Source organism: Lepus europaeus, chromosome 5, assembly GCF_033115175.1.
Source record: "Lepus europaeus isolate LE1 chromosome 5, mLepTim1.pri, whole genome shotgun sequence".
In the NCBI taxonomy this organism is placed as follows: domain Eukaryota; kingdom Metazoa; phylum Chordata; class Mammalia; order Lagomorpha; family Leporidae; genus Lepus; species Lepus europaeus.
This window is the reverse complement of record NC_084831.1, coordinates 87,843,030-87,987,208: the sequence shown is the minus strand read 5'-3', so window position 1 is coordinate 87,987,208 and position 144,179 is coordinate 87,843,030. Positions and strand designations below refer to the sequence as shown.

The window sequence follows — 144,179 nt, the reverse complement described above, 5'->3', positions numbered from 1 at the left end:
CAGGCACACCAGGGTGTGTCAGGGGAAGGAGAGGAAGATATTTTTATTTCTGTTTTTCTTTCAGTAAAGATAAAAAAAATTTGTGTTTTTCATTCACCGACTAAGAATATGTGTGAATAAAGAAAGGTGGGACTTTTTGTTATGTTATTACTTTAGACATCGTCATAAAATGAAAGTGTTAATGTGTAGACAAGAGAGCTAATGACAACTGAGCCTTGGATTGTATAAACAACTTAGGTCATGTATATATGTACTTTTTACCATGTTATATTTGAGATACTCTTCTTGTGACAGGAGAGCACTTTTAGTGCAAACGCCCTCTTTTTGAGTGTGTCTATTTCCCCTAGAATTCTCTTTCTTTGGAACTCAGCATTCTCAAATGTGTTCCCAGGGGGATCTGGAAATGTTGGTCCACATCCATCTGGCAGTGCAGGGATTTGCTGGAGTGTGGGAAAATTCAGAGGTTGTTTTCAGGTTATGACATCCGAATATTTCTTTACAGGTCCAAAGCATAGTTTATTTTTAAAACTGTAAAGATACCATGGTCTTGATCCTCACTTAGTGGAGAAATTGCTGCCATCTTAAAGAAATATTGTTTGAAATAAAGCCCTGAGTTAGAAAATTGAAGACCTAAAATTCAGATGAAACATGACCATCTACTAATGCTGCAAATTCCCTGTTGTTTATTATGTTTTCCTTTACTCGGGCAAGCAAAATTAAACAGCTATTAAAGAAGGTGGTATTGAGGATAAATCCATGGGTATCATAGTCCAGCTAGTTTGCATTTTCCTTCGCTGTGAACCCAGGCTGGGTGATTCTCTGCTCCACCCTGGGGAAACCCCGGTCCTCCTCTGTGGGTTACACACTCAGGTTCTTCCCCACTCCTGCCATGGCCGTCTCAGCCTGACTGCCTGCTAGGTGGGAAAGACCCAAAGGAAGACCCCAGTGAGCCTCAGGGATGACAGAAAGAAGAAACGATGCCCTGCACGCTGGTTATGAAATGGCCTCGCCCAAAGAACCAGGCTCTCAGCTGCCTTCGGAACATTCTTCTTGTTTCTTTCAGCCATCAGAAAATGAACCCTTGCAACTCCGCATGATTCATTGTCCTGATCTAGACTCCCGCTGATCCAAAACGGGATGGCTGGGGTGACTGCAGTTTTCAAGAGTTGCCAGCAATGTCACACTCAACTCTCCACTTCACGTAGCTTGTGGGTGATCAGCCACAGCACGTTCCCTGAGCTCTAAGTTAAGACAGTGAAAACAAACATGGAACATCCATGGATTCATGGTGCTACCACCAATTAGATATTCACATCTTAGATTCTGACTCCTCTTGACACCTCTACCCCCACTATCTCCATCCCATCCTAACCCTGGTCAATTGTATCTAAAAAAATGTACATCCATCTCTCCTATCCATTGGCACAGCTAAATTCTTCTTCACCATCTCTTACCTGGTCCCTTATAAAAGCCTATAAAATAGTCTCTCCCATCCTTCAAAAGTGTACATCTACCTCTCTGCTTTAACAATTTTGTATGGTTCATCTGCCCAAATGGTTGATTTTATTTCCCCCGGGTTCTGGTGCTTACCTATGTTTCCTGCCTCGTCTTCTTTCCCTCTTCCATTGGTGTTTTGTTTGTTCCATTGATAGTTATATGTGGCTCCTACCACATATAATTATCTACTTTCAGTGTGGCTCCCTCTACCTAGAGGCAATATTCAAAATATTTTTAAAGATTTATTTATTTATTTGAGATTCAGAGTTATAGAGAGACAGAAGGGGAGGAAGAGAGAGAGAAAGAGAGAGAGAGAAGAGAGGGGGGATCTTCCATCTGATGGTTTATTCGCCAAGTAACTACAACAGCCAGGGCTGAGCCAGGCTGGAGCCAGGCTGAAGCCAGGAGCCAGGAGTTTCATCTGGGTCTCCCATGTGGGAGGCAGGGACCCAAGCACTTGGGTCATCTTCTGCTGCTTTTCCCAGGATGTTAGCTAAATAGGAAGAGAAGCAGCTGGGACACGAACGAGGGCCCATTTCGGATGCCAGCATTGCAGGCAGAGGCTTTACCAGCTATGCCACAATGTTGGCCCCAATATACAAAATTTTAAAAAATAGAAACTGACCAATCAAAGCCCATAACCACTCAGAACTGCCACACCAGTGCATTGCTGAGCAGCAGCAGCTCTGGCTGCCCATGTGCAGCACCCTGACCTTGACCTCGGTTCTCCTGCTCGGGAACTTCTGTAGATTTGTCACATGGTCCAGAGGACTATCCTTTGAGTGGGGGCTGCAGGCGAGGAATAGTGTCATTTAGAAAGTTCTATGGACATGAACACAGCGTGATGAACATTTCTAGTACCTATGTAGAGATGGACGTATTCGCACAGTAGACACTATTTGCAGAACCTGAAATGACCTTTTATATTTTTGAGATATTCTCAAAAAACTATTGCCTTGTTTCTGGTTGCTCCATGAATACTTTGGCCAGCTTCTGTTTTGCAGAATTTAACCAGAGAGAGAGCCATCTACCTCAAACACAGACCCACCAGAAGATCAGTTTCTTAACCAGGCTTACTCTTTTCATTTCCATACTTACTAGGAGGCATTATGTCCTAAAGTGACCTGAAAGTACAAGGAAAAACCCAGGATCTTTCCTAATAAGAGAGAAAATAATACATGCTTTTGTTCCATCCAAATCATTCTTGTATATAGTAGTCATCATTAATCATATTTCCTATATCAGCATCATTAACAAGTTGTTATCAAGTTGCTACTAAAGGCCAAACACTATACTGACACTGGATCAAATTTAAAGAAATAATGGACACAATCCTACTATCCATGAGCTTATAGTCTGATGTGGAGGTAAGATATGAACAGCTGAAATAATGATTTTTATCAAAGCAGTGTGGTATGCATTCTATCAAATAATAAACACTGTAACAGCAAAGAGGAGAAAGTGACTGGCCCTCTGTCCCATTACATTAGACTTTCTGCGGGAGTTGGATGTTGAGCCAAGCATCAAAAGGTGGGTTGAGTTTCAACATTGTCCCAGCACAAGAATCTGTGTATGAGGGAGCTTCAGACTTCATGGAAAATGTGTATCATGAAAAAAATGCATGGGTTTCAGAAGTTTCAAATCAAAATAAACTCACACTAATTTGTTATAAACTGTCTGGACTGGATCCAGTTTGGGGCACTGAGAAGGAATAAGACATCAGTTTGAAAAGAGCCCTGTAGGAGAAACACGAAGGCTGCTGAAATTGAAGAAAGAATATCAGTTTTATGCTGCAGCTTTGGTGAAAGAATGTCGAAATGGTCGATGCCTTATGGAAAGTTTATGAGGATAATGCCTCCAAAGAAATCAGCAGTTGATAAGTGGATGACTCATTTTGAAAAGAGAGAAGATGATATTGATGAACTCCACAGCAGCAGACCATCCACATCAATTTGCAAGGAAAAAAAAATCACTCATTCATACTCTAGTTGAAAAGGATTGGCAATTAACAACAGACACAATAGTCAGTGCCATATGCACCTCATCTGGTTCAGCATACACAATTCTGCCTGAAAAATAAAACTTGAGCACCAGTGCCCAAATCAGCTACAGACAAGAGCAGAGCTTTAGATGGAAATTTTAAACAAATGGGATCAAGATCTTGAAGCCTTTCTTTCAAGCATGGTAATGGAAGATAAAACATGGCCTTACTAATATGATCCTAGGGAAAACACACAATCAAAGCAGTGGCTACAAAGAGGGGAAACTGGGCCAGGCAAAGCAAAAGCAAATCAGTCAAGAGCAAAGGTTACAGCAACAAGTTTTTGGGATGCTCAAGACATTTTGCTTGTTGACTTTCTGGAGGGCTAAAGAACAATAAAATCTGCTTGTTGGGAAAGTATTTTTGAGAAAGTTAGTTGAAGCCTAGAAGAAAAGGACCCAGGAAACCTTCCCCAGAGAGTCCTCCACCAAGATAATACTCTTACTTATTCCTTTCTTCAAACAAGGGCAATTTTCTGAGAATTTCAGTGGGAAACCAGTAGGCATCCTGTTGGAAGTCCTGATTTGGTTCTATCTGACTTCTTTTTGTTTTCTAATCTTAAAAAATCTTTAAAGGATGTCCATTTTCCTTTAATCAATAAAGACTGTATTGACAAAGTTAAAATCTAAAAATCCTTAAGTCAGTAGAGATGAATTAAATGGCTGTTATCAGCACTTACAAAAGTGACTTACACTTGCTGGAGCTTATGTTAAGAAATAAAGTTCAATTTTTTTTTTACTTTTACCTTTTAATGTTTGTTTCAAACATAGAGAGCACAGGGAAGAGGAAATAGGTTAGAAAAGTAATTGGAAGCAGCTTGCAAAAAGAATTGTACCTGAAGAGACATTTGAACTTTTTTTTTTTAAATTAATTTATTTATTTGAAAGTCAGAGTTACACAGAGAGAAGAAAAGCAGAGAGAGAGAGAGAGGGGTCTTCCATCCGATGGTTCACTGCCCAATTGGCCGCAACGGCCAGAGCTACACCGATCCGAAGCCAGGAGCCAGGAGCCTCCTCCGGGCCTCCCACGCAAGTGCAGGGGCCCAAGGACTTGGGCCATCTTCTACTGCTTTCCCAGGCCAAAGCAGAGAGCTGGATCAGAAGTGGAGCAGCTGGGACTAGAACCGGTGCCCATATGGGATGCCAGCGCGTTAACCCACTGCACCACGGCGCTCGCCCTGAGACATTTGAACTTTACACCAAGGATATATCCCTCTAGTTTTGTTAGGCAGGAGTTTGACATCATCAAAGTAGCATTTTAAAAGAGTTTTGCGGGCAGGCATTTGGTGAAGCAGTTAGAATGTCACCTGGGATGCCCACATCCTTTATGGGCTACTTCCTGAGTCGAAGCAGCAGATGACAGCTCAAATAGATGACAGCTCAAATAGTTGGGTCTCTGTCACTCAGGTGAGAGACCCAGACTGAGTTCCAGGTTCCTAATTTTGACCAGTCACAGCCCTGGCTGTTGTGGGCATTTAGGAGTGAACCAGTAGATGGATGATCGCCCTGTTTTTACGTAAAAATAAATTTAAATTGTATTTATCTATTTCCATTTTATTTGAAAGGCAGACACACACACACACAGAGAGAGAGAGAGAGAGAGAAAAATCTCCCATCTTTGGCTTGTTCCCCAGTGGATGGGACTGGCTAGGCAGAAACCAGGAATGAGGAACCCAACCTGCGTCTTCCACAGAGGTGGCAGGGGCCCAGCTACTTGAGTCTGCCACCTGTCAGGTGCGTTTTAGCAGGAAGCTGAAATCAGGGGCGGAGCTGGGTATCAAACTCACACACTCTGACCTCAGATGTGGGCGTCCTAAGTGGCAACTTCACTGCTGTGCCAAATGCCCACCCCAGAAGCAGCATGTTAAAATGTTTTGCAGTAGTAGTTAGCAAGCAGTGTGCTGGGAGCTACTGTGGCATAATAAAAAAAAATAGGAATTAGGGATCAAGTGTTGGACTGGAGTCTAGCTAAGCCCCTTTCTGCCTGGGTGGGCTGGACCAGTTACTTCATCTCCAAGTCTTCATTTAACCAGCTGTAAATATAAACACTATCTCTAAGGTTCTCATGAGCGTAATAATATTTCACATTTATAAGCACTTACTGTGTACTCACACTCCACTGGGTACTTTGTGCCTGTAATCTTGTTTAATTCTTATATCATTCTTTAAATTGTGGTAAAATATTTATAACATAAAAATTAAAAATGATTAAAATCATACAATGTCCTTTTGTGATCAGTTTAAGTTAACATAGGTTCATCCATGTTGTATAGCACATACCAGAATTTCCTTCTGTTTTAAGACTGAATAAGACTCCATTGAACATCTTACATCATGGTTTTATCATGAGACCACTGAGTTAACGTGTCCAAAATAGCATAGCCAGTGAGAGAAAGCGCGAGGTTTTGGGCTGAAACGATTGATGCCACAACACATCCTGGTTTTCCCTGTGTGTCCTGCCTCAGGTGGGCTACAGGCCCATCCCTGCACCTGCACCTGCTGCGGGAAGCCTTCCATTGTTTTTGGTTATCCTGCTCCACTTCCTCAGCTCATGCTGGTAGCATAATTCCCCTTTTCCTTGAGGAACTTCTGTGGTTGGACCACCCACATACAAGGGTCGCAAGGGTAAGTGTTCCCCAGGCCAGGCCAATCAGAGCCTTGTGTCCTCCTGCCAGGCCCCACGAGGGTCTGACCCAGAAACAGTCATTGGATGCTAGGAGCAGATTGTCAGGCAGGGGTTGTAGTGTCCAATTTTTTTTTTTTTTAAGATTTATTTTATTTATTTGAAAGACAGAGTTACATGGAGAAGTAGATACAGAGAAAGAGAGAGAGGTCTTCCATCTTCTGGTTCATTCCCCAAATGGCCACAACAGTTGGAGCTGGGCCAATCCAAAGCCAGGAGCCAGAAGCCTCTCCAGGTCTCCCATGCAGGTGCAGGGGCCCAAGGATTTGGGCCATTCTCTGCTGCTTTCCCAGGCCATAGCAGAGAGCTGGATAGGAAGTGGAGCGGCCGGAACTTGAACTGGCACCTATTAAGGGATGTCAGTGCTGCAGGTCGAGGCTTTAACCCACTGTGCCACAGCACTGGCTCCTGTAGTGTCCATTTTAAAATCTCAGCGTGGAGATAGCGAGAGAGGTAGGCTCCTGAGTAACATCTGCACCCTTGGGTCTGAATACTCCCCAAGCCAGCTCCCCTTCAACTTCCCGGGGACATGATCTAATGCAGCCCAGGCTTTTGCTTTTAAGCTAATTGGAGTTGAGTGCCTGTAACTTGCAAGAGAAAGAACCAGATTAATCCACCAGGTCAAAAAGCTCTCATGGGAACGGAAAGGAAAACGCTAACAAGAAGTATTGTGATGCTGTGTGGTGTGAGGAAGAAGGAAAAGTCAGGAGTCCTTCTGAAGTTTGGACACCTGGTGGCCACAAACAATGCTAATACTGAAAAGGTGGGAGACGTTGCTATTTTGGATAGAGTTGGAAGAGAAAGTTGCTGGTACTCCCTGACTGTTTCCCAGCCTCCGGAGATAAAACGCACAACGCGGCTGAGCACTTTGCCCTCCCTCTGAATCCCAGACTCATGAATAGGTCTGTCCAAGGTCTGAGTGGGACAATGCTTTTGAACTCTGACCTTTGTACCCCAGCCTCACTGGTAGCCTAGTATGAATTTCCTTCTGGATAGAATGCATTCATTAATCTGCTCATTCATACATTTAGCACACTGCTGAGTGCTGACTCTATGCCAGGTACTGTGCCGGGTGCTAAGGATACAGGGATGAGAAAATAAACACGGTCCCCAGTCTTTGTGAGTTTGTAATCTTGTGGAGTGAACAGACATGGGATGGGTGTCAGACAGCAAATGTCATTAGAAATGGTGTCACTCGCGTGCCATGAAGAAAATAGGAGGATGATAGGCGGTGTATGAGGGTGGGGACATCTAACTGGGATGGAGGAGAGCAGGAGGATTAAGGCACAACTTCTCTGGGGAAATAACATTCAAGCAGAGGCCAGGCCAAAGGAGACGTCAACCCTGAAATGAAAGAGAGAGGTGGGAACCAGAGGATTTGGTGTCACCCACCCGCAAGAAACAAGTGATTCACCCATCAGGAATGCGAATGCAGAAGGCCTGAAACTGATTCCTTTGAGTTGGAGCTACTTTGGAACCACAGAGGAGTGACTGGTAAATAAGCAGGGCCCTCATAGCCTGTCACCTCTCAATGACGGCCCATTTATTCATCTTGCACTCACTCATTCAAGAAATGGTTAGGAGATAGCCACAGGTGTGGGGCTGGGGGGAGCATTATGCTCAGTGGTGAGAGTTCAGAAAAGGAAGACGGTCTCCAACCCAGCTCAGCAGGAAGGCTGAAGCGAGGGGGCCCTTCCTCAAACAGCTCCACGAGATACCCAGGTCTTTCCCTCAGGGGATCTGGTAGACACAGGCAAATGTTTAACACAACTTCCTTCTCCAGCCCCTCCCCGCCAGCAGATTTGCACAATTTTAATTTTTTTTTTTTAAACTCAGACCATTCAATCTGGTCCTCACAGCAGAAGCAAAAGTCCTTTACCCACAGAACGCTATGAAGTAAAATCACACGGGGCAACATGGCGAACTGACACCAAACACAGTGCGGCGGCCCAGGCCCCGCAGATAAACACAAGGAAAGGTCATCCAAACACAGGAAGACAGCCGTCCCCTTCCCTTTTCCTTTCTACCCTCCCCTTCCTCCACCAGGCTCCCTTATCCCCAGGGGGTGGACCCAGCCTTTCCCAAAGTTTATTCTGAGTGCTCCAAGCTCCCACAGTGGGACGTGCTGTGGACATGGGAATACAACAACCCAGCCAACAGGGAAAACCAAAAATACAAACGGAGATATTTAATACACCCCCCCCCCCCAAAGAAACGATGCTAGAAAAGTCTGCCATGACGGCCTTTACTGTCCCTGATCTGTCAGCCCTTCCTGGGAGGAGGCCCTCGGAAGTTGACTGCCTTTGTCAGCAAACACTTTGTACAGAACACAATTTCTTTTCTTAGGCTCTTGGTACCCTTCATTCGATCCACTTAACAAATGGCATAAATGTTAGAAACAAAGTCCAGAAAGCCTTGCGGCTCAAACACTGGCAATGAGTTTAACAAGAATACAAATAAAAAATTCAAAGGTTGAATTCCTTTAAATTCACCACTGGAGTTTTGTAAATAACCCCAGAGCCCATAAATAGGAAGTAGCTCTATCTTTTGCTAATATGTTCTGGCCAGGATGGTGGTAAGAGGGTAAACTCTGGTTTTTACCTTCCACTTAGGAGAAAAATAGTTTAATACTACAGGATTGTGTGCCTCAAGGATTACAAACCAGCATTTGTGATGAAATGTTCAGTACTCATTTCAAAACAGACCCAGTGTTTGAAAGCAAAGCATAGTGGTGACCTTTCTCATTAGCTGTTGCTCAAACAAAGATATGTTCCAGCAATATCCGATGCTTCCTTCCTGCCTGGGCCTCCACCCAGTGCAATTTAAAACACTTGTGTTACATCCAAACCAGACCTGAGGTTGTGGTGTAGCCGAGTTTCAGTAGCATTGTGTTTATGGCTTATTACTTTCGAAGTTTTTTTTTTTTATGTTTTTGCCTTGTTTGTTTCTTTTAATAAATTTGTTGTCATGAGTTGGATTCGCAAGATTAAATATGTGACATCATATAATGAGCTCAATACATACACCTTCTATTTCTCCATCAGGACAGAGATTTGTCCCATTGATCTTTGGAAAGTGTTTTTATGAAAACACTTAGTCAAAACCAAAAACTGTTTTTATGGATTGTGCCTGACTTGTTTTGTGTAAAATGCAAAAAACACAAATCCAAGGAAAGAATGCAATAAAAAACAGAAAGAAAGATCGAGAGATTGATTTAACACAAGTAATCCTAATGTTTCTCATGGCTGCTGCTCCAGAATTAGGTAATATCAGTGAGTTGAAAATGGCCAGGAGTCAAAGTGATTTTCCCATGGAACAATAAACTGAAGAATATTGTTACCAGCCAAAGACCTGGTGCTCGATCTGTACAAAATTGAGCATGAACCCTTAGTGCAACTATAAATGATATAAACCACTTATATTTTCTGCAGTGGGCATATTCTGTAATAGAAAAAAGTTGAATGCACAGTATTTTAAAAGTGGTTTTACTTCTTCATACTCGTGCAGTATAAAGTTTTCTAAAAAATATGCCATAAGTTAAAAAGAGTAGACACTAATCAGTCCGTGGAAGTGGGTTTCGGATGGTCCACAGTCCCAGTCTGCTAGGACAAGAAGTCGTCAGCGTGCGCATTGGCATTTGTTCAGCCATCCCTGATTTTATTTATCCGGTATGGTGAGCCAGCAACATTCTCTACTACACTTACCATTTTAGAAACGGAGGCACGGAGGTTCAGAGAAAAGAGCTTTCTCTGAGGAGGGGGCTTTACTGGCTTGTAAGTGTGGAGGTAGGGCTGCCCCTGCCTGACCTGATTGAAAGTTTCACTGTTGGTCAGTGCCGTGGCTCAATAGGCTAATCCTCCACCTGTGGCGCCGGCACACCGGGTTCTAGTCCTGGTCGGGGCTCCAGATGCTGTCCCGGTTGCCCCTCTTCCAGGCCAGCTCTCTGCTGTGGCCTGGGAGTGCAGTGGAGGATGGCCCAAGTGCTTGGGCCCTGCACCCGCATGGGAGACCAGGATAAGCACCTGGCTCCTGGCTTCAGGTCAGCACAGTGCACCGGCCGCAGCGGCCATTGGAGGGTGAACCAACGGTAAAAGGGAGACCTTTCTCCCTGTCTCTCTCTCTCACTGTCCACTCTGCCTGTAAAAAAAAAAAAAAAAAAAAAAAAGTTTTACTGTTATCTGGGCTCCAACTCATATCTTTTTTTTTTTTTTTAAGTTTTTTTATTTGAGAGACAGAGTTACAGAAAGAGAAAGGGAGAGACACAGAGAGAGAGGTCTTCCATCCACTGGTTCACACCCCCAATGGCTTCAGTGACTGGAGCTGTGCCAATTTGAAGCCAGAAGCTGGGAGTTTCCTCCAGGTCTCCCACGTGGGTGCAGAGGCCCAAGGACTTGGGCCATCTTCCGCTGCTTTCCCAGGCCATCAGCAGAGAGCTGGATTGGAAATAGAGCAGCCAGGACTTGCATCCATATGGGATGCCAACATTGCTGGTGAGGCTTAACCTACTATACCACAGCACTGGCCCCCAACCTTGTGTCTTCTCTCAGCTCTGCCTTTCCAGTGTGGTTCCTGCATCCTCATCTGTCAGAGCTGGAGCCCCTCCAAGTCTTCCATCCTCAGACCACACAGTCCAGAGGAAGAGAGAAGCTGTGCTCCAGCATCCCCAATAAAAGCCTGGAAACCAGGGATGGTCCTACAAACCAGGTCAGGTGATTTGATCACAGGCTGACCCGTCAGTCTTCCCAGGAAATTAGATCTATGCAACTGGGAGAGCATCTCTTCTTACAGGATCATTAGCTGCTGTGGGGTGGGCTTGGGGCTTCCAGGAGCCATCTTTACAGATGGAGCCCTATGGAGAAAGTATGTCTGCTGCAGGGGAGAGTCAGCAACAGAAACTTCCAAGAAACCTCAGAGAGGAAACAGGAGACCTCTGGGGGTATCCTCCAGCCAGGCATCTGGAGACGTCTGAAGCCACTTCTGCCCTGGGCCCTCCAGGTTATATGTACCAATTAATTCCCCTTCAGTTTCGGTTACTTTGAATTCACTTCCTATTATTCCAACTGAAAGGGTAAAGCCTAACACAACGCCCAAAATCACTAATTCAAACATCCTTCTCTTCTCTGGAAGTTGTCACCTGTCTAGCTTGTTTGTTCAACCATACCTTATCAGGGCACCAAGCCCACTCTCAATTCCTCCACTTTGTCTGCATCCAGTAGTTCCCTTCTGCCCCCACACTCTTCCTTCTACAACTTAGATTCGTGATTCATCATTTCGAACACTCTCTTGGCTCCAGTTGGCAAAATTCAATCCATGAAGCCTAATCACCTGAAATAAGTAAACAACACCATAGACAAATCTCACAAAATGGATTAACTCCACTCTAAGTTCACGATCAGACCTCCAATGGCTCAGCCTGCAAGCAGCAATCCTGTTGCATTTCCCTGATCAACTTTCTGTTACATTTCCTGGTAACATCAAACCTTTCCCACTATTCTCAAACCTTACATCATTCTCATCTCTCATCCTACTCCATCTCAAGAGATGTCTTTTCTGTCTGCTTCATAGACAAAATGGAATACTAAGGTTATTTGCAAAGATAATCCTCTGTCTTCTCTTTCCTCATAAAATATAGATTTCTTTCTCCTTTTCGTCTATACACCTATCTGAATATTGGATCTCATTCCCGCCACTCTGAATTTGCCCTGCTCTAACCTGTATCCTGGTCTACAGGCTGGATAGCCCTTCAGCTTTCCGGAGCCATTTATCTCCATCTATTAATGCTGGAGGGCTGGAGTCTCTGCAGGATGCCAACAGACTTCCGGGTCCTCCACTTGTTGACAAGAGGAGGAACACGGGAGACTGCTATTCACTTCTTCTTCGTCTTATTCCCTGGAAAGTCTTCTCGGGTTGGCTGGTCCTTTTGATCAAGTCCTTGTTCTGTCAAGACAGCCTTCTGCTCTGGTTTCTGGTAAATTGCTCCTTCCTCTTATCTCTTTAAATCTAGGATAATTGTTCCATTGTTTCTCACCCCAGGGTACTCTACAATCCCCTGTTGGTTCTGCATATTGTTTTTGTTTTTGTTTTTTTTTCCACAGGCAGAGTTAGACAGTGAGAGAGAGAGAGACAGAGAGAAAGGTCTTCCTTTCCATTGGTTCAACCCCCAAATAGCCGCTAAGGCCAGCGCACTGCGCCGATCCGGAGCCAGGTGCTTCCTCCTGGTCTCCCATGGGGTGCAGGGCCCAAGCACTTGGGCCATCCCCCACTGCACTCCCTGGCCACAGCAGAGAGCTGGCCTGGAAGAGGGGCAACAGGGACAGAATCCAGCGCCCCGACTGGGACCAGAACCCCGGGGTGCTGGCGCTGCAGGTGGAGGATTAGCCAAGTGAGCCACAGCACTGGCCTGCTTCTGCATATTGTTAATTACACCATTGCAAGTAGTTCCTTCCTCAAATTCTAAAGTGGAGTGAGGATAGTCCACACTCTGTTAGAGTTCTACATTAGAATTAGGACAGGCATTTTGTCTGCTTCCTGCTGGCTGATAGGTTCTCCCTCTCTAATGCATCAACGTATAAACGTGCTCAAGTACCAGCTCCTCAGATCTTTCGTCTTTTCCTGTTACCTACTTTTTCCATAGCTTACAGTCCTGATCACATCCTAGATCTTGTCATCAAATGGAATCATTCTGTATCTGAAAGCTTAAATTCCAGTATCTGAGCTCAGCCTTCTTATCAATCATGTCTTTTAATTGTCAAAGGCACCAACCCCTTGATCCTTCTACCCTACCTGTAATTTCTCAGCCCCCTTTTATCCTCAGTTCCTTCTCTTGGCAGCTTAGAAATGAAGATCCTTCCTTTTGATCGCTCTTGCTTGATACTCTCAAGCTCATTCTCCTTCATTCTTCTACATACCCACCTGGCAAAATCCTAACAGAATGACGATTCCAGAACTAGAATCCTCAATCCCTTCCCTTCTTGGAACCCTTCAGCAATGCTCTGTTGTCTTGAGGTTAAAATCCAGACACATTAGCATGATGTAATCATATCAGATAGTATAAATCACTTTGGTTGCAACGAATAAAAATATGCTTCCAACTAACTCAAGGAAAAACGAGAAAGGTAGCTCACTATCAAGATAGTGGAGAAGCTCCTGGAATTGAAGGAGGAATTGAACAAGCAAGCGTCAGGACGAGCCTGAAGCAGGACAGCTCTGAAGATGTCAGCAGCAGTAATTTGAACATGCCGACAAAGGCTGCCACCTCTACTGTGCTGACTGCACTGTTTGTAGGGGGGACTACTTCTCCCTGCGGGGTTGTCGTTTAACGTGGTTCAGTTAAATACTCCTAGGCTCTGTGCTTCTTGATTCAGGTTTCAAAATTGCTAGGAGTAGTTTTTGATTGATCTAGTTTGAATGCAGCAGTCTCTCTACATTCATGGAGTGAGCCCATGGGGCAGGTCTGGCTGTCAGGGATCTCTCCTATAATATTTAGAGCAGTCTCAGAGGACAGAGATTCCCCGTGAGCTGACAGTTTATCTAACAGATGTCCTCTACATTCTGTTCTTTCTGCCTCTCAATTTGTTCCTCCAGCATTCCCCAATTTTTTTTTTATTTTTTAGTCATAATGCATACTATGAACTGACTCCCCAAATTAATATGTTAGAGTCCTAAACCCCAATATGTGACTATGTAAAGGGATAGAGTATTTAGAAGGTAATTATGTTAAATGAGGTCGTTAAGAATGTGGTCTTGGGGCTGGCATTGTGGCATAGCAGGTAAAGCTGCTGTCTGTGATGCTGGCATACCATATGGGCACCTCTTTGAGATCCGGCTGCTCCACTTCTGATTCGGAACCCTGCTAATGTGCCTGGGAAAGTAGCAGAAGATGGTCCAAGTCCTTGGGCCACATCACCCATGTGGGAGATCCAGAAGAAGCTTCTGGCTCCTGACTTTGGCCTGGCCCAGCCCCAGCAGTTGTGTTCATCTGGGGAGTGAACCACCAGATGTAAGATCTGACTCTCTCTCTCTCTCTGTGTGTCTCTTCCTCTCTCTGTATAACTCTGACTTTTAAATAAAACAATCTTAAAAAAAAAAAAAAGAATGTAGTCCTGATGTGATAGGACTGGTAGCCTCATAAGAACTGGAAGATGAAGATTCTCTCTCTCTCTCTCTCTCTCTCTCTCTCTCTCTGTGTGTGTGTGTGTGTGTGTCTTTATCTCTATCTCTATCTCTGCCACATGAAGACACAGCAAGATGACAGCTGTCTGCAAGCCATGAAGAGAAGCCTCACCAGAACCAACATGTGGATGCCCTGGGACTTCCAACCTCCACAACTGTGAGGAAATTAACTTCTATGGTTTAAGACACCCTGCCAGTGACATTTTGTCATGGCAACCTGAGCTGACCAGGACTTGCTGTCCCTGGAACAAGCCATACTTCTCCAGAATATCTTGTCTTCATGACCTGGCCTTTTCTCCACCAGTGCATCCCCTCCCCCACATCATCTGCACACCCTTACTCATCAGTTACCAGTCAACTTAAGGATCACTTCCTCCAGAAAGCCTTCCTTGACTTCCAGGCTGCTCTGCATTCTTCTTCCATGTATCCATGGCTGCCCAAGCTTCCTGCTCTTATCATGCTCTATTGTGATTCTCTGCTAACCCATCTGTTTTTTCTAGTAGTCGGTGAGATCTGTGAGATCATATGCACATGTGTGTGTATTATGTTTTTTAAAATCTGTATCTGCGGAGGTGCACACAGCAGTCAACGTGTTGTTCAACACACATTTGTGAGTGATTGACTAGAGCCTAGGGCCACACCCAGAACACGTTCAGTGATACTTTCCTTGCCTTGCAACACAGCTGGTTGTGAGTGTGTGAGTCACATTAATGAAATTAGGAACTTCTGGAAGACAATGACTTCTGTCTTTCATCTGTGCATCACCTCCTTACCTCACTCTGTGTTGGCACATGTTAGGTAGGCAACAATGTTGCTGTTTTTGTTGTTAAAGAATTAGGTTCCTTGACAAAAAAAGCCAATGCACTCCAAGCCTCCATTAACACATGTCCAATGTGAAGAGTGCTCATCCTCCTAATGACTCTTTTGTCTTAAAGATTTATTTATTTATTTATTTTGAAAGAATTACAGAGAGAGAGGGACACACATACACACACACAGGTCTTCCATCTGCTGGTTTACTCCCCAGATGGCTGCGACCACCAGCACTGGGCCAGGTTGAAGCCAGGAGCCAGAAGCTTCATCCCAGTCTCCCACATGGGTGGCAGGGGCCCAAGCACTTGGGCCATCCTCTGTTGCTTTTCCCAGGCCATTAGCAGGGAGCTGGATTAGAAGTGGAGCAGCCAGGATGCAAACCAGCACCCTTGTGGAATGCTGGGATCGCAGGAGGTGGCTTTAGCTGCTGTTTAGCTCCTCCTGACTCTTACGTGGATGAAATCACATCTGAAATATTGTGTTCAACTCTGGGCAGGAGCCATGCATTCCTTCTTCAACAAGTGTTTATGCAATTCCTGCTCTATGCCAAGCACCTTTCTTTGAGGCCAAAGGCTGGAAAATGAACAGACTTACATTCAGATCTGAGTTTTGCCACTTGATATATGAATCAGTGAGGATAGAGCAGGTTTTGTTGCAGAAAAAACAATCTCAAAATATCTGTGGCTTCCCTCAGTGGGGCTTTGTTTTTCCTTCTTGCTACATCTTCATCATGGACTGAATGTGACTTTATTCTACCCAGTCTCCTCTCCAGGACCCTGACTGCCTCCCTCTGGAACCTTCCTGGCTTCATGGCAGAGAGGGAGCTTGGCCAACCAGGCAGTGGCTCTTGAAGCTTCTGTCCAGAAGTGATGCACACCATATCTGCTCATACTTGATTGGCCGAAGTGACTCTTAGGACCCTGTCTGAATTCCCACAGTGAGGGGCAGCTACAGGGGAACAGGAATATGATCTGCCATACTATGTGCTGTTTATGCTCTAAAATGGTCAAGTTTTCATTTTGTTATCTATAAAATGATAATCTCTCTCCATTGTAGATTCTGATGAGGGTGCAAAACTCTGTATGCTAAGTGTATGACATATTGTAGTCCGTCAGCAAATGGAAGCTATTTCTAACAGCTATTTTTTCCATTTCAAATTTTAAAAATTATTATATTCAGCATAATAAATTAATGTAAGTAAAGCTCTCTAAACACCTATGAAGAAAACAAATTCATCCTTGCTTTGGATGTCTTCTCTGAAGACCCACCTACACTGCCTGCCTGGCATCGCTGGCACTGACGTGATGAGTTTTCCATCTCTGCCTGTCAGCACTTTGCCAGAATCAAGATGATCTGTGAAGAAACAGGCCAGGTAAAAATTCTGTGATGTATCATTCATTGTTTCATGTTCCACCTCTGTTTTCCAGACGAGATTGTAAACAACTGAGTCCAGAGCCATGTTGCATTCTATTTTGAGTCACTAGAAACTAACACAACTTCCCACCCCAGAAAAATTCTTGATATTGATGTGAATATTTGGAAATGGAATTGAGACTCTGTTATCTTTTCTCACTCTGCACAAATTTTCCATATTTATGGATATATTTTATAGTTATTTATTTGAAAAACAATTTTTTGTATTTACATATCGTTCTCCACCAAAATATGTCAGAGCGAAGAGCATGATTGTCTGACTTATCATATAGATCCAGAATTGCACCAACTCTGGTAATTTTGCTGCTGGATTGATCCATTGAAATCCAAATGAAATAATAATGTGAGGCTTTTTTCATTACTTTCCCTAGAATGACTGAGGCCATTCTATGTGGGTGGGGTTGGAATTTTTTTCCATGAAGTGATTGATTCGAGTTTTTTCAAATATTTGGTAACCTCATGAGTTACCAAATATGAGTTTTCAAAAATGATTATGTAATTGTGGACATTCCAAAGTAAGACCTCCAGTTCAACTTCTTAAGAAGCCTTACTGGGGGCCGCCGCTGTGGCGCAGCAGGTTAGAGCCCTGGCCTAAAGTGCCAGCAATCCCATATGGGTGCTGGTTCTAAACCCGGCTGCTTCTCTTCTGATCCAGCTCTCTACTATGGCCTGGGAGAGCAGTGGAAGATGGCCAAGGTCCTTGGGCCCCTGCACCCACATGGGAGATTTGGAAGAAGCTCCTAGCTCCTGGCTTGGGATTGGCGCAGCTCCGGCTGTTGTGGCCATCTGGGGAGTGAACAAGCGGATGGACGGTCTCTTTCTCTTTCAGCCTCTACCTCTCTCTGTAACTGTGTCTTTCAAATACATAAAATAAATCTTAAAAAAAAAAAAAAAAACTCCTTGAGGCTGGCGCTGTGCCACAGTGGGTAAAACTGCCACCTGCAGTGCCGGCATCCCATGTGGGCGCCAGTTTGGGTCCCGGCTGCTCCGCTTCCAATCCAGCTCCCTACTCTGGCCTGAGATAGCGGTGGAAGATGGCGCAACTCCTTGGGCCCCTGCACCCACGTGGGAGACCCTGAAGAAGCTCCTGGCTCCTGCTTCAGATTGGTGCAGCTCCAGCCATTGTGGCCATTTGAAGAGCAAACCAGCAGATGGAACACCTCTCTCTGCCTCTGCCTCTCTGTAACTCTGCCTTTCAAATAAATAAAATAAATTAAAAAAAGAAAGAAAAGGAAAGCTCCTTTGAAGTAAGGGACAAGAATGATGTTGGGAGCCACAGGGGTGACACCTTTCCTGATGCTGCCAAGCCACGCAGTCCCGTGAACCACGTGTGCCTGGCAATATCATCTTCTGCAGAGTGTCCTCAGTAATGATCCGAGGCCTCGAAGACAAAAAGCAAGGGTACCCAGGCTGTCATCCAAACCAAAGGCCAGGTATTTAGCAAAAGAACAGACAACTCTCCTTGCTTGTAATTTCACTAAAATAGGCTCAATAACAGTAAGAGACTTACAAGGTTGACCTTGGGGTTTGGAATTGTGCTTTTGTGCAGTTTTTTTAGAGTAGTTGAGAAAGGTTGTTGGGGTGGGTGTTAGCCCAGCAGTTATGACACTGGTTAAGATGCCCATGTCTCGTATCAGAATACCTGGGTTTCTTTCTTTCTTTTTTTTTTTTTTTTTTTTTTTTTGACAGGCAGAGTTAGACACTGAGAGAAAGACAGAGAGAAAGGTCTTTCTTCTGTTGGTTCATCCCCCAAATGGCTGCTATGGCCGGTGCTGCGCTGATCCGAAGCCAGGAGCCAGGTGCTTCCTCCTGGTCTCCCATACGGGTGCAGGGCCCAAGCACTTGGGCCATCCTCCACTGTCTTCCTGGGCTACAGCAGAGAGCTAGACTGGAAGAGGAGGAGCAACTGGGACAGAATCCAGCACCCCAACTGGGCCTAGAACCCGGGGTGTGGGCGCCGCAGACAGATGATTAGCCAAGTGAGCCGCGGCGCTGGCATAATATCTGGGTTTCATACCAGGCTCCAGCTCCTCACTCCAGTTTTCTGCTAATGCAGACCCTGGGAGGCAGCAGAAATGGCTCAGATTATTGGGTTCTGCTATCCATGTGGGAGACCTGGGTTGCATTTTCAGTTTGTGGCTTTAGTCCTGGCCCAATCCCAGCCACTGTAGACATTTGGGGAGTGAACCAGTAGATGAAAACTCTGTCTATCTCTCTCTATCTCAAATTTAAAAAAATCTTTTTAAAGTTACTGACTGACCACTAGCATGGGTCTTTGCTAAACATTTTAACTTGGTATTTATTTATAAAGCTCTGCATAGTAGGGCATACACTGTCAAGGGAGAGAAAAGTGAGGGAAAGACTTAAGGAAAGAAAACCGAGTACATTTATATACACCTAGGTATAAAGTCCTAATTTTTCTAAGGGACAAATCACACAGAGAGGGCAATCGTCTTCACCGGTTACACATGGTCCGTTTCTGGTTCTTCAGCGGGAAGCCATCCGTAGCTCTGAAGTTTGCTGGGCTTCCCTTCCCATTAGCCAGTAGAAAACCTCAGGGCCCTGGATGCCACGTCCCGGAGAGGAGGGTTAGAGACCGGGAGGGATGGTGGGGAATTCACAAATCCCATTCACTCCTCTTTCTCTTCTCTTTATTTTTACCACCACTGGCAAAAATGGACCATGACAGACCAATGGTTCTCAAATCTATTGGATTACAGTCACTCATGGAAATTTTTTATTTTTAAGGACGAAGCTCCAGCCCAGATCCACTGAATCAGGCTCTTTGGGTGACTGGAACCAGGAATCCGCATTTTTAAAATTTCCTTGGTGACCCTTGATTATCTGCCAGCTTAGGAAGTATTGCGAGGCTTGGTCTCTGCCCTTGGTAAAAGGGCTAAGCCTGGGGCTCTACATTGCTTCCCAGTCTCCTCTCTCTCTCTCTCTCTCTTTCTCTCTCTCTCTCTCTCACACACACACACACATGCACACACAGCCTCCCACCATCTCCGAGTCTGAGGAATGCAAACCCATAGACCTCAGGGACCACATGCCCAGTGTAAGGGCTATCCTAAACTATCAAATCCCCAGAGGGAAGGAAACCTGGGCCATCCGGCCAAGGCTAACTGCCCCAGCCCGCTGCTTACACTGTATAGCAGTTGTCACGCTGCTGGCAGCTGGGCCCTGGTTGATCTGATCCAGAAGGCCCCTCCCCTTGAGTACTTGTGAATAGGACCTGCGGGGGAGGAAGGGGGACTTATCTGAAAGGAGAAGCCTGTGTGTGCATAATTCAAATTCTACAGTTCCTAACGGTAACCCTATTGTGTGTGATTGCAATTCTCGAAATTCTTTCAGTTTATTTCCTGCCACCAGGTTGACAAATGCTTTGATATATTCCTGAATCTCTGTGATGCTCTGCCATGTAACTCATCGCGCTGACGGAGTTGATCTCAGGCTTGGCTGGAAGTGCTGGGCTGTTCCCAGAAAGAGCAGCCTCCAGCGCACCTCCTGCCTTGGGCATTGCCCAGCGAGATACGATGGCAAAGGGGCCTCAGTTGCCTCTCCGTCATGCTGTCATGTTTGGCAAACACAAGGCTTTGCTTAATTGTAGAAAATTGCTGTAGAAAGGGAGCTTAAATGTGTACATGATACATATATGTTACAAACACATATATGTGGATGCGTGTTACGTGTGTATGGCAGTGTGTGTGTGAGTGACAACTAAGGTGCGTGTCTATGCCAGCGGACTATAAGACTCAAATAGTCCACTGTTTTTTGTGTCTCAAACAACAAGACGATGACCATTTCTACATTTAATAATCATGACACAGCACAGTTGTCACCCATGGAGTTCGTTAGCTCGTGAAAGGGTTGAAAGGTCGTGTTACTGGAAGTCATTACTTCTCATGAGGAAGTGATTCCCAGAAAATCAAGGGGAAGGGGGTGCAGGAGACTGGAAAGAAAGGACCTCGTTCCTCTCGGTCTTTCCCACCATCATCTTCTGTGTAAGGCGACTGGGAAAACCCAGACCACGTGCCCAGCCACAGAGGGGAGGAGCCCTGCAAGGGCTCGGGAACTGGCTGTAGGCTGCAGAATTAGGAGAAGCCGCAGACCCACTTTCGCTCCTCCTTGAAGCAACCTCCCTTCCCGCTGCTGCCCCAAGTTGTTTGCCTTCTTTTATTCTTTATTTCCCAATGCCAAGGCAAAGTATTTCTGTACTTCTTGTTTAACGTGGTAGATATACATAGCATAATAGTTATCATTTTCACTGCTTTTAGGTGCACAGCTCAGTGGCATTAAGCCTCTGTAGTTCTTAACGACAAGTTTCATGAATTGACCATGCTCATCATAACTTGGGTATGTGGCTCTTAAGAGAGGTTAGAAAGCGGGTACGAATGAGAACCCTGGACGTCTCATCACTTTTCATCTTCTTCTACATGTTCCTTAACACACTTTTCTTTTTCTTTTTATGATATATGTACTTGAAAGGAAGAGCTACACAGAGAGATCATCCGTCTGCTGGTTCCCTCCCCAAAATGCCACAAAATGCTAATTGGGGCTGTGCCAGACAGAAGCCAGAAGCCTGAACCTCCATTTGGGTCTCTTAGGTGGATGCAGGGGCCTGAGGACTTGGGCCACCTCCCACTGCTTTCTCAGGTGCATCAGCAGGGAGCTGGATCAGAAGTGGAGCAGCCGGGACTTGAACTGGTGTCCACACGACAAGTGGCAGCTTAACCCACTGAACCACAACACCAGACCCATTTCTTTTTTTTTTTAAGTTTATTTTTTATTGAAAGGCAGAGAGACAGACAGACACACACATACACAATCTTCCATCTGCAGCTTTGCATTTTAAATGCTCTAATCAGCCAGGATTGGGCCAGGTTGAAGCCGGGAAGCCCAGAACTTCATCCAGGCCTCCCACATGGGTGGCAGGAACTCAGGTACTTGAGCCATCACCTGCTGCCTCCCTGGGTGCACATTAGGAAGAAGCTGGGTGGGAAGCCGAGGCAGAACTCAATCCGGACTGCAGCATCCCTGGCGACAGCTTACCTACCAACCTCCAATGCCCACTCCCTTAACCCGCTTTTCAACTCAAGAGACATTTTTTTTGGTAGGAAGCTTATCTACAAAAGACTGTGTCAGGTTGAGTGGGAGAGTCAATGTTGCACATCATCTCCTGCCCTCTAGTCCATGTGCTGGAGAAGCAAGCCAGGCCAACAAACTAATCCTAAAACAAAAAAACATAAAAAGTTAAGATTAAAGAGCCACCAGGCTACACCAGTGCTAAGAAGCAGAATGAGGTCTGAATAGGGGAAATTGGGAGGTGGATAGCATTTCTAAAAGAGGAAGAGGTAATCCTGGCAGAACACAGTGAAGAGCAATGCCTGACATGCAGTAAGCGCTCAACAACTGCTGAAAGGATAAATGAATAAGGGCCAAATTCAAGCAAGGGCTGGGAACAGTGCAAGCACAAGGGCAATTCGATGAACGGTGTGTAAGAGCTGGGTGTAAAATGCTGCAAGACAAAGTGGGTAGCAGATTAGGGAAACCCTTACCTAAAGAGCGCTTCTCACCAGATCCCCCAAATAATGAAGAGGAGGAAAATTCCCAAGGGAAAGGTGGTATGTCAGTGAAACCCCTATCCCCTGTCCCTGCCCTCCCACCCCTGCCTTTACGAGATCCCTCAGGGCTCTGGGACAGTAATGAGAAGGGAAGTGGGACCCAAGAATGAAGACAGAATTTCAACCAGAAGAGAAAACAATCTACCAAAATACTTATTTAGTGAGTCACAGAACAGTGACGCAATGGTACCTGGTCAACAAACATGAACTAAAGGTCGACTCGGGCCAGGCCCTGTGGCCACAGAGGTGGACAGCATACAGTCACCATCTTCCTGGAGATCCATCTATGATGAAAGATAGAAAGTTAATAAATGATTTTGATACAAACCCCATGCAGTCAAGGGAATGGCTAAATGTAATGAAAGACCTAAGAAGGACAGATCAGCGATACTCCTTCAGAGTCAGGAGAAGCCTCAGAGAGGAGATGGCACTGAATCCAGCCTTTGAGGTAGACACTCATTAGAGAAGTCAGAGAAGTTAGAGCATTCCAGGCAGAGGGTTCCGCACAGAGCATGGACGGGCACCGGCAGGAAGGCACAGCTTCACCCCGCAGCAGCTGCCCGCTGAGCTGTGCAGAAACACTGCTCCTCTTCGAGGTGAGCCAGCCGGAGGAGCCTAGAGCCGCTCTTTGGAAATCACTGTGCTAATGGACACAAGGAAACCGCGAGAAATGGCCAACCTGGCCAAACCACCAGCAACGCAAAGAAGTAGAACAGTGTTGTCCAACACGCATTTGCATGTTGGCCAGATAAAAAGCAAGTTGTTAGTCACGGCTTTGATTCCTTCCACGTGTACATGGGTTACCATTATCACCAGTGTATTCTCCTATAGGTCAGAAGTTGGTGTTTTTCCTGATGGTCCTTGAGATCGCATTTGTGCATTTATCCAATTAGCCTGAATAACCCCCTCATCACTTCCTCTAACCCACAGTCAACCAGAACAGCAATGGGGGTTGTCCCAGGCCGGCAGGCCTACTGCTTGGAGCTGTTCTGCATTTGCTTGTGTTTATTGACAGCTGGGTTGATCTAAAACCCATCTTTCCAGGATGGCATGCATACTTAGTAATTAAAGTAGGGCTTTTATATGGCTTTAGATATTTTAATATGAATATGCCTGAAGGGTGTTTGCTTTAATAAACTTAATAACTAATTAAGGCACCCTCAATTTCAGCCTCCATTAGGTTAATTTTTTAATGAGTTTCAGAATGTCTCTGAGGACATTTCTTCCCTAGATGCGGTGAGAAACTCACAAGCATGTGCGTGCACCAGGTTGGATCTCAATCTTTGATATGCCAGGTACCCCCTGTGCAACCTTGGAAAAATTGCTTAACATCTCTGGGCTCCTTTTTTTATATTTATAAAGGAAGCAGTCTGGACAGTGTTTTCAAATCTCCTGCCAGTTCTTGCCTTTTAAAATTTTTTTTAAGATTTATTGTTTATTTACTTGAAAAACAGAGATACAGAGATAGGTGAGACGGGGGCAGGGGAGAGAGAGAGAGAAATCTTCCATTTGCTGGTTCATTCTCTAAACGGCCACAATGGCCAGGGCTGGGCCAAACTGAAGCCAGGAACTTCTGGGTCTCCCACATGGGTGCAGGGGCCCAAGCACTCAGGCCATCCTCCGCTGCCTTCCCAGGAGCGTTAGCAGGGAACTAGATTGGAAGTGGGGCAGCCGGGTCTCAAACCATCGCCTATATGGGATGCGGGCATCACAGGCAGAGGCTTAACCTGCTACACCCACAGTGCCAGCCCCTCTTGTCTTAGTTGACAACCGTTGAGTGAGTACCAGTACTTCCGCTTAGTAAGAAAGGGGTACCTGAACTTTACAAATACAGTGTGTGTGTGTGTGTGTGTGTTTAAATGAATCTCAAACAATCTGATAGCTTTGTGCAAGTATTAGAATTAGGATTGCGTGTGTTATCAGTACACAGAAAGTTTCCTTGAAAGATTTTATTACCTGGCTGATGTACACATATTACCAAGATGAGTTCATTTTCCCAAAACCGGCTTAACATCTTTGCTGCTGCCGGCTGAATTGTCCGCCCTTCAGGAGCTGTGCCTTGAAGGGTCCATCGGCCCTGGGGAGAAGAGCAGTTCTGCACAGGCCGCCTCCCTCCAGGAGGGCTCTTCCGGAAGAGCCCATCAGCAGCCTGCCTTTCCCTTCCTGCCTGCCTTCCCTGGGTCAGGCCATCCGCCTCATAGGAGACTCGCCTTGGGAGGGGAGGAGGCGAGAACTCCAAATCCAGGACAGATCTGCCTATCGGCTCTTGTAATCTTATTCCCTCCCTCTGCATAGGCAACTCATTTTTAAAGCTGAGAAGTTGGCATGCTTTCCAACTTCCTTGGAGCTGGATCCTCCCAGGATGACAACATTATTTATTTAAAATCTATTCAAATTCCCAAGATTTTAAAAAACATTCATATTCAAATGTTAGAAGTAAGAGGACAGAACAGGCTCTGCTGCAGAGCTGCTGTCTTATTTGGGGAAGTTCCTGCTGTGTCAACACCAGTTGAAAGCATGCCTGCTTTCATATTCAGTGCCCACAAGGGTTGGTCTCTCTGGGGGCCATAGCTATGGCAGTTAAGCCCATTGACTGGGGGATGCTAAGACACCTGAGTCGCAATTAGTAGGTAAAGTTAGTTGATCCTTTGAAATGCTCAGGAATACTGTGAGAAATACTACCAAAAAAGCAATTGAGGCTGACATTGTGGCTTAGGAGAAAAAGCCACCGGCTGCGGCACCAGTATCCCACGTGGGCACTGGTTCAAGTCCTCGCTGCTCCACTTCCAATCCAGCTCCCTGTTGATATGCCCGAGAAAGCAGCAGAGGGTGGCCTGGGTGCTTGGGTCTCTGCATTCATGTGAGAGACCCGGAGAAAGCTCCTGGTGCCTAGCTTCAGATCAGGCCAGCTCTGGCTGCTGTGGCCATTTGTGGAGTGAACCTGTGAATGGAGGGTTTCTCTCTCTCTCTCTCTCTCTCTCAAAATAAAAGAAAAAAGAAATTGAGGAGCATATGGGATGAGACCTTTTCCTAATACAACAATAAAAGGAATTATACTAACATTGGAAAATTGGGAAACAGGAATTTCTTATGACCCATATTACATGTATTTTTAAAGATTTATTTCTTATACTTGAAAGGTGAAGTTACAGAGAGGGAGAGGCAGATTCAGAGAGAGAGAGAGATCGATCTTCCATTCTCTGGTTCACTCCCCAAATGGCCGCAATGGCTAGAGCTGGGTTGGTTTGAAGCCATGAGTTTCTTCCAAGTCTCCCACACAGGTGCAGGGGCCCAAGGATTTGGGCCATCTTCCACCGCTTTCCCATGCACATTGGCAGGGAGCTGGATCGGAAGTGGAGCAGCTGGGACTCAAACCAGCACCCATATGAGATGCCGGCACTGCAGGTGGCAGCTTAACCCACTGTGCTACAGCACTAGCCCCTGTATTATATCTTTTAAAAGTCTCTAAAAATCAACTCCATCCTGAGTATTATATAGATAATTAGTCTAATATGAACATTTGAGGCCCCTGTGGGGATTGTTCCTATCAGACCATCTTGAGAATTCTAGCTCTTTGGAGAACCAAAGAACCCCAAACCCAACAACTGACCTAATTTTAAAAGCAGAATCTAGAAACAAGACTTTGGAGCCCTCCACAGCGCCTCTTACTTCTCTCTGCTTCCTAACACCCCTCCTCCTGTGTGTTCCTTCTCTGGACTCTTCACCTTCTCCTGCTTATAAATGTTGCCCACTAGTACTCCATGACCCTACTGGACTTCAGTTCAAACCAGTGTTGGGATGCAGATCCCAGCCAACCCACGCCTGCCCTGAACCTGCAGGCGGGAGGAATCTTGCGGGTGTTTTGCTAGGCTTGATTCTTGCTCTGTTACAACCCCATGCAAGCCTGAAGGAGCATGCAGGCACGAGCCAGCCAAGATTCGCATTTTTGTTCTGTTACCTAACAAAAAGGAACTCCAGATCATTCTCCTGCGTATGAGGGCAACAAAATTGACTCCCACACACTAACCCTCAGAAGAACCAGCATCCTTATACGGTAGTGATGGGAAGGTAGAAACCATGGTAAATATCCCTAAAACCATTTCGATTTTTCCTTCCTTCTTGGTAAGATGTTTGTAAATGTAGTCATGGCAATAAACACAGAATAGCTCTCTGGAAAGGTTAAGAGCAACTTTGGAAATCCTGCTGGCCAGCAGTTTCCAAACATGGTTCACGCACTTCAGGGACACTTGTGGAGCTGGTTCGAAAGTCAGATTCTCACAGAAAGACAGATACCACATGTTCTCTCTCATATGTAGAAGTTTCAAAATATATACAATCTGTACTTAGAAAAGTGATTGCTAGAGGCTGGGAAGCGTTGGGGGAAGGGAGCTTAGAGAGAGCTTGAATAACGGGTACCAAAACACAGTCAGGTAGAAATAACAAGTTCTAATGTCCCCCGGCACAGCAGGGCCTCTATAGTTCATATACTTCTATATTATATACATATACATATATCTATATGTATATATTATATGTATACATATACTATATGTATCATATATAGTTCATGTACTTCTATATCAATCCGTATTTACCCACTTGCTCTGTTCTTTGGGTGAATAGCTAACAATGAGAATGTCTTGCTAACAACCAAGAATGGGCACTCTGTCTTCTTACACAGGGTCAGGATTCAAGGCAAAGTCAGAAAAACGAAGAGCTTCAGAAATAAAATGATTTCTTTAAAGAGATCTCCAGGGGGCTCTACCAGGCCTGGATGTGTGTGACATCTACACGTTAAGGAATCTGGGCTTCAAACTACAGAGCCTTGCTCCAGCTCTTGCTATCCCCGGAGATTGGAGCTGAGTGAGAGGAGCTGAGAGTTGGCCCTGGACCTTTGGTCCCATCTGCCAAAGGCTGCACATCTTAGTCTGTTTTCTGTTACTAGAACAAAATGCTCGAGACCAGGTCATTTATAAAGGAGAGAAGTCCGGGAGGCTGGGGAGTCAGGCTGCATGACGGTGGCGTCTGCTCAGCGTGTGGCGGAGGAGGGCCTTCCCGTCGCCTCGGAACATGGCAGAGGGCACTGCAGGGCGAGATAGAGAGAGCTAGCTCAGGTCTCCTCTCACAGAGCCTCTGATGCCATCATGGGGCCCCGCCCTCAGGACCTCATCTAATCCTAATGACCTTCCAAGATCCTATCTCCAAATTGCACTAACCCATGAATTTGGGGATTCAGCTTCTAACGCCAAAATCCAGGAGGACACATTCAATCCATAGCACGCCCAGATGGCCTGCACCAGGTTAGTTCCTCTCCTCGTATTTTCCCTTGGTATCCTGGTCACTGCCTTATCACACAGCACTTATCACGGTATATGGGAACAATTGTCTTCTACTTGCTTTCTTACCCCACAGTAAGCTCCATTAAGGTATCTGTTATCACCAGTTATCTGTTCTCACTAGATGACTTAATGCCAACAACCCAGCAATAAGAATATTTGCTGAATGAATGAGTTTTGTAGTTTAATTAGTTCCAACTTGGCTAGAATTTTCTCTGCAGGATTCCAACTACATTTGCAAAGCAACCTGTGTGCTTCAAGTTTAAAATACCACCTGACCTAGGAAGAAGAAACTGTTTACAGTGGTTAAGCCCACCAACCAAATCTCACTGGCCTGTTTTTGTAAATTATGTCTCATTGGAACACAGCCATGCCCGTTCGTTTGAGTTCTCATTCCCAGCTGCTTTTACAATGCAGTGGCAGAGCTAAGGAGCCACAGTGAAGAGACGGAGATCTTACAGCCCCGTAAAGCTGAAAATACTTGCATCTGAGCTTCTACAAAAGGGTTTCACCAACTCCTGTCCCAGGGTCATGCAGACCTGACTGTGACCTTGGCACGTTTCTTAGTCTATTTAAATCTTGACTTTCTCAGCTGAATCAGGGGATAATAATGGTGTCCCACCTTTTAGGATTCTTGTTTGGAATACAAGGGGGAATCCCTGTAAACTGCACATAGTAATTGTTCAGTAAATATTAGCTGTGATTTTGATAACTTCTAGACTTGCCTATCTCCTTTCCTCTATTTTTTATGCTACTCCTCAGTACTTTTAACTTCTTGCATCAAAACAAAGCTGGAGCATTCCCCAGCCTTAATGGAGGTATTGTCATTGGGCCCAAACACTTTTTAAAACTACTTAGCTCCTCAGAACACAAACTCTTAAAAATTATTGAATTCCATATAAAAATACAAGGCAAGATCTCTTGGACGTTTAAAAAACTTTGATATGAGATGTCTGCTTTGCATAAACTTTAATCAAGCTAGAAGTGGGCTTGGCTCTACATACATTTAGTCTCTATTTTGGCATCTATCTTCTATATTACTCCATTGCCTCTGAAATGAAACACCCGAAGCAATCCTATTACATTTCTTTAAAAAAATGCAGAGTGAGGTGGGAGGGAGGCCTAAAAATACTAAATAGTTTCTTGTAGCAAGAAAGGTCTGAATGATAAATAAGAGACCAAGCCAAGACTTTCCAAGGGAATCTCTTTCTTGCAACCCTCATTGCTGGAAAACCTACTGAGCACTCTAGGTAAAATGAATTGCTTAAGCCCTTTCATCAGAAAGATGTACTGCAGAGTGGGTTGTAGCCCACGCAAAGGAGGACAGCATTCTGACTCACCCAGCACTTTATTTACTACTTTCTGTTTCCGATCATGGAGCTTAAATGGAATTTCAGATTCCCTTGCAGTATTCAAGATTTCCAAAGCCTTGGCATTGAGCGAGAGTCTGCCTTCCGGGAATTTACAACAAGTAGGTCACTCTTTCCTTGACTCCTTCCAGGGCTCACCTTCTCATCTGAGAGTTACTTGCCAGGACACCGTGTCTACCTGCCCATAGCAAAGGAGGTTCACAGTTTTTGTTGAGTGTATATCTGTGCTGTAAATGTTGGACAGCAGCGTGGATGTGTATATTTAGGATACTAACATGCTGAGTTAGAATCTACCCAGATTGAAGATGTTTCATTGAAATTTTACCTTCAGCCCTAAGAGATAAGCTTACCCTGCTCTGTGTCAGTCGGGCCCTCCAGAAGCAGTCACCAAGGAGGAATTAGATATGCAGGACACTTACTGGGGGCAAGGCTCATGAAGGATTTAGGGGCTAAAGAGTGGGAGCAGGCAGGAAGAGCCTTCAGACTGTGACGCAGGCCTGGGCTGCCTCCCATGAAAGGAAAGGAGGGAAGGAGAATTGGATAGAAAGGAACTCAGACTGCAACACAGCTCTGCAGAAGTCGGCCAAGCCAGTAGTGAGCTCCGGGGCTAAGAGTGTCCCAAGATTCTCCTCTTGGAGATAAATAGCCCAGTTCTAATACCCCCCAGACGGGCATCGGAGTGAATCCTTACAGGTGTCCAAAGGTGCCACAGCTGCCTCCTTGCATCCAGCTCTCTTGAAGGGTGGTCTGAGTGTCACAGCTGTGACAGCCCACCCTTCACTACCTCTCCACATAAACGACTTCTCCACACAAGTTCAAGGAACAGCTTTCCCCTGGTTCCCACAGTCCTCTAAGGAGAAACTTAGAAAAGAAGTCAATAGGAGAAAACTATAGTCCCATATTTGCAGGTGGCCTAGGGACCAACCTGGTACCCACTGTCTCCTAGCGTATGCATTTGCAGGAAACTGGAGTCCGGAGCTGGAATCAGGCATTGAATCATTGAATCGGGGCACTCCAATGTGGAAAACGGGTGTCTTAATGAGTATGTTAACCTCGAAGCCAAAACACTCCAGAACACTAATATATATTGTTATGCTGGGAAGTTTCTCTTCGCAAAGTAGATACTCAGGTGTGCTGCTGGCAGCTCTGCCCATTGAGATTTCCTCTCTCTATTCTTCTTCGAGTTCGTTTCTGAGAGCAGCATTAGTGGAGCCAGTGTCCGTTATGGGCTTGCTCTCATATGCCCACAGACCCATCCACAATACGGCTCAGGTTTCTTCTTTCTGGTTAAGCTGATTAGACGAGGATTCCTTTAAGCCGCAGGTATCAGCTGAGGAGGAACACAAGGGGATCTGGGCCACCTGCTCGTGAATGTACTTGCTCCTCCAGTGCCACTGGGCTGGACCCCAGATGCACCAATTCCATCTTTAATGGACTGTTTCTGGATCTGTCTGACTTGTGACATAGCAGATCCAAAATAACCCAACTCATAATGGGTAATTTGGGTACTTGGTGCCTCATGGTCATGCAAGTTCAGCTACACATCAGGAGCTATTTCTCAAGAGGTGTGTAACGTTTAGATGCCAATGTCATGACTAAGCTCTAGAATGCCTGGGATCTGCCCTGTGATCTTCCCACTGGGATTCACTGTAAACCCCACTTTCTCCCCCGATACTTCCCTTATCCTAGGTCTGCCAGACTAATGGCCCAGCAGCAGGGATGCTTGTATTGGACCTGCTAAAGAATCTTTTTCTGCTGTGGGGCTCCCTCAAAGCCAGAGGGTTTCTATGACATCAACGTATGAGTGGTATCCTAGTCCCTAGTCCTTCCAGAACTCCTAAGGCTCACAGGCGCTGTGCTTCCTACGGTAGGAGTGGAAGATGTAGTGATGTGTCTCCCACTTTGGAGGCAGAGCTCTGCTCCCTCGAACACCAGACCCTGAAGACTGTATTGAAGTGGTAGCTCCCTGAATCTTCATGGAGTTTTTTTCCCTTGTTCTCTGGAGTGCTTTTGTCTGACCTGCATGCTAACTACCTCTTGTTTTTCTTCCCAATCAGCGTGATGCTATCATTGTAATAGTGTTCTGAAGGAAGTCCAAACGTTCCAGCTCTTTTTCAGTGTTTATTACGACAAGGGGTAGGATGATTAGCACAGCCCTGGAGCAAAGCTGTAATAACGTTGCCTGTTCCCTTGCTCTTATACAACTTCCAGGGATGTTGGTCTCATGTATACAATTGGAGTTTAGGAAAATGACCCTTGTCTGGGTCCGTGGGTCCAGTGGACACTCTGTAGACTGGGTTTCAACCAGGACTCTTAATTGTAAGCTCGGATACCCTGCCTATACTTGTTGATGTCTCCCCAACTAGAATATGAGCTCCTTGAGAAACATGACCTTGTCAGTTTTAGTTTCTGCTGATCCTCAGTACCTTTAACAGCACCTGGCACCCAGTAGGTGCTCAATAATGGAATACACCTTATTTATTCATTATTTTAATTTGAATTGCATAATTATGAATAAACTTATATTTCTTATTCTGCAAAGTGTCATTTCCTCACCATCATCATTGTTATTAAAATATGATAACAGCAATGATAATATATTTTACTCTCTCTATTCCTGGCCAAAAGCAATTGCCATCTCATAGCAGACAAAAGGATTGATCCAATCTTGAAAACTTGATTGTTTAAGGGTGAACTTGGCAGTGGTCTGGATTACTATGAAAACACAAACTCCTACTCCCTAGCATCCTGTTGTCAACTATAATGAGGCATTTATACTGCAGTATAATTGTCCTTTGCGTTTGCCTGTTACTTCCCTTAGATTCTATTCTTAAGGAAGGAACTTGGTCCTTTCACCATAAATAACCCTCACCTCACACAATGCCTGACAGAGAATGGGAAATGAGCAAGCTAATAAATGAATATTCATGAGTAAATGCACCAGGTCACGCTGCCAGGGTGAAGCAGCCATCACAAGTCTCATTCAGGTAAAAGCAGATTCCTCCTGTGCTTTACTCTAAAGTGAAGCCCCATCTCAAGGCCATGGCCAAGGTCTCAGGCATCTCACTGGGCCTGAGCTAAAACTGGACTCGACTCTGGGAGTTTTGAAAAGGACCTTTTCTGGACTTTCACCCTAGGGCACACACTGTCCTGTGGGATATGTGATGAAATATCTGTTTCTTTGGAAATAAACATTGCCTCAAAATAGAAAAAAAGGAAAAATTTTATTCTGTTGTGAGACTTAAAAGTTACGGTACTGTGAAAAGATATAATTAGGGAGAAGGAGAAAGAGAGTCCTCTGCCCATATAGAAACCTATAATAGTAAAGTGGTGTAGTAGGTTAGATGGTGATAGGCACTGTAGAAAAAAATGAGTAGAAAAAGTGGTTTAGGACTGCCAGTGTGTGTGTGGGCGTAGGGGAGGTTGGAGGTCTGGCAGGAAAGAGAAATTTCTCAGGGCAGAGGAGTGGTGGTAAGGGAGTTCAAGAATTAAATGTGGTGACCAAAGTAAGCTTGGTTAAGAATGTGAGGTTTGGGCCGGCACCGCGGCTCACTAGGCTAATCCTCTGCCTGTGGTGCTGGCACCCCGGGGTTTTAGTCCTGGTTGGGGCGCCGGATTCTGTCCCGGTTGCTCTTCTTCCAGTCCAGCTCTCTGCTGTGGCCCGGGAAGGCAGTGGAGGGTGGCCCAAGTGCTTGCGCCCTGCACCCGCATGGGAGACCAGGAGGAAGCACCTGGCTCCTGGCTTCAGATTGGCACAGCACTGGTCGTGGCAGCCATTTGGGGGGTGAACCAATGGAAGGAAGACCTTTCTCTCCATCTCTCTCTCTCTTACAACACTGCCTGTCCAAAAAAAAAAAAAAAAAAAAAAAAAGAATGTGAGCTTTGGACAACAAGATAAAGAAGGAGATGGAGTTAGTAAAATGGATATCTTTGAAATCAACATATCATGGGGCTGGCGCTGTGGCACAGTAGGTTAAAGCCCTGGCCTGAAGCACTGGCATCCCATACAGGTGCAGATTCTAGTCCTGGCTGCTCCTTTTCTGATCCAGCTCTCTGCTATGGCCTGGGAAAGCAGTAGAAGATGACCCAAATCCTTGGGCCCCTGCACCCACGTGGAAGACCCAGAAGAAGCTCCTGGCTCCTGGCTTTAGGTCAGCGCAAATCTGGCTGTTGCAGCCATCTGGGGAGTGAATCAGCGGATGGAAGACCTCTCTCTCTGCCTCTACCTCTCTCTGTAACTGTGCCTTTCAAATAAATAAAATAAATCTTAAAAAAAAGAAACCAACATATCAAATATTGTCTATGGATCTGCCAAGTAACACAGATATTTTAATTCAACTAAGAATATAAATGGTTATATTCAGAATGAATATCTGGCTTAAAGCTGGCTAATTAATTTTAAAAGTCAATGCATTACACAGAAATACAAGTAATTACATTTAGCAATTGTTTTTATTTTTAAATTTTTATTTATTTATTTTTATTTTATTTAAAAGAGAGACAGATAGAAAGATCTTCTATCCATGGGTTCACTCCCCAGATGCCTGCAACAGCTAGGGCTGGGCCAGACCAAAATGAGGAGCCCAGCATTCAAGCCGGGTTTCCTATGAGAGGGGCAGGCATCCAGGTCTTGAGCCATTCTCTGCTGCCTCCCAGGGTGTACATTAGCAGGAAACTGGACTGGAAGTGGAGAAGCCAGGACTTGAACCAGGCACTTTGATATGGGATGTTGGCATCCCAGAGTTTTATCTGCTGTGCCAAGTGTCTACCCTAATTATTCTTTACTTGTTGTCATTAGAAGCGTGTGTTTAGCCAAAGAGAATACAGTATAAAAATAATGAAGAGAGTTAGGGGAAAAGGAGAAAGGTAAAAGAACAAATACTATCACTACTAATATGCCAAGAAAATGCAATTATTTCATCCATAAGCTTGAACGTTCAAGGTCTCCTGTTACATAGTGAAGACAGAAGTAATTCAAAGGAATGTAATACTAATACAATCATGATTGGAAGCGGGCATTTGCTGTTGGACACACCCATTATTAAGCCTTTTCCATAGATCATTTCATATAATTATTCTATGAGACTCATTTTATGAATGAAAGCTAAGTTTAGAGAGATATGTCATTTGCCCAAGATCACAGAGTTAACAAGTAGCCAGGTCAGGATCTGATTTCAGCTTTTATTGGCGTCAGAACCTACCATCTCACTCCTTTGCTGCACAACCTCTCCACTATATTTTCCTTTTATGTTTCATCTACAGTGGGAGATAAAATGTAGGCAAGTTAGATCTTCACAACAGCAGAGGAGAAATGCAAATAAGATTTGACATTCATACTGCAACTTTACCTAAACCCAGAATTTAACAAAGGTCACTTGAAGATGTGGAAGACATGTGACACTGTAGCCTTTGGAAAACAGAGCTGTGGACCACATCTTGTTTAAGAACACACCAACAAGGACCTCAAGAATTGGAGTTATTAACACACCTATTGAAGATCCAAGATGGCCCCATGATGCTCCAGTTCCCTGCTTTATCAGACTGTAGTGTTTTGAGGTTCCTTTATAGAAAGCCAGAGAGAAAATGTTAACGAGACAGTTGGCCTATTTCTAAGTTATGGGAGCAATTTTGACAGGAGACAGAGTGTTACATAAGCTAAAGATGATAACATTCTGAGGAAGGCATGATAGCATAATGGAAAGATCCCTGGACTGAGGACAGAAGATCTGAATTCTTATCCTGCCTCTCCCATGAACTCTCATGTGGCAATGGGCAAGTCACCACTTCCCCTGTACGGACCTTGATTTCCTCATATTTATGATGTCTAAGGTTGTAGACTTCAAAGAATGCCAATGGGTGTACATCCTCCGGGAGTTAAGGATGGGTTATAACAAATAATTGATTTGTATATATGTCTCTGGGACCTGAGGCAACCAGCAAGTTTGACTCAGGAAGCTTAAGATAGGAAAATGTAGTGGTGAAGAGGCTATGAATACTAAGAGGTAAGTTACCTTGAATTTGGCAAGGCTGGGCTAACAGGTGCTTCACCGGAAGGATCCTCTTTAAAACCAGAGCTGTGGGAATGAGCCGCTTCTCCCAGCCTCTCTCCATATTCCACACCTTGAGCCTCACCACCGATGCAAGGGCCAAGCCATAGCAGAGGGACTTGGGTCATGAAGCGAAAAGGGAAGAGTGTGAGAAGAGATTGGAGGGGTGAGGGGTTAGCCCTCGGGTTAGTATAGTGAGTGAAGACAATATTCAGAAAAAGCCCTTTCTTTCAAGAAGAGAGGCTCACCACCTTGTTCAAAGCTCTAACATTTTCCCAACATAGTTTGGAGGTGAGAGAATATTGACTTGGTTGAGAGCGGTTTCTGGAGTAGCATGGACTTTGGAAGTGCATGGTTTTGTCTGCACAGGAGGAAGTCAGGAACAATGATGGCATAGAAGGAGCAGAGTGACAGCAACCAGTGTTCATTCCGTGCCTGGCTTCTGAGCCGAGCGGACCCCCATCCGGTCATGTCAGTCAGTTTTCCCACTGCTCCCTCCTCCCCTGCCAGCTTTACCTCAGAAGGGCTACCCTTCCTCTCATTCCAATTGCCTGATCTCTGGGTAGGTTTCAGTTTCTTTTAATCAAAAGCAGCTTGACCAGAAAGAACACCACCATGTGTCTTGCTCTGCTGGCTCATAAACGAGGCCAGAAACAAGAGCGCCGTTTCTTCTCAGCTCCCTGCCTCTGCAGCCCTGGGTCCATGCCAAGTCCGTAACAGCTGCCGAGTGCCGAGGACCAGGCTGTCGCAGACGTTGGCTTCTACGAATCAAGAAGCATCTCCTTGCCCTCTTGGTGTGGTGTCCCCCACTCCCTATCGTGAAATAGCCCTCAGCCTTGTAGAACTCACTTGGGCAACCAGCCACCCCCTCCCTTGATGAGAGGCATTCAGTCAGCAGCCTGTCGAAGGAGAAAGTCCCTGGAGTTTTGGGGGGCAGGAGCAGTAAGACGGAGAGAATTAAACTGTGTGATGATGAAAGTACCTTGGCAGCGCTCAACAAACTGATGACATGGAACTGGGTGAGACCATCCTCTACGGGGATGACCGGGGCTTTCCAGACAACTGTTGGGTTGTTTCTCAGGTTTCCTCCGGCTTAGTGACTGCCCCTGTTCTCCACATTTCTTCCTGGGGCATGTTTCTGGAAAGGGGTTGCTGGTAAGAGGATGATCCAAAGCCCAGGATGCCCACATTCAAGTGGCGGGCCCCAACTTCTCAGGAGAAAATAGACATGGATGGGGTTAAAATACCCTATCCATCCAGCTTCTGGAGCAGAGCCAGCGCCAGAGAGGGGGAGGAGCCCTCAGATATGCCAGGTCATGCCTTCCAGGGCAGCTAGTGGATCCAGCTCACCGGGAAGCCAAACCAGGCCAACAATGCCAAGGCAGGCGGGGAAAGCCAAGTGGGGAACTGGGATATCATCTGGTGGGCCAGAGGCCAGAGGGCAAATCAACAAGACACTGAAGTTAAAGATGGAGCTTAAACACTCAGGAGGTGAGAAGGACCAAATGCAAGTAGGGCAGGGAAGGCATGTGTGACTGGGGAATGGAATAGGATTGATTAAGATGAAGCTGGCGAGCTCCCACAGCCCTTCAGTGCGTGTTTGGCATACTCCCTTAATGTCCTGATGCAAGGCCTTGAAGTGGTAGTTGGACTTGTAGCACATGGGCCAGAGCATGGTGCAAATAGAGCAGAAGTCTTGAATCACTATCAAAGGGAGTCGCCAATCAAGGGCAAAGCCATGGCAGAAGAGGCAACACAAAGGAGGAAATGGCAATAAAAGACCAAGACCAAGCATAGGCATAGAAAATACAACCTCAGAGGCCAGTGCTGTGGTGCAGTAAATTAAGTCACCACCTGCAATGCTGGCATCTCATATGGGCACTGGTTTGAGTCCTGGCTGCTCCACTTTCGATCCAGCTCCCTGCTAAAGTGCCTGGGACAGCAGTGGACGATGGCTCAAGGGCTTGAGCCCCCATACTCATGTGGGAGATCCAGAAGAAACTTCTGGCTCCTGACTCCTGGCTTTGGCCTGGCCCAGCCCTGGCTGTTGCAACCATTTGGGAAGTAAACCAGCAGATTGAAGATCTCTGTCTGTGTCTCTCCTCTCTCTGTAACTCTGCTTTTCAAATAAAATAAATGAATCCTTCAAAAAAAAAAAAGAAAGAAAAGAAAGAACCTCGTATCACAGATCTCAAGATGAGAGAGATGACTAGCATGGGAGAGGGTAAGGAAATGGTCCTTGTGGCCTCTGACAAAGACCAGGGATGGGGTAGAACGGAAGATCATGAGAAGCACAGGGAAGTCTGTTCAATAGGAGGTGAACGGTAGAGATATCCCTGTTCCAGAAAATGGGGCAGGTAAATTGATGCAGGAAAAGCAGATGGCAGAGGATAGGGAGGGATTCCTTTGAGTGAACCCAAGAGCCCAAGAGAAGCAAGTGGAAGAGAGCAGTAAGGGGCATCCAGGGACCTCCAGGAAGAACCACTGCAAAAAGACATGCAAGCACTTGGGTCTTGTGATTCAGCCTGTGAAACCATTTCCAGGTTTCCACTGACTAGGAAGGCAAAGGCCGCTTGATGTCCCTGCCAATCAGAGCCTTCCCAGACTCTGGGAGGGGCAAGCTTTCAATTGCTGGGTACCAACTATGATTTGTGGAGTTGAGCTGAGGATCAGGACAGAATCTAATGAAGAAGGACTGAGGGAGGAGTCAGCAAGAACTCCTGAGGTTCAACGGGACCTCGGTTAACCAAAGCAGAAAAAATTCAAGGGCTTTTGTCGTGAAATGGCTTTTCTAAGATGCTACTGCCAAGATTGTGAATGGGCGCATTCTTTCTGGAGACCAGTTTGGTATTATGCAAGAAAAGCCATAAAAATATACTTAGTCTTCAACCAGAAATTTCCACACCCAAGTGTCTGAACTGAGGAAATAAGGATTGAGGAAAAATCAACTTTATGTGTAAGGCAGCTCTCCATCATGTTACTTCCCTAAGGAAAACCAAACTGGGAGGACTGAACTGAATTAAAGTAAGGAAATTCCAGAAAATGGACTGTCATGTGGCCACACTAAATGCTACCTTTAAATACTAAGTAGCATGGGATACTGTTAAAAAGTGGTAGGTAGAAAAAAAATCAAGGAGATAAATGGAAGTACAAAGTACAAAATGGGGCTGGCATTGTGGCACAGTGGGTCAAAGCTGCTACCTGCAACACGGACATCCCATATGAATGCCATTTCAGGTCCCAGCTGCTCTACTTCCCGTCCAGTTCACTGCTAGTACAACTGGGAAAGCAGTGGATAGCAGGTAGCCCAAGTACTTGGGTCCCTGCCACCTCTGTGGGAGATGTAGGTGGAGTTCCAATTTCCTACCTTTGGCCTGGCCCAGCCCAACCATTGTAGCAATTAGTGGTAGAAACCAAAGGTAGAAAATCAATCAATCAATCGCTCACTCGCACGTTCTCTCTCTCTCTCTCTCTCTCTGTGTCACTTTGCCTTTCAAATAAATAAATAAATCTTTAAAACAATAAAGAAGTGCAAAATGATATAGATGCAATTTTTTTTCAATAAATTAAATATATCCACACAGGAAAAAAAGACTCTCAGTAGGACTAACAAGACAGTAATGATCGCTTTCTTGACTGCTTTAGAATTTTCATCAGTTCTCTAGAATGAGTCTGTATAGATGGAAAACGTAAATATACTGTATAAAATTGAGGGGTAGGTAGGATAAGAGGAGGAATTCCTTACATTGAAAGGTTCTGCCTCCTTGCATGATATTTCACAATAATACCTCAAAACTATGCAGGTACAAATGGTCTGCATAACATCAAACCTTTTAGAGCACTGCTATTTCTGACTGCAGAAAAAAAGCAGACTGTAAGACCCCCAAGTCTTTTTTACTTCTAAATTACTGATTTTCTTTAATTCTATTGAAATACAGCTATTTTTGATCTGTATATAACATAGTAAAATAAATAAGATTCAAACTTCTGATAAACATGAATAAATATTCTTTATTTCATCTTTATCAACTACGGAGATGAAATTTATTACATTAAATAGGATCAGTGTTGTCACAGCCTATGTGCCTTGATTTATAAAACAAGCCAGAGCTCCTGCAACAGGTGACTTGGAAAGGGGGAAGCAGTAGGAAGAAACAGCCAAGTACCAACATCTAAGAGGAGAGTGGAGAGTGGATAGTCAGGACCATTGGGAGGGTAGCCAAGAAGTCTAATCCAGTGGAATTCAGCAGTGGCAGGTTGTGGTTTCTGGCCCATTTTCTCCTTTTATTTTCATTATGGCGGGGGGGGGGGGTGAGTGGGAGAGGAGAGAGAGTGCTCCCATCAGTGGCAGGTGGTGGTTTCATGGCCTATTTTTCTCCATTTTTCATTATAGGGGGAGAGAGAGAGAGAGAGAAGAGGGAGTGAGGGAGAGAGAGAGAGAGATAAGAGGGAGAGGCAGAGGGAGAGGGAGAGTGCTCCCATCTGCCGATTCATTCCCCAAAGGCCCACAATAGCTAGGACTGGGCTAAAACAACTCTGGAGGCTGGGGACTCAATCCAGGTCTCCTGTATGGATGGCAGGAATCAATTTAGCCATCGTGACAGCCTCTCAGGGACTGCAATGGTAGGAAGCTAGTATCTGGAATCAGAGCCCAGAACTGAACTCCAGAACTGCAATGTGGGATGTGGGTGTCTTAACCACTAGACTAATGCCTGCTGCAGCAGCCTGGTTTTTTAGTGTTTCAAGAACAGAAGGCTGTATATTTTAGTTACTGGGGGAGCAGGAGTAAGAAGGTGGTAGCTTGGGCCAGTGCTGTGGCACAGCAGGTTAAAGCCATGGTCTGCAGTGCCGGCATCCCACACTGGCGCCAGTTCAAGACCTGGCTGCTCTGCTTCTGATCCAGCTCCCTGCTGATGGCCTGGGAAAGCCTAGGCAGATGGCCTAGGTTCTTGGGCCCCTGCACTCACGTGGGAGATCTGGAAGAAGCTCCTGGATCCTGACTTTGGTCTGGCTCAGCTCCAGCTGTTGCAGCCATTCAGGGAGTGAACCAGTGGATGGAAGATCTGTCTCTGTGTCTCTCCTCTCTCTATATAACTCTGCCTTTCAAATAAATTAATCTCTTGCTTTTAAAAGAAGGTGGTATCTCAGGTTAGGGATGCATGAGGGTGTGAGGAAGTCAGAAAACACTCAATGGCTGCACAGATGTGCCTCAGAGACCAGAACATAGGTCAAGCATGAGAAGCTGCTTTAGAACACAGTGCAGCCTGGCTTGTCCTGACAGTCCCTGAGCCCCACCGTTAGCTGCCCTGATGCTAAAATCCAGCACTTTCATAATGAGATGGCTACTCTTGGCCTCTGCTTCTCCTATTCTTGCCACGACCAGCCAGCTTCATGTTCTCTTCTTTGTTTCGTGGCCTCTGCTCCCCAGGGGTGTCTGCCATCTCATGGTTTCCACTTTCTGTGTGTCTTTACAACTTCTGTCCCTGCAGCCTACAACACTGGGCCTCTACCTAAAAGCCTTTTAATTAAACTCTCTAAGACAGAAGGTGTTCGTGGTGCTATTGAGAAATTTAACTGAAAAGTGATCCCTGTTAAATATAAGAGTGGGAATAAGAGAGGGAGGAGATATACAGTTTGGGACATGCTCAATCGGACTTGCCCCAAATGGTAGAGTTAGAAATGTGCCAGGGGATTCCAATTAAATCCCATCAAGGTGGCATGTACCAATGCCATCTCACTAGTCCATGTGATCAATTTTTGTTCACAACTGACCATAATGATAGGTCTAAGAGTCAAAGGAATCACATAAACAAGACTAGTGTCTGCAAATACTAACTGATAGAATTAAAAAGGGAGAGAACAACCCAACATGGGAAGCGGGATACACAGCAGACTCATAGAATGGCAGATGTCCTAAACAGCACTCTGGCCTCAGAATCAGCCCTTAAGGCATTAGGATCTGGCTGAGAGCCCATGAGAGTATTTTAGGAATGGAAAGCCAAGACACTCTGGCCAAAAAAAGACCTAAATGAAAGATCTCTGCGAGTGGGATCCCAGTGAAAAGAACAGGTCATCAAAGAAGGAGGTACCTTTCTCTGAAGGGAGGAGAGAACTTCCACTTTGACTATGACCTTGTCTAAATAAGATCAGAGTCGGTGAACTCTACAGCCTTGGCAACTCATGACAGGAGCCTAGGGTGATTACTGACACCATAAACAAGAGTGTCAATTTGTTAAGTCAACAACAGGAGTCACTGTGCACTTACTCCCCATGTAGGATCTCTGTCCTAAATGTGCTGTACATTGTGATTTAATGCTATAACTAGTACTCCAACAGTATTTTACACTTTGTGTTTCTGTGTGGGTGCAAACTGTTGAAATCTTTACCTAGTATATACTAAATTGATCTTCTGTATATAAAGATAGTTGAAAATGAATCTTGATGTGAATGGAAGGGGAGAGGGAGCGAGAGAGGGGAGGTTTGTGGGTGGGAGGGAAGTTATGGTGGGGGGGAAGCCATTGTAATCCATAAGCTGTACTTTGGAAATTTATATTCATTAAATAAAAGTTTTTTTTAAAAAAAAGACTACCTAGAAATTTGGCCCCTCACCTCTTGTGGGATCCCTTCCTTCCATCTTCCAAAAGAGCAAGAAAACATCTTTTTTTTCTTTCTTTCTTTTTTTAATAGGACCAGCATCAGGACTTTGCAATTTTCCATAGCAATAAAAATGAAAAATGCCTCAAGGGAAGGGGGAAGTTGATCTTTCTATCAAGAGAAGCTGCAGACTCGGTAGATAAAGCTGTAGGCTTTAAGTGAAGTCTGACATGAATTCCAATCCTGGATTTGCCACTTACTAACTAGATGACCTTGTTCAAATTAATTAACCTCTTCAAGTCTCAGTTTCTGATGGACAATGGGAAATAGTAAAGTCTTCTTTGTAGAGCTTTTGTCAAGAGTGAGATAATCTATGTAATGCCCTTAGTACATGGAAAATGTGAGTCAACGCCATTCCTAAGGCCTAACCTGCCGTATCAGTCGTTTTATCTCCTGGACTCCACCCTGATTCACCCTGGAAGTTCCTACAAGCAAAAGGCTCACCTCCCTCAGAGCTCCCTAAGACCCCTTCTCATCAGCCACATGAGAGTCGCATCCTCCAAAAAGCAGAGCAAAAGGTGCTCCAGCAGGAGCCAGAGTTCTTAACCTACAGGTCACAAGCTGGCAGCCTTCAGGCCGGATTCCATCTCTCCGGAGTTTTATTTGGCCTTCACAATATAACAAATCAGAAATTGATTGCCCGTGCTAAAAAATCCAGAGACGTTTTATAAAAATCCAAATTTTTTAACTTAAAAAGCCAGAAGATGAGGCATACTAAGCTTACACTCTCCTACATCCAGTGTGGGCACTTTGTATACCATGTAAACTACACACCCTTTTTTTTTTTTTGACAAGCAGAGTGGACAGTGAGAGAGAGAGACAGAGAGAAAGGTCTTCCTTTGCCGTTGGTTCACCCTCCAATGGCCGCCGCGGCCGGTGCGCTGCAGAGAGCTGGCCTGGAAGAGGGGCAACCAGGACAGGATCGGTGCCCCGACCGGGACTAGAACCTGGTGTGCCGGCGCCGCAAGGCGGAGGATTAGCCTAGTGAGCCGCGGCGCCGGCTACACACTCTTGAGAGTGAGAGGTGGCTCTATTCGTGATTACTTCTGATCAACAGGTGTTGATGGGGACTGCCCAGGGCAACCTGGGGTGTGTGGTTAGTCCCCTTACCCACGCCCTCCGTGGTCTGGAGCTCCGGAGGAACAGACGCCTCCTGCAAGGGGTCTGCCTCTCTGTTTGTCCTTACCTCTACGGTTTGAGTTTTCAACCTCAGTGTTAACTTCTTTTATCACACCTAATAACTGGTCTTATATCACCATAACCCAGCACCTTGAACCTGGTTTCTGCCATTTTTTCCCTTCTCTACGAAGGAAAGGGTGAGGAGTAAGTTATCGCGTGTTCACTCTTTTTTTTTTTTTTTAAAGATTTTATTTATTTATTTGAGAGGTAGAGTTACAGAGGGTGAGAGGGAGAGACAGAGAGAAAGGTCTTCCTTCTGTTGGTCCACTCTCCAGATGGCCGCAACGGCTAGAGCTGTGCCAATCCCAAGCCAGAAGCTAGGAGCCAGGAGATTCTTCCAGGTCTCCCATGTGGGTGCAGGGGCCCAAGGACTTAGGCCATCTTCTACTGCTTTTTCAGGCCATAGCAGAGGGCTGGATTGGTAGAGGAGTAGCTGGGATTAGAACCGGAGACCAAATGGGATGCTGGCGCCACAGGCAGATGATTAACCTACTGTGCCACAGTGCTAGCCCCATGAGTGTTCACTCTTTATGAAATCTGAACCAAGAGCAATGGTGGGAGAAGCAACCTATACAAGAAATTTGGGGGCATTCTCATCCTGTGTCTATTTGTATGTGCAAAATGTTTATTCATGTTTTATTTGTAAGGTAGATACAATCTATATAATATATATTAAAGCTCTTTAATACCTCTAATATTTCATGGACACAGGAAATGCTATTCCTTGATTCAAGTGGATTACTTAAAACTTACAAGATGGAGTAGAACTCTTTAACTATGGGAGGTATATTGGAAAGAGTCCTGTATGAGGAGACAGGTGACTTGTTTTGAGTTCAATCTTTGCTATTAACTTGCATAACTTTGAGTAAATAGCTCATCCTCCTTGAGGTGCCTTTTTTTAATCAGTTGAATAGCAACAACAATAATTCATATTTCATGGAATTGTTCTGAAGACTAAGACAATTTATGTGAAATGCTATAGAACCAAAATGAATAGAAGAGTAAATTAACACTTACGAGGCTCATACAACGAACCAAGTGTTATGATAGAATTACTACTATTATTTTAAATTTATTTATTTGAGAAAGAGAGAGAGAGAGGACTCCCATCTGCTGGTTCGCTACAAAAGCACAAAGCCAAGAGTGCAGAATCCAGTGGAGATCTCCCACCGGAGTGGCACAAACGCAGCTACTGGAGCCATCATTACTGCCAATGAGGGCCTTCATCAGCAAGCCGGAGTCAGGGGACAGGCATCAAATCCCGGCACTCAGAGATGTGGGAGTCCTAAACACCCTGGAATGACTGCTAACTAGCCATCAATGTGAACTGTAGTGTCCACAACAGTATCCTTAAAACTGTCACACTAAATCTGCCTCTGTCCAGTACGAATGAGGAGACCTGGGCATCCCATCGACTCTGAGCAGAAACTATGTAGCTCCTCCTACTGAAAATACCCACAGAGAGTCAGGCGTGTAAACATCCTGCCTTCTGAACTTAATGGCAACATTACCCGGGAGGTGATGCTGCATCCTGGCCCACACCCCAGAGTGGGAGTTCACTTGACTCACTGTGCCTTATGAATGTTAGGGAGAAGAAATATCCCATTTCAAGAGCTGGACAATGGCTACTTTCAGGCACAATTGGGCTAAATATTTCTATAGGATAGGGAAACAGATGTTTCAGCTCTAACTAGAATCCATCAATGCCATTATTATTATAGTAGAATTCCTAGAATTTAGATACGTGTAGCTTGCTAGGGCTGCCATAAGAGAGTACCTCAGCTGGGTTGCTTAAGCATCCAAAGCTTATTTTTTTAAAGATTTATTTATTTACTTGAGAGGCAGAGTTACATAGAGAGAGAGAGGGAGAGACAGAGAGAGAGAGTCCTCTATCCACCGGTTCACTCCCCCAAATAGCAACAATGGCCAGAGCTGGGTCGATCTGAAGCCAGGAGCCAGGACTTTCTTCCAGGTCTCCCACACAGGTGCAGGGGCCCAAGGACTTGGACCATCTTCCACTGCTTTCTCAGGCCATCAGCAGGGAGCTGGATCAGGAGTGAAGCAGCTGAGACTTGAACCAGTATCTATATGGGAAGCTGGTGCAGCAGGCAGATACTTAACCTACTATGCCACAGCACTGGCACCCTGAAGCTTATTTTCTCACAACACTAGAGGCTAAAAATTCATGGTCAACATGTTGGTGGGGTTGATTTCTTCGACTGTCTTCTCCCTGTGCCTTCACATGGTCTGTCCTCTGGGTTTATCTTTGTCCTAATCTCCTTTTATGTGGTATGAGTCATTGGAGTAGGGGCACACCAATGACCTCATTTTACCTTAAGTACTCCTTTTAAGGCCCTACCTTAAATACACTGAAGTCACATTCCGAAGAACAGGGGTTAGGACTTCAACATATACATTTTGGGAGGACATAGTTCAACCCATACCACTTTGTCAGATAAATCAATGGTCTATTTTGTTCTTGGAACATTTTTCCTAAGCTGTGGTCTCCATTTCCTGTATCTTTTCCTTCTCCCCACAATCTTGCCCTGCCCACGCTATCAGAGACACCTAGCCTCTTCACCTAGCACTCCCAACACTGATTGACAAATACAACACTGCTGTTACCTTTGTCAGCTCTACTTCACTGCCTTGTTGACCTTCAGTTAAAATACCAGTTCTCTGTGAAACATCTTCAAAGAGTCCTTCTAGGAATTACTGTCCTTGACCCAAATCTTGTGCTTCCTCTACTGTTTTTGTGTCTCAAAGCAACTCCAAGATCTATGCAAGATCTCTTGTCTACTGATCTACTCATTTCTTCAGATTCTTGTTTCTTGGTAGACCTGCTTTATCTTCTAATCATTCTTCCTGAAAGGAGCTCTTTATTTTTTACCTCTTGGTTCTTAGTCATTACCTAGAAGGAAGTTAATAAAAGTTGGCTTGGGCTTGCTCATTCTAACCAAGCAGTATCAAGTGAGATCTACATTTCACCTTGCAGTCCAATTCAGGTGAATTTAAGCAAGGCAACCTGCTGTCTTGATGCTTTGTTTGCCATTTTATCTGTTCTCCACCTGAATACACTATTCCATAGTGCTATTTTTCCTGTATTTATTTTCTTCTAATTTAAATCCCCACATGGTTAGCTATTGAGATAGTTTCAGAATAAAATAATTTAAATCTGGATTACTTAGGTGGTTTGGTATTAATAGGTCATCAGGGATCTGGCTCTGTGGCATAGCAGGTAAAGCTACCACCTACAGTGTTGGCATCCCATATAGATGCTGGTGCAAGTTCTGCCTGCTCCACTTCTGATTCAGCTCTGTGCTATGGCCTGGGAAAGCAGTAGAAGATGGCTCAAGTCCTTGAGCCCCTGCACCCACGTGAGAGACCCTGAAGAAGCTCCTGGCTCCTGGCTTTGGATCTGCACAGCTCCGGCCATTGCGGCCATCTGGCAAGTGAACCAGCGGATGGAAGACCTCTCTCTCTGTCTTTCTGTCTGCCTCTGCGTCTCTGTAGCTCTGAATTTCAAATAAGTAAATAAATCTTAAAAAAAAAAAAAGGTCTTCAGACGCTATGAAATATAATGTCCTCTTGAATTAACTTAAAAAACAGGTTCGTAAACCAAATATTTTTCAACTTTTATAAGCAGTTGGTTCCCAATCTTGTGGCAACCATGCCACAGGCAGCCATCCCTATATAAATATGCTGTTAGAAAGACAAACACTCCTTAAAGTCACTAGTGGTAGCATTGTTCCTCAGAGGGTTCTGTAATATTTGTTCAGTGGGTAGATTAAGAAGGAGATTAGTAATGTTTCCACTGGGCTCTCCTCCTTCCTAGGCCACCTGGCCTTCTCCCTGGGAGAAAGGCCATGACGTGTGTGCTCCACAATGCCTCAGAATAGCTTTCTGCTTGAAGAGCAAACCCAGCTCCTCATTGGTTCCATTCTAAGTCACCCATTTTTTAGGGCCATTTTTTTTTTTTTTAGTAACAATAAGTCAGACATCCAAAATAACAGGAGGAAATTTGTAGAGCAATTTTCATATGTAAACATGTTAAATACTAACTCACGAAATTAAGGATGAATCAGGTATACTTAGAGAGATTTAAAAACCTTAATCTATTAATTAGTGTAGAAAGAGCCCTGGTCTTGTTTCCAGTGAATGAAGCCAGGGACTAATATCTGTGATTCTGAGAAAACTGGGGTGGGCTTCGCTTATAAAATAAAGCAGAACAGAATAGATGACCTCCAACATCCCTCTGACTCCTAATGGTATGAAATTCTCTTGGGAAAAACAGATCCCTCTTACCTTCACGTAGAAGTTTTTTGAGGATCATGGAGGAGAAGACGCAGGTTGGTGGGAACTGCATTTGCTTTCTTATGTAGCTAGCATTTAGTCCACTAAATACTTGAAAGAAAAGCAACAGCAGAAAGTGTTCACCCACCACTTTAAAGAAGGGAGAAGAGAATTTAAGAATCCAAAGTTATTTATGACTATTTCAGATAAAGATATAGCCAAGCAATTAAACTTGGCATGTGTTAGTATGTTGGTTATAAGAAACCAACATAAAATCATTGTCAAACACAGCAATATGGTTCTGTTATCGGTTTAAAACTTTCACAATGTGAACAAACTAATCTTTCAAAAGATAAATCTAGTATTTGGACATATGAATGGTTATTTCCTTTTAAGTATTTCATTTGCTGATTAATTCTAAGTACTCTTGCAGAGAGTGAGGAAGTAGCGGAGGACCAGGAAGGCAGAGCCCCTTTCATGGAGCTCACACACCCAAATGCGAAGCAGAAATCCAAATATATAAATAAGCTGATAGCTTCCATAGCAAATCAGCGAAGGGATAAGTGGCATGGCAAAAAGAGAAGCCAGGGAAGGAGGACGGGGAACATCCAGAAACAGGGAATGTCGTTTTCTACGGAGCAGTCAGGGAACACATCCATGATTTGGACCATTGCAGGAGAAACCCACAAGTCACACGCTTAGGGAAGGATCCCACTCCAGGCAGAGGGCACAGCAAAGAGAAAGGCCCCAAGGCAGAGGCACCCTGGGGTGTCTGCAGAAGAGCAAGGGCAAAGTGGCAGAGGTCAAATAAGAGGAGCCACACTCTACTACCTTTTTCTAAGAAAAGCTGGATCTAGCTTAGGTTCATGTTAACCTTAATTTCCATAAAGTACAGCAAAAACTCTTCATTGAACTTTTCTCTCATTCTGTTTTCCATTTGTAAAATGTGGATGATGATAGTACCTCCCAGGGTTGTTGTGAGGACAAAATGATTCACTAAACGTAAAGTATAATTAAAACAGTGTCTAGCACACAGTAAACCACGGACGGCTGGTGATTATTACTGTTATCATCATTATCATCTCTTTATTCACGGCAATATCAATAATTGCCTTTTTCAGAAGGCAGTATTTTTTCTCCCGCACTGACCATTAATTATTAAGGGAGTTTCATTACACATGCTGTTAGGATGTTAGGTGGGGCCACAGTACGTGGTGGCTCAAGCACAGAGGTTCATGTCAACAAAGGTCTTACAAGAAAGTTTAAAATAGCAAACAGTTGGAGTTTGGAATGTAATACCTTGATCTAGAATTAAAATGAGTACGACATCATATTCACACACTCACTTAAGTTTTGCTTGATTTCTGTCCTTAGTTTGCTCTCATGACTGCCCAGAATTCTTGGATGCTTGCAGTGTCTTTCACATTCATTTGCAGCATGTGGACTGAATTGATTCCTTGTTTCTCAATTGCAACCATCATGGAATCAAGATTAATAACCTGCTCGGTGAGTTTTGTCCACTCTGGAATCTGGAGCCTTTGTACTCATTGCGGCCTGTCAAGCTCTTAGCCGCTCTTTCTAAGTCAAGGGCAGCACCAGTCCAGCGAGCCTGCCTGTCCTTGGGCAGCCCTCGCCTGCTTCCAGGATTGCTTCCCCTCTCCCAGGCATTTAATCATGGTGAAGAATCTGAGAGAGGACTGAAAGTGCCCTACCATGTCCCTCGTGCCTGGCACACTGTAAACCCTCAATAAATGTTTGTGGTAGGAATAAAAATAGGATAGGCCTCGTGGGACAATGCTGCACCCTCCTAAGCAGACGGCCATGGAAGCAGGGTTGAGAGGAAGAGCACCTGTTGTGCGTGTTCCTGTGGAGCTGGGTTCCCACCTCCACTGCTCACATGGAAAACGTGCCCTCACAGTCACTCCAGTCACCTCAGGTCACAGGATATCTGGGAGGTTCTGCCTTAGGCATGACGTTTTTGCAGCCATTACATTTGGTTCCATCAGTTATCACCAAGGTGAGGGCAGATTATGCTTTAAAAAAAATGTGTAGAATTTTTATTCCTGGACCCACTTGTCTTTCCCTCAATATTCCTTCAGAAAACACAGAGGGGGCCCATTCTGTATCAGAAAGATGCCTAGGTAATGTAGAACTGTGGAACTTGAAATCTAATTAGAATAAACAAACACGACCAAGTAAACATGGCACCAGAACTCCCAAATGCCCAAAGGATAATATCCTATGTGCCACAGGATGTCAAATAGGATGATCGGTTTTCAGTGGGAGGACAGGCAGGCTTCAGAACATTTCAACAGCAGAATGGTTACGTGTCAATGCCTGCTGTAATTCTAACATGACGTACTATAACATCTGCGAAGTATGTTTCATCATTAACCCAGTATGCAGTTTGCCTCTAATTTCTTGTTTATCTGTTGTTCCTTATCCTCTAAAGTCATGATCCTGAACCACTTTCACCAAGAAGTATTTATTGATTAAAAAAAAAAGCAAGTCAGCTTGTCAGGATGATTCAGAGCACCTGCTGGGACATTGTCAGGGGATTCAGTGTGGATATTGCCCTTTATTCTTTAATTTCTTTGCCAAACACAACCACCTGTTCCTTATTCCAGGTTTTTGACGTTCTCTCAGTTAATAACTGTGTGTATTCTATTGTAAAAATGAACTGCTACCTTCCTCTGAGAATGTTCTCAAATATCACACACCCTCTGATATTGAAGAGGAGTGCAGTATGGCAAGTGTTTCACATATTTTGAAAAGATTTAAGGGGAGAAGGAGGTTGAGGAACTTCTCCAAGTTCCTGTCCCACAATGTTCCCACTTATCGGCTCACAGTCGTGGAATACTCGCTGTAGATTGTCCTTGGGAAAGTGTTTCCAATATATACAATACTCTACTCAATACGAACTCTGTCCTCCCCACTTCCCATCTATGATGAGACCCCACCGGACGAATGGTTTAATTTGGTCATCTGTTTGCCCCCCACCCTGGCCCTCTACCCATGCTCAGGAGCATTTAATGGTAAAAACGGAGAACCACACTGCGGGTGTTGGGCGCCTTCCAGGTGCCAGAACTGTGCATAACAACTAATCTTTTGAGGAATTTGCTTTTCTGAAAATCAGAATCCATTTTAGACATTTCAAATTTGGCACAAAATTTATCAGCTGAGACAGTTTTAAAGTTTGGCCCAAAATGCACTTTCTTTGGTTTCGAAAACGAGAAGGGTGGGGTACGAAGGCCGACGAGGTCAGTTGAAGACCAGAATCCTGCCTGCAAACACTTCAGTGTCTACCCGACCCACGTCCAGTTTAACAAGGGTTGAGGACCTGCTCCCTGCCGGAGGGTGCAAACGGTGACTTTTCCCCGAGTCGCCCCGCCTGCCCCGCCACCAGCCGCCCAGACGGCCCGACGCGTCGCCGGCCGCAGAGAACAGGGTCCGGCCGGGCGCCGCTGACAGCCGGAGCCCCCGCCCGCGAGCCGCCGCCCCCACCTGCCGCGGCCGCCCGAGCCCCGCCCCCGGCAGCGCGGGCCAATGGGCTGGGCCCCGGGGGGCGGGCCGCGGCGGGGGCGGGGCGTGCGCGGCCAGCGCGGTCGTGGCGGTGGCTGCAGGGGCTGCGGCGGCTTGGCCGGGGTGTCCGCGGGCCGTGCGTGGGGGATGGGGGTGGCGGCGGCCGTGAGCGCGGGGCAGGCGTCCGCGTCCGGGACGCGGGATCGAGCGCCATGGTGAGTGTGCGGCGGAGGCACTCGCTCCGGGCTGAGGTCGCCCTCGGCGGCTACCCGCGAGTTCGCGCCCGGGGTTCGGGCCGCGCGCGCGCTGCTGCCCCGAGCTGAGACGGCTGCGGGCTGTGCTGGGGGCCGGGGTCCTCGACGAGGGGCGCGCGGGGCGAGGCGGGCGTGGAGGAACTAGGGACGGTCCAGGCGCCGGCGCCGGCCGCGGGGAGAGGCTGCGGGGGCGCACTGCCCTTAGCCTGCCGCCCCTCGTCCCCGGCCGGCCGGCCGCGTCCCCTCGGCGTCCAGGGGCGCACCTCCCCTCTCCCCCGCTGGCTCCCTTCGCCGAGTCTCACGTCGGTCTTCCTCGCCGGAGATCTCTTTGGGGACTTTGCTGATGTTTTCTGAAGTTGCAGTCTGACATACGCCAGGGCTGGGGTGGGGGTGGGGGACAAAACAAAACCAGATCTTTCTTGATCCATATTTATTTATTTTTTATTACAGTGCACCTCACCTAGGCCTTGGCTATTGATTACTTTGGGGGCTGCGGGAGGGGGTGGGGGTGAGACCTAAAGGTGCAAGACCAAAACCCCTCCCTTCCTTTCCGGTACGAGTGTCCCCCGCGTGCGCCCCTCACCGCTCACAACCCTCCCCCCCAGCCCCCTTCTCCGCCAGGGCTCTAGGAGTTGACAAGCCGGGAGGGTGCAGCCTCTCCCAGGAGTGGGAGTCTTGGGGGTTTAGGTCTTCTCCGCGGTGATTTCTGTAGGCAGTTTGCTAGAAGTGCTGCCTGGCAAGTTAGAAGCTCTCACCCTTACGCCTCATATACAGTGCATTTTTGCACATGGTCTCATGGTTTTGAATAGGTTAAGACTGAACTTGAAGTCAGTACGATAGGCCTGGGTAGAAAATATTTCAGTCCCCAGATTGGCAGGAGATAGAACGTTAGCTAACACGAAGTAACTACTCGTCTGCCAATGAGTGGTGGCTGGTTATTCCTGATCCCCAGTCCCGAAAATAGAACAGCCACCTAATTATCAGTTCCTTCTCTCCAGTGTTAAAGCCCTTGACCTAGGAATGTGAGTTTTTACAGCAAGTGCTATTGGTTCCACAGGGTTGGTACTAAATGGAACAAAGCTAATGACCAGAAAAGAATCTTTCCATCTGTTGGGTAGCAGTAGACAGTACTGAGTAAGAAAGACCCAAAAGATAATATTGTGGGTTCTCCAGGAGACGTTGGTTGAATGTCCTATGGGAAAGTAGAGGGATAATTTCAGTGGAGGGAATGAAAAGGGTGTTGGAAGCCATGTTTTGTGTGAGCTTGAAGGTAAGAGACTGATTTCAGAAAGTGTAGAAGATGGGGCCGGTGCTGTGGCATAGTGGGTAAAGCCAGAATCCCATATGGTTGCTGGTTGGAATCCCAGCTGCTCCTCTTCTGATCCAGCTCTCTGCTATGGCCTGGGAAAGCAGTGAAAGATGGCCCAAGTGCTTGGGCCCCTGCACCCACGAGGGAGACCTAAAAGTAGCTGCTGGCTCCTGACTCTTCCCCTGGCCATTGCAGCCACTTGGGGAGTGAAGCAGCGGATGGACGATCTCCCTCGTCTCTGTCTTTCTCTCTCTAACTCTGCCTTTCTTTTGAAATAAATAAATCTTAAAAAAAAAAAAAAAAAAAAAGGAAAGCAAGCAAGCATAGTAGATAGAAGGGCCTTTCGGGATAGAATTGCTGTTTATCTCTAATGCATGCCGGGATGTCCCTGATCTCACTTTCCGGTTTTCTGTTCTGAAGCTTTACAGGCTGTTTTTCTTGTTCTCACTTTCCTCCAGCGTGGTGATGAACCACAGCGTGGAAAGGCACGTTCCAATGCAAAGAAACAAGAACATTCAAAAGGAAGGTCAGGAGTGTGCGTGATAAGGATTTTTGTAGAGGGTTGCATTTTACTGTCCTTATTACTACTCTGATAAGAGAAAGAACCACCTTGTGCCAAGAGAGGATACCGCCTCCCTAGATTAAGACTGTTTCTTAAAAAATGTTTCAATATTTGTTATTGAGGAAGTTTTCAGATACCATAATCTTTTTTTAAGAAAGAGGTAGGAGATTTAATATTTTGCAAAATATTAAAGGGAGCTAAGTTGAGTTTGAAGGACCATGGGCGCCTCCCACAATTTTGCTTGTAATTCATTGATCTGATACTCGTTGAGCACCAGCATGATGTCAGATTTTGTGATTTAGTGAGTTAGATTTGTGTGTGGCTGGCTTCAAAAGGACATTCCCAGGATGATCGGGCTGGGTCAGCTCCGAGTCACATTACATGTGCTTTGCTAGGGAAAAATGGAGGGCCCAAGGGGAAGAAGAGTGATGACTGGGGGGTTGGGGGGAGGAGGAATCTTGAAATAGCCCAGATCTGAGGGGAAGTGTTTTTAAAGCTTTTTTTTTTTCTCTGACGTCCCACTCTTGCTTTATCAAGAATATTAACATCATCATTTAGAATGTGGACTTCTGAATGAAGATCATGTAAAATTCTCCCTGGAGAGTCTTCAAATTCTGCATAACTCAAGAAATCAGCCATCAACTCAAGAAAAAGAGGATACTTTTTTTTTTTTCAAGAAAATTATTTATTTGAGAGGAAGACAAAGAGAATGAGAATAAGAGAGAGAGAGAGAGAGAGAGAGAGAGAGAATGAAAGATGCCATACATTGATTCACTCCCCAAGTGCTTTGCAGTTATTGGGAAGGGGGAGAGGGATTGAAGCCAGTAACCAAGAACTCAATCCAGATCTCCTTTGTAGGTGGCAGGAACCCACCACCGCCCCCCAGGGTCTGCATTAGCAGGAAAATGGAATCAGAAACCATAGAGGAAACCTGTGGAGCACAGGCATCTTAACCTGTGTCTCAACTGCTGGACTAAGTGCCTAGTAACTGTTTATTATGGAAAATCTCAAACATATATGAAAGTAGACAGAATAATATAATTAAACCCCATACACTCATCCTCAATTTAAAAAATTAACTTAAGACCAATCTTTTATCTATACTACCATTCATTCAATCCTCTGTATTATTTTGAAGCAAATCCCAGATACCATATTACTTCATCAATAAATATTTCAGACTATATTTCCTAAAAGATAAATATTGATTTTTAAATATATACCAGCATCCAATATTTAGTCAGTATACAGTCAGATGGAATTATGTTTCCAAAGCCAAGAGCCAGGTACTTCCTCCTGGTCTCCCATGCGGATGCAGGGCCCATGCACTTGGGCCATCCTCCACTCCAGAGCCACAGCGGAGAGCTGGCCTGGAAGAGGGGCAACCGGGACAGAATCCGGTGCCTGGACCGGGACTAGAACCTGGGGTGCCAGCGCCACAGGCAGAGGATTAGCCAAGTGAGCCACGGCGCCAACCTATATGTCTTGATGACTGTTAGGTTATTTCGAGTTTTTTACTATCATGAAAAAAAGATGCTACAAACATTTGTATACAAGTTTTAGGGTTAATGCATGTTTTCATTTGTTAATGTATGTTTTCATTTCTTAGAGATATATTACAGAGTAGAATTGCTGATTGTGTGTTACATGAATGTTTAACTGTAAGAAACTTCCAGGCTGCTTTCCAAAATGTTTGTGTTCCTTCTGGCAGCTTTGCGTCACAGTTAGAGTTGCTCTATATCTTCACCAGCTTTTAGTATTTCAGTACAGCTGAAATTAAAATTGCTTGTATCCATTTATGGTGTCTCATTGTAGTTTGAATATGTATTTCCCTGATACCAGCAGTGCTGAACAGTTTCATGTGCTTATTGCCCAGTAGGTGTTTTGTGAGCCTACTCTGTCTGGACTTTGTTCCTTTCATCTGTATGTCAGTCCTTTTACCAGTCTCACACTGTCTTAGCTGCTGTAGCTCTGTAAAACCTTTAACATTTGTCTTTTCCAAAATTGTTGTCGCTATTTTAGATGTTTAACATTTTCAAATAAGTTTTTAGACTTGGTTTGTCAATTTTTGTAAAAAACCTGGGGGAATTTCATTTGGGATTGCTTGTGACCATAGATCAACTTGAGAAAAATTGACATTTTAAGAATGTTGAAAAGGCGTCCATAGCCTAGGCAGTTCATGTCAAGAACCTTGGGTGATCACTGACATCATACATAAGAATGTTAATTGTTAAATTAACAACAGGAGTCACTGTGCACTAACTCCCCATGCAGGACCTCTGTCCTCAAAGAGTTGTATTATAATTATGTAAAAGTGCTTGCAAAAGATGTATCATTCTTGATGATTCTTTAAAGTTAATTTTCTAAAAAAAAAAAGAAAAAGTGAAATTAACTTCAAGATGCAATGACTTTGAACAGCCCTTGTCTGGACTGTTGAGGAACAGTTTTTTGTTATTGTTGTTTTTGTTTTTTTTTTTGTGCAAATTGCTGAACTCTTTTTTTTTCTTTTTAATGATTATTTATTTGAAAGAGTTACACAGAAAGAGAAGGAAAGGCAGAGAGTGAGAGGGAGAGAGAGGTCCTCCCTCTACTGGTTCAGGCCCCAGTTGGCCACAATAGCCAGAGCCGTGCCAATCAGGAGCCAGGAGCTTCCTCTGGGTCTCCCATGCGGGTGCAGGGGCCCAAGGACTTGGGCCATCCTCCATTGCTTTCCCAGGCCAGAGCAGAGAGCCGGATCGGAAGTGGAGCAGCGGGGACTCTAACTGGCACCCATGTGGGATGCCGGTACTGCAGGCGGCGGCCTCACCTGCTATGTCACAGCCCCGGCCCCCTGAACTCTTTCCTTAGTATAGAATTGGTCTTCTGTGTATAAAGTTAATCGAAAATGGATCTTGGTGGAGAATGGGACTGGGGATGGGAGAGGGAGGAAAAGGAAGGGTAGGAGAGTGGGTGGGAGGGTGGGTATGGTGAGAAGAATCACTATATTCCTATAGTTGTACGTGTAAAATGCATGACATTTGTATTCTTTAAATAAAGGGTTTCTTTGAGAGGGGGAAAGAATGTTGAGTTTTCCAGTCAGTTTATGTGATGTGCTTGCTGATGAATTCAGTTCTTTAATTTCTTGCAACATTGTTTTTATAGTTGTCAATTTAGGATTTTGTGCGTATTTTTTAAGTTTATCTCTAAAAATATCTTGGTTTTTTTGATGTTAATTGTATTACTGGTTTTTAAAATTTCATTTTTCAATTGTTTGATGCCAGTGTATAAAAATAAGATTATATACATTGACTTGTAGTCTGTGACCTTACAATAGCCATTTATTAAATATAATAGTTTATTTATGGATTCCTTAGGATGTTTTAGGTAAACAAACATATTGTCTTTGAGTAAATTGTTTTACTTCTTCCTTTTCTTTTTTTTTTTTAGATTTTTATTAATTTATTTGAGAGGTGGAGTTACAGATAGAGAGGGAGAGACAGAGAGAAAGGTCTTCCATCTACTGGTTCACTCCGCAGATGGCCACAACGGCCGGAGCTGCACCTATCCGAAGCCAGAAGCCAGGAGCTTCTTCTGGGTCTCCCATGCAGGTGCAAGAAGGGCCGTCTTCTGCTTTCCCAGGCCATAAGCAGAGAGCTGGATCGGAAGAGGAGCTGCCAGGACTCGAACTTGTGCCCATATTGGATGCTGGCACTGCAGACAGAGACTTAGCTCACTATGCCAAAGCGCCGGCCCCACTTCTTCCTTTTCAATCTAAATGTGTTTTATTTCTTTTGCTTGTCTTACTGTACTGGCTAAGTACTTCAGTAACAGTACTGATCCTGATCTTTCGGGGAAAACGTCTTTTACCATTAACTATGATGTTAGCTGTAGGTTTTCTATAGATAACTTTTATCAGGTTGAAGAAATTCCCTTCTATTCTGACTTTGCTAACTGTCTTAATCATGAAGGGTGTGGAATTTTGTCAGATGCCTTTTCTGCGTCTTTTGGGATGATCGCAGGTTCTTTAGTGAATGTTAAACTAAGCTTGCATTCCTGTCCTTCTTAGGTGTGACGTATTATCCTTATACGTGGTTGGATTTGACTTGCTAGTACTACATTAAAGAATTTGGTCTAAAGTTTTCCTGTAAGGTCTTTGTCTGATTGTGGTATCAGGATAATGCTGGCTTCATAAATGAATTGAGAACTGTTTCTGCCTCCTTTATTTTCCAAGAGTTTGGGTAGCATTATTTTATCTGTTTTCAATAGATTTTACCAGTAAAATCCATCTGAGATTATATTTTTTGGTGGGAATTTTTAAATTGTGAATTTATTTCAGATTTACTTTATTTTTTTCTTTGAAAGGCAGAGTGATAGAGAGGAAGAGACAGAGAGGGCCAGTGCCATGGCTTGCTAGGTTAATCCTCTGCCTGCGGTGCCAGCATCCCATATGGGCGCCGGTTCTAGTCCCGGCTTCTCCTCTTCCAGTCCAGCTCTCTGCTGTGGCCCGGGAAGGCAGTGGAAAATGGCCCAAGTGCTTGGTCCCCTGCACCCATATGGGAGACCAGGAGGAAGCACCTGGCTCCTGGCTTTGGATCGGCATAGCTCTGGCCATGGCAGCCATTTGGGGAGTGAACCAACCTTTCTCTCTGTCTCTCTCTCTTACTGTCTAGCTCTGTCTGTCAAAAAAAAAAAAAAAAAAAAAAAAGAAGAGACAGAGAAAGATCTTCTGTCCGCTGGTTCACTCTCCAAATGGCTGCAATGGCTAGGGTTGGTTCAGGCTAAAGCCAGGAGCCCAGAACTCCATCTGTATCTCCTGCATGGGTGGCAGGGGTCCAAGTACAGAAGTAGAACAGCCAGGATTCAAACTGGTGCTCATGTGGGCTGCCAGCGTCATAGGTGGCGGTTTAACTCACTGTGCCACAACGCTGGCTCCTCATTTCTTTATTCAGTATAAGGCACTCAGGTGTACTATTTCTTGTGTCATGTTTGATCATTAGTGTCATTCAAGGAATTTTTTTCATTTCATTTAAATTGTTGAATTTATTGACATAAAGTTGCTCGTAACAATTCTCATTATCTCTTTACTATCTCTGTAAGATCTATACTGATTTTCTTTCATTTATGTTAGTAATTTGTGTTTTATTTATTTCTAGCTAGATTGATCTTTTCAAAGAACTTTTAGCTGTATTCGATTTATTGTCAGTTTTCTGTATTACTGATTTTTGCTCTTTATCATTATTTCTTTCTACTTTGGGTTTAATTTACCGTTTGTTTTTTTGTTTCTTAAAGTAGAAGCTTATGTCATCAACTTTAGACCTCCCCTTTTTTGTAAAGCTTCTAACTATACATTTTTCTATGACTTCTGTGTAGTCTACACATTTTGATAAGCATTTTTATTTTTATTTTCAAAATATTTTAAAAATTTCTCTTGAAAAAATGTGACCCATAGATATTTAAAAGTATACTTTAAAATTTCCAAATATTTAAAGATTTCCTAGACATCTTTCTGTTATTTCAAATTTAATTTTTTTTATTTATGTATTTATTTATTTTTTTTATTTTTGACAGGCAGAGTGGTCAGTGAGAGAGAGAGAGACAGAGAGAAAGGTCTTCCTTTTGCCGTTGGTTCACCCTCCAATGGCCGCCGCGGTAGCGCGCTGTGGCCGGCGCACCGCGCTGATCCGATGGCAGGAGCCAGGTGCTTATCCTGGTCTCCCATGGGGTGCAGAGCCCAAACACTTGGGCTATCCTCCACTGCACTCCCTGGCCACAGCAGAGAGCTGGCCTGGAAGAGGGGCAACCGGGACAGGATCGGTGCCCCGACCGGGACTAGAACCTGGTGTGCCGGCGCCGCAAGGCGGAGGATTAGCCTGTTGAGTCACGGCGCTGGCCTCAAATTTAATTTTGTTTGGGTTTGAGAATGTATACTGCATAATTTCAGTCCTCTTAAATTCACTGGAACTTATTTTATGGTTCCACATATGGTCTGTTATAGTGAATATTCCATGTGCATTTATAAAACAGGTGTATCTTGCTGTTGTTAGATGGAATTTTCTGTAAATGTCTATCAAGTTAAGTTGGTTGATAGTGATGTTGTCGTCTTAATGATTTTCTGCCATTGTTCTGGTACATACTGAGAGGATTGGTGAAATCCTAACTGTCACTGAGGACTTTTCTGTTTTTCCTTACTATTTTGTCAGTGTTTGCCTCATATAATCCTGGACCTTTATTTTTATATGTGTACACTTTTATATGTCTATTTTTATTTGAAAGACAAAGAGACAGAGATCTTTCATCCACCAAATCACTCCCCAAATGCCTGTAGCAAGCCTTTGCTGGACCAGGCCAAAATCAGGAGCCCAGAACTCCATCTTGTTCTCCCAAGGGACCCAACTCTTTGAGCCATCACCTGTTGCCTCCCAGGATTTGTAGTAGCAGGAAGCTGGAATCAGAAGCAGAGCCAGGACTTGAATGCAGGCATTCTGGTAATGGGTGCAGGTGTCCTAAGCCGTGGCTTAACCACTGCACCAAACACCCTCCCCAGAGGTGTACACATAAGATTGATATCTTTTCTGTATCTCTTTATGGTGAAATGATTCAGTTATCATTATGAACTGTTGCTCTTTATCCTTGGTAAAATTGCTTGTCTGATATTGTAGAGCTGCTTCAGCTTTCTTATGCTTACACACCATATCTTTTTGTTTTTTTACTTTCAATATATCTGTGTCTTTATTTCAAGTATGTTTTTTATAGGCAGTATATAGTTGGGTCTTTTTTTACTTAATCTGAGAGACTCTGCCTTTTTTATTGAGGTATTGGAAGTATTTATATTTAATTTGTTTATTGAAATAATTAGGCTTAAGTCGGTCATCTTGCTGTTTGGTTTTTATTTGTCCATCTGTTTTGTTTCTTCTTGTCCTATCTTTTGGATTGCTGTTGAAATTTTATCTATGTCCACTATTGACTTATTAATTGTACCTCTAGAGATTATTTTTGAAGATTTTATTTATTTATTTGAGGGGTAGAGTTATAGACAGAAAGGGAGAGACAGAGAGAGGTCTTCCATCCTCTGGTTCACTTCCCAAATGACTGCAGTGGCCAGAGCTGGGCTGATCTGAAGCCAGGAGCAAGGAGCTTCTTCCAGGTCTCCCACCTGGTTGCAGGGGCCCAAGCACTTGGATCATCCTCTACTGCTTTCCCAGGCTGTAGCAGAGAGCTGGATCGGAAGAGAAGCAGCCAGGTCTCGAACCAGCACCCATATGGAATGCCAGTGCCTCGGAGAGGCTTAGCCTGCTACACTCCCCTCTAGAGATTTTAATATACAGCTTTAACTTATCATACTATACCTTCAGATATGATTATGCTACTTCACATACAGTCTAAGGACTTTATAATTCCATTTCCTTTACACTATTTGTATTTCTTTACACTATTTACACTATTAAACATTTTCCTTTTCATTGTTGTCATAATTTCACTTATGTATATGTTATAAATGCCACAGTATAGTTACTGCTTTTGTTTTTAAACATTGACTTGATTTGAAGTACAAAATGTACTAATTTTGAAGCTTCATTGGGGTGGGTCTATAATACAGTTTTCATTAGGATAGAGGCACTCTACAAGGCATGCCTTTCTGCTATAGCCCTGTTGGGTGTTCAGCAGGTTTCTATACTTTGACTGATGAGAACTTACAGTTCTTCCAGCACTGTGGGAAACCTGGGACTTCTTTAGCTACAGCCACCTGGAAGTTTTTTGTACATTCTTTTGCAGTTTTGCCCTATACTTGTGCATTTTGGTATTCAGCAAGAGAACTAAGTAATTCTCTGTAAATACCTAGAGCTCCTCATCTTCCTATGCTTTTCTCCCCTAGATTTGGTCCTACAACTCAGCTACCCCAGTTTCCTCAACTTAGCAAGTGTATCAGCCTCTGCTTGGCTTCCCGTGCCATGATTTAGACTGCCTGTAGGCAGAAATCTGGGGAAAATAGGACTCACCTCATTTGTTTGTGATCCTATCTGTCAGGAATCACGGTCTTGGGCAATGTGTAGTCTGTCTGTATTTTGTCTCATTTTCTAGTTGTTTATTGTAGTGCACACATAGTTCTGATCTTATTTATTCCTTTATGTATCTTTTAAGGCTTTTTTTAATCTTGAGCTTTTTCTTTCCATTGTTTTTCTTGCAGCTTACTGATTGAAGAGATCCTATTGTTTGTTCGGATTTTGCTGGTACATCATGTGTATAATTTGACGTGTTCCTATCTTATAGCTTGTAGAGTGATAGGTGGATCTAGAACAATGTTGGCACTGCTAACCATTTGCGGCCAGATAATTTTTGGGGGAGGGGGATGAGGGCTGTCCTGGGCTTGTAGGCTGTTCAGCAGCATCCCTGCCTCTATCCACTAGATGTCAGTAGAACACCCCTCCCCAGCAGAACCACCAGAAGGCTCTAGATACTGTCAAATGCTCTTAGGCATGTGTTTTTCTGTGACAAGGAGGCCGCCTAAACTACACAGTCAGCTTTGAGACTATGAAGACACCTACCCAGCAAAATTAACAATACTGGTTATGTTACCTCTGCATATAGGAAGATTATCACCTGTTCAGTCTGGTACCACATGCATTTTGAAAAGACACTAGAAGAGAACTTAGGAATATCTAAATTGAGCTGCACAGAATGACTGATTCAAGAGCAATGTTATAGAGATGGTGAAGGGAAGTTCTGTTTCAGAAGGAAGAATATCAGAGACAATAAAAATATAAAATGTAAAAACATAAGCAATTTCAATTATCTTGTTCCAAGAAATGCTTTCCTGCAACTTGTTGAACAAGGTAAGATGCTGGACTTCTATAATAGGTGCGTTGATGGTTTTAAACATTTTTTGAGCACTTCACAATTTTATTGTAAACCAAGAATTTTGGATTTGCAGAAAGGTGTATTGCAATAATATACATTTTATAATTGAAATACATTTTTGTGATATAAAGTCACTTTAAACAAAATGAAAGTCACGGAATTAAAATAATCTTTTAAAGTGACTATGATTTTTGCAAATACTTTCAGGTGTCATCCTTTGGAGAAGGCTGGCATATAATTAATTTTTTAAAACAGAAAAGATTTGTGAGTTGGATTGAGATTGAGAGATTTCTCAATATTTCCCCTACAACTCACTTATAATTTAGCCATTTAAAATTCAGTGAAGGCCGGCACCGTGGCTTAACAGGCTAATCCTCCACCTTGCGGCGCTGGCACACCAGGATCTAGTCCCCGTTGGGGCGCCGGATTCTATCCCGGTTGCCCCTCTTCCAGGCCAGCTCTCTGCTATGGCCCGGGAAGGCAGTGGAGGATGGCCCAAGTCCTTGGGCCCTGCACCTGCATGGGAGACCAGGAGAAGCACCTGGCTCCTGGCTTCGGATCAGCACGATGCCCTGGCCGCATCGGCCATTGGAGGGTGAACCAACGGCAAAAAGGAAAACCTTTCTCTCTGTCTCTCTCTCTCTCACTATCCACTCTGCCTGTCCAAAAAAAAAAAAAAAAAAAAAAAAAAAAAAAAAAAATTCAGTGAAGACCTCAATGTGCACCTTAGTGTTGCTGTTTGGGAATGGTTCAGCCTCTGGTATGCAGGGTATTGAGAATAACCCAGAGCAGATATGGGTGGAGGGGCAGGGAGCCACGTTGCTTCCTTGAGTTTAGTGTTGTCCCTTCAGTGGCTTCCTGACTGTCCATGGTGCATTATTCTCCAGTGAGATATCAAGAAAAATTTTCCCCCAGCATTCCTAGGGCATTTGATCTTGCTACAGTTAGGTCTAATGTTAAATGTGTGCATCTTTAAAATTGAATCTGAAAAATAATTGTGGAGCCGGTCATTAGGTGGCTTCATTCTCATGTTTATATTTTCCAGGCAACAACCCGGGGCCTGATTGGCTTCATTTCCCCCAGAACTGTTTGCTTGTATGAAGTATCCCTCTTCCTGCTCTCTATCAGCAGGTGGTCTGTCTCTCTCTTTATCACCTGTACCTGTTATCTTGGTCTCCATCTTATTTGTATTTTCTCTTTCTCTCTGCCTCACCTGTCTGTGTCTTTCCCTGTCTTTGGTCTCCTCTGTTCTTGCCCTCTCTCCCCTGCACAATTGTCCCTCTGTCCTGCTTTCTGTGCTCTCTGTCACTGCCACACGCCACCTCCACGGCTCACACCCCTTCTCTCCACCAGGAATTGTTCATATTGTCAGTGACATTGCCAGTCCCATTTCAGTCAGGAATACATCCTCTTTATTAAGGATAATGGCAAGATAAGGTAAACAGAGAATAATGTATTGAAAAAGAGACTTAGGAGGTATTGGAGGTCGAGGGACTTCCTCAGGTTTCTTTCCAAAAGCCTTCCAGAGGACCTAAGTGTAGTTCCACCGCCCCAGCCCCCTTTCGGCCTGGGACTCCCTTCTCCTGAGTTTGCTTCAGCTCTGGCATCGCAGGTTTCCATGGAGAGAGTCCTTGGTACATTTTTCTTTCTCCGTGTGGTCAGGAGGAAGTTTGGTTTGAGGTTTCCTGAGTATTTGTAGCATGTCCTTGTACTGTTGTGTTTGGGGTTTGCAGGGCTAAATTTGAGTAAATTGATTCTGGAAAAACCCAGGGTAGAGCTACGGCAACCCAGGAGCGGAGCGTTTTCATCTGTCCCTTCCCCAGGCAGCGCGTGGGGGACCGCATTCATTTCCGCAAGGTGGTCTCCGCCCGTGGTGGCGCTCCCCTGGCTGCTCCCTTTCCTCTCGCTCTCGGGGGAGTTGCTTTCGTGGCACTCGCTGCCTTCACCGGCTTTTGTCCCCTGTCCCCCCCCCCCCCCCGCCCCGCGTCCCTCAGTTTCTCCCAGAGTCGCTTCTGGGGTCTCTCAGGGGAGCCCCAGCTCTGCTCGCGTGAGAGGTCTTTTGATTCTCTGGAAGGGCGTTGGGCCGGTTCCGTGTTCCACTTGGACTCGTGGGGCCCCACCAGTCTCGTTCCCCTCAAGCGGGTCCCGAGAAGTACCTCGTAAGGTGGGGAGAGCGCTCAAGCGTCAGGGGACTTTTCCCTGGGTCGCTCCGCCGTCAGCCGCGCCAGGCCGACGCGTCGCGCGCCGTGGGGCACAGGGTCCGGCCGGGCGCCGCTGACAGCCGGAGCCCCCGCCCGCGAGCCGCCGCCCCCACCTGCCGCGGCCGCCCGAGCCCCGCCCCCGGCAGCGCGGGCCAATGGGCTGGGCCCCGGGGGGCGGGCCGCGGCGGGGGCGGGGCGTCCGCGGCCGGGCGGTCGTGGCGGTGGCTGCAGGGGCGGCGGCGGAGGCGGCGGCGGCTTGGCCGGGGGTCCGCCGGCCGTGCGTGGGGGATGGGGGCGGCGGGCTCCGGCCCTCGGCGGCGGCGGCGGCGGCCGTGAGCTCGGGGCGAGCGTCCGTGTCGGGGACGCGCGATGGAGCACCACGGTGAGTGAGTGAGTGCGGGGCGGAGGCGCTCGCTGCGGGCTGCGGTCGCCCTCTTCCAGCACCCGCGAGTTGCCGTCTGGGCTGCGCGGCGCGCGGGGAACCGGCACCCAGGGGCCTGGCCGGGGCGCGGGGCGAGGCGGGCGCCGCGGTGTTGGTGGCGGTTGTTCGGCGGGAGCCGCGCGCGGACCGCCCTCCGCCCTGTCGGGGTTCCCTGCCCTCTTGGCGCGGGCACTTGGAGGCGCTGAGGCTGTGCGAGCTCCCAGCGCGGGGACCTCAGCGCGGCGCGCGGCTGCAGGCAGGGTCCTGCCGCGTCGCCCCGCTCCCGTGGGGCGCTCCTCCCCGAGACACTAGGGTTTCTGTCCTGAGGTGGAGAGGGGTGTTCCGTTTCGAGGCCGCCCCGTTCTCGGTGGCGTGTCCCAGATGTTTTGGACGTGTCTGGGGACTTGGTTGGAACTCAAAACACGTTTTTTTGTTTTTTTTTTTCTTGGAGGGATGAGCCCTAGACCGAGACGTTTCAAGGTGGAGCCCTAGTGACTGACGAGCCTCCTGTCTCTATGTTTATCTTCTTCTTCTTCTTTTTTTTTTAAACTCTTTCTCAAGATGGAACTGGTCTCATACCTGTGGGGAGGGCAGGGTTTGCCTGCTCCAGGCGGGAGCGGAGCGCTCTTTCCCCTTTATCAGTGTCCTGATGGTAATCTGCTGGTGGTGCCGGGTCTTTTGTGCGTCCCTATCTACGTGGGCTGTCCTCCTTGGTGGCTCCATTCTTCCCCCTGATTTGAAGTCCGGCACTGGGAACGTGCGCTTTTGCATTGTGTGGTTCTGGCCGCCCGGAGGAGAGCCCTGCCGGCCAGGAATGCTAGACATCCTGGAGGCGTGGGAGGCTGGGCAGCTTCCTCTCCGGAGCGTGCTACGTTCAGACTGCGCAGGAATGAAGTGTATGTGTGTCGCACGCCTGCCTTCAGAATCGTTTGCTTGTTACTGGTGAGCTCTTTCTGACATGTCCCTATTCTGGTTGTGCGGGGGAAAACATTTTCAAAATATAAGCGAAGAACTTCAGAATAACCTCTTCTGATGTTTAAAGAATCTTGAGGTGGATCCTTCCCAAATGAGAAATTGTGCTGAAATAGCAGATTGCTGAAATATCTGGCAAGTTTTCCTCAGGTAGAAATAGTAAGACAGGAACCACTAAGTGCAAATATTTGGGGGCAGTTTTCCACTTGCATTCAATGAGGGTGCGGGTTCTGTCTACATTCTGAGGGCAGTGAATGTGAGATATGGGTCATTTAATTACCATAGGCTACCAGAGTCTTGGAAAATCCACATTTTAGGGGACCAGAAAGTTTGTATCCACATTTCTAGTGCAAATATCACTTAGAATTTAGAACATACAGAGAAAGTTATTTACACTTAACTACAGAATTGTTTGAGAAGTGGGTCATTCATGTTTTTAATGCTGATTGTGTGAACTTGGAAGAGATGCACAAGAATTAGTTTCACAAATATTTTGCTCAACATGCTGTTTGCACAGCTCAGACTTTATTTGGAAGCCTTCTGGTAGCTTTCCACGAAGTCAGTTAAGTTTCGGGAATTGTTTCCTGACCTATATTTCTTGTTAACAATCTACCAGTATATTGTGAAGAATTCTCATCTTGTTTGTTAAAATATGTCCAGAAAAAGAGTCTCCCAAAATAAAGCACTGCTAATAGTAATAGCTATAACAATTATTTGGGTCTTCATGATGAGTTAGACCCTGTGTTAAGCACTTTCCATGCATTATTACCTAATTTAATAAAAGCACTGCTTGCAACTGTTAGTAACTACATTTTATGTTATCACCAATTGAGATTATTCATTTTAGCACAAAGGAAAGTGTATATTGTTTAACAGTATCATATCTAGATTTCAGTTATGAAAGCTTGTCTTTTTTTCTAAATCACTATCAACTTTACTGATATTTGAAATAAAAATATATTTCATTTATAGTAAATGATATTTAGATCTCGACTGTCAGGAAAATATTTTTCATTATGAAAAAAATTTTTTTAAAATAATTTTTGTTTAAAGCACTTACCATAACCTCTTTGGAAGCTCCACAGCACAAAGATATACATGCAGCACTTAAGGAAAACTTTACATTTTTGAAAAAGAATATAAATTGGAAAGAAACTTCTGTATGCAATCAAAGGAGAGTCAGAGCTCAGATCTGAACTTAGCTGATAAAGGCAGATAATCTGAAGAGTTTTCATTTGGAAGTCCAGTCAGAGTCCCTAAGTCTTGTTTTGTAAGAGGTGACAGTCTAGCTGGAAGTTTCAAGCCACCAAACTAAAGCAGCTTTGATTTCTGGGTGTCTAGTAGTAGCTTCCTTTTCTGCAACGTAGGAAATATAACCCACAGTTTTGGCACTTTGGGAATGACAGGTGGGCACTTGGGATCCCCGTGTTAGGAAGGTAACGTGAGAGGCTGACACGGTGCTGTAAGCCCGAGGGTGACTTTTCAGCTGTCTGCAGGACCCCCGGTGTTTTCCCCCTGTGTTTGTGTCAGATCGCTGTCTTGTCTACTTTCGGTATCTGCTGCACCTCATACGCAGAGTTCTGTGAGAAACTTAAGGTTGGGGCTAAAACACTGATCGTTGTCCTGGTGAGGACCATTCCTGGCCCGATAGCTTTCCTATGGCAAGTACTTCATAATTCAGTTTTCCTTTCTTTATGAAACTGTACAGTAGAGAACCAGGAACAGAATTAAAGTCACGTACATACTGGCAGGACAGATGCTGCCATCTTTCTGATGGGCAACAATTGATAGCATGGCCAATTGGGTCATCTTAGTGTTACCTCACCTTGGATTGTACAAGAGATGTGTATTAGCTCCCCAGATTGCAGGAGAGGCACACATGGGATTTTGACCTGCAAGAGTAAAACAAGTCCCTGTTCAACAGAAGAATATCAGGCAGTAGAATCCCGCTGGCTGGGTTCACTGTTGAGAGTGAACATTGGGAAGGGTTGAAGTAAATGCACAGCCAGTAGGTTTGCTTCTAGTCCACATCTTACATGAACAGTGATAACCCAGTGATCCAAACTTGGCCTCTTCTCTTTCTATAACGATCTTGCCAACAAAGTACGTCTGCATCAAAATGTCTAATATTCTTTCAGAATATTGGGAAACTTTAAACTCCAGGGCAGTACTGACCAGTGATAGCATTTATGACTAATTATAAGCTAGTTATGACTAATTATCTTCTGGTAAATCTTGTGAATGCCTATTATAGGACATTACTTTAAAATCAAGCTTGTTCTCACTGTCTTCACATTTGGGGTTGACATTTTTGTCTCCTAGGGTCTTCATTTGTTCTGCAGTGGCTCTGTGTTCTAATCCCTTGCTGTCAGGCCCACCTCTCCCCACCACTTGGTGGCGGCGGTTCCTCCTTGTGCTTAGTCGCACTTTCATCCTTCCCTTCTGTGGGTGTCCAGGTCCCAGGCCCCTGTCTCCAAATCAGCCTCTACAACCCACCAGACGGCTGGAAGCCCCACAGGGTCTCCATCACTCCAAGTTGCAAAAGCTTGGAATCAGTTTGTTTTAAACATGTTTCTCGATTGTAGTGTTTCCTTTTTCCGGTTTGAAATATGAAAATGTATATAACAAAATCAGCACATTACTCATAATGCCGACCAACTGTAGACTGTACTCCTATCTAATTCCTTGGTTTGTCTCCACCCCCGTGTGTGTGTGTTTTTTTTTTGTGTGTGTGTGTGTATAGAACCATGCGTGTTTAACAGGCTTATACTAAGTCTTGTCTAAAAGTGCTCAGTGTTTTTGAAATACTTTTACAATTTTGAGTTTCCAATTTGATGCATAAATTCTTTTTGCAAATTGCTTTGTTTAAAACTTATGTATGTCTTTCACTTTTGTACCATGTTTTTCAGTGACAGTGACCAGTTCTCTAATTGACTAAATTTAAAAACTGTCGGAAGTATGTAGAAGACTTTATTAAGTAAACTGTTACAGTGCTGAAGTTTGTTGGCTAATTAGCCTTCTCAAATAGTGATTTAGAAGAGAGCTGCCCAGACAAGGCTCTAAAATTTTTTATTTTGTCTTGTTTATTTTTGTTAGTGGGGAGGGAGACTTAGATATGATTATTGTGATCAAAAATTGCCCTAGGTTCACTTTAGAAATTACTTACACATTTAAGAACTAATGTTAGATAGGTTTGAAACTAGTTTAAGTATAGAAATTACACTTTCAAAAATAATTTGAGATTAAGACAAAGATATTGAATAGAGAACTTTAAAAGCTATTAGATTAATGGGACATCCTATTTAATAATCAAAAGAAATAATAAAAAAATCTAAGTTTGATTTCAGTTTTATGTAATCTATTTCGCTTCATGTGCCCCCCCCCTTTTTTTTTTTGATTTTGGAAAGATAGCATTTAGAGATAGACTTTTTAAAAAGAATTCTATTTTTTCCTTAGAAATACTGCAGCAACCTGGAGTTAAGTATAGTTGTTTCTATAAAAATTGAAACTTGTTAAGCCCATTATTCTTTCTGCAGATCCATTTTTCATTTTGCAAATAGTTTTTTGTAATTCTGCTGTCATATGCCAGGTACTGTGCTGAGCAGAGAACAACACATGGTTAGCAAAAATCAAGACATAGTCTTGATTTCCTTGAAGTTCTAGTCTAGATAGGATGGCCTGAGTCATCTGTTTGAATTGTGATAAGTGTAATAATGAAAGATACAGGATACCATAGAGCATGCATGAAGTAGGAGATTCTGCTTCAGTTTGATGACAGTGGTTATTGGAAAGTGCGGGTGGGTGGTCCAGGAAGGTTTCTTTCAGGAGTTGATCTTAAAGCTGAGATCAAAATAAAGAAAGAAGGAGTCTTCCGGACAAATAAAACTGCCTGTACAATCCTCAGCCCAACCATTAATGTTTTCGAAGCTGGGAGTCAGGACCCATTATTACATGTATGAAATTAGTTCGGTGAATTGCAACCAGAATCTTCAAAAACAAAGTGGGATAGAATAATAAAAGATCTGAGTACATCACCATGGATTCTTAGCCAGAATCTGTTTTATGGAATAAAACATTAATGCATTCTTAAACAAATACATTCTTAAACACATAGGCATGCAAAAACGTACTTAACGTGTATACTGGTTCTTGACGTAAAATTACTTCCTGCTGTGGGTCATGCTAAACAATACTGTTGGAAGCATGAGAAGGAAGTGTGTATGGCAGGAGTGTCGAGAGTCAGGAGTGTAACTTTGATGATATTGCAGAGGTGGTTAAGTAGGAGCCAGATTGTCCTTTCAGCCTTGTAGAGAGCATGATAGCTTTTGACTTGCTATCTGCAAGACTTGAGCAGAGAAATGGTATCATGAGCTTTATGTTTTAAAAGTTCACTCTTCGTATTCGGGGTGGGATAAGAATGGATGTAAAGAGATCATTAGGAAATCAGTACAGTAGCACAGAGAAGAGACAACAGTCATTTACTGGTATTGTAGCAGTAGAGACAGAAGTGGATAGACTAGAGAACTGTGGGTCGGGAAGCAAATAAATCGATGGAGTTGAATGAGTGAATGATACAGTAGTATGCGTTTACACATTATCAGGAATTAATAAAGATTGAGCATCCCATCTGAAGTGTTCAGATGTCAGAGTTTTCCAGCTCTTGGAATTTTTGCATTGATAATGCCAGTTGAGCACCCTAGATCCGAAATCCTCAATGCTGCAACATCTCAGACTTTCAGAGTGTCATCTCAGCACTCAAGAAGTTTGGGGTTTTGGAGCATTTTGGATTTTGAATTTACAGAGTAAGGATGCTCAGCCTCTATTAAACAACTTCACAGAAATCCATAGTCATACTACCATTTTGAAAGTATCCAAATATTCAGGACAAAATCATAGAGAACCCTCTTAGTGATAATGCTTGAGCTATCTAGTTCTTCTGCTCATTTCTTATTTGGTTTTTACGAGCTTCAAGGACTTAATTCTGAGGTAAAATGAGGATGAAGAGGAAACAAACTAGGTTTTCTTGAGTTCCACCTGTACCAGATTAGGCATTTTAACATAAGAAACCTTTTACTTTTGTGATCTGTTTTAATTCTCACACAAGCATGTAAAGTAAATTGTATGGGTCCATGTCTAGAAAATACTAGAGCCAGGATTTAAATTGTGTTTTTCTCATACTGAAAGATTGCCTACTTACCGTGCTGTCCTGAGAGTCCTATAAGCTGATAATCATTATACATGTATTTGTTTAACCAATCAAGCTTTGTCAGGTTAGCAGACAACCCTAGAACTTGTTTTTGACAAAGAAATATTTTATTGATGAGAATTGACAAGCCGGGATGCGTGTGTGTGTGCGCGCGTGCTCGTGCTCGCGCGCGCATGTGTGAGAGAGAAAGAGACTGGGGTTAGGGGAGGGTGGGGGTGGTGAGGTGAGTGAGAACTACCTCTAACTGGACTTTGATGTATTGGACACTTCATGCCGTGCCTCATTTAATCCTTATAATAATAATCTCCTGAGATAGATGTTATCAGGGTATTGTTCCCATTTTATAAATGAGCATACAGAGGAGATGATTAACAGCTTGTTATATCATTTACAGCAAGTGATGGAAGACAAGTTTTGAAATTAGGTATTTCTTTTTTCCAAGCTCATTTCATCTTTAGTTTTGAAGATAATGTCATGGGGGAAGAATATGACCTTCTACTAAGTGATGTTTCAGAACAGCGTTTGCAGTTTTAAAAAGTTCCACTATCTAGGAATTAAGAGGAAGTATAAAAGAGCATGATTTTGACATCAAGGCAGATCTAAGTTTAAGTCTCATATAATTATTATCAGTTGAGAGCTTAGACAAAATCGTAAGTTCTAGACCTCAGATTGCTCGCCTGTGAAATGAAAAGAACACTGGTTTGCATATCACAGAGTCATCAGGGTTTTTGGCACTTAATAATGGAAGCTGCTGTTATTAGTGGTACAGTGCTTATTTTTAAAATTTTAAAATAGAATGCTGAGGTAGGCTGTGGCTAATATAAATTAATTAATTAATATAAAAATTAATATAATGTTTCCCTGTCTGATGGAGCATTTGTGTTTTTCTCTTTGTTTCCTGCCCACTGAAGGATTTCAGTTTTTCTGACCGGTAAATGAAAGGATGCTTGCTCACAAACAGAAAAAGACAAAGAAGAAACGCGTTTGGGCATCAGACCAACTGTCTACTGATGTTACAACTTCTGAAATGGGGCTCAAGTCCATAAGTTCCAACTCCATATTTGATCCAGATTACATCAGGGAGTTGGTGAATGATATCAGGAAGTTCTCCCATATGTTACTATATTTGAAAGAAGCTATTCTTTCAGGTTTGTCAACTATTTTCTCTTTTGGTTCTTTCTGTGAAATTTTCAATGCCAGGGCCACTGTAGATAAAGGCGCACACAGTGGGAGGAGCAGGGAATTCTGCTTCACTTATCTTATGACCCCTTATTTTTTAAATGGCCAAATGTTTGGCATTTACAATGTAAACTAATTTATAACAACAGTGCCATACAGAATAGAAACTTTGAAATGTGTTAGAGATAAGAGGACAAAAAAATAAAAAAATCAGTGTTTGATTCCCAGCATTGGTGTCTGTTTGAAATAGGAAAATTTGAGATCATTGAGCTCTTAACTTTGATAATGTTAACGTGGTTCACTGATTGGTCTTCAATAAGGGGACTAGTGTTTATAATTTACATTGTTGACACTTTTACCTAAATTCAGTTTTGAATATTGTTGTCAAACTTAATTTAAAATGACTGTGTTGAGTGATTTTTTTTCTCAAAAATCAAGCATAACTCTGTTTTGATCTGTATCCTTGAAAAATTATTTCGTTTTAATTGAAAGAGAGAGAGAATCTTCTGTCTGCTGGTTCACCCCCAAGTGTACGCTGCAGCCAGGATCCCGGAAGTCAGTCTGGGTCTCCCACATAGGCAGCAGTGACCATGTGCTTGAGGCATCACATGGGGCCTCCTGGGATGCACACTGACAGGAAGCTGGCATTAGAAGCACAGCTGGAACTTTTAACTCAGGCGCTCTGATGTGGAATGCAGGTGTCTCAAGCTGCATCTTAAGCACTGAGGCAAAGCCTGTTCCTGTAATCTCTTCTTGAATAAGGGATAATCACGAAATTTATTCTGTCTAGGTCAGGGATGTGGGCCACATAAGGCCCACAGATCATTTGGTCTGGCCCTGCAAGGCAGCTGCCATCAGGACTTGAAATTCAGTACATCTACAGGAGGCCGATGTTGAAGTTGATCATTTTGGTTGGTCCACAGATATTATAAATATCCAAATGGCCCTTGGCAAAAAAAGGTTCTGAATCCTTGGTCTGGTTAGCAATGGATAATGGAGCACAAGACTTGATTGTTTTGCAGTATAGGAATATATATATTTTCAACTTGTACTGCCTTTTAATATCCAAATTTGATGGCAGTGATAAGAGATACAATTTCTGTCTTTTCATGATAAATTCATTTCCATATTCATATGGTATGTTTACGTTTAGAAAATGACAATTCTCAGTGTAATTTATGTGAGACCTCCCAGGTCTTCATAGAAATTAATGAGTTTTCAGTAAATATTTCTATGTATGTAAATTGTATATTTATTTTTTGAGGTACATTTTGAAAAACAAACTAAAACCACAACTTGTGCTGATACTAAATTTAAGTCTATTTCTAGGGTGAGTGTTGAGCCTAATGGTTAAGATGCCTGCATCCTATATCAGAGTGCCCGAGTTCTGTACACAGCTTCGGCCCCTGACTCCAGCTGCCTGCTAATTCGGACTTTGGGAGGCAGGGGTGTGGCCCATGTATGGGTTTCTGCCACCCACGTGGAGACTTAGATTGAGTTCTCAGCTCCCAGACTCCGCCCAGCTTGGTGCAGCCATTACTGGCATTTGGGGAGTAAACCAGAAGATGGGAGCTCTGTGTCTTGCCTCTCAATTACATACAAATATATATACATGAATTTATTTCTAACCTAATTTAACTTTGGGGGTAAAATGTCCAAAATAACTAGACTAGAATTGAAGCCTCAGATTTTAGTTATCAAATTTCCCTTAAAACAAGAGTCACGTAGATCATTATTTAGGAACTATATTAGAAAAGAAATTGCTTACACTTCCCTTTATTTTAATAGCTTGATTTTGATGTCTAATTATGATGAATGATTAAATGGCAATAAAGTTATCTTATTGTGGAAAAATATCTTAAATATGTTAAGTATTATATTGGTAACAAATTTCTTAACAAAATGACACATCAGTCATTTATTTAAAGAAGGATGATTTTGTAATAAAGGTTTGTTTTTAACAGTTAATTTTTTAAAATTTACACATAGTAAAATGTATTCTTTTTAATGTATAGTTAATTAGTTTTAAGGTGAATTTTAAAATGATATATTAGCTGGCAAATTATTGACCTTAATATAGGATAAAGCTTGATTTTATTTATGTATCAATTTAAATAAGTTTTCAGTTCTATAAATAAGATTTTTAGTTAGGATTTTTATGTTTTTATTTTCTTTAGGAGATTTATAAGTTTTAGAATTTATACTCATTAAAGTGCTCATCTTGTTTCACAGAGTAAAATACTGGTAATTTAAAAAAAAGTTGTACCTTTTATATAAAAAATTTTTTATATGAGTTTCCTTTTAATGGTAATAAATGGTAAGATACACAAGGAGACTACCCCTTGAGAGAAAAGGATACGTATGGAAGTATGTTAATTCGCTGAAATTTAATTTAAAAAATGTGTGAGGATGTTATCCTTTTAATAAGAAAGCCAGACAGGTGTTTGGCACAGTGGTATGTTGCTTGGGACGCCTGCATTCCATTTGGAATTCCTGGGTTTGAGTCCCTTGGCTCTGCACCTGGGAGGCAGCAGGTGGTGGCTCAAGCAGTTGGGTCCCTACCACCCATATGGGACTCAGATTAAGCTTCTGGATCCAGCCCTGGCTGTTGCAGTCTTCTGGGAAGTGAACCAGCTGATGGAAGTTCTGTCAGTCTCTCTGTTTTTCAAATCAATAAAACCAAAATAAGTTGTTTTTTTTTTACCAAAAAAAAAAAAAAGAAAGCCAGTACTTCAAAACTTAAAGAACAGATTGTACCACCAGTAATTTAAAAAGCTAGTGAATTATTTTTTTTTTTAAAAAGGAAAACCTATTTTTTGCATCACCAATGTTTATTAGTATGCAGCGGCAGGAAATTTTCATTAGTTACCTTTGTATTAATTTTAATGCTTCATTTTTCACTTAAAAGAATGATACTGAGTTTTTGGTGTTGCCCATTACTTTTTACATTGTTTGTTCTTATTTTTTTGAAAGGCAGAGACAGAAACTGAGAGAGAACATTTCCATTTGCTGGTTTACTCCCCAGGTGCTGAAAACATCCAGGGCTGGGCGATAGCCAGGAGGCCAGAACTCCCTCAGGCTCTCCCTTGTGGGTGGCAGGTACCCAAGTTCTTGAGTCATCATCTGCTCCCTTCCAGGGTGTGTGCATTAGCAAGAAACTGGATTTGGAAGTGGAGCAGAGATTGAGACAGTACTCCAACTTGGGATGTAGATTTTAATGCAGTTGGCTGCACCTAACAGATCCTCTTGTTTATTACCTTTTAATCTACATCTCATAGCTGTTAAAAAGCTAAAGAGTTAGTTAGCTTTTAAGAATAAAGAAATTGAGAAGCACAATACAGTCACCTTTTGGTTTGATCAGGATGTCATCTCTGTGTGTACTTTATCTACCTGTAATAAGCCAGTGGTGTGCGAAGTCATTTGGGTATGGCCTCAGGTGTTTAAGCATATTGTGGAGGGTAGACTTCGATGAATAGCCTTGTGATTAGTTTATGACCACATTTTTTTTTGTTCTTCCCCAAACTAATTATAGAAATGATACATAATTGGATGTGGTGCTCTTTGTTTTACAGAGTACTTTCAAATACACACACAGTTAATCACTCCATCCCCGCAAAGGCAGGGACTTTGAGCTCCATTTCACGGATGGGATGTGGGTATAACTTGGATGGTGGGCTTTCTGTCAGCCTCTTACTGCTGAGACGGAATGGCCCCATGTGGAACACAGAGGTCATCGGTGCAGAATGGGGTGTTCCCTGCGTGCCGCCTCGGCTGCGTCACGTGGAGGTGCTCTGCAGAAAGCGCCGCTCAGGTTTTGTGTTTCATTCGCCCGCTGTGTTCGGTGGGAATTAGCAGGAGCTGTACTGCCCAGTAGTGGCCACTAACCCTATGTGGCTATTTCAGTTTGATTAAAACTTCAAATTTGGCTCCTTTTGCAACTGCCACGATTCAAGTTCTCAGTAGCCAGATGGGCATATTAGGAAGGAACATACAGAAAATTTCCATCATTGCAGAAATATCTGTTGATTAGTGCTGGTATAGACTTTTGGTCTTTATTAATATTAAGAATATTGAAATGGATTCTGAAGCTATACATACTTTAATTTTTATAGCATTTAAAGGAAACATGGAAGTTGTTAATAAAGAAATCTTTTTTAAAAGATTTATTTATTTATTTGAAAGAATTACAGAGAGAGAAAAGGAGATACAGAGATCTTCCATCCACTGATTCACTGCCCAGATGACCACAATGGTCAGGGTAAGGCCAGGCCAAGTTAGGAGCCAGGAGCTTCCTCCAGGTCTCCCATGTGTGTGCAAGGGCCCAAGCACTTAGGCCACCTTCCACTGCTTTCCCAAGTACATTAGTAGGGAGCTGAATTGAAAGCAGAGCAGCCAAGACTCCCAGCTGGCACCCATATGGGATGCTGGCTCTGCAGATGGCGTCTCAACCTGTGCCACAGCGCTGGCCCCAGTAAAGAACGTTTTCATACTAATAGGGGTTCAGTTAAAATTCCTTTTCTTAAATTGCCTTAGACCATGTAACGTTCTCACTCTTCTTTGATTGAAATCAACATAGCATTTTCTAGCCAGATTGTACAGTTTGGTTAAATGGATGGTAGAAGATGGCAGGAAAAGCTCTGGACGGGCTCATGATCTAGGCTCTAGGAACAGTTCTGCTGTTGACTAGCTTTGCAATAGGATTTTAGTCTTTCACTTTTTTGTTAAGAACAAGGCATTTACAACAGATGTTACCTATTTTACGATTCTGTGATTCAGAATTTGATGGGAGTTAAGGATTGTACATTGTTCAGAATATTGATAGTTTGGAGCCGAAGGGCACAGTTAAGTATCTGTTTTCAAACTAGTAATGCATTTTTGATGCGCTTTTAGTTTCTGGGATTCTTATGCGAATTTAATGATAACTCTCTTAAATGTGATGCTGATGAAAATTTCCTAAGTGAGAATGTTAAAGCTCATACTGCAGTAGTTGTTGGGGAGGAACTGAATAGAGAAAAAAAAACAAAGAAGAAGACTTGTTGCCCAGTAGGGTTAAGATATCTGTGCAGTTTATCTTTGTTTATTTTTTTATTTACAAATAAAAATGGAGAGCTTACTAGTGGAGATCAGAGAACTGAAAACACTCCCCTTTTGCTTTGCTCAAATAAGTGAAAGAGTTCAGTGTTTTCCCTTCTCCTGCTTATCTCTAGGAGGAGGTTACCTCGTAGTCTTACACAAATAGCAGATGTGGAATTTAAAGTTTTAGATCTCTAGCCAGTATCATTAAAGGTGAATTATGAGTAATTATAGGGCTAAACCCTCTTAAATTAAAATGCTGAAGGCACTCACTTATGCATATGCACTTTGTGTTAATTATAACATTGTAGATTAATATAATCATATGTCCAGTGTAAGTGCCAATTCAGGTATATGGTTGTCCCCTGAAAAATAACAAGTAACAGATTGCTCCTGGAATTCCAAATAACAAATCTATAAATGTTCTTCTGGCTTATACAGTAATTCGAAAGTCTGTCTTGGTGACTTTCTTCCGCATTCCCACGTGGAACATTATGTCAGGAAAAGCAAAAATCTGAGGCTTTGAAAAGTGCAAGGCTTTTATATTGGGCTAGAAGAAACGATATCAAAATGTCTTTTTCTGCTGCTCAGTGCTTGCAAGTGTTGATTGACACTGTAAAACATTTGAAAGAAAAAAAAAACAATTTAATGCCTCCTGTAGCTTTCTGTTTTTGATTACATAACACTATTTTTTAAAAAAATAATTATTTTATTTATTTGAAAGTCAGAGTTACAGAGAGGTAGAGGCATAGAGAGAGGTCTTCCATCCACTGGTTCACTGCAGTGGTGGCATCCCATATGGGCACTGGTTCGAGTCCTTCCTGACTCCACTTCTGATCCAGCTCTGCTATGGCCTGGGAAAGCAGTGGAAGATGACCTAAGTCCTTGGGCCCCTGCAGCCAGTGGGAGACCCGGAAGAAACTCCTGGCCCCTGGCTTAGGATTAGCGCATCTCTGACAAGTTGGAGAGTGAACCAGTGGATGGAAGATCTCTCTCTCCCTCCCTCTCTGCCTCTCTGTAGTTCTGCCTTTCAAATAAATAAATAAATCTTTTTTTTAAAAGATTTTATTTATTTGACAGGTAGAGTTACAGACAATGAGAGAGAGAGACAGAGAGAAAGGTCTTCCTTCTGTTGGTTCACTCCCCAAATGGCCGCAACGGCTGGATCTGTGCCTATCTGAAGCCAGGAGCCAGGTGCCTCCTCCTGGTCTCCTATGCGGGTTCGGGGGCCCAAGGACTTGGGCCATTTTCTACTGCTTTTCCAGGCCATAGCAGAGACCTGGACTGGAAGAGGAGCAGCCGGGACTAGAACTGGCACCCATATAGGATGCCGGCACCACAGGCAGAGGATTAACCTAGTGCGCCACAGCGCCAGCCCCAATAAATAAATCTTAAAAAAAAAAAAAAAAAAAAACAAACCAGTTTTGTAGATACATTTGATTTTTTTTCCTAGGGTGGATATAGGAGGGTATGTAAATATTATTTTAGACAAATTTGAGTGTTAATTTTACAGTGACTCTCAATTAATTTTCAGCATCACCATGTGCATGAAAATTTGTAAAATATTAGCAATATTAGTTTGTTAGTTCCAGCTGTGTACTGCTCTGTCTTCTTCTAGAAGTAAACCTCTTTAAAGTGATTCCTAGTGGATATCACTTAGAAGTTAATAATGACTGTTACAAGGTTGTGGTTTAGTGAGTAGAAGGTGAGAAATGGATCTTCAAAGTGTGAGATACAGGTAGCTCCTTTATTACACCTGTTCCGGTTCTCAGGGAATGGAGTGCTCTTGTACACTTGTCCAGAATAGTCTGCCAAGTTAGCACCATTTAATAAGGACTGGCATATTAACTGGAAGGTAAAACCTGTTAAATCCCAGATGGCAGAGTACCCACCATTCAGCTGTAACCCTTTCATCATGTGGTAACCAGAGCGTGGTGGTGGGGAACAGAGATCCTAGAGCCTGAACAAGTCAGGTGGAATCCTCATTCTGCTACTTGCTAGATGTCTGTAAGCCTGGGCATTATTGATCTGTGTACTTCAGTTTCTACTTCTGCTTCTGCTTCTAGGAGATAATAGCACCTGTGTGCTATGGTTTGGGTTTGCCCCAAAGGTCCATGACTGAAGATTTGGGCCCCAGAGAGTGGTGCTACTGGGACGTGGGAGGTGGTGGAATCTTTTGAGGTAGCGCCGGTTGAAAGACCTCGGGTCATGCTTTGGAGGTGTGCTGGCAGGAGGAATTGTGAGACCTCAGTCTCTCTTTGACTTCCTGTGTGGTGATGTACACTGTTAAACACACACACATACACACACACATACTGGCACTCACACAGGCACTCAACCCCCCTGAACTTGGACTTTGAACCTCCAAAGCTGAACTAAATTTCTTTTTTAAAGTTTGCTGCTTAGATTTTTTTTAAAAGATTTTATTTATTTGAGAGGTAGAGTTACAGACAGAGAGGGAGAGAGAAAGGTCTTTCATCTGCTGGATCACTCCCCAGATTGCTGCAATGGCCAGAGCTATGCTGATCCTAAGCCATGAGCCAGGAACTTCTTCTGGATCTCCCACATGGGTGCAGAGGCCCAAGCGCCTGGGCCATCTTCCACTGCTTTCCCAGGCCACAGCAGAGAGCTGGATCGGACAAAGAGCAGACAGGACACCAGCCGGCGCCCATATGCGATGCATGCGCTGCAGGCAGAGGCTTAGCCTACTGCATCACAGCACTGGCCCTGCCTTAGATACCTTGTTGTATAACCTAGAGCTGGCTAAGATGCCACACCATTGGGCTTTTGAGATCAGATGAGTTCATGTACATGAAGCTCTTAGACTAAGTGCTTTAAAATGCCAGCTGTTACTATTTACAGCCCCCAAGAAGCTGGATAAAGAAAGCTGCTGTTCTCAGGCTTCACTTTTGTTTTATAAATTAAATTATTACAGCAGACGTAGAAGTTTCCCAGCAATAAGTTCTGAAATTTTTTTGTTTTTGCACCATGTTTTCATTGCTTTCCTTAGGGAGGATAAACTGAGTTAACAAGACTAATTTTGAAATTATTGTCCATAGGCCGGCACTGTGGCTTAACAGGCTAATCCTCCGCCTTGCAGCGCCGGCACACTGGGTTCTAGTCCCGGTTGGGGCGCCGGATTCTATCCCGGTCGCCCCTCTTCCAGGCCAGCTCTCTGCTATGGCCCAGGAAGGCAGTGGAGGATGGCCCAAGTCCTTGGGCCCTGCACCCGCATGGGAGACCAGGAGAAGCACCTGGCTCCTGGCTTTGGATCAGCACGATGCGCCGGCCGCAGCGGCCATTGGAGGGTGAACCAACGGCAAAAAGGAAGACCTTTCTCTCTCTCACTATCCACTCTGCCTGTCAAAAAAAAAAAAAAAAGAAAAAAATTATTGTCCATTTTTTTTTTAAAGCAAGGAAAACACCATGGGGTTTTTCATTTATTTACTTAAGCGTTTCCATGAAGTGTTTTCAGTATCAGCACTGTGGTATTTTGTGAATGCATGAGGACCTGAAAAGTGGAACTAGTCTGTTTTCATTTGATGAGCTGAATGAAACAGAAAATAAATGGTGCAATTAGGTGAAACAATAAATTAAAATTAAGATTATCATATTACAAGGATAGTTGATAAACTAGCAAACACAGGATGTAAGAGTTTTGCTGTTCTACGTACCTAGTGTTAAGACATTGGTTGAACTCTATTGTATTTTCATCTGTAATACCTTGCGGTATTAATTTCAGTACCTTTACATTGTGACCACCGTTACACTTAAAAGTTATATTTAGTTATATGACTAAATTAAATATTATAATTATTTGTTAAGTACAGAAGTAATTTCACAAAATATATTCATAATTGCTATTTTATTTCTAAGTGACTTATTACATTACATTACATTAGTCAAAATATTGTAGAACCAGGTTGTATTTGTTAATGAAAGTAATTCTGTGTGAGAAAAATCTGTTTTCAATGATGTTTAGTTTGAGTAGCTTACACATTAATTATTAACAATTATTTGTGTGTATTAAAAATATAAAACAGCTTCATTTTTCTGGTTTGATATTCATAGTAACCTTATAAGGTGAGTAGAACAGATATTCTTACCCATTTCATTTTATTAATGATGAATATGAGGTCAGAGTTTGAGTTTTTGTGATTGACATTTTCTGTATTTGAGTCTTTGTGATTGACATTTTCTATATTTGATTGTGTCCATTTTTGTTGAGCTTTACAGACTTCAGAAGTGTGTTTAACTGCAGGACTTGGGATGATTCTTAGTGTAATTTAAAGTACTGCTGAAACTAATTACTAAGTAACTACTGCTTTTCAGCATGTTGATTTGGAACATCTTTGATATCTGTAAGGATTTCCTTGTAGGAAAAAAGGATTTCAAGTTGGTGAGCCATTTATCCTGACAGTCATTGCAGTAGTGTTTTGCCCTTATTTTTAAGAAAAAAACTATTGCTGGGGTTCTTATGATCCCTTTATACTGTTAAAAAAATTATTGGCCGGCGCCGCAGCTCAATAGACTAATCCTCCGCCTGCAGTGCCGGCACACCGGGTTCTAGTCCCGGTCGGGGCACCGGATTCTGTCCCGGTTGCCCCTCTTCCAGGCCAGCTCTCTGCTGTGGCCAGGGAGTGCAGTGGAGGATGGCCCAAGTACTTGGGCCCTGCACCCCATGGGAGACCAGGATAAGCACCTGGCTCCTGCCGGATCAGTGTGGCGCGGCGGCCATTGGAGGGTGAACCAATGGCAAAAGGAAGACCTTTTTCTCTGTCTCTCTCTCTCTCACTGTCCACTCTGCCTGTCAAAAAAAAAAAAAAAAGAAAGAAAGAAAATTATTGAGGATCCCAGAATTTCTGTGTAAGTGGGTTATAGCAATTGCATATTACAAATCACATGTTTTAGTCTGTTTTCCATTGCAGTAACAATGGAAGCTTCTCGGGTTACGTATAGAGAAGAGAGTTTTATTTAGTTCACAGTTTTGGAGACTGAAAGTGCAAACCACAAGGCCCCAGCCCTTGTGAGAGCCCCTTTGTCTGGATCCCACCGTGGTGAATGGCGTCTTGGTGGGAGCATATGTGAAAGGACCAGCTCACAGTGGGAGATAGATGTTTTTCACTTATTTACTTAAGCATGTCCATGAGGTGTTTGCAACACTTGCAAGGCCAGAAGCTAGGGAGTGCAGAGAGGCCAGCCTTGCTGGGTGCCCCGGGTTCCCTGAGAACTAGGTTCGTCTGCCCTCCATGACCTAGCCTAGTCACTGTTCTAAGTTCTTTGTATGTTTTTACTCATTTAATCCATCCTATGAAATATCAACCATTTTCTTTTTTATAAGTTAACTTAGATATTTGATTGTCACGGGGGGAGAGAGTTGAAAGAGCACTCCTATCCACTGGTTCACTCCCAAATGCCCATGTGGCCCCTGGCTGTGGCCAAAACTGGGATCTGAAATTCAGTCCAAGTCTCCTACATGGCTTGCAGGATCCCAGTTACCTGAGCCATCACTGTTGCCTTCCAGCGTCTGCGTCAGGGAGTAGCTGGGGGAGCTGAGCTGGATATGAGACCCAGAGAGTCTGATACCTTAACCAGTGTGCCAGATGCCTGCCTGCCCTATTTTCTTCCTTCTATAGGTGATGAAACTGAGGTACAGGGAGCTTCAGGAACTTGCCCGAGATTCCTCATCCGAGGAGCTGGAGTTTAAACCAAGAGGTCTGGTTCTAGAGGCTGTGGTTTGTAGCCACTACATGGTTTTGCCTCAGTTGAATAAACCTACCAACCTACCTACCATCCACGATTATAAAATACATAAAGGAGAATTCCTTAAACTGCAGATTCATATTTCTCCTGGGCATTAAAATTATAAATTAATTTTTAAAATTATATGTTTATGGGAAAAATTCCAACAGTACAAAAAATTCCAAAAATCTTTTGCCTACTTTTATTTTTAAAACAGACTTCATTTGGAAGAGCCTGACAGTTCCCAACATATATAAATAATATATGAGATGAAAATGCTAATTTCCTGATTTGATCATTGTTCACATGTAGCAAATTATACTGCATACTGTCAATATGTATAAATATTATGTTTAAATAAAAATAGTTGATTTGGGGCATAGTTTCTGATTTATAGAAGAATTAAGATAATGGTATAAAGTTCCCCTATATCCCTATTTAACATCATACACCTGTTTGAGTTAATGAACCAGTATTTGGTAATAACCAATAGTAGTGATAACGTTGTTACTAACTAAAAGCCCATCATTATTTACATTTCCATAGATCTATGATGTCCTTTTTCTCTCCCAGGATTCAGTCATACTACATTCAGTTGTCATGTTTTCTAGGCTCACCTCAGCTGTAAGTTTCTCAAACTCTCATTTTTGACATCTTCACTGTTTTGAGGAGGACTGGTCAGACACTCTGTAGAATGCCTTGATGAGAATTTGAGGTTTTCCTTATCATTAGAATGGGGTGATGGGATATTTGTGAGAAGGTTGCAGATGTAAAGTGCCCTTTTGCTCACATTGTTGAAGATACTCACTGTGAACATGACTTGTCACAGTGATGTTAGCCTGATCAGCTGTCCTCTGTAGTGTTTGTCAAGTCTGTCCACCATAGAGTCCCTCTCATCCTCTCTGTCCTGTGCTCAGAAGGCAGTCACTGTCATTGCCCACTTACAGGGCTATGCTTCACCTCCTCAAGGGCAGACTATCTAGCATGTGAAATAGCTAGAATTCTTTCACACGCGATTGATTTCTCTTCCCCCATTTATTTATGAAATCATTTATTTGCCTAGACTCATTACTACTTTATTGTTTGTTGCTGAAATTGTTCCAGCTTCAGCCACCAGCAACTCTCACTTGGCTCCTGTGTACCTTTTTTCTTTTTTTTTTTTTTTTAAAGACAGGCAGAGTTACAGACAGAGAGAGAGACAAAGAGAAAGGTCCTCCACCCTCTGGTTCACTCCCCAAATGGCCGCAACGGCCGGAATTAGGCCAATCAGGAGCCAGAAGCTTTTTCCAAGTCTCCCATGCAGGTGCAGGGGCCTGGGCCATCTTCCAGTGTTTTCCCAGGCCATAGGCAGAGAGCTGGATTGGAAGAGGAGCGCTGGCACACAAACCGGCACCCATATGGGATGCTGGTGCCTCAGGCGGAGACTTAGTCTACTGCGCCACAGGGCTGCCCCTCCTGTGCACCTTTGACATACCCTCCTCACTGTTGTTTTTCTTTTTAGTTTTTTTTTTTTTTTAAAGCTCTTCCTTATTTCCTGGCACAACAAGGTGCTCCTGACTCAGCTTGTATATTTCCTGTACATTCACTTAGGATAATGATCCAGGAATAAGCTTATTGTGCTAACATGATTAAAAGTAGCACCCCCCTTTTGATTCGCAAAGGTATTTTGATTTGTCTAATAAATTATAAGGTCATCTTATTTACAGGGACAGTAAAACTCTGTCTCTATTCTTCTAATCACAGGGATGGTGCCAATGAATGGGTTATAGATAGGGTTAGACAGCTGGGTACTAAGAAAGAAAGAAGAACCATGGGGGCAGCACCACTCTGTTCCAGCTGCTGTGGCCAAGGAGGAAAGTGGGCCTTGCAGGGGCAGAAATCTGCAGTTTATATCATGATTCCTCAGGTTTTCATCATTGGCAGTTAATTCAGTTTTTAAAAAAATGCACAACTTTTTATTAAAGATCTGGGCATTTTATCATACATATTATATCAGTTTGTAAAATGTACAGATCAAATGATGGCTCTTTTATGTCCATGAATTATTGATTTCCAGTAACTGATGATTATTAATAATCAATTCCAGGGCTCAGCACTGTGGCATAGTAGGCTAAGCCGCTGCCTGTGGTGCTGGCTTCACATATGGGTACCTGTTTGTATCCTGGCTGTTCCTCTTACAATCCAGCTCTCTGGTTATAGCCTGGGAAAGCAGTGGAAGATGGCTCAAGTGCATGGGTCCTTGCAACTACGTGGGAGACCTGGGAACTCCCGGCTCGCTCCTGGCTTTGGATCAGCCCAGCTCCAGCCCTTGCTGCCATTTGGGGAATGAACCAGTAGATGGAAGACATTTCATTCTGTCTCTCCCTCTCTCTGCCTGTAACTCTACCTTTCAAATAAATAAATAAAATCTTTTAGAAAATCAATTCCAGTGTGGAAAGTTAACATACAAGGACCAGTATTGTTGTGGCATAGTGGGTCAAGCTGTCACCTGCAGCGCCAGCATTTCCATACTGCTCCCAATTGCTCTACTTCCTATCCAGCTCCCAGCTGATGGCCCAGGAAAAGCAGTGGAAGATGGCCCAAGTGATTGGGCCCCTGCACTCATGGGGGAGACCTGGGAGAAGCTCCTGGCTCCTGGCTTTGGCCTGGCCCAGTCCTGGCCATTATGGCCATCTACAGAGTGAACCAGAGGGTGGAAGATCCCTCCCTGTTTCTCCCTCTGTCTCTGTAACTGACTTTCAAATAAATAAATAAATCTAAAAAAAAAAAAGTTATCATACAGAGTGTATGATAATCAAAACATAAGGCAAAAAAAACTTACCTTGTGAAGTTGCCTCAGGGGAAATCTGGAGAGCATATTTAGACTGAGAAAACTGTGCAAGGTGAAGTACTCAATTGGCCATAACTGAGAGAGCCTTTGAAACCCTTACTGAATTAGAATGACAATGTTCCTAAGGCTATATAAATTGTATGTAATTACATAATGAAAATAGATAGGCAAAAGGTGTAGCCAGGGCTTCCACCTGACATGTGCTTCAATTTGTGATCTTTTTAGTTTAAGCTCCCAGAACTTTCCTTTGGAAACAAATCCTTAAATTTTTTCTTTTTCCTTTTCAAGACTGTTTCAAAGAAGTCATTCATATACGTCTGGATGAGCTTCTCCGTGTTTTAAAGTCTATAATGAATAAACATCAGAACCTCAATTCAGTTGATCTTCAAAATGCTGCAGAGATGCTTACTGCGAAAGTGAAAGGTAAGGAAGATATATTACAGCTGGATTGTCATGGGCGGGAAGGGTCCAAGCACTGCATTCTGGTCCATGATGACCGTATAGTCACTCAGCTACTGGCATTTCTATGTTGTATATCAGTAAGGAGTTACGTATGCTTTGCTATTAAATGTTTCCATTAAGTCACACCTTGTAAAAGCTAAAACTTTATTTGCAGTAGACACTTAAAAATACTAAAACAGCTGAAGCTGAAACTTTGAGTTTTATGAATGAGAGGATGCTCTTTTTCTGAATGTACAAAAGGTCTTTCTTGGTTATGTGAGGACATTTGGTGTTGGAACATGGTCATTTGTAGCAAATCCATTTAAAACAGGGAACAAGATGGAGAGCAAGAAGGCTTAATTGGGATCTTATTTTAAAAGTATGAAAATTAAGTTAAAATTGTGTGTAGCATATATGAGATGAAACTTGAGAATTGCGATATTATCCTCTGATGAAATGACTTGCCACTGAAAATGGTTGAAATTACCTTGGGCTGCAATATATGAGACAGATTGAGAGTAGAGGGAGTATTTGAGAAGAGAAGAGGCAAAGGAGACCAGTTGGAGGTGAAGGTTGAGGGTCTAAGCTGGGATCTGACAGTGGTAGAGGATGGCTGTTATATGAGTGGATGGATGTCAACTTAACAAAGCATAAGATAGGCAGAGTGTGAGAGGTCATGGACACGTGTGGCATTGAAGCTGGGTTTGTTCACGTACAGGCAGTGATGGAGGAGAGTGACCTGACTCAAGGGTCTGCTGAATAAATGGGTGTCTATAGATCCCACAAAGAGAGGCAGAATGGAGGAGCAGAGAAGTGTCCAGCTTGCAGGCAGGTGATTTGGGGAAAGGTGGTATTTTAAGAAGTGCCCTTCACTGTTCAATGCCATTGATAAGTGATACGGATTTTGAAGTAGTGTAACTATAAAAAGCTACCTTTGTGGTGTAGTGGAGCCAAAGACGGAAGAGGTGGCAGCAGTCCCATAGTCCATTCTGTGAATGAGGAAAAGAAAGCTGCTTTGGGGAGAGGGACTACTATTCCTGAGTCTCAGACTAAGTAGAGATTGCCTGGGCTGGGGATGGTGTGGAGCCGTGATGTGAGCCTGGGGTACAAGGGCTTTGGATATGAAGAGATGATGGTAATGGTGAACATACTCATATTTGGAAAGGGCAAAGGGCAAGTTTTAAGGCATGAGGCAGGAAGAGAAAATAGAAACCTTGCTAATAAAATAAACCCCTCTCCAAATTTCTCTTTGACACAGATTCATCATGATTGTGTTTTCTTTTTTCTGAATCTTTAAGCTGAAAAAATAGTAACTGATTTTAAATGGGGTAGTTTCTATTAAGACTTCTAAAAATGTGCTTAGTAACCAAATTTGTTTTTAAATAGATTGTTTACAAATGCCACTTAACTTGACTTAGATAGGGAAACTTGTGTCTATAGATAGTAAAATTTCCATGCTTGGAAATAGCGACCTGGTTCAATTGTTGTCAGTAGCTATTGTGTGCAGGCAGGATGTCCTGGGGAAGGAGTGTGACTGTGTAGTTGGTGTCCACATTCCAGAATCAGTCCTGAAGAGAGTGGTCTCTTAGCCGCCTTGAAGATCTTTAGTCTTTGAGGTCAAGCAGTCTTTAGGATGTCACCTCCCAGGCTGTCTCTGCACTTGACTTTACTGGTGCTGTTTTACTTTGTATTGGTGAAATATGACAGATTACTTCGTTGTTGGGAAACACACTCTATTTCAGTGGGATTCTGTAGACTAGAATACTTTAAAAATGGAGTTTCTTTGGGGTAAGTTTTTATATTTTTAAATAAAACTTCTCTTTACCCACTGCTGTTAATTTTGAGGCTAAAACTATCATTGATACCCCAAATTAAAAAAAATCCAGTAAACTGAAAAATGGAACTCAAATCCGAGCTTACTTCTTTCATTCAATGATAATTTGATTTTCAAAACCTGGAAAAGGAAGGGATAGGTATTAATTTTAAATGTCTATATTAAGCAGTAAGTGCTCTGCATATTTTAGTCTTTGCCAAAAACAAAAAAACCACTATGTCCATTTTTGTTATCTTTATTTTATGGAAGAAAGGTTAAAGAAAAACTTTCGTATGGCTGGATCAGAAATATAACAGGAAGACGAAGATCATTCATCTTAACCCCCTTATTGCACTTAAAAACCAGCAGTGACCCGAATAGCTGACTTGTGTGTGGGGTCTTATCTGTAAAATGTATTTTTCAGATTCATCAGACTATTAAAAATATATGTGCGCGCACACACACACACAGAATACCTTCAGAATCAGAGATATATAATGTTGTGTGTGTTACCACAGGTTTGAATGTATGGAGTCTCTACTTCCTATTCAGAAGAAGTGAGAAATTGGAATCGTTCATTGTTTTAATTTTTTTTTATTTTAAAAGTGGCATTTACCCTTTAATAACTTTAAAGGAAAAATTCTTAGCTTTCCCCCATTCATTCTAGTGGTGATTTGTATTTCCTGTGTCTCCTCCTGTTTCCAAGCAGGAAGTTCAGTCCGACAAAATATTTGCAATATGGTAAGAGAGATACAGCCTATTTTTGAAGCAGATAAAGACATCTTCAGAACTCAGTCATTTATTATCTGCCTAATATTTGTGTTGTCACTATTTTAAATTATTTCAGTCAGTCTTATTTGTAATATGAATGAAAATTATTTTATTTAGGTTTTTCTGTCTGTATTTTACCTTATATGTAAAAATTTGCAAATAAGAAGGAAAAACCAGCCTAGCTGCACTTTCAAGATTGTAGAAGCTGCATGTTTTATTTCTGTTTTGCAAACTTAATTTTTTTCAATCTGCATTTCATTCACACAGTTCAAATTGCAAATGATATAGAAGGCTATTCCACAAGGAAGTTTCTTTCCTACTCCAGACCTGTAGCCATCCATTATTTCCCCTGGATAAGCAACAACTATTCCTGCTTCCTCATGTATCATTCCAAAGATATATTACACATATACAAGCAAAAAAGTATGCAAGGATTTCATAATTTTTTTGCACCAAATTGAACTTATCTTTTAATTCTTTTTCCATGAACTTCTGAAGTACGTGTACAGGGTATTTCAGAAAGCTCATGGGAAAGGCTATCTTTTAGTTCCATTTTTCCAGACTTTTTGAAGCTCCCCTATATGTGTTTTCTTTTTCTTTTTTTAGATATTTTATTTATTTATTTTGAGAGGTAGAATTACAGACAATGAGAAAGAGAGAGACAGAGAGAAAGGTCTTCCATCTGCTGGTTCACTCCCCAAATGGCTGCAACAGCCAGAGCTGAGCTGATCTGAAGCCAGGAGCCAGGAGCTTCTTCCAGGTCTCCCACGCGGGTGCAGGGTTCCAGTGACTTGAACCATCTTGTACTGCCTTCCCAGGCCAAAGCAGAGAGCTGGATCGGAAGAGGAGCAGCCTAGAACTGGCGCCCATATGGGATGTGGGCGCCCCAGGTGGAGGATAACCCATTGTGCCACAGCGCCGGCCCTTTGTTTTCTTTTTCAACCATCTTGTTACACAGGTGGTAGCATTCTGCTCCTTGCTCATTTCTGTGCACAAAAAGGGTTTCCTTATTCTTTGTTTTCATACTGTAATTTGTTATATTGATGTACTCTGTTTAACCAATTCGCTACTAATAGATGTTTAGCCTGTTTCCAATTTTTTTTTTGCTGTAACATGTGTCATTAAGTAGCCATGTAGGTTCATAGATGGACAATCACTGGCTCAGTGAATGTGCATTTATAATTTTTGATAGTACCAGCAGCCCTCCCTGGAGGTTCCGCCCTTTGAAAGCAAAGCTGAAGCTGCTGAGTGCCTGCACCTTTGCCAACAGCTGGTTACCAAGCTTTGTTATCCAATCTGTGAGTGAAAACTGGCAGCTCTCTGTGAATTTGATAAGCATTTTCCTCATTCTGAGTGCAGTCTGCCATCTTTTCATTTACTCAGAGCCATTTGTGCATCCTTTTATGTGAATAAAACTTGAGCTGTTACCAGCTGCCTTCCAGAGTACACATCAGCAGAAGCTGGAATTGTCCAGAAGCAGAGCCCGGACTCAAATGCAGACACTACAATGGGAGATGCAGGCATCCCAAGTGGCGTCCTAATTGCTATGCCAAGTACCTGCCCCCATTAACATTTTAAATCAACTTGCCTAGTTCTCACAAATATCCCTTGATATTTTGAGGCAATTTGAATTAAGTTTATAGATAAAATTAATGAGAATTTACATATTTAGTATTTTTATTTAAGAATATAATATGCACTTCATATTTTTTAAGTTGTTGTTGTGTGTGTGTGTTGCTACACAGCAGCAACTTGAAGTTTTTATTATGTAAATCTTAAAACTTTTCCCCCAGTGTGTTTTCCTTTTCATTTAAATAGTGGTTTATCGTCTGTTAGTAATTTTAATTCAGTAGTTTTCAAACTATGTAACATTAAGTTAGAAGAATATGACCCAGTATTTTTAAAATATGAAAAAGAGAAGAAAAATCAGAATGTAGCTCTCACTGTAAAAGATTTCAGTTTGTTTTCAGAAGCTTTATAGGCACTACATATTTAACTATAGTCAAGTATGATATTCTGTACCATATTTGGTATAATTAGTCATAATACACTATGTATTTTTTTCTGAAGGTCATGGTCAGAAATGTTTGAACATTGCTGCTCTAATAGGTTGGATGAAGGCTGTTCACGTGCTTTCTGTGTTTCAGTTTTCATTTATTTATTGGGGAGGCAAAGAGAGAAAGAGACACAGAGAAAGAGCTCCCATCTGACACCAGGAGCTAGCAACTCAGTCCACATCTCCTGCTTAGATGGTAGGAACTCAGTTCCCCGAGTCACTACCTGTTGCCTTCCAAGATTGACACGAGCAGGAATCTGAAGTAAGGAGCCAGGAATCAAATCCAGATACACTGATGTGGGACACGTGTGTCATAACCAATGTTGTAACCACCACGCCGAATGGCTGGCCTTCATATGATGTCTTAAGGAGCGAGTAAATGTGTTTTCATGCTTAGTGTGGTGGCTTTACTATGGGATCCAAGGGAGACAATTATTTAAGCCTCAGGTAACATTTTGATGAGATTTTTGAAGAATTGTTAATAGAGGAGAGAGAATAGAGACAAAGATACCAATGAACAGGTTTTTTGGTTTTTTGTTTGTTTTTTTGTTTGGTTTTTTTTTTTTTTTTTTTTGTATTTGACAGGTAGGATTAGAATGTGAGAGAGAGACAGAGAGAAAGGTCTTCTGCCGTTGGTTCACCCCCCCCAAATAGCCGCTACGGCCGCAGCTGCACCAATCCAAAGCCAGGAGCCGGGTGCTTTCTCCCGGTCTCCCATGCGGTTGCAGGGGCCCAAGCACCTGGCCATCCTCCACTGCCTTCCTGGGCCACAGCAGAGAGCTGGACTGGAAGAGGAGCAACCGGGATAGAATCCGGTGCCCATATGGGATGCTGGTGCCGTAGGCAGAGGATTAGCCAAGTGAGCCACGGCGCCGGCCCCTGAACAGGTTCTTAAATAATGCAAACTACAGGTAAGACATGAAAAAATGAATTCAGGAGTGCGTGGAAAAGAGTAGATGGCAAAAGAGTAGAGGAAGAAACCTGTCATACAGACAATTGGAAATGCAAGTCAGGAGCTCAGAGGTTAAAACTAGATAGGTAGTTCGGGGATTTGCTCTCGTAAAGGACTGTGGCAGCAATGTGCAGAGAGGCGAGCCCAGGTGAGCAGGCAAGACTGAAAGTAGGGACTGTCCACGGACAGACAGGACTGACAGAGGCTTTGTGCTCTACGGTTGTTTGCTCACTTGTTCCTCTCAATAATATGCCATTTTACATTTGAGATGTAGCCAGAGGGCCACAGGAAGTAGCTAAAGGTCAGATTTGAATTGGGGCCTGAAACTCAGAAACATTACTTCTTCCAGTTACTATAACTTGCTTCTAAGAGAACCAAACACCTTGAAGCCGAAGGTACTAGTTAATTTTGTAGTAATTAATTGCAGCTGACGTTGTTGAGGCTGTACTTGCTTGTATGCCAGACCCTGTTAAACTGCCTGGAAGTGGTGTCCTGTGTAACCTTCACAGCAGCTGTTTGAGGTCAGTGCTGTTGTGTCAGCTGCCGTTTCGCAGATAAGGAACCAGGGATTTGGAGAAAAGGCTGTGCGAGTTTCAGACATAGGATGTGGCAGAGTTGTTGAAAGTTGGAATAAGGTCAAATAGGATGAAGACTTAGAAGAAAAAAGGTCTTCAGTTGTTCTATTTACTCCATCTACTTGAGAGGCGGAAAGAGAAATCACTCCCATTGGCTGGCTGGTTTACTCCTCAATGCCCTCAGTGGCTGGGAGTGGGGAGCAGAACTGGGAACTCAATCCAGGTCTCCCACACGGGTGACAAGAGCCCAATTGCTTGGGCCATCACTGTTGCCTCCTGGGATCTGCATCAGCAGGAAGCTGGAGTGAGGACCCCAGCACTCCAGGTGTGTCTACCAGCATCTTAGTCACCGGGGCAAATGGCTGTCCTCGGCCTCCAGTTCTGAAAGGGAGAAGGTGATTGCTGACACTGTTGTTCAGTGGTATTGTATGAAAGTAACAGTTAATATTTATTGAACATTTTCTGTTAAATAGTCCATGTTCTAAGTTCACTTAATCTTCACAACAACTCTCAAAGTACGTAATTATAATGAAAACCCAGGCACAGAGGGCTTCGGTTACATAGGAAGTAGGAGACAGAGCTTGAATTAAATCTAGGCAGACTGGTTTCAGAACCCATCCTCTAAACTAGGGGTAGCAAATATTAGGACCAAATATTGGTGGGCCAAATCTGGCTTGTGCCTGTTTTTATGAATAAGATTTTATTGGAGCAGAGCCAATCTTATTTGTGTATTATCTACTAGTCCTTCAGAGCTGAGTGGTTGCAGCAGACTAACCACATGGCTTGAAAAGCCTTAATGTTTACTACCTGGCCTTTTAGGGACAAAGCTTTCCAGTCCCTCATAACCATGGAACTGGGTGAAAAGCCCAATCTTGGTGAATTCAGTGTTAACTTGGGAGAGACGTAAATACAGGCCATGGCATGACCTGTTTTTTTGTTTGTTTGTTTTAAGATTTATTTTTTTATTTGAGAGGCAGAGTTACAGACACAGAGAAGGAGGGAGGAGGAGGGGTGAGAGGGAGAGACAGAGAAAGAGGTTTTCCATCCTCTGGTTTGTTCCCCAAATGGCCACAATGGCCAGAGTTAGGCCAATCTGAAGCCAGGAGCCAGGAGCTTCTTCTGGGTCTCCTACGAGGGTGCAGGGCCCCAGCTGCTTGGGCCATCTTCCACTGCTTTCCCAGGCCATAGTAGAAAGCTGGAATGGAAGAAGAGCAGTGGAGATTCCAAGCGGCACCTATGTTGGATGCCAGCGTGATAGGAGTAGGCTTAATCTACGCCATAGCTCCAGTCCTGGCATGACCTATTTATAGAGGTTTGGCACTGAAGAAATGGTAAGAAAGGTTAGATGGTAGCTTTAAAAAGCAATGTGGTAGACTGGATATTTTTTTCACAGGGAAAGATTGGAGTAGCATAAGAAAAAAACGTCAAGTGGGAGGTAATGAAGCTGCGAGGGAGGAGTAATGGTGGTATAGGGGTAAGGAGAATGTCGGAGAGTAGGGAGATTTAATATTGGAAAGGAGCCAAAAACTTCTTTTAAACTCTCAGTAGTAACAACAAAGGGAGAGAGAATATAAATATGAGACTGTTTTTAAGGGGGTGCAAAAGCAGTAGTAAGAATTTTCATTAGACGACTGTAGCCTCATTCAAGGAGGGATGAAGACGGAAAGGAGATGGTTCAGATAACTGAATTGTCACTACTCACGGTTTTCATAGTTATTATGTTTTAATCTCCAAGTCCTGTTTAGTGCCATGAAAAAAGTACATTTAAAGAAAGAAAGAGTAATTTTGGAATTTTTGGTAGTGCTACAAAGTGTTTTTTCTTTAAAGTCTTAACAGGTTAAGTTAGGAAATATGAGCAGATTTTACATTTTGATGGTGTGATGTCAAATTACTATTAAATATTTTAATGAATTTTCAAAACAGCTTTATTGCATTAGAACCTATATAATAAACTGTTTATATTTAAGTACAATTTGATAAATCCTTACCTATGTCTACTCCTGTGACACCATCTTGACAGTCAAGATAATGCTGTCACCAGTAATTCTTCCCTCTGCCTGTGCTCCTCTTCCCCCTTCACACATTCTAGTGTGTTGTGTTTTCATTTTCATTCTGTTTGAAATAATTTCTGTTTTCCTTTTTCTTCTTCGAATGTGGGTTATTTGTTAAGTATGTTACTTAGTTTCCAAATATTTAGGGGTTTTCCCATAAATCTTTCTATTACGTATTTCTGATTTAATCCCATGTAGTCAACTCTGCCTAGTTTGAATTCTCTGAAACTCATGGGACTTTTCTTAGGGTCCATTATGTGACCCATCTTGGTAAATATTCAGTGTGCATTTGAAAAGAACAGGTGTTCTGCTGTTATGGGGTGGAATGTTCCATAAATGTCTGCCATGTCAAGGTGATTAATAATGTTCAGTTATACCAGTCCTTATTTTCCTTCCATGTGTTCTGTCAGTAATTGAGGGAGAGTTATTGAAACCTCTGGCTGTAACTGTGAATGTTGCAGTTCTGTTGGTTTTTACTTCATGCATTTTGAGCTCTGTTGGCCGAGTGTGTAAGTATGGAATTGTCACGTTCTCTTGATGAACTGACTCCTTCATAACTACAAGATAACCCTCTTTATCCTTTGTAATATCTGTTGCTTAGAAGTCTATTTGGTGGGATACTGGGCAGTTACAGCGTGTGTCTTAATTTGTTTCCTGTCTGTCAGGGATAACTTTTGTTGCATGATATTCCATGTCTTGAAAACTGGTACTTCTTACATTTTGTGTGGATTTCTTTTAGTTGTTAAGGCATAAGTGAAACCTGTTTATACATCTTGGCAAGAGCAGAGTCCAAGAATATTTAAAAAATTCTTTGCAGTGGTGCTTAAGTTTTGCTTCTTGTTGGTGTCAGGGATATTTAGAAGAATCTGATAGAAGGTATGGACTGGGGGCCCGCGTTGTGGCCCAGCCATTAAGCTGCCACGTGCATCACTGGCATCCCATATCCGAATGCCCGTTCAGGTTCCAGCTGCTCTGCTTCCCATCCAGCTCCCTGCTAAAGCGTTTGAGAAGGCAGTGAAAGATGGCCTAGATACTAGGGTCTCTGCCAGCAATGTGGGAGATCTGGATGGAGTTCCTGGTGCCTGGCTTCAGCCTGACCCAGCCCTGACTCTTGCAACCATTTGGCATGTGAACCAGACGTTGAAAGATCCCTCTCTGTAGCTCTGCCTTTCAAATAAATGAGAGAGAGGGGTGGCTGGACCTTGGTGCTACTACCCTTGCCCCAGATCTACAAAGGCTTACACATGTAAACTTTTGGTTGGGATTTCATGGGGTTTATGGACTTGAAGTTGAATACATCTCTACCTATGAAATTTTGTTCTCCAGTCCTCTTTAATTAGCATCATCTGGGAGAACTTTTGAAAAAAAAAGTCTGCACTTCTCTAAAGACCTGTGAAATTTGAATCTTTGGTGGTAGAGCCTAGACTTTGTAAGACTCCCTGGGCACTTATAACATGCAGCCAAGACTAAAAACAACCCTGTTTTAAAGCAAAGAGTGCTTCCTCTCCTTGTGGTTTCTGTGCCTTCCCTTGATTGGCCAGGATTCAGGGCACCAGTTACTCCCTGAACTCAGCCTGAGTAGCATGGATTACCTTAAAAAAAAAAAAAAAAAAAAAAAGCCAATTCTACCTTCAGACTTTGGCCTGGCAAATTGTGTTTGGACTTTAACAATAGTGCACACAGAAGTTAGAAACACTTTTTTAGTTATATTTCCTGTTAGAATGTTCCTATTGTAAACTGTAAGTTGCTGTAAGTTGTCTTTTGCCATGGACTCCAGAGGCCAAGAACTTATGATAAGAATTAACACTGTAAATAGGAATTTGAAATTCCTAAAGCAGCAGGTGTTTTATATGATATGCTTTAATGTAGGTTTTAGCATATGTCAAATATATATACTTCAAAAAGTTTGTGGAAATTGGAAGTTAAAGTATGAGTTCATTTTGTTGCAAAAAACTTTTTTCATAGTATGTAGTAAATATGTTTTATGAAAAAACCATTCATGCATTTCAGAAATGTTTTGCACCAAAATAAACTCATGCTTTTATTTTTATTTTTCCTCAGACTTTCTGAAGTACTCTTGTATGACTTTAGTCACTGGTAATTCATAGTAAAAAATGCACATGACATTGACTTCAGTTAGCCACAGTGTGTTGGGCTGTTTTTAAAAATGTGAGGAAGCAATAAGCAAGAGAAATAGCAGAGAACACTTCATAGGAGAGGTCTGGTGTAATACAGCCTCTGTGACTTCAAGACCAATTGTTTTCACCTGGAGTCACTTAGTAAATGTGTCAAATCCTGTTCTGCATGGAGTAAGCAGTTTGGAATGCCAGCTACTTTTATGCAAGCTGATTGTGTTGTATGGTTTCCTTAATGAAGAACTTAAACATCATATCCGTTTTGTGTATCAGGCTTTTCAGTCTCTCAGTCTTCTAATACTTCTTGAAGTAATGGTGAACATTTAAAGGATTGAATTTTCTTGTGTAAATTAGTTTAAAATATTTTCTCCCTCACTTATTTGGTTGTCACTGATATTTCCTTATAGCTGTGAATTTCACAGACGTTAATGAAGAAAACAAAAACGATCTCTTTCGAGAAGTGTTTTCATCCATTGAAACTTTGGCGTTTACCTTTGGGAATATGTAAGTAGAAGACTGTCATTTAAAGTAGTGAGGTCTAGGTGTCCTGGGTAGAGTCAGTTAACCCAGTAAGGACCATGGGAAGTAACGTAGTAATCAGTATAAGACATTGTCTTGACCACATTCTGGGTTGTGTTAGTACTGTACTTGGAGGTGCCTGGGGCTCTGGAGAAGCACCATTTTCAAGCAGCTATGTGCTTTTACATGCTTAGGAGTTTGTTTATTTCTAAGACTCTTAAAGAATTTATTTTGGTTGATATGTTGAATTTAAAGCCTGTGCCAAAGAAATGTAATGACTTGGCTTTTTAAATTTTCTATTTCTTTTCTTAACCTCCCTGCATAGCTTTACAAACTTCCTTATGGGAGATGTAAGCAACAATTCATTCTTGAGACTGCCTGTATCTCGGGAAAGCAAGGTAGGCTAAGGCGGTGAGAAAACAAAGCCTTCAGTATTCTAAACTTACTTTTTCAATTATTTCCTATTCTCAAATTCATCATTTCCCTTTGCTAGCTTTCAAATTTAGAAGTGATCGTATCATAGCAAGAAAAACAGACCAGTTCATTTTAAATATGCTGATGTATGTCTAATTTGTGGAGCAATAATTTTGTTACACTTTCCCATGGGACTATCATATGAAGAGAAAATATCTGATAATTTTATAGCAGCTTATGTAATGGATCTATATCATATGGTCCAAAATTTTAGTAATTCTTAATCATTTTTCTTTTCTGACATTGCCAAAGATCTTAGGAAAATACTGCAAGAAGTAAAGAATGTATGAATCTTCTCACACATCCCAGTTAATGTCTGTTACCATGAAACACTTTGCTAATGGCCCTGTAGGTCCCAGTTCTCCCCAAGAGTGTCCACATAAGGATGTCAAAATATTGGGGTTCTGATTTCCAGTTGGAAGAAAAATTGTTATGTAACAATAGAACATGAGGCATGCATCAAGAATATTGTGGCAAAAATTTATGGTAGTAGTAATACTTTCAGTTGACTGACTTTTTTCCTACTGAACACAAGCTATTTCAACAAGCTTCATCAAGAATGAATGTTGGTCATTTGCTGTTAAAAATGATCAAATACAGAAAGAATTTCAACAAATATTTGGAAATTACCAAGTTACTTGTATTATATCAAAGTAGTATAAAAACTAAAGGTCTTTCTTAAACCATACAAAATATGAATAAGTAAGCTGTTTTTTGCAGGTACGGTAATATTGCAAAAATCTGTGACTATTTCTAAAGCCATTCATTGATAAATGAAGGAAAATGATGAGCATTAAGATCTTTGTTTTGCTGTTGTTTAGATTCTTCCTCAGTTTTAGCCTATTTACCTATTTCAACTGCTCCAGAAGATAATAAGACATTTCGTCTATATGGCAAGGCTCTGTTCCTGTGCCTCTGTTGTGCACATATATTGTACTAATTCTTAACAGGAAAATTTTTTTTTATTTTATATCTTGTTTTCCTTTTTGGAAGTTTTTAATTTGCCCTAGATGTTAGAATTTTTTAAAAAGCTCATGGTGACATAACACTATTAATAAATTTACGTTATCTGATGAAGCATATTGAACAATTACCTTTAAAATAACAGCTGCATTTTAATGGTGCTTACTGTGTACTCTGTGCTGTGCTAAGCCTATATCATCCACATCCTTACAACAGCTTTATGAAAGTTGTGTTCTTATCCCCTTCTTGCAGCAGGGCAAACTAAAGTTAGGTGAGCTTAAATATGTAACCCAATGCAATACAGTGCATAACAGAGCTGCACTTGGGACACAGGTCTCTTATTCCCTTTGTGTTGAGTTCCTACATGTCCTGTAGTACCCAGCTAAACAGATGAGATTTGTTTTATTTGATCTTATGGTTTTGAGAGATGGTGTTTTCCAGCACTACCCATAATAATGTAGCCACTACCCATATGCAGTTTTTTTACATGAAAATAAATTAATAATTAAGTAAAATTAATATTCACTTCATAGCCATACTAGCCACTTTTAAGTGTTCAAGTAGCTACATGTATCTAATAGCTGTTGGAGAGTACAGATACAATATATTTCCATTACCACCAAAAGTTCTGGGCTAAGTTGTCCAAGAGACTTTCAGATAAAACTTGTCATATGATAAATGGCAAAAGATGGATGGAAGAGACAATATATTTTCTATTTAGATAGAAATCTATCTGGATTGTTTCTCTAAATTCCTGACTAATACTGTTGGGAGCTGCAGAATTTCAAAGTTTTCAATGAATTTATTAATGCTAACTGGTGCTGTTAGTAAACAATGAGGTTTTTCATTCTTGGCTCTTGAACAAACTATGTAATTCTTATAAAGTGTTCTGGAATTTAAACAGGCTGCCCAGGCCCTTTGAGTTTTAAATACTTGAAATGCTTTAGCAGGAATTATTTCAGAATAATAAATTGGTATAAATTTCTGAGGCAGAGATTTGTTGTCTTCTCTAACTTTAGATTTGTTTTCTTCCATGCTGTAAGTCCTTTGAAAACGTCTCTGTGGAATCGGTGGACTCACCCAGTGAAAAAGGTACTAATGCTCAAGGCACTCACTCACACCTTCTGTTAAACTTGTCGCAGTTACTTTTGTTAAGTGTTGTGGATTACTTGATCTCTTCTCGCTCATAGTAACCTAATGCATTCATGTTTAATACAACATGATCTGCAAGGTTTTACCTATAAAATTAAAGGGAAAAATCTGCCAGGACAGATAATGTGATGATATCTGGACTGCTATGATGATACAGACTGAACAAGAATTGTATAAAGCATGTAACTAGAGGACTAAGAATACATATACAATCCATTCTAGTTTGAAACCATTTTAAGTTTAAACTGTGACCCATTATTTCTAAATTTCAGTTGTGTTTTATTTTAAACCAGTTGTTATTGAAGAACATGTTAGGATCTGAGTACTTTGTTTGGAGTTATTATGTGATCATATTTAACATATGATACCTTGCTATTTTTATTTTCAGGAAGTTTTTCTCCTCTAGAACTAGACAATATGCTATTAAAGAACACTGACTCTATAGAATTGGCTTTGTCGTATGCTAAAACATGGTCAAAATACATCAAGAACTTAGTTTCATGGGTTGAAAAAAAGCTTAACTTGGGTGAGTTGACCTTTGGAACATCTGAATGACTTTGGAGTGTAAGAGCTAAATTATGATTCATTTTTTTTAACAGACTGTGGGTAATATTCCAAATTGGTAGCTGTTTCCTTGTAATGAATAAAATCATTATCCATTTCTGTTTTAAGAGAAAGACCAGTTCATTTGATGTACTTACCTAACATTTACTGTGGCCAGAAACCAGACATAGGGACACAGAAATGGCTACAGCACTCTCTACCTTGAAAGAAGTGTACTCTGGGCCGGCGCCTCGGCTCACTTGGCCAATCCTCTGCCTGCGGCGCAGGCACCCTGGGTTCTAGTCCTGGTTGGGGCGGAGGATTCTGTCCTGGTTGCTCCTCTTCCAGTCCAGCTCTCTGCTGTGGCCCGGGAAGGCAGTGGAGGATGGCCCAGGTGCTTGGGCCCTGCACCCGCATGGGAGACCAGGAGGAAGCACCTGGCTCCTGGCTTCAGATCGGCGCAGTGTGCTGGCTGTAGCGGCCATTTGGGGGGTGAACCAATGGAAAGGAAGACCTTTTTCTGTCTCTCGCTCTCTCACTAACTCTGCCTGTAAAAAAAAAAAAAAAAAAAAAGAATGAAAGGAAGAAAGAAAAGAAAAGAAAGAAAGAAGTGTACTCTGGTGGGTAAACAGAAATATAATCATGTAAAGCATGATGAAGGGAACAAAAAAATATGTAAGCAAAAGGGGATGGGAATGTGAAAGGAACATCTTAACAGCTAATATTTCCTCAGTGTTTTACGGTTGACAAAATGTTTTCTCATCCATTATGTCATTTAATCCTTACACAGACCTGGGAAGCAGGCAAGAGAGGAATTGTTGTCCCCATTTTACACATGCATCAAGCAAGACAGGTGGTTTTCCTAAGGTCAAATAGTGAAGCTGAGAGAAAGTAGAATCTACCCACAGCCTGTATGCTTTCTCCTGCATTGCTTGTTTTTAATAGGGAGTATTCAGAATCACTTGAATAGTTTTATAAAGGGACAGTAAACAAGCCTAGGTTCCATCCTTGGTTGACATCTGGGCAAGTGTATTTTGAATGTTTCCCAGTTGATTCTGATGAGCATTTGTCATTAAGAATCAATGTGCACTAGTATTCGTGATCACGTTTTAATTGGGAAATTATCGATAATTTTATAGAGTATGGTGGGAAAAGTAAGTTAATTTTACCTTCTTCAACCTTTTCAGAATTGGAATCAACTAGAAATATTGTAAAGTTGGCAGAGGCAACCAGAACTAACATTGGACTACAGGTAAGCGTTTTGTGAACTTCTAGGGTTCTACAAGATCCTGTTCAGACAGGTTCCTAATAGTGCCTTGCAGAATCAGAAAATCTCAGTTAATATAGGGAAGAATGTAATTGCTCATCTTTTTATTGACAAAATTCTTTAAAATTTAGATGGGAGTTCAATACACAAACTAGAAAATTCACAATTTTATACAAATATTATCTTGAAACTGATTCAGTAACCAGTTTTATAATTAACTTTGTTTAGTGTTTTTCTTGTATATGACTAGTCACTTTTTTGGGGGGGGGGGTCTAAACTTAAAGTTTCTCATTTTGAAGAAGAGGAGAGGTGGGTCTGGAATTCTTGTGTCGCTTCTGTTGTAAAATTTACTTGTCAATGTTAAATTCTAGGAGTTCATGCCCCTGCAGTCTCTGTTCACCAATGCTCTTCTTAATGACATAGAGAGCAGTCACCTTTTACAACAAACAATTGCAGCTCTCCAAGCCAACAAATTTGTGCAGGTAAAAGTTTATACATATAAAAATCACATTTTTTTGCAGTAGTAAGAACTTTGAAAAACAATTTTCTCCTTTCCTTTTTTAAAAATATGCTTTATAGCCTCTTCTTGGAAGGAAAAATGAAATGGAAAAACAAAGAAAAGAAATAAAAGAACTTTGGAAACAGGAACAAAACAAAATGGTTAGTATTATACTGGACTTTGATGTAACTGTTTGTGAACATGTAAAATCATCTGTAGTATGTAATCATCTACCCTTCTCTGTAGTTTTTCTAAAATACTATCTTCACTGTCTTGCTGAACACGCTAAAGAAACTTGTACATTAGAGTTTTTTTTCATATTTTGTCGAATATTCTTTTCTGCAGTTTGAAACAGAGACTGCTCTTAAAAAGGCAAAATTGTTATGCATGCAACGCCAAGATGAGTATGAAAAAGCAAAGTCTTCCATGTTTCGTGCAGAAGAGGAGCATCTGTGTTCAAGTGGCGGATTAGTGAAAAACCTCAACAAACAACTGGAAAAGAAGCGAAGATTGGAGGAGGAGGCTCTTCAGAAAGTAATCATTTGTTTGTTTGCTAGTTGAGTTAGCACTAATCTGCCAAGGGTTTGGCTCTCAAACTTCAACATGTGTCAAGGTGCTTGGAAGGCTTATTAAAGCAGATTGCCAGGGTCTTGTCTCCAGAGTGTCTGATTCAGTAGAAGGATAGGAACCAGAACCACACATCTTGGATTTCCAGAAAGTTCCAGGTGATGTTGATGCTGCTGGCAGGGAGAACCACAGCCGTGCTTTGAGAGCCGCTCTGCTGGGATTTCGGAATTTGGGGGTTTTGTCTGTGAAAGAAGCATCTCAGAGAAGGCATTGCTTTAGTATTTTTACTTGATTGTTCAGGAAATCCTCTTTCTAGGAAGCATGGGTGTTTGTGTATGCTAATTACAGCATCTGCTAGCAGAGATAGACTGAAGTTTTACATTGTTTGAATAATAATTCACCAACCACATTCTGTAAGATTGTATGGGAAATGATAGCTGTAAATAGAAAACACTGTTTTAAACAGAAGTGGACAAACAGTGTGCTGCTTGTAAATTGTTATTTGGGTGTCCATTAAAGTCACGTGCCTTTGAATCACTGACTGAAGCAGATTACTGTATCTTTTTCTACAGATATTTTATCTAAAAGATAGAATATTAGAGAATTTTCACAAATAAAGGCTTTTAATGTTATTTAAATTTAGCTTTACTTCCGTGTAAGTATTTGTTTTAAAATATAAATTCAGTGGTTAGTGTTATCTTTTTTGTGATGCCTCTGAAGGTAGAAGAAGCAAATGAACTCTACAAAGTTTGTGTGACAAATGTTGAAGAAAGACGAAATGACCTGGAAAATACCAAAAGAGAGATTTTAGCACAACTTCGGACCCTTGTTTTCCAGTGTGATCTGACCCTCAAAGCTGTAAGTAATGTCTTCATCGTTTTGAAGGCAATAGAAAACAAAAGTCTGTCTGCCAAAGGGAGAAGGCTGCCGGGTAAATCGTGATTCGTATGAGATTTAAATTCTGAGAATGGTGGAATATGTTGAATTTGAAAGTTGACTTTCGGTTTTTAATAAATGAGTCAGTTTGAGCTTCTTTTGATCTTTCGGCTCCCCCTACCCCGCCAGCCCCCCAGCCCTGTATCCCCTGGATTGTTGAAAACTGAAGTCTGAGAGTTTGAAATTGCCTCCAAGCCTCTGTCTTTTTTGGCTTGGCTGCAAAAGTGATTTGATCCCTGAAACTTCTATCAGTGCTCTAAGATCTATTCTTCAAAATTCAAATAAATGAAATATTAAATTTGAACCAAAGTCTTTGACAAACAGAGTAGCCTGTATTTAAGTGTTTTTCATTCACCTCTTTTTTCTGTAAAAAATCTACATTCAAAAAAACACTTTGTACATTTGCAGAGTTTTAACATACGCATGAATTTGTGTGAACACCACCATAATCAGAACCGAGAACAATTCTGTCGCCGCAGAATTCCTTGTGCTGCCCCATCATAGTCAGACCCTCCCCTCACCCTTCACCCCTCACCCCTCACCCCTGCCGAGTCCTGATCTGTTCTCCGTCGTCTTAGTTTGGTCTTTTCTAGGGTGTCTTTTTTTTTTTTTTTATTTTTTTTTTATTTTTTTGACAGGCAGAGTGGACAGTGAGAGAGAGAGAGAGACAGAGAGAAAGGTCTTCCTTTGCCGTTGGTTCACCCTCTAATGGCCGCCGCGGTAGCGCGCTGCGGCCGGCGCACCGCGCTGTTCCGATGGCAGGAGCCAGGTGCTTCTCCTGGTCTCCCATGGGGTGCAGGGCCCAAGGACTTGGGCCATCCTCCACTGCACTCCCTGGCCACAGCAGAGAGCTGGCCTGGAAGAGGGGCAACCGGGACAGGATCGGTGCCCCGACCGGGACTAGAACCCGGTGTGCCGGCGCCGCAAGGCGGAGGATTAGCCTGTTGAGCCACGGCGCCGGCCTCTAGGGTGTCTTACAAATGGAGTCTGTGCGTAGCCTTTTGAGACCAGCTTCTTTCACACAGCCTGATGCCTTTGAGATCCATCAGTGTTACAAATGTGTGCATCACGAGCTGGTTTTCTTATTGCTGAGTAGCGTTCTGTTCTGTGACAGGACCACAGTATTTATGTGTTCACCAGCTGGACCTTTGTGTTGTTGTATACAGTTTGTATTGATTATCATTAGAGCTACAAGAGTATTTGTTGACAGGTTTTTGTTAGACCCAAGTTTTCATAATTCTAGAATAAATGCCTCGGAGTGGGATCATAGTCATGGATGCTAAATGTATATTTAATTTTATGAAAAACTGCCAGACTTTTCCAGAGTGACTGTAGTATTTTTCATTCCTACCAGCACTGTGTGAGGATTCTACTTATTTTGTGTCAGTTGTTGTTGTTTTTTAAATTGTATCTATGCTAGAAAAAGTGTAGTGATGTCTCATTGTGTTTCCAGAAGGACTAATGTGTTGAGCATTTGCTGAAGAGCTTATTTGCAATCTGTTCTGCTTTTTTTTTTTTTTTTTTGAGTTGTTTTGTTTCTTACTGTTGAGCTTCCATATATTGCCTCCCATTTGATGCTTCTGTTTTTGTCCTTTTATCAGCATCTTTCAGGGAACAAAAGATCTTAATTGTTCACAGAATCCAGTTTATCAGCTTCTTTCTGAGTCATGTACTTGGTGTTGTATCTAGAAGTACTTCACCTAACCTGAGGTCACAAAGACATCTCCTGTGTTTTCTACTAAAAGTTTTATAGTTTTACATATAGGTATATGGCCCATTTTGAGTTAATTTATTTTCTATAAGGAATAAGTCAAGGCTCATTTTTAGCATACGGATGTTGTGTTAAAATTATACCCACAGTGGATGGGCATTTGGCACAACGTTTATGTCACTACTTGAGACATCCACATTCCTTATCAGAGTGCTATATTCAAATCCTAGCTACTCCACTTATGGTCTGGCTTCCTGCTGATATACATCTTAGGAGGCAGCAGGTGATGGCTCAACTAGTTGGGTCCCTGCCACCCACCCATGTTGGGAGACCTTGATTAAGTTCTGGGCCCCTGGCTTCGGCCTGACCCAGCCATAGCTGTTGTGGGCATTTGGGAAGTGAACCAGCAGAGAGAAGACTCCCACCCACCTATCTCTCTGCTTTCAGATAAAATGCAAATAAATAAATAAATCGAATTTTAAAATTAGACCCATGGAATTTTAGCTTATGGAGGTGACTGAGTACCAACACAAAGAGGTCAATGACATTGAAAGAAGAATTAATAAATTAATAACTTATATTTCTCCAGAGAAGAGGAAGCATTGTACTATAAAGACCACAAAGGTAATGCCAACTTTGGCAGGTAGAAGTGAGAATGAAAACAAAGCTGAATCCAGAGCCATTATTGGAGTCTCCTCAGGAAAGGCCACGCAGGCACAGTTAGCAGTTTAGGGCTGGCTGATCGGAATCATTCTGGTGGGCTTTGGGTGTGGGTGTGGTCTCTGGTGATTGGTACTTGACCCGGCTGACTGTGTGCAGAGCTGATAGTGGGCTTGGTGTGGGAGTTGGCTGGGAGTTACACACCTTGACATGGGAGATTTTGCGTGTGAAAGATGGGATCCCAGCTGAGGTTGAGGCTGTCTCTAAGGATTGACTAGCCCTGGGAGGGGCAGTTTTCCCTGGCCAGCCTGCTTTCTAAGATATGAATATATCATAAAATATAGAAAAATTTTTAAATGGTTAGCATAACTGTCTGCTATTCTGATATCATTTGTCGAAAACACTATGCCCTTCCCATTAAGTTATCTTTGTATCTTTGTCAATAATCAATTAATCATATCTGTGTGGGTCTGTTTCTGGCTTGTGTTTTGTTCTGTTAATACACTTGTCCATACTTTTGCCAAAACCCCACTGTCTTATTCTGTTGCTTTATAGCAACCCCCACTGTCCTGTTCTATTGCTTTATAGCAAGTGTTAAAATCAGGTGGTAAAAATTCCAGCTTTTTTCATGCTTGTTGAGCATTTAAGATCCTTTGATTTTCCATAAAAAATGTTAGAATCAGTTTGTCTATACAAAAAAAAAACCTAACATTTTTATAGAATTTTATTAAATTTAGATCAGATTGTGGAGAACTGACTATATGTGTAGCATCTTAACTAAATAAAGTTGTCTAGTCCGTGAACACAGACTTATATGTCTCTGCATTTATTTAGGCCTTTGAATTTCTAAAAATCAGCGTCTTTCACATTTCGTTACATTTAAACCTGTGTGTGTTTGTCTTCATTTAGGAGGGTACTGTGAATGATCCGTTTAGGTGTCTAAACACATAACGTGTGTATGTGTAAAGATAATTAGATTTGATTAAATTCCAGCTCATTGTTATATTTAAAAATAGAATTGAGTTTTATGTGATCATTCTGGCGCACTTGTAAAATTCACCTATATTTTTCAGACACTTTTGTAGATTTCTTGGAATGTCCTATATAGAAAATTATGTTGTTTGCAAATAGGGACAGTTTTATACCTTTCTTTCCCATCTGTGTTCCTGTTACTTCTTTTCTTACTGCGCTGACTAGAGCCTCCAGAACATCGGTGGATAGGAATGAAGAAAGGGGACATGCTTGTCTTATTCTCCAACGGAGGGGAAAAGCATTGCCCTTTTTCGTCATTAATTCTTTGAAGATGACATTTATCTGATAAAGAAGTGTCTTTTTTTCTGGTTTTTTGATGGTTTTATCATGATTAAATGTTGCATTATATCAAAGATATTTCTTCATCGTTTGATGTGATCATGTGGTTTATCTTTTGGAGCTCTCTGTATGAGGAGTACATTGGTATTTGGGTGTCCAGCCTTACATTCCCTGGGATAAATCCCTCTGGTTGGTGACACAGTGTTCCTTTTTTATATTACTGGGTTCATTTTATTACTATCTTATTGAGTAGTTTTTCCTATTTAAGATGCTGCTTTGTCTTTTTTTTTTCCTGATACTGCCTTTGGTATTGGTATCAGGGTAATTCTAGCTTCATAAAATGAGTTGGGAAATGTTCCTACCTGTTATTTTCTGAAAGAGTTTGTATCAAATTTGTGTTAATTGTTCTTAAAATGTTTGGTAGCATTCCCTGGTGAAACTGTCTGGGCTTGCAGTTTTTCTTCTTTTGGAAGGTTTTTTACAACATGCTTGATTTTGATACAGCCCTATTAATGTTAATTATTTTTTCTTAGGTGGATTTTGATAGTTTGTAGCGCTCATGGAATTGGTCCTTTTTCATCTAAGTTGCTAAATTTACATGTGTAGAATTGTTTGTGGGGTCTCTTATCCTTTTATGTGTCAGGGGGCTGTAGTGGTATCCCCCTTTCATTTCTCTTCATTCTGCATGTGTTCAGTCTGGTGACAGGTTCATAAATTTTATTTCATCTTTTCAAAGAAGCATCTTTTGTTTTCATTGTTTTTTCTATTTTATTGTCTCTACTTTTATTATTTATTTCTGCTTGCTTTCCATTTATTTTGCCTTTTTTATTTTAAACTTTTAAAATTAGAAGCTTAGATTTTTCATCAAGACCTTCTCACTTTTTTCTAATATTTATAATAATATTAAATACTTTAATATTGACTCTAAGCATTGCTGACCACATCCCACAAATTTTGAGCTATATTTTCTTTTTCATTTGATTAAAAATATTTTCTAATTTCGCTTGAGTCTTCTTTCACCTTTGACCTGTGGGTAATGTAGAAGTTTGTAATTTAATTTCCAAGTATTTGAAGATTTTCTGGATATCTTCCCAGTACTAATTTCTAGTTTAATGCCATTGTGATGGGACAGAAACTTTAATGGTTCCTTTAAAATTTGTTATGACCCAGGATATAGGTCGTAAACAAGCAGAAATAAAGAAGAAAATATAGAAATAAAAGTAAAGAAAAATAATTGAAACTGTAAGCTGTTTCTTTGAAAAGATCAAAGATGAATGTTGCATGTGTGCCCTTGGAAAGAATGTGTTAAGCTGTTATTGACTGCAATGTTTGTAAAATGTCACATCCTTTTGGTTTGTGGTTTACTTTATTTCTTCTATATTCTTACCTATTTTTTCAACTACTGAGAAAAAAGTTTTGAAGTCTCAAATATATTGTGTATTTTTAGTTCCCTCAGTTTTGGAGTTATGTATTTTCATCCCTGTTTTTAGTTGCTTACATATTAATAGTTGTTACATAATCTATAAAATTCCTTGCTTTTTAGTGTACTTTACTTAATATTCATACAGTTATTTGACTTTTTTGATTGTTTTGAGCATAGTGTATCTTTTTCCACTCTTATTTTTACCTTTATTGTTATATTTGAGTCTTTTATATATGCATCATAGATAGCACGTACTTCAGTATGGATTTTTTTATTTTACTTACTTGAGGTAGAATTACAGAAAGAGGGAGAGTCAGAGAAAAAGGTCTTCCATCCACTGGTTCACTCTCCAAATGGCCACTATGCCCAGAGATGGGCTGATCTGAAGATAGGAGTCAGGAACCTCCCCTAGTCTCCCATGCAGGTGCTAGGAGCCCAGGCACCCAGGCCATCTTCCACTGCTTTCCCAGGCCACAGCAGAGAGCTGGATTGTCAGAGGAGCAGCCAAGACTAGAACCGGTGTCTATATGGGATGCCAGAGCCGCAGGCAAAGGCCGAGACCACTACACCACAACACTGGCCCAGTCTGGATTTCTTTAAAAATCTATTTTAATCTCTGTTTTTTATTTATTTATTTTTTATTTATTTATTTTTATTTGACAGGTAGAGTTATAGACAGTGAGAGAGAGAAAGGTCTTCCTTCCATTGGTTCACTCCCCTAATGGCCACTACGGCCGGCACTGCGCCATTCCGAAGCCAGGAGCCAGGTGCTTCCTCCCGGCCTCCCATGCGGTTGCAGGGACCCAAGCACTTGGGCCATCCTCCACTGCACTCCTGGGCCACAGCAGAGAGCTGGACTGGAAGAGGAGCAACCAGGACTAGTACCCAGCGCCCCAACCGGGACTAGAACCTGGGGTGCCGGCGCTGCAGGCAGAGGATTAGCCAAGTGAGCCATGGCACTGGCTGTTTTTTATTTTTATTTTTTTAAAGATTTATTTATTTATTTGAAAGAGTTACACAGAGGAGAGGCAGATAGAGAGAGAGGTCCTCCATCCGATGGTTTACTCCCCAAATGGCCACAACAGCCAGAGATGAACTGATCTGAAGCCAAGAGCCAGGAGCTTTCTCCAGGTCTCCCACATGGGTGCAGGGGCCCAAGGACTTGGTCCATTTTCTACTGCTTTCTCAGGCCACAGCAGAGAGCTGGATCTGAAGTGGAGCAGCCGGGTCTCAAACCAGTGCCCATATGGGATGCTAGTGCCTCAGGCCAGGGCATTAACCCGCTGTGCCAAGCTCCAGCCCCTAATCTCTGTTTTTTAAGTGGAGTATTTAGACCATTTATATTTATGTGAATATACACTTAGATTTAGGTTTACTAATTTTTCCTGTTATGTTTATTTTGTGTTTCCTTTTATCTATTTTTCTTTTGCTGCCTTTTGGTTGAATTATTTTCTAGAATTCCAATTTTATTTGCCTATTAATTTCTTATAGATTTAATTTTATCTATTAGAATTACATTTTAACTTAACTGAAACACTTACCAGTATATTAACTTATCTCCTTAGTTTAAATCAATTGAGTTTTTTCTTCTTCTTCTTTTTTTTTTTTTTTTAGTTGAGAAGCACAGAGACAGAGATTTGATTGGGTGTTTGTATCTATTTGTTCAGTATCTTTTTAAATTGGTTACACTAGGGATTGCAGCACATACACACAATCAGTCTTCCATATTTGTGGATTCCACATCCAGAGATTCAACCAACTGTGGACCAGAAATATTTGGGAAAAAATTTATGTCTCTGCTGAGTATATACAGACTTTTTTTGTCGTTAAACAATACAAAGTAACAACTATTTACATAGCATTTGTATTGTATTAGGTAATATAAGTGATCTAGAGATTATTTTAAAAATATATATGGGGGGTTGCACTGTGGCATAGTATGTTAATCCCCTGCCTGCAGTGCCGGCATCCCATATGGGTGCTGGTTCTAGTCCCGGCTGCTCCTCTTCCAATCCATCTTTCTGTTATGGCCTGGGAAAGCAGTACAAGGTGGTCAAAGTGCTTGGGCCCCTGCACCCACGTGGGAGACCCAGAAGAAGTTCCTGGTTCCTGGCTTCAGATCAGCCCAGATCCAGCCGTTGTGGCCATTTGGGGAGTGAACCAGCGGACGGAAGACCTTTCTCTCTCCCTCTCACTGTAACTCTACCTCAAAAATAAATAAATTTAAAAAATCTTAAAAAAACATATATATGGGGATATATGTAGGTTATCTGAAGATACATGCCATTTTCTATGAAGACCTTGAGAATCTGTGGATTTTGATATGCATGAGGTGTTCTGGAACCATTTGCCCATAGATACTGAGGAGCAGTAATCTCCACTGTATGCTTAGAACTAGTATTTTTCAGGTCGAGTGGAACGTTGTAACCTTGCCACCATGTAAGTCCTTCGCCCACTCTGGGGTTGTAGCTGATATATGTAAACCTCATCCATGTGCATTGAAAATTTCATCAAGCTGCTCATCTTATACTTTTTACTTTTGAAAGTCAAACATTTAAAGAAGTTAAGTAGAGAAAAGTGGTCTATTCTATTTACCATTTCTTTGAATGCTTCTTTCAAATACTCCTGTGGTCCATCTTCTGTGGAAACATTTCTGTTTTGTAACTAGAACTTCCTTTACCATCTTTTATAACAGGTCTTCTGGCAGCAGTGAGTTCTCCTGGTTTCTAGTCGTTCCTAGAAGATGTCATCACCAGATACAGAGTTCTAAATGTAGAATTCCGTTCTTGCCTTTTACTGCTTTAACAATACCATTCCATTGCCTTCTGGCCTCCATAGTTTCTCATGAGAAATCCAGGCTCATTTGAACCATTGTTCACCTGTGTGGTGTAGGTGTTTTTCTTTGGTTACTTTCACGAATTTTTTTCCCTGTCTGGTTTTCAGCAGTTTGACTAAGATGTATCTTGGCGTGATTTTTTTTCCTATTTTGCATTCATTGAACTTGTTGAATCTGCAGATTTGACTTTTGCAAGATTGGGGAAGTTTCTGGCTGTTGTTTCTTCATATATTCTTTGGTCCCACCCTCTTTCTCTTCTTCCTCTAAGGTTCAGTAACTCAAATGCTGGCCCTTTTATTTTTTTCCCACAGATTCAGAAGATCCTTTCTATCTATTTTTTTCCCCTCAGTCTTTTTTCTCTTGGTTGTTTATACAGCTGGTCCCCAACTTAACCATGGTTTAACTCATAATTTGTAAACTTTGTGGTGGGTTTCTGAGAGTATCTTTTCATTCCATTTTCCATGAAATTTTTGAAGTGCCCTATGTATGTAAAGAGCTTACAAAATCATAAAATGACTTGAATTATAAAATCTCAGGATGCAGAATTACCTTATAAGTTATCCAGATCAGCCATTTAAAATTTTTTTTAATTTAATTTAATTTAAAACAAAAGTTCCCTTTGCCTCAGACACTAATGATAGTTAAGACTGAGTGCATACCTGTCAGTGTATCAAACACTTTGTCTACATAACCTCATTTAATTCTCATTAAATCCTGTTGAGGAAACATACTTGTTTGTAGCTCCATTTTACTCATGAGGAAACAAAAAAGTGGCCATTGGACTATTCACATTTCCATTATTTGGGGAGCTGGTAAGGAAAACATAATCTTGAGTTTGAACCCAGACTTTTGGATTTAGAATCTGCACTTGAGCACTAACTTTTTCAAGTCACTCACGTGGGGAAGTTGTCTGACTTGATCACAGGTGCCCAGCATGCAGGCTGCCTTCAGGATCCAGAAGAGACTAAGTTCAGAGCAGTCGGCCTGAGGATGCCCAGTCCCTGGACGCTCTGCAGTTTGAATTGCCTTTGTTCCTTGAAGGAATCAGGATGCAAATCAACCATCCTGCCGAATGCACTTTTCAAGAACTATTTGCTGAGTCAGTGTCCTTAGGGAGGGGCCTGTGTACCTTGGAGAGGACTCAGAAGCTAAGCAGAAGTTCATCCTCTCATCTCATGTATCAAGAGACGTGAAGGGGAAGCATGGGAGTCTTTGAAGTAGTATTGAGCCAAATGAAGTTTGACATTCATTCGCATTGCTTCCCTTAAAAAACCCCACACAGCCAGAGTGTCATTAAAAGAATGGGCCAGATGTTGTAGCTTGTGTAAAGTCCTAGGCTACCCCTTCCACTTCAGTTCCGACTCCTCACCTTGGTTTTGATGACTACTCGTGTTTCTGGCTTTGTCTCGAGCAGAAGTTCCACTTCTTGCAGTGTGCTGCAGCCACACCGCCCTTCTGTCTGCCTCTTGAGCACAGTAAGCACTTCCCCACGCACTGCGGCACTGCGTCTGCCCTTGTTGCTGCGAGTCTGCTCTGGCAGCTCTGAGTGGTTCTTTGCTACATCAACTCTCAGCTCACATGTTACCTCCTCAGTCTTTGGCCTTCCATGTTGAAACTACCCCTCCACACCACATCCCTGATCATCATCCATAACTCTGACATGATTTTATAGTATCCAAGTCATTTTTCAGTACCAGAAACTATCTTACTGCCCTTGCTCTGACACCACCCTCCGTGATACACCAAAGCCTAGGTTTCTGTGAATGTCAAATCAGTTGATTCACGTGAAGCTCAGAGAGTGGGCCTGGCATACTGTAGGCCCTGGTCAGCTGCTGCTGCTGCTGTTGCTATTACTATAAATAGTGGTAGTGATAATACTTTTAGGCTTTTGTGGAAACTCTGACTGTATTATTGCATTTTGAACAAGTTGAGGGTAATTAATCTGAGTGTTATAGAATACATAAATAGCAAAATATTTGTATTTTTAGAGGACTAAAAAAGTAGAGTCAAAAAAATAGTGCTTGTGATTGGATTTTTTCTGTTATGTTTTTCACCTAAGATGTTAGGCAGAATACAGAGCTAAGGATCATCACAAAACACAGCATCTCCTGGAAGTTTGAAGCGGTAGAGTAGAGTTGTAGTTTTGAATTTTCACTTTAAAGCCAGTTTTACAGGGAATGATCACTCCTAGCTATTAAATTAAAGCTTCTTTTTTTCTGCCCAGTTTAGACACGTACAATATCAGCCAACATAGTATGGTCACACTAATCCTTTGATTTGCATGCTTCACTGTGTGGTCTTTATGTTGGTGCCATCACTGAAAGAAATGTATATTCCATCATTCTGTGTAACGTGTCCTTCTGCCTTTTGTCTCTGTGACCACAGGTAACCGTTAACCTCTTCCAGATGCAGCACCTGCAGGCTGCCTCCCTAGCCAGCAGTTTACAGTCTCTTTGTGATAGTGCCAAACTCTACGATCCAGGCCAAGAGTACAGTGAATTTGTCAAGGCCACAAATGCAGCCGAAGAAGAAAAAGTTGATGGGTAAGAATATAGAGACGAAATGTTCATTGCTGAGTTCTTATCTAGTATAAGGAGGTGTCTTTTCTAACATTGGCAGAATTAGCTTTAAAATTCCTGAAATTTTTCATTTTTTGGTTGTTTAATAAATATACTTGAGGAATTGATGTGACTTGCATGAAAATAAAACTTTCCATGTTGATGCAGACCTCAGCTCTCTGAGACGTAAACTTTCTGTGAGAATGGCAAGTGATGGCCATGCTTAACCTGCATTTCCTACCACACACGAGTTACTGACTATACTTCGGCTGCTCCTTTCCATGTTTTAACTTCAGAAGTACAAATAATCTAAAAGTTTTGTTCACATCTTTTCTAAGAAGCTGAATGATACAATATGATTTGTTTTTAATCTGTAGTTAGTTTCATCACTCTATTCCAGTCATTAAATTAGTAAGTTGTTTTGAATAAGAAATCATATAGACCGATTGTCAATCATTCTTCTGAGGACGGTGCTTTACTTGGATTTTTCTTAGGAATGGGAGCAAGCAGTTGACAAACAGTCCCCAGACTTCTAGATACCGACCTGCCGGCTCTCTGGAGGACGCTGTGCGCCTTCCTGATAATCCTGGTAAAATGGAAGAAGACAGATGCTCCAACAGTGCAGACATCACAGGTAGTCTGTCCCTCAAGACAGAGTGCTGCTTCATGCCCATGGGATGATTCAATGAGTTGGAGCTCTGGGATGCAAAAGGCAGACCTTGCTTTGTAACTTATTTTATAACTATACTTTGTTACAATTTACTTTTTTGCAACCACTGTGCCTGTTTTATGGTTGCTAATTGGTCATCACTAAAGAAATTTGAATGATTTCATTTTATATAATGCTGATATTTTGCCTACAGAAGTACACCTGTAGCCAAGCTTTGACCTTAGGTGTTCTTTTCTTAAAGGGCCTTCTTTTATAAGGTCATGGACGTTTGGGATGTTCAGTGACTCTGAAAGTACTGGGGGGAGCAGCGAATCTAGATCTCTGGATTCAGAATCTGTAAGTCCAGGTATGTAAATATTTAAGTTTAGCAGTGGAAAGTCAATGTAAGATTTAAAAAGTTTTTTTCAGGTATTTTTGAATAGTTTATTTTGATTCAGAACTGGTTCGTGCATAGAGAGGAGAACTTGCATACAAATATGTAGCCTAAAGAAAAAACATGAAACAAACCCTTGTCTGTACATCACCAACGTTAAGAGCATTATCTGTGTGTTAAAAGCCTCCTGTGGGCCGGCGCCGCGGCTCACTAGGCTAATCCTCCGCCTTGCGGCGCCGGCACACCGGGTTCTAGTCCCGGTCGGGGCACTGATCCTGTCCCAGTTGCCCCTCTTCCAGGACAGCTCTCTGCTGTGCCCAGGGAGTGCAGTGGAGGATGGCCCAAGTGCTTGGGCCCTGCACCCCATGGGAGACCAGGATAAGCACCTGGCTCCTGCCATCGGAACAGCGCGGTGCGCCGGCCGCAGCGCACCTACCGCGGCGGCCATTGGAGGGTGAACCAATGGCAAAAGGAAGATCTTTCTCTCTATCTCTCTCTCTCACTGTCCACTCTGCCTGTCAAAAATTAAAAAAAAAAAAAAAAAAAAGCCTCCTGTGTACACCTCCTTGACAATATTACTCCATCTCCCATCTGAAAAAGCCTTTGTCCTGAATTATTTTAATCATTATAGCTATTTTAAGTGTTTTAGTGCCTACCTGTAGTGGAGTTTTCCCCTTTCCTGTATATTATACAAATGGGAGCATATTATTCTTTTAACTTCTTCATGCATCTTTTTTTTTTTTTTTAATTTGCAATCTATGTTGATGTGGGTAGCTTTCTCTGCACCACTGTACAGGATTCTGTTTTGGCTCTGTGATTAATTGCTGTAATGAACAATGCTATCATGCCGATTCTTGTGGCTGTGATTATTTTTGTTAATTTCTTATAGAATGAGATACTTTAATAGAAATTGTCTTGATCCTCAGAGAGACAGTGTTTTGAACTCCCTCTTAGTGGCTTCAAATAGGGTAACTGGCAGTAGGTAACATAGCTGGCAGGAGAAGGAGTGCGCACCAGAAGGCTTGAGATTGTTCCTCCTGTTCTTTTCCTCATTCCTCTACCTAAGACTGTCCCAGTCATGTTCTTTCTGTGTTTCTTCCTTCTAGAATCTCATGAGATACGTTTTAGGTTTTATCCGATCTCAAATTCGAGGGCCTTTTAAATTTTGTTTAGCATTTTACATATTGCAGAAGTTTAATTCATTTAGATAAATCTCTTGGATCTAAAGTTAGAACTTTTTTTTTATGCAAGACTGGGATTTTTCACCTGCCACTTGGCTGCCTCCTTTAAAACTCATACTATTCGAGGCCGGCATTATGGTGCCGCAGGTTAAGCCACCACTTGAGACCCCGCCATTCCAGATCAGAGTGCCAGTAGAAGTCCTAACTGCTCTGCTTCCAATCCAGCTTCCTGCTGATGTGCCTGGGAAGGCAGCGGAGGATGGCCCAAATACTTGGTCTCCTGCCACCCATGTGGAAGATCTGAGTGGAGTTTCAGACTCCTGGCTTCAGCCTGGCCCAGACGTGGCTGTTTTTGGCCATTTGAGGGGTAAACCAGTGGAAAATCACTCTTGTTCTCACTCTGCCCCTTGAATGAACGAATGAATCTTTTTTTTTTTTTTTTTAAAGAAAAGTGAAATGAATTCTTCTATTTCTGTATAGGTCTGTTTGTGACATGTGGGGAGTAAATGCCTCATACCCAGTCAGGCTTCTGCCAGACATGCTGTGACACACACGGAAGTGTCTCTTGTCGACACAGCTTGCCTACTGTGGACTCCTGTTCCGGCCAGGCATCACAGGGCCATTGTTCCTGATTCCCAGTCTCCTGTTTACCAGTGACAGAAGTGTGATGTTGCTACTGTATTGTTGTATTCACAGATGTCTGTGTTTTAGAAAGCCTCAGTTTGCATTTTATGCATTTATTTATAACTTGGCAAAGATTGAGAACCACTGTCAAGTATTAGGTATAAGACACAAATAGAAAATACTCTTCATGTCCTTGGGAAGCTTACAATATCTAATGGTTACTATCAGAAGTTGGCAGTAAAATCTTATTAGAATATGTTACCTTTAGTTTTAAACTTACTAGGAAAAGTCAGATTTGGTTAAGAATTAAGAATTCCCTCTTACGCAGAATATAATGGAAGCAAATTTTTACATTGAAGCTGGTAAAATAGTGTGACTTTTATTCCAAAAATATTGCCACTCCCCATTTCTAAAAGTCTACAATTAAAGGTCAGATAATTGTACCCACAATTTTCTCTTAGGAGACTTTCATCGAAAACTTCCACGAACCCCATCCAGTGGAACCATGTCTTCTGCAGACGACCTGGATGAGAGAGAGCCACCCTCGCCTTCAGAAGCGGGTATTGTACCGCCCTGATTAAGTCCCACTCACCCCAGTGAATCAGTACTGCTTAATACTAGAAAAGTAGTAAAATTTTAAACAATTACACTGCTGTGTACAAAATAAAACATGTCACCGTGGCTTAAATATATCCCAACAACTGTGTGCATGCATGGGTATATAATGTATTAATCAAATGTTACAAGTACAAAGAGAGTAAGAAGCAAAAATAGCAGACTAAATGTGGTGCTTTTATAAACCTAATAAGTGACATGCTGTTAAAAGGTTGCAGTGCTTAAGAAATTCTGAAAAAGCCCCTTCAGAAGAAGCAATGCAGGAAGCCAAGCGGGAAAAGTAGCTGAATGTACTTAGTAAGGACGGGGGGAGTTGTGGACGTTGAAGCATGTGGTCCTCGTGGCTTTAATTAGATGCATATAAATCCATTGCATTTGATAACCTTCAAATACTTGTTTGACATTATTTCTTAAATAAATGAAGTATCCGATCGCTAGTATAATATTGATATATAACTAGCTAATGTTACCCATAATTTTATAAGGAATTAAGAATAGCTTTATACTTAATGCTGACACACAACCCTCGTAGAGCTGTTTTTCTTTGAATTATTTACAGAGATTTTTTCCCTAAGCGTGTAATGTCACCTGTGAACACACTTCCCAGCTCTATAAAGGACATATCATAATAGTGTAAACTTGCCGATTCTGAAAGCATTAAGCCTTGCTAATTTAGAATTACCTTACTGGTTTGATGGTGACTTCTACTCATAGCTAAAAATGTTTGATAAACGTGTATGCCTTGTGAGAGCTCTGTAAATCAGGTGTTTATCTTGATGTTAAAAAATTCAAAACAACAGCTTTTATAATAAATGAATTATTGCATTCTAAACTTTATCCAGAGTACAGTGACTAATGATACAACTTTGCCCTCCTTTTACAGTTTTTATAAACTAACCTGTTTCTTTTGCAAGGACCCAATTCCCTTGGGGTGTTTAAGAAAACATTGATGTCAAAGGCAGCTCTCACTCACAAGTTCCGCAAATTGAGATCCCCCACGAAATGCAGGGATTGTGAAGGCATCGTGGTGTTCCAGGGTGTTGAATGTGAAGAGGTGAGATCTGCCTGGAATTGGCTTGGCCCTCTTATACTTTTGCTCATTTGTTATTAGTTTACTTTTTGGACTCTTTGGCAGATATATTTTGAATGAATTTACCACTGTGTACCTTCCATGATTTTATAGTTCATTTTGCTGTGAAAAATATTTCAAAAACCACAAATAAACTCATTTTTATTATGTTTCCACTTTATGTATAGTTTGCTCAGTTGTGGATAATTTTCAAGGTGAATTAACCAGTGTAAACTATCATTTTCTTGTAGTGTCTCCTTGTTTGTCACCGAAAGTGTTTGGAAAATTTAGTCATCATTTGCGGTCATCAAAAACTTCTGGGAAAAATACACTTATTTGGAGCAGAGTTCTCACAAGTTGCAAAAAAGGAGCTAGATGGCATCCCTTTCATACTCAAAATATGTGCCACAGAGATTGAAAATAGAGCCCTGTCCCTACAGGTACATTGTAACTCCTAAAACGTGTACATCATAAATGCCTGTATGTTTTGTTTTGATGAAAAGGTGACTTTAAAGCAAAACCATGCTTTCAGTTTTGAGTAATTGAGTTTATTCAGATTTATTTGGAAAATGTTACCACGTTTAGCCCTGACTAGTTCTTTTCTAAAATACTGACAAAAACTGAAATAAAGACATCAAATACATTTGGCCATATGAATTTAGTCATTTGCACTCAAGCAGAATTTTTTTCCTTTTCTATTCAAGGGAATCTATCGTGTATGTGGAAACAAAATAAAAACTGAAAAACTGTGTCAGGCTTTGGAAAATGGAATGCACTTGGTAGATATCGCAGAGTTTAGTACACATGACATCTGTGATGTCTTGAAGTTATACCTTCGACAGGTAAGGTTTTTACTCTTGAAAGCAAATTTAAGAAACCAAAAATATGATTTGTGTTTTGCTGATAACTTTTGTGTGTTTTAACTGATATAGACCATATTGATATGTAATTATTAATGTATAGATTGAAGAATGTGTAAAATATTTGTACAATTTAAAAAAACAGTGGCAATCAGAATAAACTCATGTGCTATCACACAGCTTAAAGGAAATAGAATATTATACATACCTCAAAAGACCCTCATGTGTCCCTCCCAGTTGCAGCCTCCCAACTAACTCTACTAAGAGGTCTTTCTTAACCAAGTTAATAGCTGCCTCTCTTTCCTAAATAGTTGTACTATCTGTTGTCTCTTCCCAAACGATGTATCATTTAAGGTTTGGAAAACTAACTTGAAAGCAAGCACCTGGCTGTCTAAGGAAGGGCCACTGTTCACCCTGTTAGTGAAGATTTAGGCCGGCAGTACGGTGTCTGGATTGCAGTCTGGCTTTGCCTTCCTGGATATTTAAAAATGGCTGTTGCGGGAGGTCAGTGAGCAAGGTCGTGAAAGTGTCCTGGGAACATGGAGCTCACCATGTTGGGGGCAACAGGCGGAGCTGTCCCATGAGCTGGCTGCTGCAAGTGTGGCAGGAGTGAGGCCGGGGAGTGGGCTGCTGCTCCTTCACTCTCTGCTTACTGTTGTAGCTGCAGTTTGCAAATGGGGGTGAAGTAAGTGACCGTGGTGGCTTCGGACGGCAGCTCATGAAGGGTTGAGGCATTTCATGAGCACACTGTCATGAGGCAAGCACAGAAGAGATGTGGGCCAGTCCCACCCGGCCTTCTGCCCACAGTTGATATGGAGACAGAACAGTGCTGACGGTTCTCAGCATGTCCGTCTCCAGGGTTCTCTGGCTGTGGGTGGGGTCCTTCTTACTGTGGGCATCACAGTCTCCGTGCCTCCAGCCTTGTGAGGTAGAGGTAGCACCTGTCCTGTCTTCTTCACTCGTCTCCTGTTCTGGTCTTGCCCATCCTAGAGCAAGCTGTGGAGTAGGAGTAAGTATTTGAAACATTACTATCTGTAAACACCTTTATTCTCTCTCTGCTCACTAGCGGAAATGGAATAGTGCAGATAGTATGGAAGGTTGTAGTAGCCTAGGCTGTAAGTTATTTTTCTTCAGAATTTTGCAGCCCGAAGCCTTTCTCATTCTTTATATATGGGCTGTTGTTTCCTCTCTGAAGGCTTATGGAATCTTCCTTTTCTCCTCCTTATCCTAAGTGTCACTTACTTGTTTAGACATAGGTGTATTTTCTTCCACTGTCCTGAGAACTCCAGGAGCTCCTGCTGTTCTGGTTCGTCCTTTGCTTGGAACTTTATTTTGTTACTCATCTGCTGCCATCTGTTTCCTTTGTACTTCCTCTGTGGAGCTTTTTATTTGGATACTCAGCAACCTCCACTGGTTCTCTGCTTCCCCCACATTGTCTCTATTACTCATTTGTTTTTGTTTTGTTTTCTTTCAGTACTTTGTAAGAGATTCCTTCATTTTTATCATCTACCACTTTTAAACTAGTGCATTCCTGAGAATATGTTTTAATTTCCAAGAACTCTGGCTTTCTACTATCCTTATAGCATTATTTTTTAATTTGCTTGAGAAGAAAAGAGCGATAGAGACTGTTCCGTTCACTGATCCTTTCCCCAAATGCCTGCAGTAGCCGGGGCTGGACGAGGTGGAAGCTGGAAGCAGGAACTCAGTCCAGGCAAAATCCCAACTACTTAAGTGATCACTTTTGCCTCCCTGGCTCTACATTAGCAGGAACTTGGAATCTGGAGCTGGAGCCGGGTATTGAACCCAAGTACTCCAGTATGGGGTTTATCATAACTGATAAACTACTAAGCTAAATGCCTGCTTCCCACTGCCTTTTTGTTTAAATGAATGTAGCATTTATCTACCTGAGAATACTGAGAGGTTCTTTTCCTGCTTATCTACTAGCCCTGTATAATAGAAATATAATGTGATCCACATAAATAAATAGGTGAAGTTGATTTTTATTTTATTTAACATATTAAAAATGTCATTTGAAGAACTAATCAGTATTTTTAAATTATTAGTGAAATATTTTAATTTTTTTGGGCCCCGAGTCTTTGAAATTTGGTGTGTGTTGCTCGTTTACAGCACTCTCAGTTTGGAACGGTCACATTTCCAGTGCTGGTAGCCGTAGGTCGCTAGTAGCCACCGTATTGATAACATAATTCTAGACCTTCAAAGTGATTTTTTTTCTACTAGTTTTAATTTCTGTCTTCCATGATTGTCTGCCTAAAAAGCATTGGTAATTGAAATGTTCTTGGACGCTCTTGAACACGTGAAGGCTTTGAAGACGGAGCTCTACTGTAGGGTGATCGGGGTGAGCTACGTGGGGAACACCTGATGTCTGTGTCTCCAGATCCCTGTGTCTCTTAGGCTGGGAAGATTGCCCAGAGGAGGGTTTCTCCTCACCCCGATCGTACACAGCGTTGTGGGAGTCCAGGAGGGTCTCTGTGTCCGGCTGAGTTCAGTCTCCTCACCCGCTTTCCAGAGAGCAGAGTTCCCTCAGCTTCTCCCCCTCCCCCAAGATCCAAGGATCTAGTGCTGCCAGTCCCTGGGCCTCCTTGGGGTTTGTTGTGTCCTGTGGCTGAAGCGTCTGGGCGCAGCTTTCTTGGTCTGCTATGTCAGCACTTGTTCATCTGGTCTTCAGCTTATGGAATGTTGGCTTTCGTCTCATCCTATTCTCTGTCTTTGTGGCTTACTGTACTTCAGTAGGGTTGCAAGAGAGAAAGAAAGCAGGTGTAACTACTGGGTCTGCCGTGTTAGCCCAGGATACTATTCAGTCATGTTTTATGGAGGTCTCAGCAGACATGGAGGCTGTGTACCCCTAAGAGACTATAAATCTCATACGGAATCTTCCTATATCTCTTCTAGCCTGCTAGGGAAAGGAAATGAATGGAGTTCATCCAATATTATCAGCTCTCATCCTCAGGAATGTTGCATGACCAAGCCTTCTGTGTGGAACACCATAGAGCAGGGACCAGCATTGTGGCGCAGTAGACTAGGCTGCTGCTTGTGTGGCTGGTGTCCCATGTTGGTGTGCCAGTTCAAGTCCCACTTCCTGGCAGTGCACCTGGGAAAGCAGCAGATGATGAAAGTACCTGAGCTCTTGCCATCCATGTGAGAGACCAGGATGGAGTTCCTGGCCCCTGGCTTCAGCCTGGCCCAGCCCTGGGTGTTGTGGGCATTTTGGGGAGTGAACCAGCAAGTGAAAGATCTCCCTCTCTGTCTCTCCCTCTCCTTTCTCTGCTTGCCAAATAAATATGTAAAGCTTTAAAAAAGAAAGATAATGAAACTGTCTACCGGTATTAGAGTAACCTTCATTTTATTTCATTTTACTCGTTGACCTTGTGGGAAGCCTGGAGCTTCAGAAGTGTGACTCCCTTCAGATCTCAGGGCAGTGGAGGTGGCAGCGATTCCTCGAGGCTGCCCTTCCCTTGGACCAGCAGGGGAGAACTGAGCAGGGGCACCTGTCTCACCACAGACAGTGCAGCCAGGGCTGCCCTGTGTTTCCCACTGTAGAGCGGTGGAGACCTGGAAATTTATCGGGCAGTGAGCAGATCAAAATGGCAGCTTGCTCTGTGTTAGTCTGAGAGGAACTTTTTCTTTTGACATAAAGTGATTCAAGTTGTACTTAAAAATAGGATAAATGTTGACAGTCTTTCTTTTAGGTTATATTTTCTGATGCAGATTTTTAATCTGGCCATTGTAAGACACAAGGGCCCTAGAGCATTTTGTTCTTTCTGTCTCCCCATACCAATAAAATTCAGTTTTGTCAGCTTTTTGTAATTCATCTGACTTAACATTACCCTGGGTTTGTTTGTAAAACAGTTGTAGGTGATGTTGTCTTTGGGACAGTTATAAATGGTATAGTATGCATATCAGAGCTTTTAAATTCCACCATAGAAATTTGGGTTTAGAGTTCTCATCATCAGTCAACTCATTTTTAATATAGGTATGATGATGATTTCAGATTTTACTTTTAGGTCACATATGTAGCAAACATGGACATTTCTAAATGTGGATTGACTTTAAACCTGGTTACTCTACAGGGACATGCTAAGTCGTTCAGTCACTGTCAGTAACAGTTAATTATTAGTAGAAAAACAAATAGAATGATATTCCTAATGTTATTTTATTTCTTTAGCTCCCAGAACCATTTATTTTATTCCGATTGTACAAGGAATTCATAGACCTCGCAAAAGAGATCCAACACGTAAATGAAGAACAAGAAACAAAAAAGGATAGCTTTGAGGACAAAAAATGGCCAAATATGTGTATAGAAATAAACCGAATTCTCTTAAAGAGCAAGGACCTGCTAAGACAGTTGCCAGCATCAAATTTTAACAGTCTTCATTTCCTCATAGCACACCTTAGGCGGTAAGAATTTTATATAATTAGAGCGTCCATTAGTGGGTGGATAATTGATTAGTTTTTCTGTTTTTGTTTTTTATTGTGGTAAATTACATGTAGCAATGTGCAGGTAACATACAGTTGAGAAGTGTTTAAGGACATTCATGTTGCTGTTGGTTTTTGGTTTCGCTTTTTTTTTTTTTTTTTTTAATAAATGACTTTCATTTATGTGTTAGGGGAAGGGAGACATTGAATACATATATTCCCACAGCCAGCATTGTTCCCTCTAACGTGCCAGGGTCTGACAGAGGAGACAAGGATGGAAACACAGGGTTTCCGCCATCTGTTAGGCTCATCAGCTTGGCACAGAGCTATGGGCAAGTGCAGTGCAGTGTCATCTTGTTGTAACAGGGCTGCCTGTGCGCAGTTTGCAGAGGAGGAAGTAGCCCTTGAATTATACTTGAAGAACTGAATGATGGTTTGGTGGACAAAAATACGTAAAAGAACATTCCAGAAGAGCATTTTGCATTTGGGAAATATAAGTAATTTGCATAGGTCCCAGTAGAGCTAGCAGTACTAGCTGGAACTGAGCCAAGTAGAGACCTGATAAAGTCTTGCATACCTGGCAGATGAGCTGACCTTGCTTCTCTACCCACTAAAGAATTTTGAGTCAGTAACTAAACTTGCTCAGATGTGCCTATTAGGTCTTTCTGGCAGCCGTATGGAGAATGGGTGGGAGGGGTGGCCTTTACCACCTTTCAGATCTCCTTGAATATCATAGGAATAAAAGATGAAGATATGTTGAAGTAAGGCCAGAGCAATGAGAGTGGGCATAAAATAGAGTGATAGGAGAGAGAATCAGCTAGGTTTAAAGATGAGATGTAGGTGGCCAGCGCCGTGGCTCACTTGGTTAATCCTCCGCCTGCGGCGCCAGCATCCCATATGGGCGCTGGGTTCTAGTCCCGGTTGCTCCTCTTCCAGTCAGCTCTCTGCTGTGGCCCAGGAGGGCAGTGGAGGATGGCCCAAGTCCTTGGGCCCTGCACTTGCATGGGAGACCGGGAGGAAGCACCTGGCTCCTGGCTTTGGATCGGAGCAGCTCCGGCCGAAGCGGCCATTTGGGGGATGAACCAACGGAAGGAAGACCTTTCTCTCTGTCTCTCTCTCTCTCTCTAACTCTGCCTGTCAAATTAAAAAAAAAAAAAAAAGATGAGCTGTGGGCAGTAACAAAGAACACAACCATGATGTTTAAGTTCTCAGTGTAAAGACCTGGGAAGTGACATACTAAGATGGGAGCTGGTTTTTTTAGGGGTGGAGTGTCAGATTTTTTTTTTTTTGTTCTGCTAGTAAAATTGCATAGTTCCTTCTATTTAGTTGAATGTCATCCTAGTAAAAGACTGCGAAATCCAATTTGATGTGTGGTCAGTGTTTTAATCAAATATCTCCTTTTCCTGGACTCTTCCCCAAGCTGGCTTTATTGAGGTTTAACTGACACACTTTTCCTGGACTTCTGCAGCCCGTTTTTCCCTCTGCCCTTCCCAACCCATAATAAACTGCCATCAAGGAACCCTGATAAGCAAATCCCATTCAGTTTTATGTGTTCTGTTTTGCAGGGTAGTAGATCATGCAGAAGAAAACAAGATGAATGCCAAAAACTTGGGGGTCATATTTGGACCAAGCCTCATTAGGCCAAGGCCGACAACTGCTCCCATCACCATCTCCTCCCTGGCTGAATATTCAAATCAGGCGCGGCTGGTGGAGTTCCTCATCACATACTCACAGAAGATCTTTGATGGGTCACTGCAGCCACAAGATGCTATTACGTGCAATACAGGTGTCACCGGACCCCAGGGTGATCCAGGCTGTGTGCCCAAGCCTCTGTTATCACCAGAAGAAAGAGATCCAGAACCTTCCATGAAGACACTGTTTTTTTCTTCAAAGGATGTGAGTTCTGACCTATATAGAATTATATCATAACTTCTGTGATGTTAATAAGTTAAAAATCTTTGAATTGTTTATTTTGAGGCGCATTTTCCTTCTTCAAGTTTAAAAGTCCTCTTCCATCAACAGGATATCCATACTGCAGAGAGTGAAAGCAAAATTTTTGAACCAGCTACATCATCTGAGGAATCAGAACGCAGACAAAATGCATTAGAAAAATATGATGGATGTCTCATTGGTGAGTGGCCATGTTAAAAAAAATGTCTGATAACTTAAAACTTTGCCAACAATGATTGAAAGCTCAGTGCCGGTGTTATGGTGCCATGGTGCCTCTGGCGTCCCGTATAGCGCCAGTTCAGATCTGCACTGCTCCACTTCTGACCCAGCTCCCTGCTACTGTGCCTAGGGAAGCAGCAGAACATGGCTCAAGTGCTCGGGCCCCTACACCCATGTAGACCACCAGGGTGGAGTTCTAGACTCCTGGCTGTAGCCAGGGGCTAGAAGAACCCCATCCCCACCCGTAATCTTGCCTTCCAAATCAATCAATCACTCTTTTAAAACAAAGCTAAGATGAGTAGAATAGAGGAAAGTGAAGATGAAGACTCATTGAGAGAAGTTGCCCGTTAGTGTTTCTTTCATTTAACTGAGTGTTATTTGTCATAGTGTATTTCTTAAAAAACAATCTTAGAGTTCATAGATATTCTTGTGCTCTTTGTGAAAATTTCTTGTTTCCGCTTTTTGCTGTCAGTTGATGTCGAAGCGGAAATGTGCTGAGCGGTGTGATAATTCACAGCATCTTCTCTTCTTCAGTGGATCTGACTGCTCTTAAAGAGTCAGACTCCTGAAATTTTTAAAAAATTCATTTTTTTGCGTATCTTTACCTGTGGCCTATTTCTAACACATTCCACACACAGGAGTCTGTGTCTTTGTATTTCCTGGATTGCAGTCATTTTATCCTTTTTCTCTGGTAATTCTGTCTCAGTGATTGGAAGGTTGGTAGTGGTCAAGCTGATAGACAAGCTCCCATTTGTTACTATAATTCTCATTATTAGAGCTAAACTCCAGTTTTTCAAAATACAGCTCTGTGTGTTAAATTTGTATATAACCTAGAATCAGTAAGCACAGCTTGGTAGGGTCTAAGAAGCCATGTGCCTGCCCGCTGAGGACTCAGTGCTGTGACCTGTTTGGTTGCGTTTGCCTAGTATGAGCTTCAGAGCAGTGTGATTGCTGTACAGTAGGTGCATTTGCCTTGTTCAACCCATAAGTGACAGTCTGAAAAAGGTTACATAGTGCCAAAGGTCATGGCCCTACTAAATTGCTCAGGCAATATTTCAACCCAGTCCTGTCTGATTCATAAAGCTCACCTTTCTTCACTGTCCCATGACGCTATATTCCCTATTAGGAATAACGATAATAATATTACTTTCGAGTGCTTTTTATATGACAGATAGTTGGCACTTGTCAGATCAGTTAGAGTCTTTCGGCAGATGAAGACGCACAGGAGCAGGGCGTGGCTTCGCCAGGGCAAAAGTGGGGCTGGAGCTGAGCCAGGACCCAGGCAGCTGCCCAGAGTCTGCACTCTTCTCCATTGTGCTAGAGCTTCTCCCGCAGAACTGTAGGAATGCACTGGGGTGCTTGCCGTCCATCTGCAGATGGGTCCCCCAGAGTGTTCTGTACATGTGGGGAAGGACCCAGGAGAGCAAGCCCAGAGCATTGCCTTGGGGCCCAGGGCAGAGTGGTCAGTGTCCAGGGGAGGGGGAGGTTCAGGGGAGACAGGGACTGAGGTGGGAATCCGGCAGCCCCGTCTGCAAACCACTACCCAAGAGAAGAGGGAGAAAAGCCAGAGGCATCAGGGGGAAAGGACGTGGCTGTGCTCGGGACCGGCCGTGGTTCAGATCAGTGGGGCCAGGGCACAGTTGTGAAAGGTTTCCTAGCAGTGAGGAGGGGCGAGGGCAGAACCTCCTGGAACCACCCAGGAGCTGGAGTTTTTAGGTAGAGCAGAGTGGGACAGGTTTTAGGTGGGAAGACATGGACCATGGGTCCAGATTAGAGAAGAAAGTAAATCTGGGTGTGAAGAGTTTATGGGGGGAGTGATGGGTTCTTTCCCACTTCATTTACAACTGTTGAACTTTACTTCGACATGTGGGTGTTATTCTCCCCTGGTGGATCAGATACGGAGGACGTCTGTGGCGTTTAGTGTGAGAGACTTTCCGTGTGGTGAATAACTGAAAAGCAGATTGAGTTAGCAAAATCCTTGGGATTCAGGGAACACCTACAGTTGACTGGCTTGTGAACTGGTTTAACTTCTCAGAGGTTAGTTTCCCAATGTCTGCCTGTTGAAAACGTGTCAGTCTCTTGACCCAGAAATTACTTGTGCATAGATGATACATCAAAAGAAATCATTCCAGCAAGTGGTACTTCATTTTGTTTTTTGTTGTTATTACTAATGTGCAATGTATTTTGTAGCTATTTAAGATGTTGATTTAGATAAATACAAAATACCACCTTGTTTATTTACCCAAGATACAGTTTTAATATTGCATGAATGTGTAACTCCTTTGCACAGAGAATGTCGTGTTGGAAGAGTAGGAGAGACTTCGTTGTAGACAGTGCTCTTGGTCAGCATGTGCCCTGAATTTAAGTGAATGACTTTCTGTTTCAGACAACAAGGTGCATTTGCTTCTAGACCAGGACTATGAATCTGCATCCCAAAAGATGGAAGATATGTGTAGAATCCCTAAGCCACTGATTGTGAAAATGGATAGGGCAATGAACAGTACGGAGAGGTGCGTGCCACGGACCAAGATGAGGCCCGTGAGTTTGCCTGTGGATAGACTGCTTCTTGCAAGCCCTCCTAATGAAAGAATTGGCAGAAATATGGGACACGTAAGTTCTGACAAGTTTTGCAAGAATCCTGCTTTTGAAGGACTTAATAGAAAAGACAGTCCTATCATCTGTGCCAAATTTAACGGCTTTGACCAACAAAGTCTACAAAAACCTCGGGACAAGCAATATGAACCAAGCAACTTTACCACCAAAACTGCCGTGATTGTGCCCTGTGAGCCCCAGGGAAAAGGAGCGATGGCCAGCCTCAGGATAGGTGGGGACCGTTCCGTCGGTGTCACCCAGCCTGGAGCCCCACACACAGAGCCCATGAGGTCAGCAAGAGAGGCGGCAGAGAGACGGTCCTCTGATTCCTGCCCTCTTGCTCCGGTCAGAGCACCCAGAACACTGCAGCCCCAACACTGGACAACATTCTATAAACCGCGCACTCCCGCCAGCAGTGGCCGGGGGAGCGACGAGACACCGTCCTCGCCCGCGGCTCCAGTCCCTCCCGGCACAGCTCACACTCCCCAGAGCGACGTGGAGAAATGCACCCCAGACTCCGACGGGGCGTCCGCGTGTCCCGGGCAGCCGACTCGTCAGCCTAAAGACAGCTCTGAGGAGCAGGCCTTGCCTGAGGTGACTGCAGTGTGCCAGAGACCACGGCTAAAACGGATGCAGCAGTTTGAAGACCTGGAAGATGAAATCCCACAGTTTGTATAGGGTTGTCAGAATTCAGGTTTTCTTTGCTTTGTTTTGTGTTGTGGTATTGTGTTTGTTTTGTGTAACAGTTTGACGGGCCCCTTTTGTATAGGATTGCCAAATTGTGGGTTTTACTTTCTGTTGTGTTGTATTATCCTTGTTGGTTGTACTGAGTAGTAGAATGTTTGAATGGGGTCATATTTGTGACTCACTGGAATTGTCTTTAAATTCTGTATTATTGAGATTGTGAATAAAATAGGTGGATTCATATTTTTTAAAGTTCAGTTGATTTTCCCCATAAAATGGTCCACTTAAATGCATCCCTAATATATGATATGATACAATTCTCAAGTAATAGGTGCAATTGGGGAAAATCAGCTTTATTTTTCCAAGTGAAAATAAGTACTTATTTATAAAGTGTTTTGAATGCAGGTGCCTGAGAGATCTTTGGTATGAATATGTATTTTTCCACACAGTTTTATAGTGCCTTTCTGACCATTTGTGCTTTTATGGTATGTATGTAAACTTGTATTTTTCAGTTGTCAGTTCACTTAACTTTTCAGTATTTACATAATGGCCAAAGGACTTACAAATCTGTATTTAATTGCGTCTTTAATTAATCGCCAGTTTGTACGTATGGTAGTCAAATTGTACAAAGAAAATGCACTCAAAGCTCCTGTTTCTAAATTTTATATATAATATTTCAGCCACGTCTCATTTGGCTTTAGATGGTTTTAATACATTGCATAGTTTTCCGCCCCTTGGCTTTGCTCCATGTGAACTTTTGTTTGTCAGTGGTTTTTGACTTTTTGGCCTTTTATATCATGTTCCCAAGCCTGTTTCAGAAGTGTTTAATGGGTTTTGTTGAAACCATTCCTTTTGTACAAAATGTTTCAACTTATGGATCATTTTGTCTTCTACCTGAACTGTAAATCATTGAAAATGTACGTTTCACCCAAAAGGAGCCAAGTTGTGTTTAAACTGATTCTGAGAGTACAGTCCAGTAAGCTTCTTTGGCATTTGAGAGAAGGTATATATGATTGGATCTATTTCATTTGTAAAATTCCCAGTTTTTAGAACTAGCCCTGTTTTCTGGGTTCACTGTTTTGTCTAAATAGGATATAAAAGGGACAAAAAAAAAGCCTCTTTTTGTATGTGTGAATTACATTTCTAGTAATGCTTTTGTATGACCATGTTATACATGATAAATATATATATATTAACTTGTTAAATTATTTTTCAAGTTCTGTGGCTTCTCTGAAATTGTTTCTTAGGGTGTGAGACTTTCAAGTTATTAGCTGTCAGCTTTGTGGTCAACACTTGGGCTCCAGCGTTCCCTGACTACAGCAGGGAGGACATTTTACAGGAAGTTGTTTTCTAGTCATTTCTACATGATGTTAAGGGTGGGGGAGAAACGAATGGCCAGCTGTTCATGCTGAGGCCTTGTTTTTAGTCTCTTGTGTAAAATATGAAAGATTATATGGCTATGAAAATCCCAAAAGCAAACTAAAGCCATCATTTAAAGCCAGGAACTTTACTGAGTTTCTACATAAGTTATTCCAAGTTCATAGCAACCTGTGAGTCATGCTGTTCTTCCCACGTGAGTAAGGAAACCAAGGCTGTCTGCTGAGTCGCACAGGTGTAGCAGATGGAGTGGGATCTCAGACACAGGGCCGCCAGACTCTGATGAGTAGTACCCTTAATGACTGTGAGAACTAAAATAACATCAGGCGGTATTTAGCAATATAAAATACATCTTTAAAAACTTCTGTTGTCAAATGCCTGTAACAAAGTTTACCATTTGAACCATTTTAAGTTTGCAGTTCAGTGGTATTAAGTATATTCACATTGTTCTACAAGCACGACCAACCATCCCACATTTTTTCATCATTTCATACATAAAACTTAGGAAGTGTGCTTAAAAATTATTTGTAGGGCTGGTGCTATGGCGTGGTGGGTTAAGCTGCTGTCTGCAGTGCTGGCATTCTGTATGAGTGCCGGTTCAAGTCCTAGCTGTTCCACTTACTATCGAAAGCCCTGTTAATGCGCCTGGGAAAGCAGTGCAAAATAGCCCAAGTGCTTGGGCCCCTACATCCATGTGGGAGAACTTTGAAGAAACTCCTGGCTCCTGGCTCCTGGCTTCTGGCTTTGGCCTGGCCCAGTCCTGGCTGTTGTGGCCATTTGGGGAGTAAACCAGAAAATAGAAGATTCTCTCTCTCTCTCTTTCTCTGTAACCCTGACTTTCAAATAAATAAACAAATCTTTTAATAAATTATTTATTTAGTTGGGGGAGTAGGAGGAGAGCTCTATCTGCTGGTTCACTCCCAAAGTGCCCTCAGCACCCAGGGTTGGGCCAGGCAGAAGCCAGAACCCATAGGTCTCCCATGTGGTTGGCAAGGACCCAACTACTTGAGCCATCACTGGCTGCCGCCCAGGTTATGCATTAGCAGGAAGCTGGAATCAGAAGCAGACCTGGGCTGGCGCTGCGGCTCAGTAGGCTAATCCGCCTGCGGTGCCGGCACACTGGGTTCTAGTCCCGGTCGGGGAGCCAGATTCTGTCCCGGTTGCCCCTCTTCCAGGCCAGCTCTCTGCTGTGGCCCGGGAGTGCAGTGGAGGATGGCCCAAGTGCTTGGGCCCTGCACCCCATGGGAGACCAGGAGAAGCACCTGGCTCCTGCCTTCGGATCAGCGCGGTGCACCGGCCGCAGCGCACCGGCCATGGCGGCCATTGGAGGGTGAACCAAGGGCAAAGGAAGACCTTTCTCTCTGTCTCTCTCTCTCACTATCCATTCTGCCTGTCAAAAAAAAAAAGCAGACCTGGGACTCGAACCTAGGCCTCCTGATATGGGATGGGGGTGTTTTAACCACTAGGTCAAATACTGCCTCAAAAATACTTTTGAATTTCTTTAATTATCTTTTGATACATGGCGACGACTCGAAGTATCATGTAATAAAGTCACCTATTTTTCTCTCACTTCAGCTTCACAAATGAACTGTTCTCCTTTTAGGTGCTTTTTTACCTTTAGGGCTTACTGGTATCTTGTCCAGCTTAGAGAAGTCAGCCTATGGATTCTCTCTGGTTTTCGTGGAGGCATAAAAGTTATCTCCTGAGAGGAGACTGCTATGTGGGGACCCACAGTATGCACTGGCCTGTGACCCAATAACATGGAAATTTCTCATCAGAAAGTTGTTTTAAGAGACCTGGAAAGAGATGTTGAGCAAAGGGAAAGTTAGTGGTGCCAAGTCCTTTTGGAGATGCTGGACCACTGGAAAGCTTTGTGAAAAGCACGTTGTTCATGTTTCTGATAAGTCACTTGTGAAGGCTTGATCATGGACACCCCCCCCCCCCCGACAGGTGCGTTTGACAGTGAGAGCATTTCAAATTACTTGTACCTTAGATAATGTATATCTTTTTTTTTTTAAGATTTATTTATTTATTTGAAAGTCAGAGTTACACAGAGAGAGGAGAAAGAGAGAGGTCTTCCATGCGGGTACAGGGGCCCAAGGACTTGGGCCATCTTCTGCTTTCTCAGGCCATAGCAGAGAGCTAGAACGGAAATAGAGAAGCCAGGTCTTGAACCGGCGCCCATATGGGATGCCGGTGCTTTAGGCCAGAGTATTAACCCGCTGTGCCACAGCGCCGGCTCCCCAAAAATTGATTTATTTATCTGAAAGAGTTACACCAAGAAAGAGAAGCAGAGAGAGAGGTCTTCCATATGCTGGTTTACTCCCCAGTTGGCCACAATGGCCAGAGCTGCACCCATCCGAAGCCAGGAGCTTCTTCTGGGTCTCCCACATGGGTACCAGGGCCCAAGCACTTGGGCCATCTTCTGCTGCTTTCCTGGGCCACAGCAGAGAGCTGGATCAGAAGTGGAGCAGTTGGGACCCAAACCAGTGCCCATATGGGATGCCAGCACTGCAAGCAGCAGCTTTACCCGCTATGCCACAGCACCAGCACCCGTATGTATTTTGATAAGAGATGAAGACATGATGATCCCCATGAAAGACTTGTTGCCCACCCAGCTCACAGGAAAACAGTCTTATCTCATTGCCTTGGGTGACTGAACTTAAAGGTGGTTGTTCCACAGCTACGCTAGTCCCAGCTGTCCTTGTGTTTCAAGCTATTCAGTATTTATTCAAGCTCTAAAAATCTCTTTAAATGACAGCCATTATGTATTTTTAAATAAATTATAGTCAGTGTAATTCCCTGAAGGTTTTTCCCCCAGAAGCAGGAAATTATTTAGATTTGTTGGTAGGAGTACGAGTGTAGACAAATCAGTTAACATCTAGAGTTTAGCAGACTTGCTACTTTGACAAGCATATGTACAAGTCAATTGTATTCCTGGATGTTGGCAACTAACAAATGAAAGTTTTTAGGAAGATCAACAATAGTATAAAAGTATTGAAATATCTAAGAATAAATTTAACAGAATATGGACAAGATCTTCATGGACAGAATTTTAGGCCATTATCAAGGGACACTTGGAGATCTTCAGTGGTGCACTCCAGTGTATGGATTAGAAGCCTCCATATTGCAAAGATGTTCATTCTCCCTACATTTATTTAGAGATTCAGTGTAATCCCAACAAATATATATTTGGAGTGTATTTCCTCAAACCAAGGGCTCCTGAACATACTGTGATACACCATCAAATTCAGGAGATCAACACTGTTGCAGTGCTGTTGATGTCTCATCCACAGAGTGCAGTGGGGCTTTAGGGTACTGCCCCAGTACTGCTCTTCCTTGACCAGCACCCCAATTGTAAGCACGTGGATGCATCTGTTTGACCTGTTTCTTTTGCTTCCTTCAGAGTTCGGCAGTCTCCTTTCATGGCTGTGACTCAAGTGTAGGCCAGTTTGTAGAATGTCTCAGTTTGGATTCATTTAACGTTTCCTCGTGATTAGGCTCAAGGTGTACCTTTCTTGGTCAAAAACACTGAGAAACAGCTGTGTTCTCAGTGTCTCAGGAGGGCCACGGAGATGTTTGCTCCATGCCTGGTAACGTGGGAACGTTAACTTTGATTGCTCGGCTGTTGTGTCTACAAGGCGTCTCCATTGTAGAGTGCATAATTTAAAAAGTGCTCTGTGAGCAGATCTTAAGGGCTGTGTAAATGTCCTGGTTCTTCTTGAACTGCAGCCAGAAGTTTGAGGGTACTGAAATGTGTTGTCTGAATCACTTGCTACTGATTGGTTACCGAGCGGTGGGTCAATGACTTCTGCTTTGGTTGGTGTCCTGCATGAGGAAAAGCTGCCCTTTCTCGTGGGTTCGTTCCTTTCTATCAGTGTAGACCCCAGGATTCCTGCCTTACTGACTAGGCTGCACTACATCCCTGTTACTTATTTTCATGCTGAAAGTTTCCCAGGTTAGGGTGTGAGAGTCCCTTCAAGCTGGCTTCCATGTCCCTTTGTTCTCTCCTTTAGCATTTTGGCACCTCGACATACTACAGGCTGACCATGGACTTTTCCCTACCCCACGCCTGGAATTCACCATTTCTCCAAGGAGCCCTGGTTCCTGTAAATGGAGAGTGGGATGTGGAATCCACGACTTGAAAAGGACTCATTGCTACTGGCAAGTCACTGGCTATAAACCCTACTGGTAGACAACTTAAAAAACAAAAAAACAAAAAAAAAAAAAAAAAAAAAAAAAACAAAAAACACAGGCAGCCATAAACGCACACATCCATATGTATTTGTGTGTGTTGCATATACTTTTTTTTTTTTTTTGACAGGCAGAGTAGACAGTGAGAGAGAGAGACAGAGAGAAAGGTCTTCCTTTGCCCTTGGTTCACCCTCCAATGGCCGCTGTGGCCGGCGCACCACGCTGATCCGAAGGCAGGAGCCAGGTGCTTCTCCTGGTCTCCCATGGGGTGCAGGGCCCAAACACTTGGGCCATCCTCCACTGCACTCCCTGGCCACAGCAGAGAGCTGGCCTGGAAGAGGGGCAACCGGGACAGAATCCAGCGCCCTAACCGGGACTAGAACCCGGTGTGCCGGCGCCACAAGGCGGAGGATTAGCCTGTTGAGCCACTGCGCCGGCCCCATACTTTCACACACACATTGCAAACCTCGAGTTCACTTCGATTCCTTCACTTCTGCTTCAGTCATTGGGAGTTTAATGTAGTCTTTCCATAATGGTAACTCCCTTCTCATGGAAACCTGACTCCCGTAACTCCACATACTCACCCTTTCTCCCTCTCTCCCCCTCATCCTAGATACATCACATAATCCCATATCCATAGCTGCACAGGTCCTGACCACATCAGGATCCTAAGACGGCCGCTGAAACCCCTCCAGCACATTGGCTCAGACCCTGACCCCTGAATCCCAGGTCCCTGCGGTCGCTCCAGAGCACACTGTTACAGTTCTGCACCCCGTCATCTGGCTAGAAGACTGGCAAGAGCCAAGTCCACAATTTTTTGATAATGAGCAATGATTGAATATGGACTGAATTTACTAGGGAAAATAAAAATAATTGGTAATACATATCTACCAGGAAATGTTTAAACATAGACATATTTTTATGAAAATTATAGAAAAAATGATTTTAACCTTCCTTTTTGGTCTTAGCCATAAACCTTTAAATAATTTTAATATACTTTATATAATAACTAAACCATAGTACATATGATGCTGTTTTTAATGTCTTTACCATCAGCCAGTTTTCTCTGCCTATATAACAGAATAATTGGCCGTATTTCTGAGTTGTAAGTTTTGTATTTGGCTTTGGCTTTCAAGTAAACAACAAGTAGTAGCCAGCCATCAGGTAAAAACCCGGCTCAAGTTTCCGGATGTGGTCCTGCCCACTTGCTGCAGAATATTACAAGTTTTCCTTATAGCTCCAAAAGAAATGGACAAGAGCAGCAGCATGAACAGACCACGAGCCTTTCGCTGCCTACGTGCTGATAAGTGAATACGGTCCTGGAAGTATGGTAAGAGCTGTGTACTGCACAAGCGCAGAGCCTGGCGTGGAACAGCTGCTGTCTGGCAAATTAGTTCTCCGCACTCCATTGCATTTTACCTAAAACTATGCTGAGATCTATCTCCTCTGCCATCGGAGCTGTGCTGTGTGAGGAGGTGTTTAGACGCAGTTGAGAAGCCTGGCTCCCACACCGGAGCAGCTGGGTTCCCTTCTGGTCCTGGCTCCTGACGCCGTCCTTCCTGCCAGCACAGACCCTGCAGGCAGCAGCGATGGCTCACGGTACGGTTCCTGCACCCATGGGGCCGATCTGGAGTGCATTCCCGGCCCCCGGCCCTCGCCCAGCCCCAGTGACTGTAGGCATTTGGGGCAGTGAACTAGTGGATGGGAGCTCCCTCTGTCTCTCTGTTAAATTAGAAAGAAGAACAGTTTTTTTTTGTTTGTTTGTTTGTTTTTTTTTTTTTTTTTTTGACAGGCAGAGTGGACAGTCAGAGAGAGAGACAGACAGAAAGGTCTTCCTTTTGCCTTTGGTTCACTCTCCAATGGCCGCCGCGGTTGGTGTGATGCGGCCGGCGCACTGCGCTGATCCGATGGCAGGAGCCAGGTGCTTCTCCTGGTCTCCCATGGGGTGCAGGGCCCAAGTACTTGGGTCATCCTCCACTGCACTCCCTGGCCACAGCAGAGAGCTGGCCTGGAAGAGGGGCAACCGGGACAGGACTGGTGCCCCGACCGGGACTAGAACCCGGTGTGCCGGCGCCGCAAGGCGGAGGATTAGCCTAATGAGCCGTGGCGCCGGCCAGAAGAACAGTTTTTAAATGAAAGCTTTTCTGTACCCACCTCCTTTCCAGGTTCAGATGCCAAACAAGTCAGCAGAACATGAGGCAGGAACAGGGACTCGGCCACGGACGGCCCCATCTCCAAGTGCAGATACATAAATAACGATTCAATGAGTGCTTTAAATGATCGTTTTAAAACTGGATCATAAAGGCAGAAGGATGTAAATATGTGTCACATAAGGATTAATTATATGGGCCAGCATTGTGGCACAGAGGGTTAAGCCACCGCCTGCAACGCCAGCATCCCATATGGGCACCAGTTCAAGTCCCAGTTGATTTTCTGATCTAGCTCCCTGCTAATGCTCCTAGGAAAGCAGTGGAGGAAGCTCAAGTCTTCGGGCTCCTGCGCCCGTGTGGGAGACCCAGAAGGTGTTCCAGTCTCCTGGCTTTGGCCTGTCCCAGCCCTGGCCGCAGTTGCGGCCATTTGGGGAGTAAACCAGCAGATGGAGGATTCTCTCTCTCTCTCTCTTTCTCTCTCTCTCTTTCTCAACTCTGCCTTTCAAGTAAATAAATACATCTTTAAAAAAAGAATTATAAATGAACTACCATTTGCCCCAAATACGTAACACTGAAGAGTGACTGGACACCTCCCTGGTCGCTGCCTGTCTCTTCCCCTACCAGGAGTAACTACTATCTTGGATTTTATGTCAGTCACTCCCTGGATTTTTTTTTTAATTTGCTACCTAGGTATTGTTTAATTTTGCCTGTTTCTTTGGACCTTTTATAAGTGGATCATTTGATTTTTTTAAAAAGATTTATGTGAAAGGCAGAGAGGGAGAGAGCAAGCTTCCACCTGCTAGTTCTTTATCCAAGTGGCTGCCCACAACAGCCAGGAGTGCAGAACTCCATCCGGGTCTCCCACATGGGTGGCAAGCACTTGAACCATCATCTGCTGCTTCCCAGGCTCCTTAGCAGGGAGGTGGATTGGAAACAGAGTAGCCAGGTCTCCTGCCAGCACTGGAATATGGGATGCAGGTGTTAAAGTGGCAGCTTCACCCACTGTGCCACAAGGCCTGGCCCTCACTTGATTTCTTTGTGACTTCTTAGATTCAAGTTTTTGAGATTAATCTGCATATATTTTTATATTTGTCTTTTTTAAAAGTTATGAAGTATTTCATTGGATAAATACACTATAATTTATTGTAGCTACAGATGGAATTTAGGTTGCTTCTAACTTTTTTTAATATATAAACCATGCACTCCAAATTAATCTTTTTTTTTCTTTTATTTTAAACAAACCTACTTTTGTGGTTATCATTTCATTTAATGTTTACCAAGGGAACCAGTCCCAACTGCCTTTTTCAGATAAGCACATAAACTTCAAAGAGGTTAGATATCTTACTATAATGAGTAAGAAAGGGCTATAAGGGGTTGAACTCAGATGTTTTATTATACATTATAATTTCTGAGATCTTTTATCTTCATTTTTTTTAAGCCAGAGGCTGACAAAAATCATAGACTTTCAGGCTATACTTTTTCTTCCTAGTTGTTAGGATACTGAAGTTTAGCATTCTCACGCCCCAACTCCAGGCCGTTATTAGTGTGTTTATAAAAAGAAGATTCATTTGGTAAAAGCTTTTGCATCTAAAATTGCTATTTTTTTCTGGGTTATGACATGAAGAAATCGGGCAGGGAGTTAGATAGGGGTAGATGAGCTGGCATTTCTACCAGCCTACACTGTCAGTCTGTCTCTCTCCCACCTGTCAGTCTGATATACCTACCTTCCCAGGATGCACCTGTGTCTCATCTGGGACCAGAAAGGAGGAGACACCATGGTAGCCACACAGAAGCTAAACTCCACATGGAGGTGCCATAAATTTCCCAGAAAGCTTCGTGTATGCTAAGACCTTGCCCATTTGTTTATTTTCAAATAAGGCACCACCTCCTACCTCTTTTTTTTTTTTTTTTAGCTTTCTTTCTTGACATGATTAAAAAGAAGTCATCGATCTTTTTTTCTTTAAGATTTATTTATTTATTTGAAAGTCAGAGCTACACAGAGAAGGAAGGAGATGAAGAGAGAGAGAGAGAGAGAGAGAGGTCTTCCATCCACTGGTTCACTACCCAGATGGCCACAACGGCCGGAGCTGTGTCGATCCGAAGCCAGGAGCCAGGAGCTTCTTCTGGGTCTCCTACGCGGGTGCAGGGGCCCAAGGACTTAGGCCATCTTCTACTGCTTTCCCAAGACATAGCAGAGAGCTGGACCAGAAGTGGATCAACCAGGACTCGAACCGGTGTCTATATGGGACAACAGCACTGCAGGTGGTGGCTTTACTTGCTATGCCACAGTGCTGGCCCCACCGTTCATTTTTTCAAAAGATTTATTTTATTTATTTGAAAGGCAGAGTTACAGAGAGGCAGAGGGGAAGAGGAGAGAGAGAGAGTGAGAGATATAGAGGTCTTCCATCCACTGGTTCATTCCCCAGATGGCTACAATGGCCAGAGCTGCGCTGATCCAAGGCCTGGAGCCAGGAGCTTCTTCTGGGTCTCCCACATGGGTGCAGAGGCCCAAGGACTTGGGCCATCTTGTACTGCTTTCCCAGGCCATAGCAGAGAGCTGGATCAGAAAAGCAGAGCAGCCAGGGCTCGAACCGGCGTCCACATGGGATGCCGGCACTGTAGGCAATAGCTTTACCCACTACACCACAGTGCCACCCTCCCCCTTCTCACACCTCTTAAAAGAGATGGATAACGAGGGAGGGACCCCCTTTTGCCCCTGACCATGCTGGGGGATGCTACTCAGGGTTCTTCTCTCTTCATGGGCAACCCTCTGGCCCACTCATGATGGGTTATCTCACGCGTGAATGTATGTTCTCTCAAATACATTGTGCTCTCACTTGTGAGATACATCTGCTTGGGCAAGAACCCAGAGTAACGATTCAGGTGCCTAGACCGTATCAAGTTGCAGTGGGGTTCGTGGGTTAAACTTGCTGCATGAGAGAACAGCAGAGCAGGCACCAGCAAGGCCTGCCCTCCACCGCCCGGGCCAGATCCGGGTGGAAAGCCGTGCGTCGTGGGGAGCGCAGAAGATGGACATGCACAGTAACAGGGCTTCAAGGGGTCACTCAGGTGCTACTCAGTCAAGAAAAGGGTCAGCAATCTAGGGGAGAAACGGCCATAAAACAAGCCACCATCTGTAGTGATGACGACCTAAATTCCAATTTATTTTAGGAACATTCTTGATGGGGATTAGTGACCCATGGTGAACGTGAAGTTGGGCAGGGTGGAGCAAGGGGTGCTTAACCAGGAAGACTGTGGGCACCCTAAGTGAAAGGGAAGGGTTACAGAGGAGCCTCTTGCTTGCCGTTTTGGGCAGAAGGAAGCCCAGGGACGGACTGGGAGCTTGCGGCTGGCAGATTCATCCGTACTCCATAAGGAAGCCATTTACAATTAGACCTGTCGAAAAATTCATTATCTCATGATCTGGTGAATTCTAAAAAATTGCGGAAGTGTTCCAGGTGAAAACTATCTGTCTACTAGAGTATTATTAAGTAGAAAATTAGGCTAGCTACAGTCCTTTCAACCTCTGGTCCTAAGTTTCCGTGACTTTGAATTTAAAGTGAGAGATGTTCCAAAAATCACTGCATGAAGCACTTTCAGAATTTTCTTTATGTCACTGTTATTAATGTCAGCAAGGAAGCACTAAATTTCATTACCTAGGGGCCGGCGCTATGGCGCAAGCTGGTTAAAGCCCTGGCCTGCAGTGCCGGCATCCCACGTGGATGCCGTTTCAAGTCCCGGCTGTTCCACTTCAATCCAGCTCCCTGCTAATGCACCTGGGAAAGAAGAGGAAGATGGGCTCAAGTGCACCCACATGGGAGACTTGGAAGAAGCTCCTGGCTTCTGGCTTTGGATCTGCTCAGCTCCAGCCATTGCGGCCATTTGGGGAGTGAACCAGCAGATGGAGGACCTCTCTCTCTGTCTCTACCCCTCTCTGTAACTCTTTCAAATAAGTAAAATCTTTTAAAAGTTTTTTTAAAAAATTTCATTATCTAGAGGACATCTTTAAAGTGTTGGGAGAAATGTACATAGAATAAACTTCAGAAATGAATGTGAAATACAGGGGATTTCAGGCCTCTAAGGGAGATCTTAGGCAGATGGAAAGTAATCCCAGGTGAAAATACAGAAATGCAAGAAAGAATGGAGGTCTCCAGGAAGGCTAAATATAAAGGAATATTGACTCTTACAAGCCAGTACTAGTCATGTGGAATATGCAGTACATTTAAATTAGAATACATGGCGTCCACAAGAGCATTTCAGGCATGAAAAGCCAAGACACTGTGGCAAAAAATGACCTACATGAAGGACCTCAGTGGGTGAGACCCCAGTCAAAAGAAGTGGTCATCAAATAAGGAGATACTTTTCTCTGAAGGGAGGAGAGAATTTTCACTTTGCTCATGGCCTTGTCTAAATACTGGAGGAGTCTGTGTATTCAAAAGGTTTCCATAGCCTAGGCAGCTTGTCAATAGCCTTGGGTGATCACTGACATCGTACCTAAGAGTGTTAATTGTTAAATTAACAACGGGTGTCTCTGTGTACTAACTTCCCATGCAGGACTTGTGTCCTCAGAGAGTTGTATAATTATGTAAAAGTGCTTGCAAAAGATGTATCATTCTTGGGTGCTTCTTTAAAGTTAATTAAGTTTCTAAAAAAAAAAACTGAAAATAACTTCAAGATACAGTGACTTTGAACAGCCTCTGTCTCAACCGTTGAACAGTTTTTGGTTTTGCTTTGTTTTGTGTGAACTGTTGAACTCTTAGTACAGAGTTGTTCTTCTATGTATAAAGTTAATTGAAAATGAATCTTAGTGGAGAATGGGACTGTGAATGGGAGAGGAAGGAGAAGGAGGGGTGGGAGGGTGGGTTTGGTGGGAAGAACCACTATATTCCTAAAGTTATGCTTATGAAATGCATGCAGTTTGTATTCCTAAAGTAAAAGGTTTCTTTGGGGGAAAATAAATAAATAAAATACAATACATGGCAACCATAGTGGCAAAAAATACTAAGAGTTAAAACTATTACAATGTTCTATCTTCAAAGAAGTGGTAAAAGTAATAATTATTGTTAAATTGAAAGTATTGTAATATCAAAAAGAATATGTTAAAAGAGGGAAAAATTAAATACTTGGGTAATCAATCAAAAAGAAAGCAAGATAGAAAACAGGTAAATGAAACAGTGAATCAAATAAAAATAAATAGTATAATGGTAAATATAAATCCACCTAAATTGATAATTCAGTTAATTGCAAAGAGACTCAATGCTCCACGTAATAAACTGATGTTGTTGGACTATGGAAGAAAAGCAGCACCAATCTACATCCTGTTTGCAATATCATGTTAAATAAACATGCATAGGAAAATACAAGGATGGAGGATATACTTTGCAACTGCTAATAAAAAAAGCTGATGTAGCTATTCTAATATCAGATAAAATTTTAAGCCAGAAATATTACTGGAGATATAGGGGATATTTCATAATAGATCAGTTCATCAGGGAGATTTCACAATTCTAAGTAGCATTGTTCCAAAATATGAAAGAGAAAAGTAGACAACTGAAAGAAAAAGCAGAGAAAGCTGTAGTTGTCAGGGCCGTTGAGCAAAACTCTGGATAAACACAAAACATAGTGACAACATAGCTAGAAAACATAGTTCATAAACTTGATCCAATTCACATAAAGAGAGCACTATCAACAGTGGAAGAATTCACATTTCACCCACGTCAGTATTTCAACTTTCCCTAAACTGAAAATAACAGGACATAAAGGTAGTCAGTCTCAAGACACTTCAGAGGATTGAAATAATTTGAATTATGCTCTCTGACCCCTGGGAATTATGCTAGAAATCAGCAACAAAAGATAACTAGAAGATCCTCAACTGCCTTGAAATGAAACAGAACATACTCCTAATAATCCATGGATCAGAGAAGAAATACACACGTTAGAAATATTTTAAACTGAATGATAATGAAGTTGTGCCATACCCAGAACTGTGGACCGCAGCTCGAGCAATGCTTAGAGATTTAGAGCTTCAACTGTGCTTATTAGAAAAATTGAGAGGTCAAAATCAAACATCAGGCAAGAAGAACAGCAAGTCCCAGCTGCAGAATAACAAAGGGAAGAGCAGAAAGTGAAATAGAAAACAAAGTTAGAGAAAAGCAGTAAAATGAAAAGCTGGCTCTTTGAAAAGAGTAGGAAATAAATGATAACCCCCAGAATGATTAATCAACAAATATCAGGAATGAACAGGAGAACGTTACTACTAGAGACTCTATAAACATGAAAAGGTATGCCCATATAATTAACAACACCAATTTGAAAGCTTAAATAACAAAATTAAGGACCAAAAATAAAACTGACAAACAGAAAATCTGAAGAGTCCCCATCTGTGAGTGGAAATCGAGTCAGTTCTTTAAAAGCTTTCCAGAAAGAAGATGTAAAGGAAGAAAGTACCTCGATTTTATACAATTTTTCTCCAGAAAGCAAAGAAAAAAGGGAATGCTTCCAAACTCTGTAAATCCATCGTCACCCTGACAACAAAACTTTACAAGCACATCACAACATATGAGAAAGGATCTATCACTACTAAAAGTATAGTATACTACTGCCAATTTTAACATGTGAAAGATCAGCCAAGGTGATTTACCACATTACTGTTTTAAAGAAAGAAAAACTCAGTTATAAAGAAGAAATTTTAAAGGATTTAATCAACTGCAGTGACCATCTGTAATTTGAAAGACGCACTCAGCAAGTTGTGACTGGGACATCCCTCAACTGGGAGAGGTACGGTCTTCAGCAAACGACCTAGTGGTAAAATCCTGAAGTCTTAGCTCCCAGATCTGAATTCACATGAGGATACTCACAGTCACAACCTTAACACTGTCACTTCTGGGGGTTCTAGCCACACAGTGAGGTCAGGAAAAGACATAAAGGCATAAAGATTGGAAAGGACGAAATAAAATAGTCCTTGTTTGCAGATGACATCATTTTGCACATAGAAAATCGGAAAGAATTTATGAGCTATTAGAATTAGGTGACTTTAGCAAGAGAACTGCTTAAAACTCAACATTCACAAATCACATATATTAACAAAAACACATGGAATGGAAAATGAATTTATGAAATGATACTATTTAAAATAATAGAGAGGGCCCGAAGCTGTGGCATAGAAGGTTAAACTGCCACTTGCAGTGCTGGCATCCCATACGGGTGCTGGTTTGAGTCCCACTCAAATGCTCCACTTCCAATCCAGCTCTCTGCTATGGCCTGGGAAAGCAGTGGATGGCCCAAGTCCTTGGGCCCCTGCACCCACGTGGAAGACCCTGAAGAAGCTCCTGGCTCCTGGCTTCAGATGGGTGCAACTCCAGCCATTGTGGCCATTTCGGGAGTGAACCAGTAGAAAAAATCTCTCTCTTTCTCGCTCTGTATCTCTGCCTTTCAAATAAATAAATAAATATTTTAAAATAAAATAGTAGAAAAACATCAGCTAGGTAGGAAATTTAAGAAGAGGTGTATAGAGATGTATATTTCTCACTACACTGAAATGTGCAATATATTTTTATATAAATTGAAGAATCAATTAAGTAGAAGGATACACCATTCTTACAGATTGGGAAATTCAATTTTATGAAGATAGCATTCTCTCCTAAATTGATGTATGTGTTTGCTGCAGTCTAACATATACTTGTTAATTTTTTATTAATATGCTGAAGCTGTTTTGGTATAGACTCTC

The 144,179-nt window shown here is 42.7% G+C and overlaps 2 protein-coding genes and 1 pseudogene across 4 annotated transcripts; 1 reads left to right on the top strand and 2 right to left on the bottom strand.

Moving 5' to 3' along the window:
• Positions 1-50,813: 50,813 nt before the first annotated feature.
• Positions 50,814-129,925, top strand: ARHGAP29 (Rho GTPase activating protein 29). 3 transcript variants are annotated; one of them, XM_062191775.1, is made up of 23 exons: positions 50,814-50,879; positions 71,336-71,572; positions 85,537-85,671; positions 96,450-96,546; positions 96,887-96,959; positions 99,018-99,090; positions 99,539-99,676; positions 100,881-100,945; positions 101,332-101,442; positions 101,540-101,620; positions 101,805-101,993; positions 102,747-102,884; positions 113,289-113,446; positions 113,956-114,095; positions 114,373-114,477; positions 116,771-116,869; positions 117,839-117,978; positions 118,245-118,433; positions 118,698-118,835; positions 123,037-123,269; positions 124,853-125,183; positions 125,310-125,418; positions 127,843-129,925. In XM_062191775.1, exons 2-23 carry the CDS (start codon positions 71,368-71,370, stop codon positions 128,724-128,726), a joined length of 3,831 nt encoding a protein of 1,276 aa, XP_062047759.1. In that variant the 5' UTR covers positions 50,814-50,879; positions 71,336-71,367; the 3' UTR covers positions 128,727-129,925. The 3 variants fall into 3 exon arrangements, with proteins under 3 accessions (XP_062047759.1, XP_062047760.1, XP_062047758.1); XM_062191776.1 differs by lacking the exon at positions 50,814-50,879 and adding an exon at positions 64,128-64,207 and having other exon boundaries at positions 99,042-99,090; XM_062191774.1 differs by lacking the exon at positions 50,814-50,879 and adding an exon at positions 64,128-64,207.
• LOC133759145 (basic salivary proline-rich protein 2-like) lies at positions 63,802-65,071 on the bottom strand. The gene is made up of 2 exons (XM_062190108.1): positions 64,826-65,071; positions 63,802-64,554 (listed from the first exon to the last, which is right to left on the bottom strand). Exons 1-2 carry the CDS (start codon positions 65,069-65,071, stop codon positions 63,802-63,804), a joined length of 999 nt encoding a protein of 332 aa, XP_062046092.1.
• Positions 66,398-67,651, bottom strand: LOC133759144 (protein angel homolog 2-like; annotated as a pseudogene).
• Positions 129,926-144,179: the final 14,254 nt, after the last annotated feature.

Coding starts and splice junctions, on each gene's coding strand:
- ARHGAP29 (XM_062191775.1), top strand. CDS start 71,368: ATGCTTGCTCACAAACAGAAAAAGACAAAGAAGAAACGCGTTTGGGCA. Junction 71,573..85,536: donor GAAAGAAGCTATTCTTTCAG/GTTTGTCAACTA, acceptor TTCCTTTTCAAG/ACTGTTTCAAAGAAGTCATT. Junction 102,885..113,288: donor GTGATCTGACCCTCAAAGCT/GTAAGTAATGTC, acceptor CTGTGACCACAG/GTAACCGTTAACCTCTTCCA.
- LOC133759145 (XM_062190108.1), bottom strand. CDS start 65,071: ATGTCTAGCATTCCTGGCCGGCAGGGCTCTCCTCCGGGCGGCCAGAAC. Junction 64,555..64,825: donor AAACCCTGCCCTCCCCACAG/GTATGAGACCAG, acceptor CAGAAACCCTAG/TGTCTCGGGGAGGAGCGCCC.